The sequence below is a fragment of the Stenella coeruleoalba genome (assembly GCF_951394435.1).
Source record: "Stenella coeruleoalba genome assembly, chromosome: 2".
NCBI lineage: Eukaryota > Metazoa > Chordata > Mammalia > Artiodactyla > Delphinidae > Stenella > Stenella coeruleoalba.
Window position 1 is genome coordinate 138,066,618 of NC_137147.1, and position 126,718 is coordinate 138,193,335.

Below are 126,718 nucleotides of genomic sequence, written 5' to 3' on the forward strand. Positions count from 1 at the left end.
GCAGGGGTTGAAAGTCCGCCTGCCAATGCAGGCGACACAGGTTCGAGCCCTGGTCTGGGAAGATCCCACATGCCGCAGAGCAACTAAGCCCGGGAGCCACAACTACTGAGCCTGCGTGTCTGGAGCCTGTGTTCCTCGACAAGAGAGGCCGCGATAGTGAGAGGCCCGCGCACTGCGATGAAGAGTGGTTCCCGCTCGCCACAACTAGAGAAAGCCCTCCCACAGAAACGAAGACCCAACACAGACAAAAATTAATTAATTAATTAATTAATTTTAGAAAAAGAAAAAGCATTTAAAAAATAATAATAAAAAAATAAAAGGAACACAAATTGGTACACACTTTCCAGGTACAATTTATAAAAAAAAAAAGTATGTAGTATCATCACCCTGATACCGCCCAAGTGGCATCAGGCTGTAGCCTCATAAAACCTTTTTTTTTTTTTTTTTTTTGCCGTACGTGGTCCTCTCACTGTTGTGACCTCTCCCGTTGCGGAGCACAGGCTCCGGATGCGCAGGCTCAGCGGCCATGGCTCACGGGCCCGGCCGCTCCGCGGCATGTGGGATCTTCCCGGACCGGGGCACGAACCCCTGTCCCCTGCATCGGCAGGTGGACTCTCAACCACTGCGCCACCAGGGAAGCCCCCCATAAAACCTTTTTAAAAGGGCTTCCCTGGTGGCGCAGTGGTTGAGAATCTGCTTGCTAATGCAGGGGACACGGGTTCGAGCCCTGGTCTGGGAAGATCCTACATGCCGCGGAGCAACTAGGCCCGTGAGCCACAACCACTGAGCCTGCGCGTCTGGAGCCTGTGCTCCTCAACGTGAGAGACCCGCGCACCGTGATCTTTATGATGACACCTCCCTTCTGTAGAAGTTTGGTCCTATTAAGTGGGAGTCTTTTTGCCTGGCAAGTACCCTGACAGGTTTGGTGTGTGCACTTGTAGGTTGGAGCGGCTGAGTGGTGGAACGGCTCTGCAAAATAGAAGGAAAAGCATCTGGACATCTGGGGGATAGAGAGGAGGGGCGTCAGAAAAGGAAAGAGAGGGAGAAACCAGTAAGTGGGGGAGTTTGGGCGGTTGGAGGTGAGGAGGCGAGTCAGCATTTTAAAATAAGAAAGCCCAGGGTTATCCGTGCTGGGGGATGCTTCGCAGGGCCCCTCCCCCGGGGCGGAAGAATCTGCCACGTTCATGGACCTTGGTGTGCGTGGATCTCTTAGGTGTGGAGATCGAGCGATGGGTCATGTGGAGTGAAAGAGACGGGTCTTGGATCTGCACCTTGAGAGCCTGGGGTCCCTTGGGGATCTGTGGAATTCTTCAGAGAGGCGGAAGGAGCTAGAACCGGAGTTCAAGACAGTCTGATCTAGATCTTAACTGCCTACAGCTGACATCTGGATCACTTGTTAATTGCATAGTATCTAATAAACTTAGAAAACACTATTCACCTTTCCAAAGTCCATCGGAGCCCTCTAACACACCATTTCCTCAAGAATAAATGGGTAAGTGTGCACATCCAGCACACATGGTGTTTAACCCGCCACCCCACCTCCGCGCGCCCTTTCCTTGCACTTAGCCACAAGTCAGAGTCACTCAGAGTTGTGGAGGCAGGAGAGAGAAGCCAGGTGAAAGCCTATTTAAAGACTGGGCAGTGGAGGCTCAGAGAGGGAGAGCAACTTCCTCAAGACCACACAGCTAATGCGGGCAGAGCTAGGACTTATTTTTTTCCTGCCCCCAGGTTTGGGCTCCCCCCTCCCTGAGGACTGCAGCTGCTGTGAGTTAGGATGGAGCCAATTTGGGTCTGAGGGCAATTCATTAAAACATATCCTGAGAGAGCAGGGGACAAGGAGGCCTTGTTTTCTGAGGGATTCTCCCAGGGCTCTGAGCTCCAAGCAAACACATTCCTGAATCTTTGCCACCACATTTAAAACCAGAGGAGAAAAGTTATAAATGGGCTTTTTCTCTCTACAGATAAGAGAACCACAGGATATTAGGTCTGGGAAAGATGGGCTAGCAAGACGTCTCCCTGCCCAGACTCCCTGTGACATAAGAATCTGAATTCTCGCCATGCACTTTTAGAGTCCCATAGGCAGAGATGTGTGACCTTAGTAGCTTCTTCAACAAACATTGTAAATATTTTTAGAGTTTTTACTTTTATCATAGAAAAACAATAGGCATTGAATGAATTACATTGACTATTTTGCAAAATTCTAATTTATTCAACTCAGCAAGAATCTGTTTATTCAAGGAATGGACAAACGTTCACCACTGAAGTTGGAACCTGGACACATTGGTCCGGGGGGTGGGGTGCGGGGTGTCATTAAACTATTCTCTTTATTTTTTAAATGTTTTCAAAATTCTGTAATAAAAAGTTAAAACTATATATATATTTTTTTATAAATTTGTTTATTTTTGGCTGCATTGGGTCTTCATTGCTGCGTGCAGGCTTTCTCTAGTTGTAGCAAGCGGGGGCTACTCTTTGTTGAGGTGTGCGGGCTTCTCATTGCAGTGGCTTCTTGTTGCGGAGCACGGGCTCTAGGCGCACGGGGTTCAGTAGTTGTGGCACACGGGCTCAGTAGTTGTGGCTCGAGGGTGATAGAGCGCAGGCACAGTAGTTGAAGTGCACAGGCTTAGTTGCTCTGCGGCATGTGGGACCTTCCCGGACCAGGGACCAAACCCGTGACACCTGTATTGGCAGGCAGATTCTCAACCACTGCACCACCAGGGAGGTCCCTATGTGCATTTTTTTAAAGTTTGCTGCTTAAATAAGTGTCAGAGTAAGAACTTCCATTGTAACTATTTTGCATGTTGGTTTTTAAAACAATGCCAATTTGCTGTCAACAAACTCAGTCTGTCAACCTGTGCTTGTATCAAAGTTCTCATTTTAAAGGTACAATTAAGGGAATTCCCTGGCGGTCCAGTGGTTAGGACTCTGCACTCTCACTGCCAAGGGCCTGGGTTCAGTCCCTGGTCGGGGAACTAAGGTCCACAGGCTGCGCAGCACGGCCAAATAAATAAATAAAGGTGCAATTAACAGCGCTTCGTTTAAAGTGACGATTAGGACTCAATACAGTTGGGGGCACTGTATAACCCACACCATAAGTTGAGGCAGCATCTATGTCTCATCACTCCTTGTCACGATCATTTCACACTAGTGGGCACACACAGCCACAGCCACATGTAAAACACCAGCAGTGAGTAGATGGAGCCCATGTTCATCACTCACACTTCTAGGCTCTCTGACTCGCTAGAAGAAGCAGGTGCCCCATAGCACTGTGTCCATCCCGCTGTCCTGTACCTGCCGCACGTTCTTAGAATTCCTTACTATGCATCTGCTCCCCCAGCTACTTGCTGAGCTCCGTGAAGGCAAGGATGAGGCTGGCCCCTCTCTGGGTCCTGGTCTGGGACCCTGCCCCACAAAGAGTGAGGACTCAATAAATAAGTGCTAGATGATATAAAAGTCAAACTGTGTAGCATTCTGGGCTTGGCATAGAGAGTTGGGAGAAAAACAGAAGAGAAGTGACCTGGGACGTGGAGCAAGATCGGGGCTCCTCGTCTACCTGATTATATGCGGGGCCTCAGTCTCTCCATCAACAAAATGGGAATAATTATCTTTACTTTGCAGAGTCATGGTGAAGAAGAGTGATGATGGCTGTGCGGTGCCTGGCACATAGTAGGTGCTACAGAAGAGGCTGCTATACCCAAAATGATGAACCTAGGATGAAGATAACATCTGATGCGGAGCTTGGGACAGAGGTGAGTGTTTTAAACACAGGCAATGAAGGGTTACCAGGCTGGCACTAGCCAAAAAGCCCAAGATCTTTTAATAAAAGTCAGGGCGGAGAGACAGAGTTCGCAGGTATTTAGTTGTTTTGTATGCCGTGACTTTAACTAATCCTCATGTCAACCTGTGAAGTGCGTGGTTTGTGACCAAGTCCTCAGGAGGGGAGGAGGAAGAATTAACACAGGCTGGTGCAGCCATCAAAGCTCTCAGGGATGATGTTGGCTGTGGGTTTGTCATATATGGCCTTTATTATGTTGAGGAAAGTTCCCTCTATGCCTACTTTCTGCAGGGTTTTTATCATAAATGGGTGTTGAATTTTGTCAAAAGCTTTCTCTGCATCTATTGAGATGATCATATGGTTTTTCTCCTTCAATTTGTTAATATGGTTTATCACGTTGATTGATTTGCATATATTGAAGAATCCTTGCATTCCTGGAATAAACCCCACTTGATCATGGTGTATGATCCTTTTAATGTGCTATTGGATTCTGTTTGCTAGTATTCTGATGAGGATTTTTGCATCTATGTTCATCAGTGATATTGGCCTGTAGTTTTCTTTCTTTGTGACATCCTTGTCTGGTTTTGGTATCAAGGTGATGGTGGCCTTGTAGAATGAATTTGGGAGTGTTCCTCCCTCTGCTATATTTTGGAAGAGTTTGAGAAGGATAGGTGTTAGCTCTTCTCTAAATGTTTGACAGAATTCGCCTGTGAAGCCATCTGGTCCTGGGCTTTTGTTTGTTGGAAGATTTTTAATCACAGTTTCAATTTCAGTGCTTGTGATTGGTCTGTTCCTATTTTCTATTTCTTCCTGATTCAGTCTTGGCAGGTTGTGCGTTTCTAAGAATTTGTCCATTTCTTACAGGTTGTCCATTTTATTGGCATAGAGTTGCTTGTAGTAATCTCTCATGATCCTTTGTATTTCTAGTATCAGTTGTTACTTCTCCTTTTTTTTTGTAATTCTATTGATTTGAGTCTTCTCCCTTTTTTTCTTGATGAGTCTGGCTAATGGTTTATCTATTTTGTTTATCTTCTCAAAGAACCAGCTTTTAGTTTTATTGATCTTTGCTATCGTTTCCTTCATTTCTTTTTTATTTATTTCTGATCTGATTTTTATGATTTCTTTCCTTCTGCTAACTTTGGGGTTTTTTAGTTCTTCTTTCTCTAATTGCTTTAGGTGCAAGGTTAGGTTGTTTATTCGAGATATTTCCTGTTTCTTAAGGTGGGCTTGTATTGCTATAAACATGTGGCACATATATACAATGGAATATTACTTAGCCATAAAAAGAAACGAAATTGAGCTATTTGTAATGAGGTGGATAGACCTAGAGTCTGTCATACAGAGTGAAGTAAGTGAAAAAGAGAAAGACAAATACTGTATGCTAAGACATATATATGGAATTTAAGAAAAAAAATGTCATGAAGAACCTAGGGGTAAGACAGGAATAAAGCCACAGACCTACTAGAGAACGGACTTGAGGATATGGGGAGGGGGAAGGGTGAGCTGTGACAAAGCGAGAGAGAGGCATGGACATATATACACTACCAAACGTAAGGTAGATAGCTAGTGGGAAGCAGCTGCATAGCACAGGGAGATCAGCTCGGTGCTTTGTGACCACCTAGAGGGGTGGGACAGGGAGGGTGGGAGGGAGGGAGATGCAAGAAGGAAGAGATATGGGGACATATGTATATGTATAATTGATTCACTTTGTTATAAAGCAGAAACTAACACACCATTGTGAAGCAATTATACTCCAATAAAGATGTTAAAGAAAAAAAAAGCTCTCAGGTAGGGCGAGGGTGGAATTTCTGGCATCTGGGACAGGAAGCATTTCTGGGCTCCTGGTACTCTCTCTATTCTTTTTAAATCAAATCAAGTCCTGGAAGCAGCTCAAAGCTCACCCTCTTTGGGGCCCAGTCCCTGTACCTTTGTTTAACAACAGACACAGATTCATTCCAGGCTGGCCTAGTTCAAGTTGACCTGGGCAGGGCTGTTGCCTGGGAGGTGGACAGAGCCTCCCTTCCCCTCCCCACTGCCCAGTCAGAGGACATGACCCACTCTCTTCTCCCACCTTGGAACCCTGCTTGCCTGGGGTTCAGCTCTGAGTACTTGACCCTGGAGACCCCTTACCCCTTGGAACATGGAATGAAGAGCTTCCAGGGGCTCAAAGAACATAGAGGTCCCCTTTGTTCCCATCCTAAATACTTCCCTACCGAATTTTGTCTGCCCCTGGTGGTCAGGACAGGTCTCTCTGAGAAGGTGACATTTGAGTAGAGACCTCAATAAATAGAAAGTAGCCATTAAGATGAGCAAAAGCAAATTCTTGGCCTTAGGTTGCCCACTCTCACCACTATTATTCAACATAGTTTTGGAAGTTTTAGCCACAGCAATTAGAGAAGAAAAAGAAATAAAAGGAATCTAAACTGGAAAAGAAGCAGTAAAGCTGTCACTGTTTGCAGATGACATGATACTATACATAGAGAATCCTAAAGATGCTACCAGAAAACTACTAGAGCTAATCAATGAATTTGGTAAAGTAGCAGGATACAAAATTAATGCACAGAAATCTCTGGCATTCCTATACACTAATGATGAAAAATCTGAAAGTGAAATTAAGAAAACACTCCCATGTACCACTGCAACAAAAAGAATAAAATATCTAGGAATAAACCTACCTAAGGAGACAAAAGACCTATATGCAGAAAATTATAAGACACTGATGAAAGAAATTAGAGATGATACAAATAGATGGAGAGATATACCATGTCCTTGGATTGGAAGAATCAACGTTGTGATAATGACTCTACTACCCAAAGCAATCTATAGATTCAATGCAATCCCTATCAAACTACCACTGGCATTTTTCACAGAACTAGAACAAAAAATTTCACAATTTGTGTGGAAACACAAAAGACCCCGAAAAGCCAAAGCAATCTTGAGAAAGAAAAACAGAGCTGGAAGAATCAGGCTCCCTGACTTCAGAGTATGCTACAAAGCTACAGTAATCAAGACATTATGGTACTGGCACAGAAAAAGAAATATAGGTCAGTGGAATAGGATAGAAAGCCCAGAGATAAACCCATGCACATATGGTCACCTTATGTTTGATAAAGGAGGCAAGAATATACAGTGGAGAAAAGACAGCCTCTTCAATAAGTGGTGCTGGGAAAACTGGACAGCTACATGTAAAAGTATGAAATCAGAACACTCCCTAACACCATACACAAAAATAAACTCAAAATGGATTAAAGATATAAATGTAAGGCCAGACACCATCAAACTGGTAGAGGAAAACATAGGCAGGACACTCTATGACATAGATCACAGCAAGATCCTTTTTGACCCACCTCCTAGGGAAATGGAAATAAAAACAAAAACAAATGGGACCTAATGAAACTTAAAAGCGTTTGCACAGCAAAGGAAACCATAAGACGAAAAGACAATCCTCAGAATGGGGGAAAATATTTGCAAATGAAGCAACTGACAAAGGATTAATCTCCAAACATACAAGCAACTCATGCAGCTCAATATCAAAAAAACAAACAATACAATCCAAAAATGAGCGGAAAACCTAAATAGACATTTCTCCAAAGAAGATATACAGATTGCCAACAAACACATGAAAGAATGCTCAACATCATTAATCATTAGAGAAATGCAAATCAAAACTACAATGAGATATCATCTCACACCGGTCAAAATGGCCATCATCCAAAAATCTACAAACAATAAATGCTGGAGAGGGTGTGGAGAAAAGAGAACCCTCTTGCCCTTTGGTGGGAATGTAAATTGATACAGCCACTATGGAGAACAGTGTGGAGGTTCCTTAAAAAACTAGAAATAGAACTACCATGCGAGCCAGCAATCCCATTACAGAGCATATACCCTGAGAAAACCATAATTCCAAAAGAGTCATGTACCAAAATGTTCATTGGAGCTCTGTTTACAATAGCCAGGATATGGAAGCAACCTAAGTGTCCATCGACAGATGAATGGATAAAGAAGATGTGGCAGATATATACAATGGAATATTACTCAGCCAAAAAAAGGACCGAAACTGAGTTATTTGTAGTGAGGTGGATGGACCTAGAGTCTGTCATACACAGTGAAGTAAGTCAGAAAGAGAAAAACAGATACCGTATGCTAACACATATATATGGAATCTAAAAATAAAGAAAAAAATGGTCGGAAGAACCTAGGGGCAAGATGGGAGTAAAGATGCAGACCTACTAGAGAATGGACTTGAGGATACGGGGAGGGGGAAGGGTAAGCTGGAACAAAGTGAGAGAGTGGCATGGGCATATATACACTACCAAACGTAAGGTAGATAGCTAGTGGGAAGCAGCCACATAGCACAGGGAGATAAGCTTAGTGCTTTGTGACCACCTAGAGGGGTGGGACAGGGAGGGTGGGAGGGAGGGAGACGCAAGAAGGAAGAGATATGGGGACATATGTATATGTATAACTGATTCATTTTGTTATAAAGCAGAAACTAACACACCATTGTAAAGCAATTATACTCCAATAAAGATGTTAAAAAAAATCATAATTCTTGGCCCTGTGGGAGCCAGTGATTCTGAAAAGGCCTCAATCTATCTGCTTTGCTGAGTTGAAAGACTGCATTTGAAACTCCATCTCAGGCCAGGTCTCCAAAACAAGTTGAACCTAAAAGTTTACATGTATCCCTAGACCCCACCCACCCACTGAGGCTATTGGCCTATGCCAGGCCTGAGAAGCAGAACAGAGAATGTAGGAGAGCCTGGGAAGATGGAAGGCCTCAATCGGCAGACCTTGGGTCTCAGAGAATGACGGGGAGTGGAGACCAGTAGGAGGAAGGAACCCAGACAGACAATATCAAGTGTTGATGAGATTGTGGAGCAACTGGAACCCTCATACACTCCTGGTGGGAATGCAGAGTGGTCCAGCTACTTTGGAAGACAGTGTTGCAGTTTCTTACAAAGTTGGACACATACAGGGACTTCCCTGGTGGTCCAGTGGTTAAGAATCCATCTTGCAATGCAGGGGACGCTGGTTCAACCCCTGATCAGGGAACTAAGATCCCACATGCTGCAGGGCAACTAAGCCTGCACACAGCATCTACTGAGCCTGCACGCCACAACTAGAGAGAAACCCGCACACCGCAACGAAAGATCCCATGTGCCGCAACTAAGACCCGATGCAGCCAAAAATATAATAAAATAAATGAATAAGTATAAAATATGTTTAAAAAAAGTTAAACACATACAGTTGACCTTTGAACAACATTGGTTTGAACTGCGGGGGTCCACTTATACGTGGATTTTTTCAATAGTAAATATTACAGTTCTACACGATCCACAATCCGTTGTTTGTTGAACCCCTGGATACAGAGGAACCTCGGATACAGAGGGCCAACTGTGCTGAGGGGGTTGGTGCCCCTAACCTCCACGTTGTCCAAGAGTCAACTGTACTTAATATATGACTCAGCAATACCTTCCCTGGTATTTACCCTAGAGAAATGAAAACTTATGTTCACATAAAAACCTGTACACAGATATTCATAGGAGCTTTATTCATAATGGGCAAAAATTGCAAAAAAAGCCAAAAACAGCCCAAATGTCCAACAACAAATTGTGATGTGTTCATGCGATGGAATACTCCTCAGTGTTACAAAGGCACAGACAACTGGTATACCCAGCAACATGCATGAACCTCACAGACATGCTGACTTCTTGAAGAAACCAGACTCAAAAGAATTTATCTGTAGGATTCCATTATATGACATTCTAGCTATAGGAACAGAAAGCAGATGACTGTGCAGGGGCACGAGAGAATTTTCTAGGGGGATTGAAATGCATCTTGATTGTGACGTATGCATTTGTCAAAACTCATTGAATTGTGTACTTAGGGGCACATTTATTATATAGAAGTTACAACTTAATTAAAATATAGCTTAGTAAAATTGATCTAAAGATCACACCCCAACACATTGTCCACTGGATAAACCCCCCTTAAGGTCAATCATCCACCCCCTTCACTTTACACATCAGGAATTGGAGGCCCAGAGAGGGGAGTGACTTCTCCAAGGTCACACTGTGAGTTAGGACTATTAATGCACAAGGGAATGTCTAACTGAGGTCCACAGGGCGTATTCTCAACCTCCTCTGACTCAGTGCACACTATAGCTTTGTGAGGCAGCAGTCATGCCATTATGCCCGGGTTTCAGATGAGCACACGAAGGCCCAGAAGAGTTGGAAGACTCGCCCGAGTTCACACATCCAGCTTCACCTTGACCTAGCCTGCCTGGGCAGCTGCCCATGGAGCAGGAAGACAAACGCAGGTCCTCAAAGCCCAGATCTTCCCTCTTCCCCACGATCCACCTCCAAGCAGAGGAAGTGTGAGCTGGAGACCCTTGACTGAAGCCCAAGGGCCCCGAGCCCAGCCCTGAGGCAGGCAGAGGAGGGAAAGGAGAGTGTGGAGCCCTGTGAGCTTTCCCTGGTGAGGCTGTGGGCTGGGCGACAGGAGCCACTTCTGTTCCCAGTGGAGCACACCCAGTGGAGCCAGGGAGTAGGTGGAGAGACGGCCCTGGCTGTGCTCAGAAAGATCTGGTTTCCCCTGGATGCTTTTTCCAGCATGGCCTGCCAGGAGAGATTAAGATCGCAGAGAGCAACACGATGCTCTGGAGAAAGAGATTAGTGGGTTCCGGGGTGTTTGTCTCCCTGAGAAAGGCGGTTTGTTTGGGATCTGACTCCAAGCCACAGCTGAAGCTGTGCCAGGTCCCACTGGAGTTGACATGAGGAGAGAGAAGGCCCCTCAGGCAAGGAGGCCAAACATAACAGGACTAGGCCTTCCAGAACCCTGAGAGGCAGTGGAGGGTGTTCTGGGGTCCCCTGTAAGCCTCGCTCCAGCGCCTCCTGCCGAGGATGGGCCCCACCATAGCAGACCCCTGGGTTTGCTAAGAACACAGATGGTCTTCGCCCGGCGGAGCTGGCGTGCACTGGGAGGGACCTAATTTGTTTTCTCCAGAGGGGGAGGGTCTGGACCCAGAGGGTGGGGGAGGGCTGGTCCCAAGAGAGGGAGGGGGAAAAATAGCCAATTAGCATGGAAGCTGGCGGAACTTTTTAAAAACTGAAATGCGGGGCTTCCCTAGTGGCGCAGTGGTTGAGAGTCCGCCTGCCAATGCAGGGGACACGGGTTCGTGCTCCGGTCCGGGAAGATCCCACATGCCGCGGAGCCTGCGCGTCCGGAGCCTGTGCTCCGCAACGGGAGAGGCCACAACAGTGAGAGGCCCGCGTACGGCAAAAAAAAAAAAAAAAAAAAACTGAAATGCGTAACATGAAATATTTCTCAGGCTACCATCGTAGAGGGCACAATGAGATACCTCCTGGTGACCCAAGAACCTTCAGTGAGGTTTCTACTGCCTGAGTGACTTTGGAGTGAAAGATCCAGGAGAACGACCCAGGCCCTATGTTTGGGGGCAACTCCAGGGGAGAGAGAAGGAACAACTGCAGGAAAACAGAGGCAGGTGTCTAGAGCCAGAGTAGCCGGTGACAATTTGCAGGAATTTGCATCTGAAGGGCTTTGGGTTCCCCACAGGAGTGGAATGAGGTTTCAGTGTGTCTCATTCAGATTTTCAGGAGCTGAGGACTCTGGCTGCCATCTGAGTTACATGTGCTCCTACCAGACACGGTGGTGGAGGTGGGAGAAGGCAGGAAAATGGAGGTGGCTTGTCTTCTGCCCCCAAGGGGCGCCAGTGGCATTCAGCAGATAGGACAAAGCACACAGCCAGGTGTGTGAATAGAAAAGGGCACGTGGAGGGAGCAGAGGATGTTGGAGGAAGACAGAAAAGGTGAGTGAGAGGAAGAGCCAGGGAGAGGGAGAGAGACTGATTTTTTTTTCTTTCCAGCCTAGAGACAGTAACATAAGGAAGCCTTCTGAAGGGACATCACATTTAGGGCCATACTGTTGGATCAGTAGGATATGGCCCTGGGGATATGTGGAGGGGTCACTCCCTGCAGAGAGCACTGCCTAAGCAGAGGCCCAGAGGGGCAAGGCTGGGCATTTCCAGAGCGCTGAGAAGCCGAAGCAATGGCAGGAGGTCTGGGGACCCCGGGTGATCACGTTGACCCTCGTCCTTGCTGGTCATGCCAGGAGCTTGCTCGAGGCTTGCCATCTAGGGAAGGAGACGCATGTTAAATAACCCCACAATCAAATACAACGTTATAGATGATGGTAGTGTTACAAAGACACCGTTTAAGGAGGCGCTTCAGAGCCAATAGCAGAGAGCACGTAGTGGGCAGTGATGTCTGCATTCACACCGGAGGATGCGCAGAATTGAGTGGGTAAGGACGGGGCTGGGGAAGAGCACACAGGCCGAGGCAACAGCCCGTGCAAAGACCTCGAGGCGGGTCGGAGCATGTTCCGCCCCCAGCCCACCATAACCGCTGCTGTCCAGGGACTCTAAGGGAGTTTCCTCCTCCTACCTTCCCCATGGCACCGCGCACAGTCCTAGGCACGCTGACTGTGCTCTGGAATTCACATGCCCACACCCCCTGCTGATTTGCTCCCAAGTTTATCCCTTCCAGCCACTCGTACTGATTGCCTCCTGACACCACCTTCCCATCCCCTTGACCTCATATCTTACCCCCCGACCCCTGGCCCCAAGGTCACCAGCTCCCCACAAGGTTTGCTCCGTTTTGTGAAGGTACCACCAGCCTGGGTCTGGCTTGGGGCCCCCTCGCTCCCCCTCCTAACTCATCCTGCCCCAGCCCTTTCCCAGGATGCCTAGGGAGCTGAGGGGCATGAACACCCTGTGGTAAGCCCGGATCAAAGGGGGATGAATAAATGGTGTCCTTCTTCCCCCGCAGGCTGTTCTGAGACTTGTTGTGTGCATTTTGCAGAAGGTCCTGTGACACAGAACAGAGGCAACTCCATCTTGCCTCTGGTATTGGTTGCCCCTGCCCTGCTTCACTCTCCTACCCTGCACTCTGCTTCCTGGGCATCGCATTCCTGAAAAAACTCCTCCGACACAGGGCTCTACCTGGGGTTCCACTTTAGGGAGCCAAAGCTAAGACCCCCCCATCAGGATGAACCTGTATCTCTGAAGCGGGGGCTGCCTCAGACTCTCCCCATCTCCAGCAACGCATGCTTCAGTGGGCTTTTCAGACCCTGGGCCCCAAGCCCCTGGCCTCTCTGCTCAGCTGCCACATCCCTGACTTGACCCTGTTCAAACGCCCAGTCTCGTCCCCGTGCTGACTTCTGTAAATAGCCAGGCAGCATGTTTACCAAGAACACTTTTTTCTTTTTTTTTTTTTTGGCTGCGTTGGGTCTTCGTGGCTGCGCATGGGCTTTTCTCTAGTCGCGGTGAGCGGGGGCTGCTCTTCGTTGCGGTGCGCGGGCTTCTCATTGCAGTGGCTTCTCTTGTTGCAGAGCACGGGCTCTAGTCGCACAGGCTTCAGTAGTTGTGGCACCCAGACTCAGTAGCTGTGGCTCGCAGGCTCTAGAGCGCAGGCTCAGTAATTGTGGCTCACGGGCTCAGGTGCTCCACGGCATGTGGGATCTTCCCGGACCAGGGCTCAAACCTGTGCCCCCTACACTGTCAGGCGGATTCTTAACCACTGTGCCACCAGGGAAGTCTTACCAAGAACACTTTGACACTTACTTTCCAGTGGCAGAGACAGCATGGTACATTACTTAATTCTTGTTTGCCATGGTACATGGCAAAGTGACAGGTTCCCCAAACCTGTCTGGTTTCCTGTATTTCCACAGGCTGCTCCAAAGCCAGCCTGAAGCCCTAGTGTAGAACCCAGAGCCACTGCCTGGATACCAGCAGCCTGGGCTGCCCTCCAGATTCTGCCACAGGCTCTTTGTGACCCCAGACAAGCCCCAGGTTCCTTGGTCTCTTCCTTGTGAACTGAAGAAGGAGAGACATTCTCCAAGGTCCTTTGAGCTCCAACCAGAGAATCATGCTCCCTCCAGTGCCCAGAGAAGATCAAGTTCGGGGCTGCCCTGCACACCACACCCCCAGTTAGCATTCTCCCTATAGATCACGCCTTTATAGAACACACATGTCTTCAGTACGATGTTTTCTGGCTGGTATTTACATGGGTGGGGACTTCCCTGGTAGTCCAGTGGTTAAGACTCTGTACTTCCACTGCAGGGGGTGTGGGTTCCATCCCTGGTCACGGAACAAAATATCCCGCATGCCACACAGTGCGGCCAAAAACAAAAAAAAATGGGAGAAAAAAAATATGTGTACATCTCCAAAATTTAACTTTTTTTTTGGCCATGCCGCGTGGCTTGCAGGATCTCAGTACCCCCACCAGGGATTGAACCTGGGGCACTGCATTGAAAGTGCCAAATCCTAACCACTAGGCCACCAGGGAGCTCCCTAATACAACATTTTTTAATGAAACAGTGTGCAGGAAAAGAATCAAGGTACTTTCCAAATACAATTAGTAGAAGGTTTAAATCAAGTTGTGTTTTTTATTTTATTTTATTTTATTTTTTGCGGTACGCGGGCCTCTCACTGTTGTGGCCTCTCCCGTTACGGAGCAACAGGCTTCAGACGCGCAGGCTCAGCAGCCATGGCTCACGGGCGCAGCTGCTCCACGGCATGTGGGATCTTTCCGGACCGGGGCACGAACCCGTGTCCCCTGCATCGGCAGGTGGGCTCCCAACCACTGCGCCACCAGGGAAGCCCTCAAGTTGTGTTTTGAAGAACATGAAAGTAATGAAGTGGATGGTGTCTCTTAGCTGTTGCTACCACTGAGGCCAGATTCCCGTGTACAGAGCAGCTGCTTGGTTTTTGTTGTTGTTGTTTGTTTTGTTTTTGTTTTATTTTTAAAGAGGCTTTTATAGTCCTGTCGGTAAGAAAATACATAAATACAAAGATCAGCATATCAACCCACGTGGTCTGGTTGAATGAAGATTGGATTTTTCTGACAAAGCCCGCTAGAGGGGTGCATTCTTTTTTTTTCTTGAAGTATAGTTGATTTACAATGTTACGTTAGTTTCAGGTGTACAGCAAAGTGATTCAGTTGTGTGTGTGTGTGTGTGTTTGTGTGTGTGTGCTTTTTCAGATCCTTTTCCATTATAGGTTATTACAGGATATTGAATTTAGTTTCCTGTGCTATACAGTAGGTCCTTGTTGTTTATTTCACAGAGTAACTGCTTGTTAATGTCCCTATTAATTATAGGTGACCAGGAAGCAGAGCTTTAAGCATCTTACAACCTAACCTGATCCTTTGTTACATATATAAGCATTTTACCATATTTTAGTTAGACCTAGGAAATCCCTAGGTTAAGGGATTGGGGTTGACAGATAAAAATATAATTTTCCCCTTTAAAAGGAAAGGAGGGCTTCCCTGGTGGCGCAGTGGTTGAGAGTCCGCCTGCCAATGCAGGGGACACAGGTTCGTGCCCCGGTCCGGGAAGATCCCACATGCCACGGAGTGGCTAGGCCTGTGAGCCATGGCCGCTGAGCCTGCGCATCTGGAGCCTGTGCTCCGCAACGGGAGAGGCCACAACAGTGAGAGGCTCGCGTACCGCAAAAAAAAAAAAAAAAAGGAAAGGGACTTCCCGGGTGGCACAGTGGTTAAGAATCTGCCTGCCAATGCAGGGGACACGAGTTCAAGCCCTGATCTGGGAAGATCCCAGATGCCGCAGAGCAACTAAGCCCATGCACCATAACCACTGAGCCTGCGCTCTAGAGCCCACAGTCCACAACTACTGAAGCCCGTGTGCCTAGAGCTTGTGAGCCACAACAAGAGAAGCCGCCACAATGAGAAGCCCACATACCACAATGAAGAGTAACCGCCGCTCACCGCAACTAGAGAAAGCCCCTGTGCAGCAACGAAGACCCAACGCAGCCAAAAATAACCAAAGAAAATAAAATAAGTTTTAAAAAGAAAGGAAAGAAAATAAACAAAAGGAAAGGAAAAGAAAGGAAAAGATGTTTCCAGAAGCATTTCACACAGAACATCTCATTTTCAGGAATAGATAACTGACATTAATTAGGAGATGCCGTACAATCTTCCCAGTTCACATGGTAGTCATATTCCTGGGAAATTCAGTGGATATTAAAACCTTGCAAATATACTTGGTGTTTATTATGTAAAGCAGAGTTTAGTTTTGAGCTCAGATAATCACCTACATCAATGTCCTGAGAGACATTCGAAAGTCACGTGGGGGGCAAGGCAATTCTTCACCGTGAGCTGGCCCCAGGCATTGAAACATGTCCAGCATCCCTGGCTCCTCATAGCCCCCACCCCAGTGCCAGCAGTGCTCTCCTCAACATTGGGACCCCAGAAATACTCCCATATGTTGTCAGTGCCCCTTGGGGCATTCCTACCTGCATGGAGAAATTACCCTTAAAGAAAGCATAAACTGTAATTTTAGTATAATCACAAAGTTGTGCAACTGTCACCACTAATTCCAGAACACATTCATCACCCCCAGAAAAGGAACCCTATACCCATTAGTTGTCACTCCCCATTCTCCCCTCCCCCAAGTCCTAGCAACCACTAGCCCACTTTCCATCTCTGTATCTGCCTAGTCTGGACATTCCATACAAATGGAATCATATAATATGTGGCTTTTTGTGTTTGGCTTTTTCATTTAAAATAATATTTTCAAGGTTCATATATGTTGTAGCCTTTACCAGTATTTCATTCCTTTCAGTGGCTGAATAATATTCCATTATATGGATATACCACAATTTATTGATTCGTCCGTTGAGTGGTTTCCTCTTTTTGGATCTTATGAACATTCATGTATATGTTTTTTGTCTTCCATTTTTATTGAGATATACTTGACATACAGCACTGTTAAGTTTAAGATGTACAGCATAATGATCTGACTTACAGACAGCATAAAGCGATCACCGCAATAAGTTGAGTGAACATCCATCATCTCATATAGATACAGAACTAAAGAAATAGAAAACTATATTTTTTCTTGTGATGAGAACTCTTAGTATTTACTTTCTTAACAACTTTCCTGTATAACATACAGCAGTGCTAATTATATTTATCATGTTGTACATTACATTCCTGGTACTTATAATTGGAATTTTGTACTTTTCGACTGCCTTCATCCAATTCCCCCTCCCCTCACCCCTCATCACATATAAATTTTTGTGTGGATGTATGTTTTCAATTCTCTTGGATGTATACCTAGAAGTTTCTGGGTCATATGGTAACTCTATGCCTAACTTTTTGAGGAACTGCCATACTTTTTCCAAAGTGACTGCACTATTTTAAGATTCCGCCAACAATGTATGGGGCTTCCAATTTCCCCACATCCTTGCCAACACTTGTTATTGTCTGTCTTTTTGATAATAGCTGTCCTAGTGGGTGTGAAGTGGTATCTCATTAGGGTTTTGATTTGCATTTTCCTAGTGACTGATGATGCGGAGCATCTTTTCATGTGCTTATTGGCCATTTGCACACCTCCTTCGGAGAAATGTCTATTCAAGTCTTTTGTGTATTTTTAAATTGGGTCACTTGACTTGCTGTTGTTGAGTTGTAAGTTTTCTTTATATATTCTGGATACAAGTCTCTTATCAGACATGTAATTTGCAAAATTTTCTCCCATTGTGTGGGATGTCTTTTCACTTTCTTGATGGGGTCTTTTGAAGTATAAACATTTTTAATTGTGATGAAATTCAGTTCATCTATTTTCCTTTGATTGCTGTGTGCCATGGGCTTTGAATCAGTTGCCCTAGCCCCACCTTATGGCCAAGGCCAGGAAATGGAGGCTGCTGTAATTTGAATGGAGGTAACATCTTCCAGCTTCAAAGGCTCTTGATGGGATTCCATATATAGAGTTTAACTTCTCTAGATAAAAACTCTATACCTGCCAAGTTCAATGCCCTCAGAATGAGTGGCACCAGCCATTCATACCTTAGAGCAAACTAGTCCATCAGACCCTTCTCTAAGAGCAGACCGTGCTGGGGGTGGGGACCCTGAACCCTGGGTGTGCACTACGTGGGTAGAGGCACACGGGAGAGGCAAGCTGGACGTGAGGAAGGCCAAGGTCGCCTCTTAGCTGAGGGAAGTTGCCACCAGCTCCCCTCCATAAGCATTAGCTAGGAGCCTCCCCATTCCCTACCTCAGGCCATACTTTAGGTTTTGCAGCAAAAGGCCCTGCTAAAACGTAAATATGTTTGCAGGATGGGGACACATACTTAGATGGCCGATGCTAGACTAAGAGGAACCTCCATGTTTATCTCCTGCAGGCCCTCCAGCTGTGCATGGAGAAACAGAGGCCCAGAGAAGGCAAGGGACTTACAGCAAATCCACAGCAGGGCAGGGACCACGTGGCTCTCCCGCTCCCCACAGCCCTCCCACAAGCACCTTGGCCCTCATGGGATCCACAGGCCTCTGACAGCAAACATTGCCCTTGGGCATAGGCAGTTTGCTTGGGCAGAAAGAGGCCCACATAGGTCAGTGTCCCGGGGGGTGAGCCCATGAAGGGCCGCAGCAGGGGAACAGAGCAGCACAGGGCGCCAGACCTTGAGGGGCAGGGGACTCACCTCTTTGGGACGACCCTGCAAATCACATATCTCTTAGTAATAGCTGCCGTTCACTGAATGCTCATGAGGTGCCAGGCGCATGCTGAGAAATGTACCCACATCATCACGCTGATCCTCCCGACAGCCCCGTGAAACAGATGTTTTGGTTTTGGTTTTTGTTGAGGCCACTGAGACTCCAAAGTAGTTAAGCGACTTGCCCAGTATCACATAACTACTTTCAAATCCAAGTCCGCCAGCTCCAGTCAGTGCTCACTATGCCTGTTCTGACTGATTCCTGGAGAGCCCTCTAGTTCTCAGCTCCCATGTGGAGGATGCACTGTGGACCCGTAGGCTCGTGTCCTGCTGCCCACCTCATGCAGCTGAGTTTGCCCAGGAGCAGTCAGAGCCCTGGGTCTGTTCCCAGGGAAGCCTCGGCCCTCTTCCTCTGTCACAGTGCCCCCTACTGCTCACTCCCACTCTCTTCTGCCAGACCGTTTAACGCCAAGGGGCTGCCTGTTAACAGAGGCTCTGGGGGTTCCCCCAAATAGAAGCCCCAGTCTCTCACTAACACCCCTGTCTTCTTGAAAGTCCTCTAGGTTTGGAGCAAATCAGAGAGAAAAGTGTGATGTTATTTCTGGGCTTTTAGGTCTGTGCCCAAGGGGCCCAAAACCCCCGCATTGTCCTACCCTCCTGTCACAGAGCAGGCCGAGGGGCTTTCCTGGTGGTCCAGTGGTTAAGAATCCGCCTTCCAATGCAGGGGACACGGGTTTGAGCCCAGGTGAGGGAACTAAGATCCCACATGCCGCGGGGTAACTAAGCCCACATGCCACAACTACTGAGCACGTGAGCCACAACTAGAGAACCTGCGTGCTGCAGCTACTGAGCCTGCGCACCACAGCTAGACAGAGAAGCCTGCACACCACAACGAAGAGCCCGCATGCCGCAGTTAAGAACCGAAGCAGCCAAAAATAAACTTAAATAAATGTTAAAAAAAAAATGCAGGCAGAGAGGAACTCTGGACTTTGTATCAGACACTGGAGCTCAGCAACCCAACTCCAATTCTTCATAGTCCTACGGATGTGTGTAAACTGAGTCTCAGTTCCCTGATCTGCCAACTGGAGACAAAAGTGCCCACCTCTCTGCTGTGGGGTGTCTCAAGTCTAATATACAGCAAGTACCCAGTAGCTGAGCATGTGTCCTTCCTGAGCCTCAGTTTCCTCATCTGCTGATGTCCATTGGCACCTGACCTTCACCCACATTACCTCGCTCAGTTATCACAGTAATACATAAGGTAGAATAAGGAGAGCTCAGAGGAGTCAAGCAAGTTGCCCAAAGTCACACAACTGGAAAGACGTAGAGCCAGGGCTCCAGGTTCAAGGCTTGTAACCACCATGTCACAGTGCCTTCCAGTGGCAAGGTGCCTTATATACTATGAAATGTGCAGAGTCTGTGCAAAGCTGGGGAGAGGTGGAGTAGGAAGAAATTAGAAAAAATAGTACTTAGAAAAATGAAGCCAGGATGGGAAGACTCATGCAGTTTGCATCTATCACAGCAGACTTCCTGGAGGAGGTGGGACTGAGCCAAATCTCCCCGTGTCACAGGGTCCAGAGTGATTGGTGGAAAGGAGCCTGGCTGCCCTCCACTTGCCCATCTAGAAATGGGGGTGTTTCCCAACCTTGCAGGGGCTGAGAGAGAACAAGGTATAATGGGACTGTCCTGATAGTGAAGACATATATTGATTGTTTATACAGACCAGGCACAGTACTAAGTGCTTTACGTGGATCATCTTAAATCCCCCAAGAGCCCTGTGGGGTAGGTACCATTATCGTGGCCCCTTTACACTTGAAGAAACTGGCTTTCCCAGAGATGAAGAGGCTTTGCCAAGGTCTCACAGTAACTAAGAGGAGGAGTCAGGACTCAAACCCAGGCTCAGAGCTCTGCTCCTATATGCCCAAGCCACAGCTACACTTCCCCAGGAAGAACGTCCCTGGCTGGGATCCACACTTTCCTGTCATCTCCACGTAGCCATCCCTACTGGACGTTCTCTCTGGTGACTCTTCTCTCAGCTGAGGCAAACATAAAGAAGAAAGACTTCCTTTCTCCCCATGTCCCAGCATCCAGAAGTGGTCAAATGGAGGATGCTTGGAGAATGAACTGGCCTTGCTTGAGGAAGGACGGATTATCTATGTCTCTGTCGCCCCCTCCTGCCCCAAAGGAGAACTTCGCAGGACCACAGCTCTTCGGGGAGCACCGCAGTGCAGGCTGGAAAACGAGGTCAGGGCAGTGCTTCCTAAGACATCCTTGGAGAAGGACCACGCTTTCATTTTTTTTTTCAACTTTCAATCTGTCATGGACCAATACTTTTGGTAAAAATTCATAAAAATGAATTACTTTTAAAAAATGAAATGCTGCTTGAATGATGCGGCACTGTCAAATTGCTATAAAAGTTTCTAAATGCTTCCTCACAAGTTCTCAGTGAGTACTTCCTGTACCTGTCTCCAGGCTAACAATAGGTTGTGAGCCAGCACAGTTCAGGGATCACACTTTGAGTGGCACTGGTCCAAATGGCCACTGGGCAGAACGTCTGCCTGAGGTCCCAGGGCTAGTTATGAGGAATCCATTCCCAAGGGCACTGCCTCAGTAGAGACAGGGACTCTGTGCCATCCTCAGACTTGGGTCCTGATGCTGACCCGGGGTGCATCCCTGGACTTGCAGCTGGAGCAGAGGGATAGCATAGGCCTGAGAAAGGGGCAGGGCCCCAAAGACAGCAGTCAGAAGCAAGATCCTGGGTTCTGCGCTCTCCATCTGTGAGAGACATGAGCAGCAAAGCTGACGCTGTCAGAGCCAAGGAGGCCTATGGGAAGGCAGATCCTTCCCCTGACAAGCTGAGAGGTAGGGGTGGGGGTCTTAACCTTGCTGTAGGGCAAGGGTGATAGACACCCTGAGCTTAAGTCCAACATTGGATGGTCACATCACCTTGCCACTCTTAGCTTCCTCTTCCACAGATGCTCTCTGAGATCCTTCCTAAGTCTCATGTGCGGTGCTTGTCCAGGAAGATCAACTGCCTTCCCTTAGGGATGGGTCGACAAGGCTGTTCCATGGCCGAGAGGAGAAACCAGACCAAGCAGAAGGAAAATGGACAGTAGTTGTGCATTGCGGGCTGCCCCCAGGGGGCAAGGAGGATCCAGGGCCGGAAAGGCCAGAGAAAGCCTCTGGGCAGGGTGCACCCAGGGGATGCCTTGGAGGGGAGGGATGCTTCTGATCAGCTGGGGAAGGCGCTGGGTGGAACTGAAGGAGCACTTGAGGGAAGTAGAACCAGGAAGTAAAAACGTTAGCATCGGCTACCTGCACACAGCCGCACTCAACGGCCCCACTGTCTCTGGTGCCCACCGCCACCTCTAAGAAAAGTAACCCAACAGCTTGAAAGAAAGCAAACAGCTGCAGAGCAAGGGACAAGCTTCCCACTCATTCCGAGCCCAGGTGAACAGGCTGCGAGTTTGTTGACAGAGAAAAAAGTCATCAATTTTTCATGAGCCAGCGAAGGCAACAGAATGTCTCGGGATGTCAACAGTTTCCAGGCAACAAAGACAAACCAAATACACAGTCCCCTCACCTGCAAAGGTGTCTCCTTTACAAGCATCAGCTTGGATGGGGAGCCGGGAGGAGATGGAGACGGAGGCAAGTGAAACCCCTTGGCAGCCACAACGGCTGATTCAGACGTTGGGGGTCTGTGGTTGTCTGCAATGACCCCATTAGCAGATCTTGTCAGATGATGACTCAAGGCCAAGCCGGTCTTTGGGGAGGATTCGGGCACAAGAGCAAGGCGTGTCTTATTCATCCATTTATTCAACAAACATTTCTGAGCGCTCTTAGGATCAGTGCTCAGGCCCCGGCCCAGTCTAGCTGGGGAGATGAGCGAGGAAACCACTTCCCCTCACCCTGTGGATGAGAAAGCCAAGAGCTAGAGAGAGTAAGCAACTGTCTCAAAATCACAGGGCCACCTAGAGGCCGAGCTGTACTTGATCCCCCAGCCCAGGTTCTTCGCAGCTGTGCCCGGAAGGAGGTTGGCACAGACACGGTCTCGTCCAGAATTAATGCTGCAAGCTTTCTAGAGCCCTTTAGCCTAAGTGTTCAGAAACCGAATCTAAAACCGAAAAGGAGATCATTAGAATCTCGTCGTGCGGTACATGACTGTTATTTTTAACTATCGAGGTGGTTCTAACCAAAACAGAAAGGATGGCCCTTTCCAGAGCACTTTGTCAGGCCTGGAGCTCCCAGGATGTCTCCCTGTGTTTGCGTTAACGTTTCCCAGTGAATGTCAACGGAGACTCGAGAATAAGTCAACACAGGTCCTCACAGTAAATGGCAAGGCTTCTTAGCAGAGTAAACCGTGTGCTTAGCCTGTCTTAAAAGAATCTTTGCTGAGTAAACAGAAGGAAGGCTTTACTTGAGAGTAAACAGAGCCAGGAGCTGTGGTGCGCCTGAGGGCTGGAAGGCGACTCCACTGGCACCGGCTGCTTCGCGGGGCCCTGGGAGGGAGCTGGCATTGGCCTTGCATGAGGCAGAAGCTTCCTTGCAAGCCCTTCATGCCGGGAGGGGTATGGGGTGTGGGGACCAGAGAGGTCATGGGACTTATTGATTGTCACACAGCCAGCTGAAGCAGAACCAGACTCTGAAAGGACCCTCAGAAAGGAGAATCTGGGAGTCCATCTCATTTGCTCTGAGGGGTCAAGGAACTTATGTCTTAACCTTCCCAGGACAATTTTTATACTTAAAGACCACTTCAAGGAAGTGAAGCCCTAATGAAGACAGAGGTGAGAAAATATTTTTCGTCCAAATAGGTGACCAACTTTCTGTCTGCAAATATTAATGCTGATTCAATATTGCCCTTAGTGGTAGTGGCTAAGGAAACAAACCTTAATAGCTTCTGGTCCTTTGCCCACACCATAACTTCCTTGATGGCCTTGTTTACATGAGCTTCTCATTTTCCCAAGTAAAAAAACATTTGGGTCTGAAATCTTTGACCCGTAAACTTGTTAGTCTCAAAAACCCAAGTGCAACCACTGACTTAAAATCATCTCAAATAACTTTTCACACACATACGCGCACACACACACACACACACACACACCAACCAACTTGAAACATTCCACTCTTTGTTTAATTTATGGATTCCTTTCCTCTTTCTTGAAAGGATATGAGAGCATAGATCAAAGTACAAGTATGCTGTGAAGTCATTACAAGAGCCACAAAAAAAAAAAAATTTTTTTTTAATCAGTACCAAGAAAAGGATGAGGAAGCAAATCCATTATCCATTTAGGTCAATTTAATAGCTGAGCTTGGGCATTAAGCCTGGTGCTGTTTCTCAGGCAGAGAAGTGAGCGTGGTAAGTCACAGAGCTCTTGTTATTATAAGGGAGGCCTGGCTACCAATTCCCTGGAGGATACAAACTTTCTTCTGGTCCTAATTTTTTTTTCTTTTTCAATAAATTTATTTATTTTTGGCTGTGTGTTGGGTCTTCGTTGCTGCGTGTGGGCTTTCTCTAGTTGCAGCGAGCAGAAACTACTCTTCGTTGCAGTGTGCAGGCTTCGCACTGCGTTGGCTTCTCTTGTTGCGGAGCACAGGCTCTAGGCACATGGGCTTCAGTAGTTGTGGCACGCGGGCTCAGCAGTTGTGGCTTGTGGGCTCTAGAGGGCAGTCTCAGTAGTTGTGACACACGGGCTTAGTTGCTCCGCGGCATGTGGGATCTTCCCGGGCCAGGGCTTGAACCCGTGTCCCCTGCATTGGCAGGCGGGTTCTTAACCACTGCGCCACCAGGGAAGCCCCTTCTGGTTCTAAATTTAAAAGAATTTTTCACACAAGACCCTATTTAGGAGACAGTAACAACACAACAGCCTCCATAAGTTTTAGGGAAAAAGCAGAAGTGGTTTTCATGTGGCCGTTTCTTCCAGCAACCTTGGAGGAAAGCCAAGGGTACAGCAGCTTGCACAGCAGCTCAGTAAAGTTCTTCCTTGTTCTTAGACAAGAAATGAACTTAGCACATTTGACTTTTCCTCTTAATATGCTTAAGTAAATTACACAGGAGGCAAGACCACGTGAAAATGCACTTGGTTTCTTCCTGACTGGGTCACTGGTGGGCACACAAACATGCCTTTACTTTCAAATGGGTGGACTGCCTTACTCACCCCTGGGCGGACAGCCCGCACCCCTACCTGCCTACCTCACCACGCGGGGGCAGCACTGAGCAAGCATCTGGAAGAAAGAAACTTTCAAACATTCCATTTGTAAGCAAAGCCACACGGCATGAATGCAATTCTACCAATCTACTAATTCCATTAATCCTGAAAATCCAGTATGTGGCTGTTTCCATGGAAATTTAAAGGGTGTAAAAATAAAACAGCTGCTCCAATAGTAGGCATTTTTTCTCTGATGCTCTTTTTAATTTTTTAAATGTCAATCCATCATATGAGATAGCAAAGAAATGCTAACATTTTTTGAACAGGAACTGTGCTAAGTGTTTTACATATGCCATCTCATTGAATCCTACAAGAACTCTATGAGGTAGGTCTCATCATTAACCCCACCATGCATATGAAGAAACGGAGGCACAGAGAGGTTAGACAGTTCTCCTAAGGTCACACAGCCTTATTTAGTGGCAGAGTGGGATTTGAGTCAACCCAGGTAGTCTGACGTCAGAGCCCTTAACCCTCTATCCCAAAAGACTGATGGGATCTCACCGGTGGAAGACATATCTAGTCCACACTCATTCCCTAAACAAACATTGTCTTATTTATCCCAGCCTCTGCCTAATGCCCAGCAAAGTTTTTCCCTATTTTGAGCTAAAATGCTCTCAAAATTGGTCAGAGTTCTTCCCTCCATAGCTCCTTGGAATAAAGTGAGTTTCTCTTTCATACGAAAGCCCCTCCAATTTTTGAAAAATTAATAATAACGTTCACTGTTGCTCCCCAACCCTCAAACAGCCCTACAGCAAGAACAGGGTCATTACTCCCCATTTACAAATATGTCCCATCCCATTCCTGCTGGCTAATGAAAGTGCTGGACGCTCCTGACATAGAGGTTTCACAACAGATTAGTTGCTTTAATCCACTCACCAGCGTCAGAGACCACATTGCCATTACTAAACCGGACTTAAGAGCTATTAAAAGTAATGCATGGTCATGATTTTTTTAAATGCAAGTAATATGGAAAAGGATGAACTGAAATGGAAAAAAAATCTCTCTCCTGCCCTGTCCAATCTCTCCTGTCAGAGGTAATCACTGTTGTTACTTTTGAATCCTTCCAGAAATTTTATTTACACATATAAACTTATGCACGTGAATCTTTTGGGGTCATATTATGTATAATAGTCTGTAATTTGCCTTTTTCCCTTAACAAGGTGTCACAGATATCTTTCAATAGCAGCACTCCTGTTAATGGCTACATGAAAGCCTCTTCTGATGCACTCTTTTTTCCCCCTCTTACAAATAATGCTTCAGTGAAATTGTACATATATTTTTGGATGGATTCTTATAAGTGAAATTCCTGAGTGGAAGGTAAGGGCACTTTAAATTCTGAGAGAGGGAAACCAATTACACTCCTTAAAAAGTTGTAGTGGGGCTTCCCTGGTGGCACAGTGGTTGAGAGTCCGCCTGCCGATGCAGGGGACACGGGTTCGTGCCCCGGTCCGGGAAGATCCCACATGCCGCAGACCGGCTGGGCCAGTGAGCCATGGCCGCTGAGCCTGCGCGAAAAAGTTGTAGTCATTTTCACTCAAAGCAACGGTCCATCTTCCAAGTGTTGACAACATGGTTTATAATTCAACTGTTAAATCTTCCTTCAGTATCTGAAGACAGTTATTAATTGTCGTTCTTCTTGTTTTGTTTTTAATTCTTATTTTATAGTTGATTTACAATGTTGGGTTAGTTTCAGGTGTACACAGTCATTCTTTCAAACAATGCTTATTATTCACCACCTACATGGCTGGCACTGCGTGAGGAGCTGGGTTTGCCCTAAACCAGGAGTTCCCAACCCTAGTCATCAAATTCCTCAGGAGAGGTAGTTAAAATGCAGACTCCCTGCCGCCTTCCGGGAGGTCCTGGTTCTTCGACCTGTGGAGGGGCCCAGGAAGCTATTTAGTTGTTGTTTGTTTCATTCGGGTATTTTGTTTTGTTTCGTTTTGTTTAACAGCTTCCCAGATGACTCAGCTAATGATAAGCAGTCAAAAGTAGAACAAATCTTCCCGCTTCTTCCTCTGGGCAAAAAACCGCTTTCTGGAAACCAAGGTGCTGGGAACAGGCAGGATCCACTGCCCCCAAAATAAAAGAACAGGGAGCTAACTCCGTGATATTAATTAGTAATGTGCAAACGCCGAAATCTATTGTTGCTCCACACCCCTCAAAAAAACAGCCTTATGGCAGTAATGGGCTCATTATTCCCAATTTACAAATATGCCCCATCCCATTCCTGTTGGTTAATGATAGAGCAGGAATCTCCTGACCTAGAGGTTTCACAACAGATTAGTTGCCTTGATCCACTCACTGGCGCCCGTGACTGCGATGCCGCCGCCAAACCAGACTTAAAAACTTTTGCTAGCTGGATAGATGAGATGGTAACGGGCACGCGCAAAAGCCCCGAGGCGCGCGCGCCCCTAGCGGTCAATAAGCCTCAGTGCAATTGAGTTTGCTTCCGTTGGCCACACTCGGCTTCTAACCCCGCCTCCCATCCCGCCCCTTCCTCCCAGCGCGGACGTTGATTGGCGAGAGGCGCACTATAAGAACTTGAGCGCGGGTGTCTGAAGCCCAGGCATTAGTGCCAGTTGAGGAGCGTGATTTTTCTGGAATGTACGGCTGAGGAGAGCTGAGAACACTTCACCCGGTCGCCTGGTCTCGGTCTCCAAGTTTTCCTGCATATTCTCCCCTCATGCTAGGCGATGTAGACGTGACGGGGGAGGTGACAGGTCACAGTGTCCAGAAGGAAGTTTGCAGGCTGCGGGACGCCACTCCTTGCTTCTGCTGTCCCACCTGCTGAGAATTCCACGCTCATCAAGAAGGCGTGGCTCTGGCATCACCTGGGGGAATGCCGGGACGCTCTCGTTTGAGTCCGCGGACCCGGGTCTTGCGGATTTAGGATTATGGAGTGTGTAAAGCCAGACCTGGTACCAGCGTCTGGCGCCTTCAGTCCTCATGTGGGTCCGTGGGTTCCCATCTCAGGGCCTGAACACCTACATCTGTACCTGGCAACCTGGAAGGTGTGTACTAAGTGTGAATTAGTACGCAGCTTCCAGGTTGTGTACGAAATGTGAATTGACTGAACGAGGCTTGTGGTAGGGGGCAGGCCGGCTGCAGTGGAAAGGGCATTCGCTAGTCCAGAGACTTGGGTTCCACTTCTGGCTTGGCCAGTCACTGCTGCTGAGCAAGGTCTTCCTTTTGTCTGGGCACTGATTACCTTCCGTGTGATAGGAGAGGGTTTGGCTCTGATAAATATAATAGTAACGCCAACAATAAGCCAGGCGTTGTGATAAGTACTGGGGATACAGGTGAGCAACACAGCCCTGATCCCTGAACTCACTTCATGGAGGCAGGAAGATATTGAAGAAACTGTCAAAAATGCACAATTACACATTTACTTTTAAGAAGTGGTATGTAGGGAACTTAGGGCAGAGATTTAACATAGCCTGGGGTGGGCTTCCTGAGGCCAGGAGTAGAATTAACTGGGGTAGGTAGTAGATGACCCAGGGAGATGGGGGATATAGCAAGTGCAAAGATCTGGAAGGTGAAAGACAGACGTTTCTTACCTTAATTGGACATCTTAATAACCCTCAAAGTATACAAGTAAGAGGAGTGGAAGTTTCAGTGAGTTAAATTGAGTAGAACTTGGAGGATTCTTTGGAAGCTCATAACTATTTGAGCAATCCTGTGAAACTATGTGATGGCCCCTGAGCCTGTGTCCTGACATTAGTGTTCCATAAGGTTGCTGAATCTGACCTGAACAGTCCAGGTTCCATGATGCATGCTCTGTGGTGTCTGTGTTCTTAATCTGAGGGGCATCTCCTGGCTATTTCAGAACTAAAAACGTCAGTCTTCTCTTAAAAGCAGCCCCTGTCTATATCAAGCTTAAGTGTCCAGGCTTGACTGCAAAGATAAGATGAGAGAGAAGTGGCTTGCAAAGTGACAGAAAAAAATCAAGAGCTGGCCACTGTACCTTACGTAGCACGTGTATGGAGGGGACACCAGGTCTGGTAGAAGAAATTCTGATTTGAGACAACTGAGGCGGCAGGCCCTGCACTAGCTGTGTGAACTGGACAGGGCTCTCAAACTCTCCAATGGGGTCTTGATATATAAACAGGGCTAATTAAGTTATCCTGACATGTAAAGTTCAGAATGGGAGAATGTGTGAAAGTTATTTCTAAATTATAAAGTGCTACCCAACCAAATCAATAATCACCTGGTCACCTTGTTCCCTCACAATTTTACTGTATATGCTCCTTCAAATTATGGGAGAGAAAGGATCTGACACATTTTATTTGAAGTTGTAGCAATATACCAAGTTGTTTTGTTGCATAAATATTTTGAATTCTTTCAATTGGTTTTCTTTTCCAAAAGGTGGTTTTAAAACTTCACATTTCAATCTCTCCTTACCATTTTTTTTTTTTTTTTTTTTTTGCGGTACGCAGGCCTCTCACTGTTGTGGCTTCTCCCGTTGCGGAGCACAGGCTCTGGACACGCAGGTTCAGTGGCCATGGCTCACGGGCCTAGCCGCTCCGCGGCATGTGGGATCTTCCCGGGTCGGGGCACGAACCCATGTCCCCTGCACTGGCAGGCGGACTCTCAACCACTGGGCCACCAGGGAAGCCCTCTCCTTACCATTTTTAGCTGAGAAGAACAAAAAAAAGAAAGAATTAAACAGTTGATGGGCACTTCGGATTTTTTTTAAAACCTATCCCATTGTCCAACATATTCTGTGGACTTTTTTAAAATATTTTTTTTTAATTTTTATTTGTTTTTGGCTGTGTTGGGTCTTTGTTGCTATGCGCGGGCTTTTCTCTAGTTGCGGCGAGCACAGGCTTCTCATTGCCGTGGCCTCTCTTGCTGCAGACCACGGGCTCTAGGCACGCAGACTTCAGTAGTTGCGACACACGGGCTCAGTAGTTGTGACTCGCAGGCTCTAGAGCACAGGCTCAGTAGTTGTGGCACAGGGGCTTAATGGCTCTGTGACGTGAGATCTTCCTGGACCAGGGCTCAAACCCGTGTCCCCTGCCTTGGTAGGCAGATTCTTAACCACTGCACCACCAGGGAAGCCCCTGCGAACTTTTTAAAAAGTTGTTTTCTTAGGTGGTTTGTCAATGAACATGTCTGTTCCCCAGATTCTTCAGAACACGAGGATTAGAGCCCATATACCTAATGCTGGCTTCCTGCTAATGCAGGATTATTAGAGGGGTAAGTGAGCTGGCCATGGACCTAGGTATGCTTTCAGTAGCCACAGGAGATATGAATAGAATTTTAAGAACAAGAAACTGTTTAAAAAGTAACAAGTATGCTTGGTGAACATCAGAAGTGTGAAACTAGTTATAAGAAACCAAGCAGGTACGCAGCCCTCAAGTGTCATAGTAAACCAACCATGATTGGGCAGGATCGGCAGGGAGCGGGCTTGGGAAGCACAAGGTTGCACCTGGGATTCTGGAAAGCAGGGACGCCAGCTGTGCTCCTTGTGCCTTATGCAGAAGAAAAATAACATTTGCCTGCCAGCAAGCATGACTTTGTTCATTCTGTAACATGAAGTAGATATGATTTCCGTTTTGCAAAGTGGAAATCAAGGCTCAGAGAACTGAAAGGTGGGTGGGACTGGACAGGCTTTATTACTTATATCAAATGAATAAAACACTGGCATTCCTATATGTGGATGTGGGTCCCCTAATCTGATTATCAGATCATTCTTTGGAAAGGTTTTTTTAGCTCTATTAATTTTTACTATATTAAATATTTCTTTTAAAAAGCTGGGCCATCCATTAGGCCATGTTAACATGAGTCTTGCTAGAGTGAACATTTGCGATTGTATTGTTTGGTTTGGCTAACTTAAATTTGTAATATCCCAATTTACCACTAATTTTCAGCTGTTTTAGATGCTGTGCTTTCCTTTATCTTGTATTCTCTTTAACCCATCCAAAAAATATTTCAGCTAAATTAAACGTGGGTGTTCCCTCCTTGAATGCTAAATGCAAGGAACCCGCTAACTCAACTCTAGAGGATGTACTCTCATCACTACAGAGGAGAAAGCTAAGGGGCAGGAGCATGGGGAGATGCAGTTAAAGTAGGCTTTGCAGTCACTGCCTGGCTTTAATCCTTCCAGGCACTTACTACTTTGTAACCAAAGGCATGAAAACCTCTGAGCTTCTACTTACCCACCTGACATGGGGTCTTACCAGCATGGGATTGTTGTACAGAACGACGCTTGAGATTAGCACAGTGGTGGCCTTCATTTAGGTGAGCTATGGATGAGGAAAGTGAGGAAAAGTAGGCACTTACCACACGGATGTAGATCATCTTTGTTTTATGACACATTCCTTAGTGCTCCGCGATGCCCTTTTCCATGTCTAAATTTGAACAATGACATCTATGTTCTCTCATTGTACCCAGCCACCTCAGGCCCTAATTTACCCTACCTTATCTTTTTTATCAGATATGAATGCCTTAATCTCTTTAAAAATTTGAGCTTTACAAAAAGGGTAACTGTGCTATATGTGTTATTTACTAAGACTTGCTTTTAAATCTCACCCTGTTAAGAATTCCTCCATATCTGTAGTTTCCACCGCTGATAACTGAGGGCCACTTATTTGATGGACCTTTGAGTTTTATTTTTCAGCACTGCTTTAAACATTACCAGAGATGTATCTTGGATGTCCAATTTTACAAGATACACCAGCCACTTGCCCAAATGGCTATAGTAACATGTACAAATGGTCCTGTACGCTGGAGTGAGGGCGGTCGGGGCCAGAATGTCCTGCTCAACTCCCCAATCCCATGTCCCCATCTATTAATTGCACAGATGTCCCAAGTGCCTGGCACCTAACATGCTCTGAATACACAAGAATCATGTTATATAAATCCAAGTTCTAGGGTGGCCCTGGCATTTTGAAAAGCAAACCAATTTCCACTTCATACCACCATTCAATCACCTCTTCCCCCAAAGCTACTTCATGTTAGATTTTCAAAAATCTGAGGCTTGGATCACCCCCAACAGTGACTCTTATTCAGGTCTAGAGGACAGAGCCTGTAATCATGAAGTCATGCGGGGAGTCCGGACAAGGTGTCTGCTCTGAACCTTTCTCCTCCTGCGTCTCCATGCAGTTCTCAATGCTGCACCCAGCTGCTTCTTTCAGGAAGACACCACTGAAAGCCAAAGTTCATCTTTACACAACACATCCCCAGAACTATCAGTAAGACGAACAGCAGCAAAGAACTCAGCTTTTTATTGAACGTGCTACTAAAGAGGTTTAGTCAAAAAGACCAAAGCCCATGTCATCATCAGACTCTTCAGATTCTTCTTTCTTTGCTTCCACTTTCTTCTCCTCAGCTAAGAACAAAACAGAAAATAGTTAGTTACCTCTCTAAAACTCCAAGAGCTCCAGGCCCTTCAACTTTCGTGGTCAAAAATACCCTAGATTCCCCTCATCAAACTATGCCTCTGGTTTTAAGATTTCTATACATCATCTACTCTTAGCAAATGAAGAACAATTTTGCCTATAATACTTCTAATCTCCACGCTCTGATACCAAGTTTCCTACCTGGGGCAGCAGTGGTGGAGGGGGCAGGACCTCCTGCTGGTGCAGCACCAGCTGCTGGGGCAGGTCCACCTGCCCCCACATTGCAGATGAGGCTCCCGATGTTGACATTGGCCAAAGCCTGCAATACATACGCATATGTAGGTAAATGCTTAGTCCTGTCCTTTTGTTCCAGCACCAAAATGCTGGCTTAACTTGCTAGGAGAAATTTCAAGCTTCCTTAAACACTCAAACCAGGATGCTTTCCACAGTTCATGACTCCTCCTTAGAGTGAATTCAATTTTTTATACTACTATGCACTTCTAGGACTTTTCCCAAGGGAATTCACTGAAGATGATTTAGGAACAATGTGTCCAATCTTTCAAGTCTCAGGGTTGAAGGACACAAGCTGAATAGTTAGAGGCTATCAGTTTCACTTGCCAGCGATTAAGTAACCTACACAAGGTAGCCAGTGCTAAGTTCCTTGGGTAGGAATCCGGTTTTCATTAGTCTTTTATATTCCAACACAAAATAAGTGGTCAATAAAAGGCCATCACCATGCTGGCAGGATTTACTTGGAACGGCACAGGTGGTATTACCTCCTGGGTGACCCTTTTATGAAGGAATGACCTGGTTAATATATTTTCCTCATGATTTTAGAACACAAGGAAAGAGACAGCAGAGTCTGAGACCAAGAGAAAAAGACAAAGTCATGACAAAGCAAAACCTTAATTCGCTCCCAGAGATAGAAATGTGAGGAAATCATTGCTCATACTTGGACAAGTCCAGTGGGATTCTGGCACTTCTGGAGTTTAGCATAAGCACCTGACTTAACGGTCTTCCAAAATTTACTTCTCCAAATCACTGCCACCATCACCTTACCTTTGCAAACAAGCCTGGCCAGAAAGGTTCAACATTTACACCGGCTGCTTTAATGAGGGCATTGATCTTATCCTCCTAAAACAAATAAAAACGGCAATCCATCATACAGCAAAGTTTAGCTTTCGTAAATGTCTCCGAAATACTGCAAACTGAAAGCAAATCACTCTTAACGTGGGTATTAAACTACGTTTACCCAGTTCAAATATTCTACCGGCATCGCATGTATGCTAATTTAAGACGACTCTTTCTTCCACTCTAATGGCAAAAAAAAAAAAAAAAAAAAAGCCTCTGCTCTTGTGTGCCAGGTATTTTGCACGGCCTCGAGTTCATCGCTGCCACTTCACAGGCTGGGACCTGCCCAAGTCACGCTGCTATTTTAAGTTGTGAGGCAAGGCCAGAGGTGGAGCAGAGCCTCCACACCACGCAGCCAGGCCCCAGGGGGTCTTCTCAAGAGCACGAAAGGAAATCACACCAAATGGAGGTATAAAGCGTCCTGGAGCATTTTCTAGCTGCGGATGAGGCTGCCCACGTGTTGCACAAATTACTCTAGAGATTGTCAAAACCGGAGCGCGCCGCCGCCAAGTAAAAGCCACTCCCTCCGGGGCGGGCACGTGGCCGAGGCCCCAGGCCGCCCGCACATGGGACCACCCGATGAGCTCCCGTCCCGCCCGTCCCCCTCCGTCGGGGTGTCGATGGCCGCGGCTCCGGCCAGAAGAGTCCGCCCCGGACACCTGCGAGGACGAGTAACCTGCACCCCGCCACCGGCCCACGCCCGCACTCACCGTGACCGTCACCTCATCGTCGTGTAGGATGAGGGCCGAGTAGATGCAGGCGAGCTCCGAGACGGAGGCCATGGTGCGGGCGAGGGCTAGGCAGGGTCTGCCGGGCGCGGTGCTAGTCGCCGGATGAAGTGAGGGCCTCACCCCAACGCGGCCTTAGCTTCCTCGGAAGGACCGAGCACCTTAGCGGAAACTGAGGAAAAGGAAGTACCCGCCTTCGCGCAGCCTCTTATACAGGCCACGCGGACCAATCGGCGCCCGAGTTTGCCGGAAGAGGCGGGACTAGAGCCTCTCGCGACAACACACCAAAGACGCCTGCGCAAGCGCGTATCTCGCTCGTTTGCGGGTTCAAAAAGTTGCTAGGCGTTGGCAGACGCCGGTTCCCGTGGCTTGGGTAAAAACTCAGCTTGTGAACAGTAAAAATATTTTTAGCAAAAAGTTACCTACATAAATAGGTATCACTCCCACCTCCTGTAGCCCGTGTGAGAGTGTTTGAGCAGGCAGTGACCTGCTGAAGAGCAGGAAATAGGTTTTAACCTGGAGGTCCCGGTGCTTAGCGCAGCTTCTCGGATAAAGTACTAAGTGAATATAGGAGAAAATGAGAAACCTGCAACGTTACTGTAGCAGAGGCATTTGAGCGCCTACTGTGACCCAGGCACTGAGCCACACTCTGCAAGGATTCATTTAATCCTCACCCAGCATAAGAGGTAAGTACTATTATCTCCATTTTGTGGGTGGCAAAACTAAGGTGTATGCCCGGTAACTACACAAGATTCCGCAGTTACTACGAGGCCGAGCCTGGATTTGGAATCTAGGAACCTAAATTCAGTGCTTCCTTCTTGTGTGTGCAGAGAGGGATGGGTTTGGGGATTATGAGTAAATTTTGTCTTTTTTTTTTCCCCAAAGCATAAAAGATATATTAGGAATATAGGGGAACTTTCCACTTCAGGTTCATTTTTTTTTTTTTTTTTGTAAATAAGGGACCCCGTGGTTGGATGTAAACGCCTTGAAACTGTACTTGTGATGTTAAAAGACCTCTTGATGTAACTGCTGTCTGGCTAGGTGCTCTATTGCCTTTTTGTGTCCTTTGAAGCTAACGAAACAGGTGTTGGGTTCATGCTGAGAGGTTTTCTTTAGAATTTTTTAAATTGAGGTATAATTGATATATTAGTTTCAGGTGTACGACATGATATTCGCTATTCGTTTATATTGGGAAACGATCATCATAGTAAGTCTAATTAACATCCATCAATCATACATAGAGAACAAATTTATTTGTGTGTGATGAGGTCTACTCTGTAAGCAACTTTTCATTGTGTGGTACATTATTAACAGTAGTCACCATGCTGTACCTTACATCCCCATGACTTATTTATTTTATAACTGGAAATTTGTAGCTTTGATCCCCCTTCACCAATTTCACTCAGCCCCGCATCCCCACCTCGGGCAACCACAAATCTGTTTCCTGTATCTATGAGCTTGTTTTTGGTTTTTTAGTTTGTTTTTTGTCTGTTTGTTTAGATTCCACATATAATGAGGTCATACGGTATTTGCCTTTCTCTGACTTACTTATTTCACTTAGCATAACGCTCTCAAGTTCCACCTGTGTTGTCTCAGATGGCAAGAGTTTATTCTTTTTTTGCTGAATAGTATTCCATCACATTTTCCTTATCCATTCATCCGTTGGTGGATGCTTAGGTCGTTTCCATGCATTGGAGGTTGTAAATAATGCTGCAGTGAACATGGGGGTGCAGGTATCTTTTCAAGTTAGTGTTTTTCATTGTCTTCTAGTAAATACTCAGAATTTCTGGATTTTTTTTCCCCCCATGGATCTAACTCATGTTTAATAGCACCGATGTGTAGCAGGGACACAAGGTTGACTGACGGAGCCCTGCCCTAGGGGCTCACAGTCCATTCAGAGACACAAGTCTTACAGCGCTGGGCGTGAGTGCTGAAGCAGCCAAGTGCACGAGTGGACATGGAGGCAGGACTGCTGAAGAGCAGAGGGGAGGGCAGCGTGGGCCCAAACAAGACTGGCTGCTAATGCAGCAGGCAAGTGCCTGGAAGGGAGCAGAGGCTAGTGAGGAGGCCCTGCACCCCACCCTCCTGCATCGAAGCTGTCCCAGTGGGCCAGGGCTGCTGGTAAGCCCGTAGGTAGGGAGGCACCCTTCTCTGCCAAGACACCCTCCCACTTACACTGAATAGTGAGAGCAGCTGCTTCCTCCATGCAGCCTTCCTTAACTTCCAGTCCAGAGGACAGGGGACCCAGGGAGCAAAGACTGGGGCAGGGGTCAAAGCAGATACTACAGGAGTTACGTCCAAAAGGGCTGGCATGGCGGACCCAGTCCAGTCCCAGGCAGAACCGAAGGGGGTGGGTTTGGGGGGGGAGTAGTTACAAGGACTGTACAAACTGGATGGGGACTGATTTATGCAGCTCTTTCTAACTAGCAGGAACAGGCCAGGTGAGAAGGCACTCCCCAACGAGGTGTGGGGATGCAGCCAGAGAGCCCGGTGGGAGGCAGCCTCTGGGCCACTGAGGGAGTCAGAGAATGAGGGGCACAGGGCAGAGGCCATTGTCCTGCTGTGCCCTTGGGTGGCAGTTTAAGGGGAGCCGTTTGTGCCCAGACACGGTAGACCCCAAACAAGTGCATCTCCTGCCCAGCAGTGGGGCAAGTGGACGGGGCACTACCTGGTGCGCTATATCTAGAGTTGGCTGGCAATGCCACACTGTCCTGACAGGGGGCCGTGGGGTTCCCTGGCCACGCAGGCCGCTTCATGTCAAGGGGGCACTGCCACACCTGCCCGGGCCGTGTTCGGAATCCAGTGCTGTGGGTTTGGGTGTGGGCCAGATAATAGTAGTTTTAATTTTTGAAGGAACCTCTGTACTGTTTTCTGTAGCGCCTGCACCAATTTACATTCCCACCAACAGTGCGTAAGGGTTCCCTTTCTCCACATCTTCACCAACACGTGTTAGCTCTTGTTGATGATAGCCATTCTTAACAGGTGGGAGGTGATAGCTCATTGTGGTTTGTGTTTCCCTGATTGTTAGTGATGTTGAGCACCTTTTCAAGCACCTGTTTCCCATCTGTATGTCTTCTTTGAAAAAATACCTATTCAGATCTGCCTGTTTTTTAATTTGATTGTTTGTTTTTTTGTTATTGAGTTGTATGAGTTTGGTTTTTTGTTTTTTTGGGTTTTTTTGCAGTACGTGGGCCTCTCACTGTTGCGGCCTCTCCCGTTGCGGCCTCTCCCGTTGCGGAGCACAGGCTCCGGACGCGCAGGCTCAGCGGCCATGGCTCACGGGCCCAGCCGCTCCGCGGCATATGGGATCTTCCCGGACCGGGGCACGAACCCGTGTCCCCTGCATCGGCAGGCGGACTCTCAACCACTGCGCCACCAGGGAAGCCCGAGTTGTATGAGTTTTTAATATATTTTGGATATTAACTCTTTGTCAGGTACATGATTTGCAAATGTCTTTTCCCATTCAGTAGGTTGCGTTTTCATTTTGTTGATGGTTTCCTTTTCAATGCAGATGCTTTTTAGTCTGTTGCAGTCCCACTAATTTGTTTTTGCTTTTATTGCCTTTGCTTTTGGAGTCAGATCCAAAAAATCATCACCGAGACCTGTGACAAGGAGCTTACTGCTTTATGCTTTCTTCTAGGAGTTTTATGGTTTCAGGCCTTACATTCAGTTCTTTAATCCGTTTTGAGGTAATTTTTTGTGTATTGTGTAAGATAGTGGTCTTTCATTCTTTTGCATGTGGCTGTCTAGTTTCCCAACAGCATTTATTGAATATTGTCTATTCTTAGCTCCTTTGTAATAAATTAATTGACTGTATATGCACGAGTTTATTTCTGGGCTCTCTATTCTGTTCCATGGATCTATGTGTTTGTTTTTATACTGTTTGATTACTATAGCTTTGTGATGTCTCCAGCTTTGTTCTTCTTTATCAAGATTGCTTTGGCTATTCAGGATGTGTTGTGGTTCCATATAAATTTTAGGGTTATTTCTGTGGAAAATGCCATTGGAATTTTGACAGGGATTGCATTGAATCTGTAGATTGCTTTGGGTAGTATGGACATTTTATCAGTATTCTTACAACCATGAGCATGGAATATCTTTCCATTTATTTGGGTCTTCGGTCTTTCATCAGTGTCTTAACTTTTCCTTTATTTTTGATGTTTTGAATTGTCTACAACGTGTATGTGTATCATTTATTACATATCTGAACCTTAAATTTAACTCCTACTAACAAAATGGTAATCTTTACATTTCATCAGTTATTTCCCTCTTGGAATTTGCCTAGTTTCCTGGAAAGGTGATTCAGTTTTTTGTTTTTTGTTTTCCCCAGGAGTCTGCTTTGTTTAATCAATGCCATTATCTCATCATCCCTGACCAAACATTTCCATTGGAATCCCCCAAGTTAGAGTCCCACTTGGGTTCATCTTAGCCACAAATGTAAACATATCTTAATATCCCAAACTTTTTAGAAAGCTTTTTAAAAAAAACACTATCAAGGTTTCTAAAAATAAAACTTGTTTTGAGTGTTCATCTAAATCTAGGAAGCAATTATAGTGGAATCTGGGAGGGAAAACATAAAGTTATTGAAAAATTCAAACATTTCCAAAGCCAGAATGAATCAGTCCAAAACATACTTCCCTCACCAGTGTACTTAACAAAAAACCGATCTGGTGAGTATAATACATATCAACACACAGTAAAACAAGATTTTTCCCATTTTAAACTATACTAATAAGAAATAGTTTTTTTTTATTGTAGTTGTTTTACAATGTTGTGTTAATTTGTGCTGTACAGCAAAGTGATTCCTTTATACATATATGTACATTCTTTTTCTTAACATTCTTTTCCATTATGGTTTATCATAGGATATTGAATATAGTTCCCTGTGCTATACAGTAGGACCTTGTTGTTTATCCATTCTGTATATAAAAGCTTACATCTGCTAACCCCAACTTCCCAGTCCATCCGTCCTCCAACCGCCTCCCCACTGGCAACCACAAGTCTGTTCTCTGTGTCTGTGACTCTGTTTCTGTTTCATAGATAAACTTATTTGTGTCATATTTTAGATCCCACATATAAGGAATACCATATGGTATTTGTCTTTCTCTTTTTTGAATTTTATTTATTTTATACAGCAGGTTTTTATTAGTTATCCATTTTATACATATTAGTATGTATATGTCAATCCCAATCTCCCCTGCCACTTTCCCCCCGTGGTGTCCATACGTTTGTTCTCTACATCTGTGTCTCAACTTCTGCCCTGCAAACTGGTTCATCTGTACCATTTTTCTAGGCTCCACATATATGCATTAATATACAATATTTGTTTTTCTTTTTCTGACTTACTTCTCTCTGTATGATAGTCTCTAGATGCATCCACGTCTCTACAAATGACCCAATTCGTTCCTTTTTATGGCTGAGTAATATTCCATTGTATATATGTCCCACATCTTCTTTATCCATTTGTCTGTCCAGGGGCATTTAGGTTACTTCCGTGACCTGACTGTTGTAAATAGTGCTGCAGTGAACATTGGGGCGCATGTGTCTTTTTGAATTATGGTTTTCTCTGGGTATGTGCCCAGTAGTGGGATTGCTGGGTCACGTGGTAATTCTATTTTTAGGTTTTTAAGGAACCTTCATACTGATCTCCATCGTGGCTGTATCAATTTACATTCCCACCAACAGTGCAAGAGGGTTTCCTTTTCTCCACACCCTCTCCAGCATTTGTTGTTTGTAGATTTTTCTGATGATGCCCATTCTAACTGGTGTGAGGTGATACCTCATTGTAGTTTTGATTTGCATTTCTCTAGTAATTAGTGATGTTGAGTAGCTTTTCATGTGCCTCTTGGCCATCTGTATATCTTCTTCGGAGAAATGTCTGTTTAGGTCTTCTGCCAATTTTTGATTGGGCTGTTTGTTTTTTTGATATTGAGCTGCATGAGCTGTTTATATATTTTGGAGATTAATCCGTTGTCCATTAATTCGTTTGCAAATATTTTCTCCTATTCTGAGGGTTGTCTTTTCGTCTTGTTTGTAGTTTCCATTGCTTTGCAAAAGCCTTGAAGTTTCATTAGGTCCCATTTGTTTATTTTTGTTTTTATTTCCATTACTCTAGGAGGTGGATCAAAAAAGATCTTGCTGTGATTTATGTCACAGAGTGTTCTTCCTATGTTTTCCTCTAAGAGTTTTATAGTGTCCAGTCTTAGATTTAGGTCTCTAATCCACTTTGAGTTTATTTTTGTGGATGGTGTTACGGACTGTTCTAATTTCATTCTTTTACATGTAGCTGTCCAGTTTTCCCAGCTCCAGTTATTGAAGAGACTGTTTTTCCTCCATTGTATATCCTTGCCTCCTTCGTTATAGATTAGTTGACCATAGATGCATAGGTTTATCTCTGGGCTTTCTGTCTTGTTCCATTGTTCTATATTTCTGTTTTTGTGCCAGTACCATATTATCTTGATGACGGTAGCTTTGTAGTATAGTCTGAAATCAGGGAGTCTGATTACTCCAGCTCCGTTTTTTCCCATCAAGACTGCTTTGCCTATTCAGGGTCTTTTGTGTCTCCACTGAAATTTTAAGAGTTTTTGTTCTAGTTCTGTAAAAATGCCACTGGTAATTTGCTAGGGATTGCATTGAATTTGTAGATTGCTTTGGATCGTATAGTCATTTTCACAATATTGATTCTTCCAATCCAAGAACATGGTATATCTCTCCATCTGTTTGCATCATCTTTAATTTCTTTCAGCATTGTCTTATAGTTTTCTGCTTACAGGTATTCTGCCTTAACATACGTAAGTTTATTCCTAGGTATTTTATTCTTTTTGTTGCAATGGTAAATGGGAGCGTTTCCTTAATTTCTCTTTCCGACTTTTCATCATTAGTATATAGTAATGCAAGAGATTTCTGTGCATTAATTTTGTATCCTGCAACTTTACCAAATTGATTGATTAGCTGTAGTAGTTTTCTGGTGCCATCTTTAGGATTCTGAATGTATAGTATCATGTCATCTGCAAACAGTGACAATTTTACTTCTTCTTTTCCAGTTTAGATTCCTTTTATTTCTTTTCCTTCTCTGATTGCCGTGACTAGGATTTCCAAAACTATGTTGAATAATAGTGGCGAGAGTGGACATCCTTGCTTGTTCCTGATCTTAGACGGAATGCTTTCAGTTTTTCACCATTGAGAATGATGTTTGCTGTGCGTTTGTCGTATATGGCCTTTATTATGTGGAGGTAGGTTCCCTCTATGCCCACTCTCTGGGGAGTTTTTTTGTTTTTTTTTAACATCTTTATTGGGGTATAATTGCTTTACAATGGTGTGTTAGTTTCTGCTTTATAACGAAGTGAATCAGTTATACATATACATATGTTCCCATATCTCTTCCCTCTTGCATCTCCCTCCCTCCCACCGTCCCTATCCCACCCCTCCAGGCGGTCACAAAGCACCAAGCTGATCTCCCTGTGCTATGCGGCTGCTTCCCACTAGCTATCTACCTTACCTTTGGTAGTGTATATATGTCCATGCCTCTCCCTCGCTTTGTCACAGCTCACCCTTCCCCCTCCCCGTATCCTCAAGTCCTTTCTCCAGTAGGTCTGTGTCTTTATTCCTGTCTTACCCCTAGGTTCTTCATGACATTTTTTCCCTTAAATTCCATATATATGTGTTAGCATACGATATTTATTTTTCTCTTTCTGACTTACTTCACTCTGTATGACAGACTCTAGGTCTATCCACCTCATTACAAATAGCTCAATTTCCTTTCTTTTTATGGCTGAGTATATATGTGCCACATCTTCTTTAGCCATTCATCCGATGATGGGCCCTTAGGTTGTCTCCATCTCCTGGCTATCGTAAATAGAGCTGCAATGAACATTTTGGTACGTGACTCTTTTTGAATTATGGTTTTCTCAGGGTATATGCCCAGTAGTGGGATTGCTGGGTCATATGGTAGTTCTATTTGTAGTTTTTTAAGGAACCTCCATACTGTTCTCCATAGTGGCTGTACCAATTCACATTCCCACCAGCAGTGCAAGAGTGTGCCCTTTTCTCCACACCCTCTCCAGCATTTATTGTTTCTAGATTTTTTGGTGATGGCCATTCTGACTGGTGTGAGATGATATCTCATTGTAGTTTTGATTTGCATTTCTGTAATGATTAATGATGTTGAACATTCTTTCATGTGTTTGTTGGCAGTCTGTATATCTTCTTTGGAGAAATGTCTATTTAGGTCTTCTGCCCATTTTTGGATTGGGTTGTTTGTTTTTTTGTTATTGAGCTGCATGAGCTGCTTGTAAATTTTGAATATTAATCCTTTGTCAGTTGTTTCATTTGCAAATATTTTCTCCCATTCTGAGGGTTGTCTTTGGTCTTGTTTATGGTTTCCTTTGCTGTGCAAAAGCTTTGAAATTTCATTAGGTCCCATTTGTTTATTTTTTCTTTTGATTTCCATTTCTCTAGGAGGTGGGTCAAAAAGGATCTTGCTGTGATTTATGTCATAGAGTGTTCTGCCTATGTTTTCCTCTAAGAGTTTCATAGTTTCTGGCCTTACATTTAGGTCTTTAATCCATTTTGAGCTTATTTTTGTGTATGGTGTTAGGGAGTGATCTAATCTCATACTTTTACATGTAGCTGTCCAGTTTTCCCAGCACCATTTATTGAAGAGGCTGTCCTTTCTGTCCTTTCTCCACTGTACATTCCTGCCTCCTTTATCAAAGATAAGGTGACCATATGTGCGTGGGTTTCTCTCTGGGCTTTCTATCCTGTTCCATTGATCTATCTTTCTGTTTTTGTGCCAGTACCATACTGTCTTGATTACTGTAGCTTTGTAGTATAGTCTGAAGTCAGGAAGCCTGATTCCTCCAGCTCCGTTTTTCGTTCTCAAGATTGCTTTGGCTATTTGGGGTCTTTTGTGTTTCCATACAAATTGCAAAATTTTTTGTTCTACTTCTGTGAAAAATGCCAGTGGTAGTTTGATAGGGATTGCATTCAATCTGTAGATTGCTTTGGGTGGTAGAGTCATGTTCACAATGTTGATTCTTCCAATCCAAGAACATGGTATATCTCTCCATCTGTTCGTATCATCTTTAATTTCTTTCATCAGTGTCTTATAATTTTCTGCATACAGGTCTTTTGTCTCCTTAGGTAGGTTTATTCCTAGATATTTTATTCTTTTTGTTGCAATGGTAAATGGGAGTGTTTTCTTGATTTCACTTTCAGATGTTTCATCCTTAGTGTATAGGAATGCCAGAGATTTCTGTGCATTAATTATGTATCCTGCTACTTTACCAAATTCATTGATTAGCTCTAGTAGTTTTCTGGTAGCATCTTTAGGATTCTCTATGTATAGTATCATGTCATCTGCAAACAGTGACAGCTTTACTTCTTCTTTTCCGATTTGGATTCCTTTTATTTCCTTTTCTTCTCTGATTGCTGTAGCTAAAACTTCCAAGACCGTATTGAATAAGAGTGGTGAGAGTAGGCAACCTTGTCTTGTTCCTGATTTTAGTGGAAATGCTTTCAGTTTTTCACCATTGAAGATGATGTTGGCTATGAGTTTGTCATATATGGCATTATGTTGAGGAAAGTTCCCTCTATGCCTACTTTCTGCAGGGTTTTTTAAATCATAAATGGGTGTTGAATTTTGTCAAAAGCTTTCTCTGCATCTATTGAGATGATCATATGGTTTTTCTCCTTCAATTTGTTAATATGGTTTATCACATTGATTGATTTATGTGTATTGAAGAATTATTGCATTCCTGGAATAAACCCCACTTAATCATGGTGTATGATCCGTTTAATGTGCTGTTGGATTCTGTTTGCTAGTATTTTGTTGAGGATTTTTGCATCTATGTTCATCAGTAATATTGGCCTGTAGTTTCCTTTCTTTGTGACATCCTTGTCTGGTTTTGGTATCAGGGTGATGGGGGCCTTGTAGAATGAGTTTGGGTGTGTTCCTCCCTCTGCTATATTTTGGAAGAGTTTGAGAAGGATAGGTGTTAGCTCTTCTCTAAATGTTTGATAGAATTCGCCTGTGAAGTCATCTGGTCCTGGGCTTTTGTTTGTTGGAAGATTTTTTTTTTTTTTAACATCTTTATTGGGGTATAATTGCTTTACAATGGTGTGTTAGTTTCTGCTTTATAACGAAGTGAATCAGTCATACATAAACATATGTTCCCATATGTCTTCCCTCTTGCGTCTCCCTCCGTCCCACCCTCCCTATCCCACCCCTCCAGGCTGTCACAAAGTACCGAGCCAATATCCCTGTGCCATGCGGCTGCTTCCCACTAGCTATCTACCTTACTACGTTTGTTAGTGTGTATATGTCCATGACTCTCTCTCGCCCTGTCACAGCTCACCTTTCCCCCTCCCCATAACCTCAAGTCCGTTCTCTAGGAGGTCTGCGTCTTTATTCCTGCCTTACTCCTAGGTTCTTCATGACATTTTTCTTTTCTTAAATTCCATATATATATGTTAGCATAAGGTATTTGTCTTTTTCTTTCTGACTTACGTCACTCTGTATGACAGACTCTGGGTCTATCCACCTCATTACAAATAGCTCAATTTCGTTTCTTTTTATGGCTGAGTAATATTCCATTGTATATATGTGCCACATCTTCTTTATCCATTCATCCGATGATGGGCACTTAGGTTGTTTCCATCTCCGGGCTATTGTAAATAGAGCTGCAATGAACATTTTGGTACATGACTCTTTTTGAATTTTGGTTTTCTCAGGGTATATGCCCAGTAGTGGGATTGCTGGGTCATATGGTAGTTCTATTTGTAGTTTTTTAAGGAACCTCCATACTGTTCTCCATAGTGCCTGAACCAATTCACATTCCCACCAGCAGTGCAAGAGTGTTCCCTTTTCTCCACACCTCTCCAGCATTTATTGTTTCTAGATTTTTTGATGATGGCCGTTCTGACTGGTATGAGATGATATCTCATTGTGGTTTTGATTTGCATTTCTCTAATGATTAATGATGTTGAGCATTCTTTCATGTGTTTGTTGGCAGTCTGTATATCTTCTTTGGAGAAATGTCTATTTAGGTCTTCTGCCCATTTTTGGATTGGGTTGTTTGTTTTTTTGTTATTGAGCTGCATGAGCTGCTTGTAAATTTTGGAGATTAATTCTTTGTCGGTTGCTTCATTTGCAAATATTTTCTCCCATTCTGAGGGTTGTCTTTTGGTCTTGTTTATGGTTTCTTTGCTGTGCAAAATCTTTGAAGTTTCATTAGGTCCCCTTTGTTTATGTTTGTTTTTATTTCCATTACTCTAGGAGGTGGGTCAGAAAGGATCTTGCTGTGATTTATGTCATAGTGTTCTGCCTATGTTTTCCTCTAAGAGTTTGATAGTTTCTGGCCTTACATTTAGGTCTTTAATCCATTTGAGCTTATTTCTGCGTATGGTGTTACGGAGTGATCTAATCTCATACTTTTACATGTAGCTGTCCAGTTTTCCCAGCACCACTTATTGAAGAGGCTATCCTTTCTCCACTGTACATTCCCGCCACCTTTATCAAAGATAAGGTGTCCATATGTGCGTGGGTTTATCTCTGCGCTTTCTATCCTGTTCCATTGATCTATCTTTCTGTTTTTGTGCCAGTACCATACTGTCTTGATTACTGTAGCTTTGTAGTATAGTCTGAAGTCAGGAAGCCTGATTCCTCCAGTTCCTTTTTTCGTTCTCAAGATTGCTTTGCCTATTCGGGGTCTTTTGTGTTTCCATACAAATTGCAAAATTTTTTGTTCTAGTTCTGTGAAAAATGCCAGTGGTAGTTTGATAGGGATTGCATTGAATCTATAGATTGCTTTGGGTAGTAGAGTCATTTTCACAATGTTGATTCTTCCAATCCAAGAACATGGTATATCTCTCCATCTGTTTGTATCATCTTTAATTCCTTTCATCAGTGTCTTATAATTTTCTGCATATAGGTCTTTTGTCTCCTTAGGTAGGTTTATTCCTAGATATTTTATTCTTTTTGTTGCAGTGGTAAATGGGAGTGTTTTCTTGATTTCACTTTCAGATTTTTCATCATTAGTATATAGGAATGCCAGAGATTTCTGTGCATTAATTTTGTATCCTGCCACTTTACCAAATTTATTGATTACCTCTAGTAATTTTCTGGTAGCATCTTTAGGATTCTCTATGTATAGTATCATGTCATCTGCAAAGAGTGACAGCTTTACTTCTTCTTTTCCGATTTGGATTCCTTTTATTTCCTTTTCTTCTCTGATTGCTGTGGCTAAAACTTCCAAAACTATGTTGAATAAGAGTGGTGAGAGTGGGCAACCTTGTCTTGTTCCTGATCTTAGTGGAAATGCTTTCAGTTTTTCACCATTGAGGATGATGTTTGCTGTGGGCTGTCATATATGGCCTTTTTTATGTTGAGGAAAGTTCCCTCTATGCCTACTTTCTGCAGGGTTTTTATCATAAATGGGTGTTGAATTTTGTCAAAAGCTTTTTCTGCATCTATTGAGATGATCATATGGTTTTTCTCCTTCAATTTGTTAATATGGTTTATCACATTGATAGATTTGCGTATATTGAAGAATCCTTGCATTCCTGGAATAAACCCCACTTAATCATGGTGTATGATCCTTTTAATGTGCTGTTGGATTCTGTTTGCTACTATTCTGTTGAGGATTTTTGCATCTATGTTCATCAGTGATATTGGCCTGTAGTTTTCTTTCTTTGTGACATCCTTGTCTGGTTTTGGTATCAAGGTGATGGTGGCCTCGTAGAAGGAGTTTGGGAGTGTTCCTCCCTTTGCTATATTTTGGAAGAGTTCCAGAAGGATAGGTGTTACCTCTTCTCTAAGTGTTTGATAGAATTCGCCTGTGAAGCCATCTGGTCCTGGGCTTTTGTTTGTTGGAAGATTTTTAATCACAGTTTCAATTTCAGTGCTTGTGATTGGTCTGTTCCTATTTTCTATTTCTTCCTGATTCAGTCTTGGCAGGTTGTGCATTTCTAAGAGTTTGTCCATTTCTTCCAGATTGTCCATTTTATTGGCATAGAGTTGCTTGTAGTAATCTCTCATGATCCTTTATATTTCTAGTGTCAGTTGTTACTTCTCCTTTTTTTTTGTAATTCTATTGATTTGAGTCTTCTCCCTTTTTTTCTTGATGAGTCTGGCTAATGGTTTATCTGTTTTGTTTATCTTCTCAAAGAACCAGCTTTTAGTTTTATTGATCTTTGCTATCGTTTCCTTCATTTCTTTTTCATTTATATCTGATCTGATCTTATGATTTCTTTCCTTCTGCTAGCTTTGGGGTGTTTTTGTTCTTCTTTCTATAATTGCTTGAGGTGCAAGGTTAGGTTGTTTATTCGAGATGTTTCCTGCTTCTTAAGGTGGGCTTGTATTGCTATAAACTTCCCTCTTAGAACTGCTTTTGCTCATCCCATAGGTTTTGGGTTGTCGTGTATCCATTGTCATTTTTTTCTAGGTACTTTTGATTTCCTCTTTGATTTCTTCAGTGATCACTTCATTATTAAGTATTGTTTAGCCTCTATGTCTTTGTATTTTTTACAGATCTTTTCCTGTAATTGATACCTAGTCTCATAGTGTTGTGGTCAGAAAAGACACTTGATACAATTTCAATTTTCTTAAATTTACCAAGGCTTGATTTGTGACCCAAGGTATGATCTATCCTGGAGAATGTTCCATGAGCACTTGGGAAAAATGTGTATTCTGTTGTTTTTGGATGGAGTGTCCTATAAATATCAATTAAGTCCATCGTGTTTAATGTATCATTTAAAGCCTGTGTTTCCTTATTTATTTTCATTTGGATGATCTGTCCATGGGTGAAAGTGGGGTGTTTAAGTCCCCTACTATGAATGTGTTACTGTCGATTTCCCCTTTTATGGCTGTTAGTATTTGCCTTATGTATTGAGGTTCTCCTATGTTGGGTACATAAATATTTACAATTGTTATATCTTCTTCTTGGATCGATCCCTTGATCATTATGTACTGTCCTTCTTTGTCTCTTTTAATAGTCTTTATTTTAAAGTCTCTTTTGTCTGATATGAGAATTGCTACTCCAGCTTTCTTTTGGTTTCCATTTGCATGGAATATCTTTTTCCATCCCCTCACTTTCAGTCTGTATGTGTCTCTAGGTCTGAAGTGGGTCTCTTGTAGACAGCATATATAAGGGTCTTGTTTTTGTATCCATTCAGCTAATCTGTGTCTTTTGGTGGGAGCATTTAGTCCATTTACATTTAAGGTAATTATCGATATGTATGCTCCTATTCCCATTTTCTAAATTGTTTTGGGTTCGTTATTATAGGTCTTTTCCTTCTCTTGTGTTTCTTGCCTAGAGAAGATCCTTTAGCATTTGTTGTAAAGCTGGTTTGGTGGTGCTGAACTCTCTCAGCTTTTGCTTGTCTGTAAAGGTTTTAATTTCTCCATCAAATCTGAAGGAGATCCTTGCTGGGTAGAGTAGTCTTGGCTGCAGGTTTTTCTCCTTCATCACTTTCAGTATGTCCTGCCACTCCCTTCTGGCTTGCAGAGTTTCTGCTGAGAGATCAGCTGTTAACCTTATGGGGGATTCCCTTGTGTGTTATTTGTTGTTTTTCCCTTGCTGCTTTTAATATGCTTTCTTTGTATTTAATTTTTGACAGTTTGATTAATATATGTCGTGGCGTATTTCTCCTTGTATTTATCCTGTATGGGACTCTCTGTGTTTCCTGGACTTGATTATTTCCTTTCCCATATTAGGGAAGTTTTCAACTATAATCTCTTCAAATATTTTCTCAGTCCCTTTCTTTTTCTCTTCTTCTTCTGGAACCCCTATAATTCGAATGTTGGTGCGTTTAATGTTGTCCCAGAGGTCTTTGAGACTGTCCTCAGTTCTTTTCATTCTTTTTTCTTTATTCTGCTCTGCAGTAGTTATTTCCTCTATTTTATCTTCCAGGTCACTTACCCGTTCTTCTGCCTCAGTTATTCTGCTATTGATCCCATCTAGAGTATTTTTCATTTCATTTATTGTGTTGTTCATCATTGCTTGTTTCAACTTTAGTTCTTCTAGGTCCTTGTTAAATGTTTCTTGCATTTTGTCTGTTCTATTTCCAAGATTTTGGATCATCTTTACTATCATTATTCTGAATTCTTTTTCAGGTAGACTGCCTATTTCCTCTTCATTTGTTAGGTCTGGTGGGTTTTTATCCTGCTCCTTCATCTGCTGTGTATTTTTCTGTCTTCTCATTTTGCTTATCTTACTGTGTTTGGGGTCTCCTTTTTGCAGGCTGCAGGTTCGTAGTTCCCGTTGTTTTTGCTGTCTGTCCCCAGTGGCTAAGGTTGGTTCAGTGGGTTGTGTAGGCTTCCTGGTGGAGGGGACTAGTGCCTGTGTTCTGGTGGATGAGGCTGAATCTTGTCTCTCTGGTGGGCAGGTCCATGTCTGGTGTGTTTTGGGGTGTCTGTGGACTTATGATTTTAGGCAGCCTCTCTGCTAATGGGTGGGGTTGAGTTCCTGTTTTGCTAGTTGTTTGGCATAGGGTGTCCAGCACTGTAGCTTGCTGGTTGTTGAGTGAAGCTGGGTGCTGGTGTTGAGATGTAGATCTCTGGGAGATTTTTGCTGTTTGATATTATGTGGAGCTGGGAGGTCTCTTGTTGACCAGTGTCCTGAAGTTTGCTCTCCCGCCTCAGAGGCACAGCACTGACTCCTGGCTGCAGCACCAAGAGCCTTTCATCCACATGGCTTTTGCGCCGCCCTAGTCTCGAAGCTTCAGCCACTGCTCCTCAGGCCAGGTCCCCGTGGGAGGACCCTCCTGGGGAGTTTTTATCATAAATGGGTGTTGAATTTTGTCAAAAGCTTTTTCTGCATCTATTGAGATGATCATATGGTTTTTATTCTTCAGTTTGTTAATATGGTGTATCATTGGTTGATTTGTGTATACTGAAGAATCCTTGCATCCCTGGGATAAATCCCACTTGATCATGGTGTATGATCCTTTTAATGTATTGTTGGATTCTGTTTGCTAGTATTCTGTTGAGGATTTTTGCATCTATATTTATCAGTGATACTGGTCTGTAATTTTGTTTTTTTGTAGTATCGTTGTCTGGTTTTGGTATCAGGGTGATGGTGGCCTCATAGAATGAGTTTGGGAGTGTTCCTTCCTCTACAATTTTTTGGAAGAGTTTGAGAAAGATGGGTGTTAGCTCTTCTCTAAATGTTTGATAGAATTCACCTGTGAAGCCATCTGGTCCTGGACTTTTGTTTGTTCAAAGATTTTTAATCACAATTTCAATTTCATTCCTTGTGATTGGTCTGTTCAAATTTTCTATTTCTTCCTGGTTCAGTCTTGGAAGGTTATACCTTTCTAAGAATTTGTCCATTTCTTCCAGGTTGTCCATTTTATTGGCATAGAGTTGATTGTAGTAGTCTCTTAGGATGCTTTGTATTTCTGTGATGTCTGTTGTAACTTCTTTTTCATTTTTAATTTTATTGATTTGAGTCCTCTTTCTCTTTTTTTCATGAGTCTGGCTTATGGTTTGTTAATTTTGTTTTAATGGTTTGTCAATTTTGCTTATCTTCTCAAAGAACCAGCTTTTAGTTTTATTTATCTTTCCTATTGTTTTCTTTGCTTCTATTTCATTTATTTCTGCTCTGATCTTTATGATTTCTTTCCTTCTACTAACTTTGGGCTTTGTTCTTCTTTCTCTAGTTTCTTTAGGTGGAAGCTTAGATTGTTTATTTGAGATATTTCTTATTTCTTGAGGTAGGCTTGTATTGCTATAAACTTCTCTTTTACAACTGCTTTTGCTGCATCCCATAGGTTTTGGATCGTCGTGTTTTCATTGTCTTTTGTCTCTAGGTATTTTTTTGTTTCCTCTTTGATTTCTTCAGTGATCTCTCGGTTATTTAGTAATGTATTGTTTAGCCTCCATGTGTTTGTGTTTTTTACGTGTTTTCCCCTGTAATTGATTTCTAATCTCATAGCATTGTGTTCAGAAAGGATGCTTAATATAATTTCAGTTTTCTTAAATTTACTGATGCTTGATTTGTTACCCAAGATGTGATCTATCCTGGAGAATGTTGTGTGTGCAGTTGAGAAGAATGTGTATTCTGTTGTTTTTGGATGGAATGTCCTATAAATATCAATTAAGTCTATCTGGTCTATTGTGTCATTTAAAACTTGTGTTTCCTTATTTATTTTCTGTTTGGATGATCTGTATAAGTATTTTCTGTTTGGATAATCTGTCCATTAGTATAAGTGAGGTGTTAAAGTCCCCCGCTATTATTGCGTTACTGTCGATTTCGACTTTTATCGCTGTTAGCAGTTGCCTTATATATTGAGATGCTCCCATATTGGGTGCATGTATATTTATAATTGTTATGTCTTCTTCTTGGATTGATCCCTTGATCATTATGTAGTGTCCTTCTTTGTCTTTTGTAACATTCTTTATTTTAAAGTGTATTTTATCTGATACGAGTATTGCTACTCCAGCTTTCTTTTGATTTCCGTTTACATGGAATATCGTTTTCCATCCCCTCAGTTGCAGTCTGTATGTGTCCCTAGATCTGAAGTGGGTTCTTCTCGACAGTATATATATGGGTCTTGTTTTGTTTTGTTTTGTTTTCATTTTAACATCTTTATTGGAGTATAATTGCTTTACAATGGTATGTTAGTTTCAGCTTCACAACAAAATGAATCAGTTATATATATATACATATGTTCCCATCTCTCTTCCCACTTGCATCTCCATCCCTCCCACCCTCCCTATCCCACCCCTCCAGGCGGTCACAAAGCACCGAGCTGATCTCCCTGTGCTATGCGGCTGCTTCCCACTAGCTATCTACCTTACGTTTGGTAGTGTATATATGTCCATGCCTCTCTCGCTTTGTCACCGTTTACCCTTCCCCCTCCCCATAGCCTCAAGTCCATTCTCTAGTAAGTCTGTGTCTTTATTCCTGTTTCACCCCTAGGTTTTTCATGACATTTTTTTTTTCTTAAATTCCATATATATGTGTTAGCATACGGTATTTGTCGCTCTCTTTCTGACTTACTTCACTCTGTATGACAGACTCTAGGTCTATCCACCTCATTACAAATAGCTCAATTTCCTTTCTTTTTATGGCTGAGTAATATTCCATTGTATATATGTGCCACATCTTCTTCATCCATTCATCCGATGATGGGCACTTAGGTTGTTTCCATCTCTGGGCTATTGTAAATAGAGCTGCAATGAACATTTTGGTACATGACTCTTTTTGAATTATGGTTTTCTCAGGGTATATGCCCAGTAGTGGGATTGCTGGGTCATATGGTAGTTCTATTTGTAGTTTTTTAAGGAACCTCCATACTGTTCTCCACAGTGGCTGTATCAATTTACATTCCCACCAACAGTGTAAGAGGGTTCCCTTTTCTCCACACCTTCTCCAGCATTTATTGTTTCTAGATTTTTTGATGATGGCCATTCTGACTGGTGTGAGATGATATCTCATTGTGGTTTTGATTTGCATTTCTCTAATGATTAATGATGTTGAGCAGTCTTTCATGTGTTTGTTGGCAGTCTGTATATCTTCTTTGGAGAAATGTCTATTTAGGTCTTCTGCCCATTTTTGGATTGGGTTTTTTTTTGTTATTAAGCTGCATGAGCTGCTTATAAATTTTGGAGATTAATCCTTTGTCAGTTGCTTCATTTGCAAATATTTTCTCCCATTCTGAGGGTTGTCTTTTGGTCTTCTTTATGGTTTCCTTTGCTGCGCAAAAGCTTTTAAGTTTCATTAGGTCCCATTTACTTTTGTTTTTATTTCCTTTTTTGTTTACTTTTGTTTTTATTTCCATTTCTCTAGGAGGTGGGTCAAAAAGGACCTTGCTGTGATTTATGTCATAGAGTGTTCTGCCTATGTTTTCCTCTAAGAGTTTCATAGTTTCTGGCCTTACATTTAGGTCTTTAATCCATTTTGAGCTTATTTTTGTGTATGGTGTTAGGGAATGATCTAATCTCATACTTTTACATGTAGCTGTCCAGTTATCCCAGCACCGCTTATTGAAGAGGCTGTTCTTTCTCCACTGTACATTCCTGCCTCCTTTGTCAAAGATAAGGTGACCATATGTGCGTGGGTTTCTCTCTGGGCTTTCTATCCTGTTCCATTGATCTATATTTCTGTTTTTGTGCCAGTACCATACTGTCTTGATTACTGTAGCTTTGTAGTATAGTCTGAAGTCAGGAAGCCTGATTCCTCCAGCTCCGTTTTCCGTTCTCAAGATTGCTTTGGGTATTCGGGGTCTTTTGTGTTTCCATACAAATCGTGAAATTTTTTGTTCTAGTTCTGTGAAAAATGCCAGTGGTAGTTTGATAGGGATTGCATTGAATCTGTAGACGGCTTTGGGTAGTAGAGTCATTTTCACAATGTTGATTCTTCCAATCCAAGAACATGGTATATCTCTCCATGTATTTGTATCATCTTTAATTCCTTTCATCAGTGTCTTATAATTTTCTGCATATAGGTCTTTTGTCTCCTTAGGTAGGTTTATTCCTAGATGTTTTATTCTTCTTGTTGCAGTGGTAAATGGGAGTGTTTTCTTGATTTCACTTTCAGATTTTTCATCCTTAGTGTATAGAAATGCCAGAGATTTCTGTGCATTAATTTTGTATCCTGCTACTTTACCAGATTCATTGATTAGCTCTAGTAGTTTGCTGGTAGCATCTTTAGGATTCTCTATGTATAGAATCATGTCATCTGCAAACAGTGAAAGCTTTACTTCTTCTTTTCCGATTTGGATTCCTTTTATTTCCTTTTCTTCTCTAATTGCTGTGGCTAAAACTTCCAAAACTATGTTGAATAAGAGTGGTGAGAGTGGGCAACCTTGTCTTGTTCCTGATCTTAGTGGAAATGCTTTCAGTTTTTCACCATTGAGGACGATGTTGGCTGTGGGTTTGTCATATATGGCCTTTATTATGTTGAGGAAAGTTCCCTCTATGCCTACTTTCTGCAGGGTTTTTATCATAAATGGGTGTTGAATTTTGTCAAAAGCTTTCTCTGCATCTATTGAGATGATCATATGGTTTTTCTCCTTCAATTTGTTAATGTGGTGTATCACGTTGATTGATTCGCTTATATTGAAGAATCCTTGCATTCCTGGAATAAACCCAACTTGATCATGGTGTATGATCCGTTTAATGTGCTGTTGGATTCTGTTTGCTAGTATTTTGTTGAGGATTTTTGCATCTATGTTCATCAGTGATATTGGCCTGTAGTTTTCTTTCTTTGTGACATCCTTGTCTGGTTTTGGTATCAGGGTGATGGTGGCCTCGTAGAATGAGTTGGGGAGTGTTCCTCCCTCTGCTATATTTTGGAAGAGTTTGAGAAGGATAGGTGATAGCTCTTCTCTAAATGTTTGATAGAATTCGCCTGTGAAGCCATCTGGTCCTGGGCTTTTGTTTGTTGGAAGATTTTTAATCACAGTTTCAATTTCAGTGCTTGTGATTGGTCTGTTCCTATTTTCTATTTCTTCCTGATTCATTCGTGGCAGTTTGTGCCTTTCTAAGAATTTGTGCATTTCTTCCAGATTGTCCATTTTATTGGCATAGAGTTGCTTGTAGTAATCTCTCATGATCTTTTGTATTTCTGCAGTGTCAGTTGTTACTTCTCCTTTTTCATTTCTAATTCTATTGATTTGAGTCTTCTCCCTTTTTTTCTTGATGAGTCTGGCTAATGGTTTATCTATTTTGTTTATCTTCTCAAAGAACCAGCTTTTAGTTTTATTGATCTTTGCTATCGTTTCCTTCATTTCTTTTTCATGTATTTCTGATCTGATTTTTATGATTTCTTTCCTTCTGCTAACTTTGGGGTTTTTTTGTTCTTCTTTGTATAATTGCTTTAGGTGCAAGGTTAGCTTGTTTATTTGAGATGTTTCCTGTTTCTTAAGGTAGGATTGTATTGCTATGAACTTCCCTCTTAGAACTGCTTTTGCTGCATCCGATAGATTTTGAGTCGTCGTGTATCCATTGTCATTTGTTTCTAGGTATTTTTTGATTTCCTCTTTGATTTCTTCAGTGATCACTTCGTTATTAAGTAGTGTATTGTTTAGCCTCCACGTGTTTGTATTTTTTACAGATCTTTTCCTGTAATTGACATCTAGTCTCATAGCGTTGTGGTCGGAAAAGGTACTTGATACAATTTCAATTTTCTTAAATTTACCAAGGCTTGATTTGTGACCCAAGATATGATCTATCCTGGAGAATGTTCCATGAGCACTTGAGAAAAATGTGTATTCTGCTGTTTGTGAATGGAATGTCCTATAAATATCAATTAACTCCATCTCGTTTAATGTATTATTTAAAGCTTGTGTTTCCTTATTTATTTTCATTTTGGATGATCTGTCCATTGGAGAAAGTGGGGTGTTAAAGTCCCCTACTATGAATGTGTTACTGTCGATTTCCCCTTTTATGGCTGTCAGTATTTGCCTTATGTATTGAGGTGCTCCTATGTTGGGTGCATAAATATTTACAATTGTTATATCTTCTTCCTGGATCGATCCCTTGATCGTTATGTAGTGTCCTTCTTTGTCTCTTCTAATAGTCTTTGTTTTAAAATCTATTTTTTCTGATATGAGAATTGCTACTCCAGCTTTCTTTTGGTTTCCATTTGCATGAAATACCTTTTTCCATCCCCTCACTTTCAGTCTGTATGTGTCTCTAGGTCTGAAGTGGGTCTCTTGTAGACAGCAAATATATGCGTCTTGTTTTTGTATCCATTCAGCCAATCTGTGTCTTTTGGTGGGAGTATTTAGTCCATTTACATTTCAGGTAATTATCGATATGCGTGTTCCCATTTTCTTAATTGCTTTGGGTTCGTTATTGTAGGTCTTTTCTTTCTTTTGTGTTTCTTGCCTAGAGAAGTTCCTTTAGCAGTTGTTGTAGAGCTGGTTTGGTGGTGCTGAACTCTCTCAGCTTTTGCTTGTCTGTAAAGGTTTTAATTTCTCCATCAAATCTGAAGGAGATCCTTGCTGGGTAGAGTAGTCTTGGTTGCAGGTTTTTCTCCTTCAACACTTTCAATATGTCCTGCCACTCCCTTCTGGCTTGCAGAGTTTCTGCTGAAAGATCAGCTGTTAACCTTATGGAGATTCCCTTGTGTGTTATTTGTTGTTTTTCCCTTGCTGCTTTTAATATGTTTTCTTTGTATTTAATTTTTGACAGTTTGATTAATATGTGTTTTGTCATGTTCCTCCATGGATTTGTCCTGTATGGGACTCTCTGTGCTTCCTGGACTTGATTAACTGTTTCCTTTCCCATTTTAGGGAAGTTTTCAACTATAATCTCTTCAAATATTTTCTCAGTCCCTTTCTTTTTCTCTTCTTCTTTGGAACCCCTATAATTCGAATGTTGGTGCGTTTAATGTTGTCCCAGAGGTCTCTCAGACTGTCCTCAGTTCTTTTCATTCTTTTTTCTTTATTCTGCTCTGCAGTAGTTATTTCCACTATTTTATCTTCCAGTTCACTTATCCGTTCTTCTGCCACAGTTATTCTGCTATTGATCCCATCTAGAGTATTTTTCATTTCATTTACTGTGTTGTTCATCATTGTTTGTTTCATCTTTAGTTCTTCTAGGTCCTTGTTAACTGATTCTTGCATTTTGTCTATTATATTTCCAAGATTTTGGATCATCTTTACTATCATTATTCTGAAATCTTTTTCAGGTAGACTGCCTACTTCCTCTTCATTTGTTAGGTCTGGTGGGTTTTTATCTTGCTCCTTCATCTGCTGTGTGTTTTTCTGTCTTTTCATTTTGCTTATCTTACTGTGTTTGGGGTCTCCTTTTTGCAGGCTGAAGGTTCGTAGTTCCTGTTGTTTTTTGTGTCTGTCCCCAGTGTCTAAGGTTGGTTCAGTGGGTTGTGTAGGCTTCCTGGTGGAGGGGACTAGTGCCTGTTTTCTGGTGGATGAGGCTGGATCTTGTCTTTCTGGTGGGCAGGTCCACGTCTGGTGGTGTGTTTTGAGGTGTCTGTGGCCTTATGATTTTAGGCAGCCTGTCTGCTAATGGGTGGGGTTGTGTTCCTGTCTTGCTAGTTGTTTGGCATAGGATGTCCAGCACTGTAGCTTGCTGGTCGTTGAGTGAAGCTGGGTGCTGGCGTTGAGATGGAGATCTCTGGGAGATTTTCGCTGTTTCATATTATGTGCAGCTGGGAGGCCTCTTGTGGACCAGTGTCCTGAAGTTGGCTCTCCCACCTCAGAGGCACAGCACTGACTCCTGGCTGCAGCACCAAGAGCCTTTCATCCACAGGGCTCCTTATTTTGGGATGATTCGTTGTCTATTCATGTATTCCACAGATGCAGGGTACATCAAGTTGATTGTGGAGCTTTAATCTGCTGCTCCTGAGGCTGCTGGGAGAGATTTCCCTTTCTCTTCTTTGTTCTCACAGCTTCCAGGGGCTCAGCTTTGGATTTGGCCCCGCCTGTGTGTGTAGGTTGCCGGAGGGCGTCTGTTCTTTGCTCAGACAGGACGGGGTTAAAGGAGCCGCTGATTCGGAGGCTCTGGCTTACTCAGGCCGGGGGGGGGGGGGGGGGGGGGCGGTAGGGAGGGTCACGGAGTGTGGGGGCGGGCCTGCGGTGGCAGAGGCCAGCGTGCTGTTGCACCAGCCCGAGGCACACCGTGCGTTCTCCCGTGGGAGTTGTCCCTGGATCCCGGGACCCTGGCAGTGGCGGGCTGCACAGGCTCCCCGTAAGGGGGTGTGAATAGTGACCTGTGTTCGCACACAGGCTTCTTGGTGGCGTGGCGTCAGCAGCGGCCTTAGCGTCTCATGTCTGTCTCTGGGCTCCGCACTTTTAGCCGCGGCTCGCGCCTGTCTCTGGAGCTCTCTTAAGCAGCGTTCTTAATCCCCTCTCCTCGTGCACCAGGAAACAAAGAGGGAAGAAAAAGTCTCTTGCCTCTTCGGCAGGTCCAGACTTTTCCCCGGACTCCCTCCCGACTAGCCGCGGTGCACTAACGCCCTGCAGGCTGTGTTCACGCCGCCAACCTCAGTCCTCTCCCGTCGCTCTGACAGAAGCCGGAGCCTCAGCTCCCAGCCCCGCCCGCCCCGTCGGGCGAGCAGACATCCTCTGCGCTGGAATCTCTCCGCTTTGCCCTCCGCACCCCTGTTGCTGTGCTCTCCTCCGCGGCTCCGAAGCTCCCCCTCCGCCACCCGCAGTCTCCGCCCGCGAAGGGGCTTCCTAGTGTGTGGACACTTTTCCTCCTTCACAGCTCTCTCCCGCTGGTGCAGGACCCGTCCCTATCCTTTTGTCTCTGTTTATTTTTTTCTTCTGCGCTAACCAGGTACGCGGGGGGCTTCCTTGCGTTTTGGGAGGTCTGAGGTCTTCTGCCAGCGTTCAGTAGGTGCTCCGTAGGAGTTGTTCCACGCGTAGATGTATTTCTGGTGTATGTGGGGAGGAAGGTGATCTCCGCGTCTTACTCTTCCGCCATCTTCCCGGAAGTCTGTATGGGTCTTGTTTTTGTATCCTTTTAGCGAGTCTGTGTCTTGTGGTTGGAGCATTTAATCCACTCATATTTAAGGTAATTATCGATATGTATTTTTTTATTACCATTTTCTTAATTGTTATGGTTTTGTTTTTGTAGGTCCTTTTCTTCTCTTGTGTTTCCCACTTAGAGAAGTTCCTTTAGCATTTGTTGTAGAGCTCGTTTGGTGGTGCTGAATTCTCTTAGCTTTTGCTTGTCTGTAAAACTTTTGATTTCTCCATTGAATGTGAATGAGATCCTTGCCGGGTAATCTTGGTTGTAGGTTCTTCCCGTTCTTCACTTTAAGTATATCATGCCACTCCTTTTTGTCTTGTAGAGTTTCTGCTGAGAAATCAGCTGTTAACCTTATGGGAGTTCCCTTGTGTGTTATTTGTTGTTTTTCCCTTATTGCTTTCAGTAATTTTTCTTTGTTTTTAATTTTTGTCCATTTGATTACTGTGTGTCTCAGCATGTTTCTCCTTGGGTTTATCTTGCTTGGGACTCTGCACTTCCTGGACTTGGGTGGCTATTTCCTTTCCCATGTTAGGGAAGTTTTCGACTATAATCTCTTCAAATATTTTCTCAGGTCCTTTTTCTCTCTCTTCTCCTTCTGGGACCCGTATAATGCGAATGTTGTTGCATTTAATGTTGTCCCAGAGGTCTCTTAGGCTGTCTTCATTCTTTTCATTCTTTTTTCTTTATTCTGTTCCACAGCAGTGAATTCCACCATTCTGTCTTCCAGGTCACTTATCCGTTCTTCTGCCTCAGTTATTCTGCAATTGATTCCTTCTAGTGAATTTTTCATTTCAGTTATTGTATTTTCATCTCTTTTTGTTTGTTCTTTAACTCTTCTGGGTGTTTGTTAAACATTTCTTGCATCTTCTGGATCTTTACCTCCATTCTTTTTCCAAGGTCCTTCAGCATCTTCACTATCATTATTCTGAATTCTTTTTCAGGAATGTTGACCATCTCCACTTCATTTAGTTGTTTTTCTGGGGTTTTATCTTATTCCTTCATCTGGTACAAAGTCTTCTGCCTTTTCATTTTGTCTGTTTTTCTGTAAATGTGCTCTTCCTTCTACAGGCTATAGAATTGTAGTTCTTCTTGCTTCTGCTGTCTGTCCTCTCTTTCTCTTTCTGAGTTACTTCACTTAGTATGATAATCTCTAGTTGCATCATGTTGCTGCCAGTGGCATTGTTTCTTTCTTTTTTATGGCTGAGTAATATTCCATTGTGTATATGTACCACATCTTCTTTATACATTCATCTGTCGATGGACATTTAGATTGTTTCCATGCCTTGGTTATTGTGAATAGTGCTGCTATGAACATAAGGGTGCATGTATCTTTTTTTTTCTTTTAATCAAAGGGAGAAGTTATTTTTTTCTTAAATATATATTTTATTTATTTTAGTACATTACAGTTGCCATTCTTTTTGATGCTCTAATTATCTTGTTTCTGACTGGTGGGAACCATTTCCAGTTGTCTCTTGAGTCTTCTAATATCTCAATAGTCTCTAATAGTTTCTTTGACTTCTGATATTCTCTATTTTTCAAAAAAATATATATTTACTTATTTATTTATTTTTGGCTGCGTCGGATCTTTGTTGTACGGGATCTTTATTGCAGCACGGGGGATCTTTAATTGCAGCACACGGGCTTCTCTCTAGTTGTGGCATTCAGGCTCAATAGTTGTGGCATGCGGGCTCTCTAATTGTGGCATGTGGGCACCAGAGCACGTGAGCTCTGTAGTTGTGGCGTGCAGGCTCCAGAGCACATGGGCTGTGTAGTTGCGGCACGCGGGCTCTCTAGTTGTGGCTTGTGTGCTCAGTAGTTTCGGCACACACGGTCTTAGTTGTTCCATGGTGTGTGGGATCTTAGTTCCCCAGGCAGGGATTGAACCCGTGTCCCCTGCATTAGAAGGTGGGTTCTTAACCACTGGACCACCAGGGAAGTCCCAGGGTGCATGTATCTTTTTGAATTACAGTTTTGTCTGGATATATGCCCAGGAGTGGGATTGATGAACCATACGGTAATTCTGTTTTTAGTTTTCTGAGGAACTTTCATACTGCTTTCCATAGTGGCTGCACCAACTTACATTCCCACCAACAGTGTAGGAGGGTTACTTTTGCTCCACATCCACATCCAGCATTTGTTATTTGTAGACTTTCTAATGATGGCCATTCTGACCATGTGATGTGGTACCTTATTGTAATTTTGATATGCATTTCTGTAATAATTAGGGATGTTGAACATCTTTTCATGTGCCTATTGGCCATCTGTATAAGAAATACTTTTATATATATATAAAAAAAATTTAATTATTTTTAGTTGTGTTGGGTCTTTTTTTTTTTTTGCGGTATGCGGGCCTCTCACTATCGTGGCCTCTCCTGTTGCGGAGCACAGGCTCTGGACGCACAGGCTCAGCAGCCATGACTCACGGGCCCAGCCGCTCCGCGGCACGTGGGATCTTCCCAGACCGGGGCACGAACCCGCGTCCCCTGCATCGGCAGGTGGACTCTCAACCACTGCGCCACCAGGGAAGCCCTGCGTTGGGTTTTCGTTGCTGCGCACGGGCTTTCTCTAGTTGCGGCGAGCGGGGTCTACTCTTCTGTTGCGCTGCACGGGCTTCTCATTGCGGTGGCTTCCCTTGTGGAGCACAGGCTCTAAGCACGCAGGCTTTAGTAGTTGTGGCACATGGGCTCAGTAGTTGTGGCTCATGGGATCTAGAGCGCAGGCTCAGTAGTTGTGGCACATGGGCTTAGTTGCTCCATGGCATGTGAGATCCTCCCGGACCAGGGCTCGAACCCGTGTCCCTTGCATTGGCAGGTGGATTCTTAACCACTGCACCACCAGAGAAGTCTCTAAGAAATACTTTTTGAATTAAATTAATGTTTTGTTCCCCAAGTTGTTTTATAACCGTAGTAGCAAAACCTGAACCTTAGAGTGTGAGAAAGGTAAACTGTAGACTCGTCTCAGTTATGAATGTAAACACATTCCAAAATAAAATATTACAGTCAGTTATATCTCAATTAAACTGGGGGACAAAAGCCAAAAAAATTAATGAACTGAATCTGTACTGTATGTAAAAATATGGTATATCATTACTAAACAGGATAGTTCAACATGATGAAATCTTTTAAAAATAATTCATTAACAAATTAAAGAGGAAAATCTACATGAACTTCTTATAGACTCAGAAAAATCACTTGATAAAATTAAGTAACTATTCCCATGCATCGTAGAAAACTGGGATAGAAGGTAACTTCCATATCCTAAGGTATCTACCAAAAATGTACAGCAGACATCATACTTAATGATGAAACTTCTGAAACAAACTCCTTAAAATCAGGAGCAAAAAAGGATGCCTGCTTTCTCTGCTTCTGTTCCAATTACTATTTTAGAGTTTAGCCATCTCCATAAGATAATGAGAAATGTGTCTTTTATTTTTACTTGAAAACCGAAGGCACTTTTTGGCCAACCCAATAAAAGCCAAAAGTCTGAAAAAACCAAGTCTGAAAAACTGTCACAGCCAAGAAGAGCCTAAGGAAACACAATGACTAAATGTAATATGGTTTCCTGCATGGAATTTTGGGAAAGACAAAAGATATTAGGTAAAAACTAAGGAAATCTAAATACAATATGGACTTTAGTAAATATATCAATACTGGTTTATTAATTGTAACAAATATATCATATTGGTGTGTTAAAAAAATAGGGGCAGCTTGTCAATCAGTGGGGCTTCACTTCTGGTTGTGGCCAGGGAAAGAAACAAAGACAGCCCTGCCAAAATCACTGCCATCCCAGAGTGACTGTGCATGCTCAAGGCTGCTCCATCTAAGAGCAACATTAGATATTTCGCAATGTGGGGAGAAAACAGACTTCACTAAACTCATGAAGCCAATCACTAAACAAGTAAGCAAAAAGCCAGAGAACCAATACCTAGTGTTACTACATTACCTAAAATGTCTAGTTTCCAAAGGGAAAAAAAAAGAATGCAAGACATACAAAGAAAGGAAAACCTACATGTTTGGGGAAATAGCAGGCAACAAAAACTGCCAATGAGAACAATCGCATATTAGATTTAATAAAGACTTTAAAGTAGCCATTATAAATATGTTCAAAGAACCAAAGGAAACCATGCTTAAAGAAACAAAAGAAGAAGTGTTGACAGTGTCTCATCAAATAGAGAATATAAAGAGATTATTAAAATTAATGACTTTTTCAATAAACTTCAAAAATTTTCAATAAAGATATCATTAAAAAGAAAAAAACAGGGACAGCTAGCTGTGAGATATGTGGGAACTCTATACTATCCTCACAATTATTCTGTAAGTCTTAAACATTTCTAAAAATTAAGCTTTTATTTATTTATTTGGCTGCACCGGGCCTTAGTTGCAGCATGTAGGATCTTTTTTGCAGCATGCAGGCTCTTAGTTGCGGCATGCGGGATCTAGTTCCCTGACCAGGGATTGAACCCGGGCCCCCTACATTGGGAGCGTGGAGGGAAGTCCACCAGGGAAGTCCCTTAAGTTTTTTTTTTAAAAAAATACTATAACCAAAGTGGGAAAAGAAAGTCAGATTGGGAGAAGATATGAGGCCCATAGTACCCAAAGGATATATAAAGTTCTACAAACCAATAAGAAAAGACTAAAAACTAGTCCTGTTTGTAAAACATCAAAACTTATCAGGTAAAATTGACTAGAGCTAAGAAATTTTTAGTTAAACTATAAAAATGAGTCACAGTCATTAGCAAAATAGTTAACAGCTTTGATGTCAGACTTGGGTTTAAAAATCAGCTCCATCATTTATGACTTTGGGGGGTCATCAACTGCCCATGCATTTCCCTTTATTTTGTGTAGTTCAGGGGCTTACTAGGTTCAACATACTGTTCAGACAAATTCTACTACCCCACGTTCCCGTATCATAGTAAAAACTTCTTGTTAAGATGTATTTCACAGGAATTCCCTGGCGGTCCAGTGGTTAGGACTCCACACTTCTGCTGGGGACCCGGGTTTGATCCCTGGTCAGGGAACTGAGATCCCAAAAGCCACGTGGCGTGACCAAAAAAAAAAGTATTTCAAAAGACTAAGCAATAGGATATTTTTTAAAAATAAAAACAGTCACGGGCTTCCGTGGTGGCGCAGTGGTTCAGAGTCCGCCTGCTGATGCAGGGGACACAGGTTCGTGCCCCAGTTCGGAAGGATCCCGCGTGCCGCGGAGCGGCTGGCCCCGTGAGCCGTGGACGCTGGGCCTGCGCGTCCGGAGACTGCACTCCGCGGCAGGAGAGGCCACATCAGTGAGAGGCCCACGTACCGCAAAAAAAAAAAAAAGGCAAGAAATAGAAAGATGAAATACAGTAGCATCTATTGAGAGAGATGCTGTGAGCATTCTAGAAACACACCTATGACACTGCTTACTATTATACTATTAGTGACAAGAAAGTGGATTTTGTCTTTTTCCTTAACCTTTGAATCTGCGTTTGGCTAGGACTAATATCATGCCTTCACTATTAATAAAAAACAGATAAACTATAATTTTAGTAATAAAAAAGTTAAGCCTCAAAAAAAAAAAAAAAAACTAAGAGAAAAATGTATGTTCACCCAGATAAGAATGGATATTTCGCCATGATGTTCAATAGTACTTCTAATTTATGTTGTCCCCAAACCTTGTTTTTTGTTGAAATGTCTAGAAGAGCATACTTAATACATATATATTATGGTTGTCAGGCAATTCGTTGAATTTGTGAATTCATTGGCAAATTATTTTATATTATCTAGTGCTTTCTTTTTTTACAATTGCAAAAATGTACTTTTCATTTTTTATTGAAATATATTTGGCATATAACATTGTGTAATTTTAAGGTGTTCAACACCTAATGTATAGTTAGATCATTCATATATTATAATATTGTCATTGTAGCAATACTTAGCACCTGTATCACATTTCATAATTATTCTTTCTTTTTACTAGTTGGAATAATCAAGTTCTAGTCTCTTAGGAAGTTTGATGTTTATAATACAGTATTGTCGTCTGTATTCATTGTACTGTGCATTATATTTCTGGGGCTTATTTATACTTGTTGCAGGTAAACTTAACATCTTTCCTGTCCTCCATAACCACCATATTACTCTCAAGTTTTACAAGTTTGGCTTTTTAAAATTCCACATATAAGTGACATCAGACACTACTTGTCTAACTTATCTCGCTTAGCAAAATATGCTCAGGGTTTATCCATGTTGTCTCAAATGGCAAGATTTTATTCCTTTTCATAGTTGAGTAATATTCCATTGTTATTATATATAACACATTTTCTTTGTCCATTCATTCGTTGGTGGACACTTAGGTTGTTTTCATGTCTTGGTTATTGTAAATAATGCTGCAGTGAACATGGGGGTGTAGATATCTTTTCAAGGTAGCATTTTCGTTGTCTTCAGATAGATACCTAGAAGTACTTGTGTATTATTTATCTTTGATGTCTGGATCATATGGTGGTTCTACTTTTAATTTTTTGAGGAACCTTTATACTGTTTTCCATAGTGCCTGCACCATTTACATTCCCACTGACAGTGCGTAAGGGTTCCCTTTTCTTCACATCCTTGCCAGCATGTGTTATCTCTTGTCTTCTTGATGATTGCCATTCTTAACAGGCATGAGGTGATAGCTCACTATGATTTTAATTCACATTTCCCTGATGATTAGTGATATTGAGCATCTCTTCATGAACCCATTGACCAGTTGAAAGTATTCTTTGAAAAAAATGTCTGTTCTTCTACTCACTTTTTAATCACATTGGGGTTTTTTGTTTGTTTTTCTGATATTGAGTTGTATGAGTTTTTTAAATATGTATTGGATATTAACCCTTTATCTGATACATAGTTTGTAAAAATTTTCTCTTATTTTGTAGGTTGCCTTTTCATTTTGTTAATTGTACCTTACTGTGCAAAAGCTTTTAAGCTTGATGTACTCGCATTTCTTGATTGTTGATTTTTGCTTTTGTTGTTTGTACTTTTGTTGTCATATCCAAAAAAATTAATGCCAAAACCAGTGTTGAGAAACTTCTTCCCTATGTTTCATTCTAGGAGTTTTATAGTATCAGATCTTATGTTTGAATCTGTGATACATTTTGAGTTAATTTTTGTGAATGGTGTAAGGTATGGGTTTAATTTCATTGCTAGACATATGTTAATCCAGTTTCGTAGCACCATTTGTTGAAGAAACTGTCTTCTCCACTTTGGGTGCTCTTGGCTCCCTTGTTGAATATTAGTTGACCATATAGGGTCAACTGGGGTTAATTCTGGGCTCTTTATTCTGTTCTTGGTCTATGTGTCTATTTTTGTGCCAGTACCATACTGTTTTTATTACTGTAGCTTTGTAGTACAGTTTGAAATCAGGAAGTGTGTGATACCTCCAGCTTTGTTCTTTTTCTTCAGGATTACTTTGGCTATTTGTGGTCTTTTGTGGTTCCATACAAATTTTAGGATTTTTTTTCTATTTCTGTGAAGAATACTGTTGATATTTTGATGGGGATTGCATTGAATCTGTAGATGGTTTTGAATATTATACACATTTTAGCATTATTAATTCTTATCCATGAGCACAGATATTTTTCTATTTGTTACGTCTTCTTTGATTTCTTTCAGCAGTCTTATAATTTTTGTTGTACATATCTTTCACTTCCTTGATTAAACTTATTTCTGGGACTTACCTGGTAGTCCATTGGTTAAGACTGTGCACTTCCACAGCAAGGGGTGTGGGTTTGATTCCTGCTCAGGGAACTAAGATCCCACATGCCACGAGGCACAACCAAAAAAATTAAAAAAAAAAAAGCAGAGTGGGAAGATGGTGGAAGAGTAAGACGCAGAGATCACCTTCCTCCCTACAGATACATCAGAAATACATGTACACTTGGAACACCTCCTACAGAACACCTACTGAACACTGGCAGAAGACCTCAGACCTCCCAAAAGGCAAGAAACTCCCCACGTACCTGGGTAGGGCAAAAGAAAAAAGAATAAACAGAGACAAAAGAATAGGGACAGGACCCGCACCAGTGGGAGGGAGCTGTGAAGGAGGAAAGGTTTCCACACACTAGGAGACCCTTCGCAGGCGGAGACTGCGGGTGGCCGAGGCGGGGAGCTTCAGAGCCACGGAGGAGAGCACAGCAACAGGGTTGCAGAGGGCAAAGCGGAGAGATTCCCGCACAGAAGATCGGAGCCGACCAGCACTCACCAGCCCGAGAGGCTTGTCAGCTCACCTGCCAGCGCGGGCAGGGCTGGGAGCTGAGGCTCCGGCTTCGGTCGGAGCGCAGGGAGAGGACTGGGGTTGGCTGCGTGAACACAGCCTGAAGGGGGTTAGTGCGCCACGGCTAGCCAGAGGGAGTCTGGGGAAAAGTCTGCACCTGCCAAAGAGGCAAGAGACTTTTTCTTCCCTCTTTGTTTCCTGGTGCACGAGGAGAGGGGATTAAGAGCGCTCCTTAAAGGAGCTCCAGAGACGGGCGCGAGCCGCGGCTAGAAGCGCGGACCCCAGAGACGGGCATGAGACGCTAAGGCTGCTGCTGCGGCCACCAAGAAACCTGTGTGCAAGCACAGGTCACTGTCCACACCTCCCCTCCCGGGAGCCTGTGCAGCCCGCCACTGCCAGGGTCCCGGGATCCAGGGACAACTCCCCCGGGAGAACGCACGACGTGCCTCAGGCTGGTGCTCGCCCCGCATCGTGCCCCTCCCTCCCCCCGGCCTGAGTGAGCCAGAGCCCCCGAATCAGTGGCTCCTTTAACCCCGTCCTGTCTGAGCGAAGAACAGATGCCTTCCTGTGACCTACACGCAGAGGTGGGGCCAAATCCAAAGCTGGGCCTCGGGAGCTGTGCAAACAAAGAAGAGAAAGGGAAATCTCTCCCAACAGCCTCAGGAGCAGCAGATTAAAGCTCCACAATCAACTTGATGTACCCTGCATCTGTGGAATACCTGAATACACAACGAATCGTCCCAAATTGAGGAGGTGGGCTTTGAGAGCAAGGTTTATTATTTTTTCCCCTTTTCCTCTTTTTGTGAGTGTGTATGTGTATGCTTCTGTGTGAGATATTGTCTGTATAGCTTCACTTTCACCATTTGTCCTAGGGTTCTATCCGTCCGTTTTTTGTTTTGTTTTGTTTTACTTAAAAAAATTTTTTTTCTTAATAATTATTTTTTATTTTAATAACTTTATTTTATTTTATCTTTATTTTCTTTTATCCCCTTCCTTCCTCCCTCCCTCCCTCCCTCCCTCCCTCCCTCCCTTCCTTCCTTCCTTCCTTCCTTTTCTCCCTTTTATTCTGAGCCGTGTGGATGAAAGGCTCTTGGTGCTGCAGCCAGGAGTCAGTGCTTTGCCTCTGAAGTGGGAGAGCCAACTTCAGGACAATGGTCCATAAGAGACCTCCCAGCTCCACGTAATATCAAACAGCAAAAATCTCCCAGAGATCTTCATCTCAACACCAACACCCAGTTTCACTCAACAACCAGCAAGCTACAGTGCTGGACAACCCTATGCCAAACAACTAGCAAGACAGGAACACGACCCCACCCATTAGCAGAGAGGCTGCCTAAAATCATAATAAATCCACAGACACCCCAAAACACACCACCAGACGTGGACCTGCCCACCAGAAAGACAAGATCCAGCCTCATCCACCAGAACACAGGCACTAGTCCCCTCCACCAGGAAGCCTACACAACCCACTGAACCAACTTTAGCCACTGGGGACAGACAGCAAAAACAACGGGAACTACGAACTTGCAGCCTGCAAAAAGGAGACCCCAAACACAGTAAGATAAGCAAAATGAGAAGACAGAAAATCACACAGCAGATGAAGGAACAAGATAAAAATCCACCAGACCTAATAAATGAAGAGGAAATAGGGAGTCTACCTGAAAAAGAATTCAGAATAATGATAGTAAAGATGATCCAAAATCTTGGATATAGAATAGAGAAAATGCAAGAAACATTTAACAAGGACCTAGAAGAACTAAAGATGAAACAAGCAACGATGAACAACACAATAAGTGAAATTAAAAATACTCTAGAAGGGATCAATAGCAGAATAACTGAGGCAGAAAAACGGATAAGTGACCTGTAAGATAAAATAGAGGAAATAACTACTGCAGAGCAGAATAAAGAAAAAAGAATGAAAAGAACTGAGGACAGTCTCAGAGACCTCTGGGACAACATTAAACACACCAACATTCGAATTATAGGGGTTCCAGAAGAAGAGAAAAAGAAAGGGACTGAGAAAATATTTGAGAGATTATAGTTGAAAACTTCCCTAATATGGGAAAGGAAATAGTTAATCAAGTCCAGGAAGCACAGAGAGTCCCATACAGGACAATTCCATGGAGAAACACGACAAGACACATATTAATCAAACTGTCAAAAATAAATACAAAGAAAACATATTAAAAGCAGCAAGGGAAAAGCAACAAGTAACACACAAGGGAATCTCCATAAGGTTAACAGCTGATCTTTCAGCAGAAACTCTGCAAGCCAGAAGGGACTGGCAGGACGTATTTAAAGTGATGAAGGAGAAAAACCTACAACCAAGATTACTCTACCCAGCAAGGATCTCATTCATATTTGAGGGAGAAATTAAAACCTTTACAGACAAGCAAAAGCTGAGAGAGCTCAGCACCACCAAACCAGCTTTACAGCAAACGCTAAAGGATCTTCTCTAGGCAGGAAACACAAGAGAAGGAAAAGACCTACAATAACAAACCCAAAACAATTAAGAAAATGGGAACAGGAACATACATATCAATAATTACCTTAAGTGTAAACGGATTAAATGCCTCCACCAAAAGACACAGACTGGCTGAATGGATACAAAAACAAGACCCATATATATGCTGTCCACAAGAGACCCACTTCAGACCTAGAGACACATACAGACTGAAAGTAAGGGGATGGAAAAAGATATTCCATGCAAATGGAAACCAAAAGAAAGCTGGAGTAGCAATTCTCATATCAGACAAAATAGACTTTAAAATAAAGACTATTAGAAGAGACAAAGAAGGACACTACATAATGATCAAGGGATCGATCCAAGAAGAAGATAAAAAATTGTAAATATGTATGCAGCCAACATAGGAGCACCTCAATACATAAGGCAAATACTAACAGCCATAAAATGGGAAATCGACAATAACACATTCATAGTAGGGGATTTTAACACCCCACTTTCACCAATGGACAGATCATCCAAAATGAAAATAAATAAGGAAACACAGGCTTTAAATGATACATTAAACACGATGGACTTAATTGATATTTATAGGACACTCCATCCAAAAACAACAGAATACACATTTTACTCAAGTGCTCATGGAACATTCTTCAGGATAGATCATATCTTGGGTCACAAATCAAGCCTTGGTAAATTTAAGAAAATTGAAATTGTATCAAGTATCTTTTCTGACCACAACGCTATGAGACTAGATGTCAATTACAGGAAAAGATCTGTAAAAAATACAAAGACATGGAGGCTAAACAATACACTACTTAATAACGAAGTGATCACTGAAGAAATCAAAGAGGAAATAAAAGGTACCTAGAAACAAATGACAATAGAGACACGACAACCCAAAACCTATGGGATGAGCAAAAGCAGTTCTAAGAGGGAAGTTTATAGCAATACAATCCTACCTTAAGAAACTGGAAACATATCGAATAAACAACCTAATCTTGCACCTAAAGCAATTATAGAAAGAAGAACAAGAAAACCCCAAAGTTAGCAGAAGGAAAGAAATCATAAAAATCAGATCAGAAATAAATGAAAAAGAAATGAAGGAATGATAGCAAAGATCAATAAAACCAAAAGCTGGTTGTTTGAGAAGATAAACAAAATTGATAAACCATTAGCCAGACTCATCAAGAAAAAAAGGGGTAAGACTCAAATCAATAGAATTAGAAATGAAAAAGGAGAAGTAACAAGTGACACGGCAGAAATACAAAAGATCATGAGCGATTACTACAAGCAACTCTATGGTAGTAAAATGGACAACCTATAAGAAATGGACAAATTCTTAGAAATGCACAACCTGCCAAGACTGAATCAGGAAGAAATAGAAAATAGGAATAGACCAATCACAAGCACTGAAATTGAAACTGTGATTAAAATTCTTCCAACAAACAAAAGCCCAGGACCAGATGACTTCACAGGCGAATTCTATCAAACATTTAGAATAGAGCTAACACCTATCCTTCTGGAACTCTTCCAAAATATAATAGAGGGAGGAACACTCCCAAATTCATTCTATGAGGCCGCCATCACCCTGATACCAAAACCAGACAAGGATGTCACAAAGAAAGAAAACTACAGGCCAATATCACTGATGAACATAGATGCAAAAATCCTCAACAAAATACTAGCAAACAGAATCCAACAGCACATTAAGAGGATCATACACCATGATCAACTGGGGTTTATTCCAGGAATGCAAGGATTCTTCAATATACGCAAATCAATCAATGTGATATACCATATTAACAAACTGAAGGAGAAAATCCATATGATCATCTCAATAGATGCAGAGAAAGCTTTTGACAAAATTCAACACCCATTTATGATAAAAAAAAAACCCTGCAGAAAGTAGGCATAGAGGGAACTCTCCTCAACATAATAAAGGCCATATATGACAAAGCCACAGCCATCATCATCCTCAATGGTGAAAAACTGAAAGCATTTCCACTAAGATCAGGAACAAGACAAGGTTGCCCACTCTCACCACTCTTATTCAACATAGTTTTGGAAGTTTAGCCACAGCAATTAGAGATGAAAAGGAAATAAAAGGAATCCAAATCGGAAAAGAAGAAGTAAAGCTTTCACTGTTTGCAGATGACATGATACTATACATAGAGAATCCTAAAGATGCTACCAGAAAACTACTAGAGCTAATCAATGAATTTGGTAAAGTAGCAGGATACAAAATTAATGCACAGAAATCTCTTGCATTCCTATACACTAATGATGAAAAATCTGAAAGTGAAATCAAAAAAACACTCCCATTTACCACTGCAACAAAAAGAATAAAATATCTAGGAATAAACCTACCTAAGGAGACAAAAGACCTGTATGCAGAAAATTATAAGACACTGATGAAAGAAATTAAAGATGATACAAATAGATGGAGAGATATACCATGTTCTTGGATTGGAAGAATCAACATTGTGAACATGACTCTACTACCCAAAGCAATCTACAGATTCAATGCAATACCTATCAAACTACCACTGGCATTTTTCATAGAACTAGAACAAAAAATGTCACAATTTATATGGAAACACAAAAGACCCCGAATAGCCAAAGCAATCTTGAGATCGAAAAACGGAGCTGGAGGAATCAGGCTCCCTTACTTCAGACTATACTACAAAGCTACAGTAATCAAGACAGTATGGTACTGGCACAAAAACAGAAAGATAGATCAATGGAACAGGATAGAAAGCCCAGAGATAAACCCGCACACATATGGTCACCTTATCTTTGATAAAGGAGGCAGGAATGTACAGTGGAGAAAGGACAGCCTCTTCATTAAGTGGTGCTGGGAAAACTGGACAGGTACATGTAAAAGTATGAGATTAGATCACTCGCTAACACCATACACAAAAAATAAGCTCAAAATGGATTAAAGACCTAAATATAAAGCCAGAAACTATCAAACTCTTAAGGAAAACATAAGCAGAACATTCTATGACATAAATCACAGCAAGATCCTTTTTGACCCACCTCCTAGAGAAATGGAAATCAAAACAAAAATAAACAAATGGACCTAATGAAGCTTCAAAGCTTGTGCACAGCAAAGGAAACCATAAAGAAGACCAAAAGACAACCCTCAGAATGGGAGAAAATATTTGCAAATGAAGCAACTGACAAAGGATTAATCTCCAAAATTTATAAGCAGCTCATGCAGCTCAATAACAAAAAAACAACCCAATTCAAAAATGGGCAGAAGACCTAAATAGACATTTCTCCAAAGAAGATATACAGACTGCCAACAAACACATGAAAGAATGCTCAACATCTTTAATCATTAGAGAAATGCAAATCAAAACCACAATGAGATATCGTCTCACACCAGTCAGAATGTCCATCATCAAAAAATCTAGAAACAATAAATGCTGGAGAGGGTGTGGAGAAAAGGGCACACTCTTGCACTGCTGGTGGGAATGTGAATTGGTACAGCCACTATGGAGAACAGTATGGAGGTTCCTTAAAAAACTACAAATAGAAGTACCATATGACCCAGCAATCGCATTACTGGGCATATACCCTGAGAAAACCATAATTCAAAAAGAGTCATGTACCAAAATGTTCATTGCAGCTCTATTTACAATAGGAGATGGAAACAACCTAAGTGTCCATCATCGGATGAATGGATGAAGAAGATGTGGCACATATATACAATGGAATATTACTCAGCCATAAAAAGAAAGGAAATTGAGCTATTTGTAATGAGGTGGATGGACCTAGAGTTTGTCATACAGAGTGAAGTAAGTCAGAAAGAGAAAGACAAATACCATATGCTAACACATATATATGGAATTTAAGAGATAAAAAATGTCATGAAGAACCTAGGGTAAGACGGAAATAAAGACACAGATCTACTAGAGAATGGACTTGAGGATATGGGGAGGGGGAAGGGTAAGCTGTGACAAAGCGAGAGAGTGGCATGGACATATATACACTACCAAATGTAAAATATATAGCTAGTGGGAAGCAGCCTCATAGCACAGGGAGATCAGCTCGGTGCTTTGTGACCACCTAGAGGGGTGGGATAGGGAGGGTGGGAGGGAGGGAGACGCAAGAGGGAAGAGATATGGGAACATATGTATATGTATAACTGATTCACTTCGTTATAAAGCGAAACTAACACCATTGTAAAGCAATTATACTCCAATAAAGATGTTAAAAAAAAAACAAAAGAAAATTACTCCTAAATATGTTATTGTTTCGATGCTATTGCAAATGGGATAGTTTCATTTCTTTTTCTTATGTTTTCTCCTTAGTGTGTAGAAATCCAACTAATTTCTGTATGTTGATGTTGTATCCTGCAACTTTACTGACAGCATTGATTAGTTCCAACAGGTTTTTAGTAGTCTTTGGGATTATCTTTATACAGGATCATATCACCTTCATTTCTATATACAGGAAGAGTAACTTATTCTTCCCCAATTTGGATGCCTTTTATTTCTTCGTCTTGCCTAGTTACACTACCTAGGGCTTCCAATACTATATTGAATAAGAATGGTGAGAGTGGACATCCTTGTCTTCTTCCTGATCTTAGAAGAAAAGCTTTCAATCTTTCTCCATTGAGTATAATGTTAGGTTTGCATTTGTTATACATGACCTTTTTCATGTTTAGGTATGTTCTTTCTATATCCAATCTACTAAAGGTTTTTATCATGAAAGGATGTTGTATTTTGTCAAATGGTTTTTCTGCATTTATTGAGATGATCACGTGAGTTTTATCTTTCATTTTATGAATATATATTTTGTTATTGGTTTGCATATGTTGAACCATCCTTGCATACAAAGCATAAAACCCGCCTGGTCATGGTGTACAATCCTTAAGAGTTCTTGAATTCAGTTTGCTAATACTTTGTTGAGACTTTTTGTTCCTATATTCATCAGGGGTATTGATCTACCGTTTTCATTTCTTGTGGTGTCCTTATCTGGCTTTGGCTTCAGGGTAATGCTGGCCTCATATCAGTAGAATCAGTTTGGAAGTATTACCTTCTCAAATTTTTGTAAGAGTTTGGGAAGGACTGATGTTGATTATTCTTTGAATGTTTGGTAGAATTCGCCAGTGTAGCCATCTGGTCCTGGGGATTTCTCTGTTGGGAAGTTTATGATTACAGACTTAATCTAGTTGGCTATTATTGGTCTGTTCATATTTTCTATTTCTTCCTGATTTAGTTTTTTTTAACTTATATTTTATATTGGAGTGTAGTTGATTAAGAATGTCGTGTTAGGGGCTTCCCTGGTGGCGCAGCGGTTGAGAGTTCCGCCTGCCGATGCAGGGGACACGGGTTCGTGACCCGGTCCGGGAGGATCCCACGTGCTGCGGAGTGGCTGGGCCCATGAGCCATGGCCACTGAGCCTGTGCATCTGGAACCTGTGCTCCGCAATGGGAGAGACCACAACAGTGAGAGGCCCGCGTACCGCAAAAAAAAAAGAATGTCGTGTTAGTTTGAGATGTACAGCAAAGTAGTTCAGTTATACATATACATGTATCTATTCTTTTTCAAATTCTTTTCCCATTTAGGTTATTACAGAATATTGAGTAGAGTTCCCTGTGCTATACAATAGGTCCTTGTTGTTATCTATTTTAAATATAGTAGTGTGTATATGTCAATCTCAAACTCCCAATTTATCCCTCCCCTTTGGTAACCATAAATTTGTTTTCTGAGTTTGGGGGTCTTTCTGTTTTGTAAATAAGGTTCATCTGTATCATTTTTTTTTTTTTTAGATTCTGCATATAAGAGATATCATCTGATATTTGTCTTTCTGGGTTTTTAAAAAATATTTATTTATTTATTTAGGCTGCACTGGGTCTTAGTTGCAGCATGTGGTCTCTTAGTTGTGGCATGCGAACTCTTAGTTGCGACACATGAGAGATCTAGTTCCCTGACCAGGGATCAAACCTGGGCCCCCTGCGTTGGGAGCTTGTAGTCTTACCCAGTGGACCACCAGGGAAGTCCCTTTCTCTGTCTGACTTACTTTACTCAGTATGACAATCTTTATGTCCATCCATGTTGCTGCAGATGGCATTATTTTGTTCTTTTTTATGGCTGAGTAATATTCCATCGTATATATGTACACATCTCTTTTTTTGCGGTATACGGGCCTTTCACTGTTGTGGCCTCTCCTGTTGCGGAGCACAGGCTCCAGACGTGCAGGCTCAGCGGCCATGGCTCACGGGCCCAGCCGCTCCGTGGCATGTGGGATCTTCCCGGACCGGGGCACGAACCCGCGTCCCCTGCATCGGCAGGCGACTCCCAACCACTGTGCCACAAGGGAAGCCCTGTACACATCTTCTTTATCCATTCCTCTCTTGATGGATATTTAGGTTTCTTCCATATCCTGGCTATTGTAAATAGTGCTACAATGAACATTGGGGTGCATGTATGTTTTCAAATTATGGTTTTCTTTGGGTAGGTGCCTGGGCATGGGATTGCTGGGTCATACAGTAGTTCTATTTTTATTTTTTTAAGGAACCTCCATACTGTTCTCCATAGTGGCTGTACCAGTTTACATTTCCACCAACAGTGTAGGAGGGTCCCCTTTTCTCTACACCCTCTCCAGCATATATTATTTATAGATTTTTTGATGATGGCTATTCTGACCAATGTGAGGTGATGTCTCGTAGCTTTAATTTGCATTTCTCTGATAATAATTAGTGATCTTGAGCATCTTTTCATGTGCTTTTTGGCCATCTGTATGTCTTCTTTGGAGAAATGTCTATTTAGATCTGGGTTGTTTTTGATTGGGTTGTTTTGTTTTGTTTGTTTGTTTTTGGTATTGAGTTGCATGAGCTGTTTGTATATTTTGGAGATTAATCCCTTGTCGGTAGCATCATTTACAAACCCCATTCTGTGGGTTGTCTTTTCATTTTAAATATTTTAAATATAGCAGCATGAATGCATCAATCCCAGACTGCCAACTTTTCCCTCCCCTTTGGTAACCAGAAGTTTATTTTCTTAGTCTGTTAGTCTGTTTCTGTTTTGTGAATAGGTTCATTTGTATCTTTTTTTTTTTTTAGATTCTGCATATAAGTGATATATATTTGGAGTGATTATTGATATCACTCCTTTCTATCTCCTTTCTTTTTTTTTGTTTCTGTCTACCTTTGTAAAGTGGTGGTTTTCCTTAGTGATTTGCTCAGTCTTCCCCCCACTCCCTTTTTTTTTTTTTAAATGTTTCATGCCTCTAGATTTTTGTTTTGTGGTTACCTTGTGGCTTATAATATATCTCATAAGTAAAATAGTCCTTTTCATGCTGTTGATAGCACCTTGTTGTCATTCGCCTATAAAGATTCAACCCTTTTTACTCCTCCCCTTTTACACTTTTGATATCCCAATTTTATCTCTTTTTATGTGTGCTTTCATTGTTTTTTATGTCACTAATTAGCATCATTCTGTTTCAGCTGAAGAACTCCTTTCAGCATTTCCTGCATGGCAGGTTTTGTTTGTCTGGGAAAGCCTTTACTTCTCCTTCATAGCTGAAGGTCAACTTCGCTGGATAAAGTATTCTTGGCTGGCCGTATTTATCTTCAACACTTTGAATATGTCATTCCACTCTCTCCTGGCCTATAGAATTTCTGCTGGGAAATCCACTGATAGCCTTGTGGGGATTCCTTTGTAGGTTACTTTTTTTTTTAACCCCTGGATGCCTTTAAGATTTTTTTTTTTCTTTGATTTTTGACAGTTTCATTATAGTGTGTTTTGGAGGTCGTTTTGCATTGAGATAATAGGGTGTCCTGTTAGCTTATTGGACTTTTATATCCCTTTCCCTCTCCAGGCTTGGGAGATTCTCAGCTATTATTTTTTTAAATACACACCTCTCTGCTCCCCTCTCCCTCTCTGCTCCTTCTGGTAGACCATTATTCTTATATTTATTTTGTCGTCATATATGAGGTTTCTCGTAGGTTTTCTTCACTTTTTAAAAATCTTAGTTCTCTCTCCTCCTGAGTCATTTCTAAATTTCTACCCTCCGAGTTGCAGATTCTTTCCCAGATCTCATCTGCCTTATTTCATAAGCTTTCTATACATTCTTGATGTCATTCATTGAATTCTTCAGCTCCAGAATTTGTCTGGTTCTTCTTAAAAATTTCAGTATATTTGGTAAACAGCACCTTACATTCAGTAAATTTATTTCTATATTCTTGAATTGCCTCAGTTTTCTTGTAGCTCAGCAAATAAATCCTTCATCACAGCTGTTTTTAATTTTTTTAGCTCTTCATTTATTCATTAATTAATCATAGTTTCTTTAATCATTAATTAAACATTTTTTTTTACAACAAAATAAATCAGTTATATATATACATATGTTCCCATATCTCTTCCCTCTTGCGTCTCCCTCCCTCCCACCATCCCTATCCCACCCCTCCAGGCGGTCACAAAGCACCGAGCTGATCTCCCTGTGCTATGCGGCTGCTTCCCACTAGCTATCTACCTTACCTTTGGTAGTGTATATATGTCCATGCCTCTCTCTCGCTTTGTCACCGTTTACCCTTCCCCCTCCCCATAGCCTCAAGTCCATTCTCTAGTAAGTCTGTGTCTTTATTCCTGTTTCACCCCTAGGTTTTTCATGACATTTTTTTTTCTTAAATTCCATATATATGTGTTAGCATACGGTATTTGTCTCTTTCTGACTTACTTCACTCTGTATGACAGACTCTAGGTCTATCCACCTCATTACAAATAGCTCAATTTCGTTTCTTTTTATGGCTAATATTCCATTCTATATATGTGTCACATCTTCTTTATCCATTCGTCCGATGATGGACACTTAGGTTGTTTCCATCTCCGGGCTATTGTAAATAGAGCTGCAGTGAACATTTTGGTACATGACTCTTTTTGAATTATGGTTTTCTCAGGGTATATGCCCAGTAGTGGGATTGCTGGGTCATATGGTAGTTCTATTTGTAGTTTTTTAAGGAACCTCCATACTGTTCTCCACAGTGGCTGTATCAATTTACATTCCCACCAACAGTGTAAGAGGGTTCCCTTTTCTCCACACCCTCTCCAGCATTTATTGTTTCTAGATTTTTTGATGATGGCCATTCTGACTGGTGTGAGATGATATCTCATTGTAGTTTTGATTTGCATTTCTCTAATGATTAAAGATGTTGAGCATTCTTTCATGTGTTTGTTGGCAGTCTGTATATCTTCTTTGGAGAAATGTCTATTTAGGTCTTCTGCCCATTTTTGGATTGGGTTGATTGTTTTTTTGTTATTAAGCTGCATGAGCTGCTTATAAATTTTGGATATTAATCCTTTGTCAGTTGCTTCATTTGCAAATATTTTCTCCCATTCTGAGGGTTGTCTTTTGGTCTTGTTTATGGTTTCCTTTGCTGCGCAAAAGCTTTTAAGTTTCATTAGGTCCCATTTGTTTATTTTTGTTTTTATTTCCATTTCTCTAGGAGGTGGGTCAAAAAGGACCTTGCTGTGATTTATGTCATAGAGTGTCCTGCCTATGTTTTCCTCTAAGAGTTTGATAGTTTCTGGCCTTACATTTAGGTCTTTAATCCATTTTGAGCTTATTTTTGTGTATGGTGTTAGCGAGTGATCTAATCTCATACTTTTACATGTAGCTGTCCAGTTTTCCCAGCACCACTTATTGAAGAGGCTGTCCTTTCTCCACTGTACATTCCTGCCTCCTTTATCAAAGATAAGGTGTCCATATGTGTGTGGGTTTATCTCTGGGCTTTCTATCCTGTTCCATTGATCTATCTTTCTGTTTTTGTGCCAGTACCATACTGTCTTGATTACTGTAGCTTTGTAGTATAGTCTGAAGTCAGGAAGCCTGATTCCTCCAGCTCCGTTTTTCGTTCTCAAGATTGCTTTGGCTATTCGGGGTCTTTTGTGTTTCCATACAAATTGCAAAATTTTTTGTTCTAGTTCTGTGAAAAATGCCAGTGGTAGTTTGATAGGGATTGCATTCAATCTGTAGATTGCTTTGGGTAGTAGAGTCATGTTCACAATGTTGATTCTTCCAATCCAAGAACATGGTATCTCTCCATGTATTTGTATCATCTTTAATTTCTTTCATCAGTGTCTTATAATTTTCTGCATACAGGTCTTTTGTCTCCTTAGGTAGGTTTATTCCTAGATATTTTATTCTTTTTGTTGCAGTGGTAAATGGGAGTGCTTTTTTGATTTCACTTTCAGATTTTTCATCATTAGTGTATAGGAATGTCAGAGATTTTTGTGCATTAATTTTGTATCCTGCTACTTTACCAAATTCATTGATTAGCTCTAGTAGTTTTCTGGTAGCATCTTTAGGATTCTCTATGTATAGTATCATGTCATCTGCAAAGAGTGACAGCTTTACTTCTTCTTTTCCGATTTGGATTCCTTTTATTTCCTTTTCTTCTCTGATTGCTATGGCTAAAACTTCCAAAACTATGTTGAATAAGAGTGGTGAGAGTGGGCAACCTTGTCTTGTTCCTGATCTTAGTAGAAATGCTTTCAGTTTTTCACCATTGAGGACGATGTTGGCTGTGGGTTTGTCATATATGGCCTTTATTATGTTGAGGAACGTTCCCTCTATGCCTACTTTCTGCAGGGTTTTTATCATAAATGGGTGTTGAATTTTGTCAAAAGCTTTCTCTGCATCTATTGAGATGATCATATGGTTTTTCTCCTTCAATTTGTTAATATGGTGTATCACGTTGATTGATTTGCATATATTGAAGAATCCTTGCATTCCTGAAATAAACCCCACTTGATCATGGTGTATGATCCTCTTAATGTGCTGTTGGATTCTGTTTGCTAGTATTTTGTTGAGAATTTTTGCATCTATGTTCATCAGTGATATTGGCCTGTAGTTTTCTTTCTTTGTGACATCCTTGTCTGGTTTTGGTATCAGGGTGATGGTGGCCTCGTAGAATGAGTTGGGGAATGTTCCTCCCTATGCTATATTTTGGAAGAGTTTGAGAAGGATAGGTGATAGCTCTTCTCTAAATGTTTGATAGAATTCGCCTGTGAAGCCATCTGGTCCTGGGCTTTTGCTTGTTGGAAGATTTTTAATCACAGTTTCAATTTCAGTGCTTGTGATTGGTCTGTTCATATTTTCTATTTCTTCCTGATTCAGTCTTGGCAGGTTGTGCCTTTCTAAGAATTTGTCCATTTCTTCCAGGTTGTCCATTTTATTGGCATAAAGTTGCTTGTAGTAATCTCTCATGATCTTTTGTATTTCTGCAGTGTCACTTGTTACTTCTCCTTTTTCATTTCTAATTCTATTGATTTGAGTCTTCTCCCTTTTTTTCTTGATGAGTCTGGCTAATGGTTTATCAATTTTGTTTATCCTTTCAAAGAACCAGCTTTTAGTTTTATTGATCTTTGCTATCATTTCCTTCATTTCTTTTTCATTTATTTCTGATCTGATTTTTATGATTTCTTTCCTTCTGCTAACTTTGGGGTTTTTTTGTTCTTCTTTCTCTAATTGCTTTAGGTGCAAGGTTAGGTTGTTTATTCGAGATGTTTCCTGTTTCTTAAAGTAGGATTGTATTGCTATAAACTTCCCTCTTAGAACTGCTTTTGCTCCATCCCATAGGTTTTGGGTCGTTGTGTTTTCATTGTCATTTGTTTCTAGGTATTTTTTGATTTCCTCTTTGATTTCTTCAGTGATCACTTCGTTATTAAGTAGTGTATTGTTTAGCCTCCATGTCTTTGTATTTTTTACAGATCTTTTCCTGTAATTGATACCTAGTCTCATAGCGTTGTGGTCGGAAAAGATACTTGATACAATTTCAATTTTCTTAAATTTACCAAGGCTTGATTTGTGACCCAAGATATGATCTATCCTGGAGAATGTTCCATGAGCACTTGAGAAAAATGTGTATTCTGTTGTTTTTGGATGGAATGTCCTATAAATATCAATTAAGTCCATCTTGTTTAATGTATGTTTTAAAGCTTGTGTTTCCTTATTTATTTTCATTTTGGATGATCTGTCCATTGGTGAAGGTGGGGTTTTAAAGTCCCCTACTATGAATGTGTTACTGTCGATTTCCCCTTTTATGGCTGTCAGTATTTGCCTTATGTTGAGGTGCTCCTATGTTGGGTGCATAAATATTTACAATTGTTATATCTTCTTCTTGGATCGATCCCTTGATCATTATGTAGTGTCCTTCTTTGTCTCTTCTAATAGTCTTTGTTTTTAAAGTCTATTTTGTCTGATATGAGAATTGCTACTCCAGCTTTCTTCTGATTTCCATTTGCATGGAATATCTTTTTCCATCCCCTCATTTTCGGTCTGTATGTGTCCCTAGGTCTGAAGTGGGTCTCTTGTAGACAGCATATATACGGGTCTTGTTTTTGTATCCATTCAGCCAATCTGTGTCTTTAGGTGGGAGCATTTAATCCATTTACATTTAAGGTAATTATCGATATGTATGTTCCTATTCCCATTTTCTTAATTGTTTTGGGTTCGTTATTGTAGGTCTTTTCCTTCTCTTGTGTTTCTTGCCTAGAGAAGTTCCTTTAGCATTTGTTGTAAAGATGGTTTGGTGGTGCTGAACTCTCTCAGCTTTTGCTTGTCTGTAAAGGTTTTAATTTCTCCATCAAATCTGAATGAGTTCCTTGCTGGGCAATCTTGGTTGTAGGTTTTTCTCCTTCATCACTTTATTTTTTTTTTTTTATTTTATTTTATTTTTTTTTACATCTTTATTGGGGTATAATTACTTTACAATGGTGTGTTAGTTTCTGCTTTATAACAAAGTGAATCAGTTATACATATACATATGTTCCCATATCTCTTCCCTCTTGCGTCTCCCTCCCTCCCACCCTCCCTATCCCACCCCTCCAGGCTGTCACAGAGCACCGAGACAATATCCCCGTGCCATGCGGCTGCTTCCCACTAGCTATCTACCTTACTACGTTTGTTAGTGTGTATATGTCCATGACTCTCTCTCGCCCCGTCACAGCTCACCCTTCCCCCTCCCCATAACCTCAAGTCCGTTCTCTAGGAGGTCTGCGTCTTTATTCCTGCCTTACCCCTAGGTTCTTCATGACATTTTTTTTTTTTCTTAAATTCCATATATATGTGTTAGCATACTGTATTTGTCTTTTTCTTTCTGACTTACTTCACTGTGTATGACAGACTCTAGGTCTATCCACCTCATTATAAATAGCTCAATTTTGTTTCTTTTTATGGCTGAGTAATATTCCATTGTATATATGTGCCACATCTTCTTTATCCATTCATCCGATGATGGGCACTTAGGTTGTTTCCATCTCCGGGCTATTGTAAATAGAGCTGCGATGAACATTTTGGTACATGACTCTTTTTGAATTTCGGTTTTCTCAGGGTATATGCCCAGTAGTGGGATTGCTGGGTCATATGGTAGTTCTATTTGTAGTTTTTTAAGGAACCTCCATACTGTTCTCCATAGTGGCTGAACCAATTCACATTCCCACCAGCAGTGCAAGAGGGTTCCCTTTTCTCCACACCCTCTCCAGCATTTATTGTTTCTAGATTTATTGATGATGGCCATTCTGACTGGTGTGAGATGATATCTCATTGTAGTTTTGATTTGCATTTCTCTAATGATTAATGATGTTGAGCATTCTTTCATGTGTTTGTTGGCAGTCTGTATATCTTCTTTGGAGAAATGTCTATTTAGGTCTTCTGCCCATTTTTGGATTGGGTTGTTTGTTTTTTTGTTGTTGAGCTGCATGAGCTGCTTGTAAATTTTGGAGATTAATCCTTTGTCAGTTGCTTCATTTGCAAATATTTTCTCCCATTCTGAGGGTTGTCTTTTGGTCTTGTTTATGGTTTCCTTTGCTGTGCAAAAGCTTTGAAGTTTCATTAGGTCCCATTTGTTTATTTTTGTTTTTATTTCCATTACTCTAGGGGGTGGGTCAGAAAGAATCTTGCTGTGATTTATGTCATAGAGTGTTCTGCCTATGTTTTCCTGTAATAGTTTGATAGTTTCTGGCCTTATATTTAGGTCTTTAATCCATTTTGAGCTTATTTTTGTGTATGGTGTTAGGGAGTGTTCTAATTTCATTCTTTTACATGTACCTGTCCAGTTTTCCCAGCACCATTTATTGAAGAGGCTGTCCTTTTTCCACTGTACATTCCTGCCACCTTTATCAAAGATAAGGTGTCCATATGTGCATGGGTTTATCTCTGGGCTTTCTATCCTGTTCCATTGATCTATCTTTCTGTTTTTGTGCCAGTACCATACTGTCTTGATAACTGTAGCTTTGTAGTATAGTCTGAAGTAAGGGAGCCTGATTCCTCCAGTTCCTTTTTTTGTTCTCAAGATTGCTTTGGCTATTCGGGGTCTTTTGTGTTTCCATACAAATTGCGAAATTTTTTGTTCTAGTTCTGTGAAAAATGCCAGTGGTAGTTTGATAGGGATTGCATTGAATCTATAGATTGCTTTGGGTAGTAGAGTCATTTTCACAATGTTGATTCTTCCAATCCAAGAACATGGTATATGTCTCCATCTATTTGTATCATCTTTAATTTCTTTCATCAGTGTCTTATAGTTTTCTGCATACAGGTCTTTTGTCTCCTTAGGTAGGTTTATTCCTAGATATTTTATTCTTTTTGTTGCAATGGTAAATGGGAGTGTTTTCTTGATTTCACTTTCAGATTTTTCATCATTAGTATATAGGAATGCCAGAGATTTCTCTGCATTAATTTTGTATCCTGCTACTTTACCAAATTCATTGATTAGCTCTAGTAGTTTTCTGGTAGCATCTTTAGGATTCTCTATGTATAGGATCATGTCATCTGCAAACAGTGACAGCTTTACTTCTTCTTTTCCGATTTGGATTCCTTTTATTTCCTTCTCTTCTCTGATTGCTGTGGCTAAAACTTCCAAAACTATGTTGAATAAGAGTGGTGAGAGTGGGCACCCTTGTCTTGTTCCTGATCTTAGTGGAAATGCTTTCAGTTTTTCACCATTGAGGATGATGTTTGCTGTGGGCTTGTCGTATATGGCCTTTATTATGTTGAGGAAAGTTCCCTCTATGCCTACTTTCTGCAGGGTTTTTATCATAAATGGGTGTTGAATTTTGTCAAAAGCTTTCTCTGCATCTATTGAGATGATCATATGGTTTTTCTCCTTCAGTTTGTTAATATGGTTTATCACATTGATAGATTTGCGTATATTGAAGAATCCTTGCATTCCTGGAACAAACCCCACCTGATCATGGTGTATGATCCTTTTAATGTGCTGTTGGATTCTGTTTGCTAGTATTTTGTTGAGGATTTTTGCATCTATGTTCATCAATGATATTGGTCTGTAGTTTTCTTTCTTTGTGACATCCTTGCCTGGTTTTGGTATCAAGGTGATGGTGGCCTCGTAGAATGAGTTTGGGAGTGTTCCTCCCTCTGCTATATTTTGGAAGAGTTTGAGAAGGATAGGTGTTAGCTCTTCTCTAAATGTTTGATAGAATTCGCCTGTGAAGCCATCTGGTCCTGGGCTTTTCTTTGTTGGAAGATTTTTAATCACAGTTTCAATTTCAGTGCTTGTGATTGGTCTGTTCATATTTTCTATTTCTTCCTGATTCAGTCTTGGCAGGTTGTGCATTTCTAAGAATTTGTCCATTTCTTCCAGATTGTCCATTTTATTGGCATAGAGTTGCTTGTAGTAATCTCTCATGATCTCTTTTATTTCTGCAGTGTCAGTTGTTACCTCTCCTTTTTCATTTCTAATTCTATTGATTTGAGTCTTCTCCCTTTTTTTCTTGATAAGTCTGGCTAGTGGTTTATCTATTTTGTTTATCTTCTCAAAGAACCAGCTTTTAGTTTCATTGATCTTTGCTATTGTTTCCTTCATTTCTTTTTCATTTATTTCTGATCTGATTTTTATGATTTCTTTCCTTCTGCTAGCTTTGGGGTTTTTTTGTTCTTCTTTCTGTAATTGCTTGAGGTGCAAGGTTAGGTTGTTTATTCTAGATGTTTCCTGCTTCTTAAGGTGGGCTTGTATTGCTATAAACTTCCCCCTTAGAACTGCTTTTGCTGCATCCCACAGGTTTTGGGTCGTTGTGTCTCCATTGTCATTTGTTTCTAGGTATTTTTTGATTTCCTCTTTGATTTCTTCAGTGATCACTTCATTATTAAGTAGTGTATTGTTTAGCCTCCATGTGTTTGTATTTTTTACAGATCTTTTCCTGTAATTGATATCTAGTCTCATGGCGTTGTGGTCAGAAAAGATACTTGATACAATTTCAATTTTCTTAAATTTGCCAAGGCTTGATTTGTGACCCAAGATATGATCTATCCTGGAGAATGTTCCGTGAGCACTTGAGAAAAATGTGTATTCTGTTGTTTTTGGATGGAGTGTCCTATAAATATCAATTAAGTCCATCTTGTTTAATGTATCATTTAAAGCTTGTGTTTCCTTATTTATTTTCATTTTGGATGATCTGTCCATGGGTGAAAGTGGGGTGTTTAAGTCCCCTACTATGAATGTGTTACTGTCAATTTCCCCTTTTATGGCTGTTAGTATTTGCCTTATGTATTGAGGTGCTCCTATGTTGGGTGCATAAATATTTACAATTGTTATATCTTCTTCTTGGATCGATCCCTTGATCATTATGTAGTGTCCTTCTTTGTCTCTTTTAATAGTCCTTATTTTAAAGTCTATTTTGTCTGATATGAGAATTGCTACTCCAGCTTTCTTTTGGTTTCCATTTGCATGGAATATCTTTTTCCATCCCCTTACTTTTAGTCTGTATGTGTCTCTAGGTCTGAAGTGGGTCTCTTGTAGACAGCATATGTAAGGGTCTTGTTTTTGTATCCATTCAGCTAATCTGTGTCTTTTGGTGGGAGCATTTAGTCCATTTACATTTAAGGTAATTATCGATATGTATGTTCCTATTCCCATTTTCTATATTGTTTTGGGTTCGTTATTATAGGTCTTTTCCTTCTCTTGTGTTTCTTGCCTAGAGAAGATCCTTTAGCATTTGTTGTAAAGCTGGTTTGGTGGTGCTGAACTCTCTCAGCTTTTGCTTGTCTGTAAAGGTTTTTATTTCTCCATCAAATCTGAATGAGATCCTTGCTGGGTAGAGTAGTCTTGGTTGCAGGTTTTTCTCCTTCATCACTTTCAGTATGTCCTGCCACTCCCTTCTGGCTTGTAGGGTTTCTGCTGAAAGATCAGCTGTTAACCTTATGGGGATTCCCTTATGTGTTATTTGTTGTTTTTCCCTTGCTGCTTTTAATATGCTTTCTTTGTATTTAATTTTTGACAGTTTGATTAATATGTGTCTTGGCGTATTTCTCCTTGTATTTATCCTGTATGGGACTCTCTGTGCTTCCTGGACTTGATTAACTATTTCCTTTCCCATATTAGGGAAGTTTTCAACTATAATCTCTTCAAATATTTTCTCGGTCCCTTTCTTTTTCTCTTCTTCTTCTGGAACCCCTATAATTCCAATGTTGGTGCGTTTAATGTTGTCCCAGAGGTCTCTGAGACTGTCCTCAGTTCTTTTCATTCTTTTTTCTTTATTCTGCTCTGCAGTAGTTATTTCCACTATTTTATCTTCCAGGTCACTTATCCGTTCTTCTGCCTCAGTTATTCTGCTATTGATCCCATCTAGAGTATTTTTAATTTCATTTATTGTGTTGTTCATCGTTGCTTGTTTCATCTTTAGTTCTTCTAGGTCCTTGTTAACTGATTCTTGCATTTTGTCCATTCTATTGTCCATTCTATCTCCAAGATTTCGGATCAACCTTACTATCATTATTCTGAATTCTTTTTCAGGTAGACTGCCTATTTCCTCTTCATTTGTTAGGTCTGGTGCATTTTTATCTTGCTCCTTTATCTGCTGTGTGTTTTTCTGTTTTCTCATTTTGCTTATCTTACTGTGTTTGGGGTCTCCTTTTTGCAGGCTGCAGGTTCGTAGTTCCTCCTGTTTTTGATGTCTGTCTCCAGTGGCTAAGGTTGGTTCAGTGGGTTGTGTAGGCTTCCTGGTGGAAGGGACTAGTGCCTGTGTTGTGGTGGAAGAGGCTGGATCTTGTCTCTCTAGTGGGCAGGTTCACGTCTGGTGGTGTGTTTTGGGGTGTCTGTGGCCTTATTATGATTTTAGGCAGCCTCTCTGCTAATGGGTGGGGTTGTGTTCCTGTTTTGCTAGTTGTTTGACACAGGTTGTCCAGCAGTGTGGCTTGCTGGTCGTTGAGTGAAGCTGGGTGCTGGTGTTAAGATGGAGGTCTCTGGGAGATTTTCGCCGTTTGATATTATCTGGAGCTGGGAGGTCTCTTGTGAACCAGTGTCTTGAAGTTGGCTCTCCTACCTCAGAGGCAGAGCCCTGCCTCCTGGCTGGAGCACCAAGAGCCTTTCATCCACACGGCTCAGAATAAAAGGGAGAAAAAGTAGAGGGAATTAGTAGACGTATGAGGAAAGAAAGAAGGAAAGGAGGGAAGGAAGGAGGGAAGGAAGGAAGGAAGGAAGGAAGAAAGAAAGAAAGAAGCAAAGAAGGAAAAAAGGCAAGAAGGAACGAAAGGAGGGAGGGAGGGAGGGAGGAAGGAGGGAAAGAAGGAAAAACAAAAAGAAAAAAGATACAGTAAAAATAAAATAAAGTATAATAAAGTTATTGAATTAAAAAATTCTTAATTAGAAAAAAAAAAAGGACGGATAGAACCTTAGGACAAATGTTGGAAGCAAAGCTGTACAGACAAAGTCTTACACAGACGCGTACACATACACCCTCACAAAAAGAGGTAAAGGGGGAAAAATCATAAATCTTGCTGTCAGAGACCACCTCCTCAATTTGGGATGATTCGTTGTCTAAAGGAGGGAAGGAAGGAGGGAAGGAAGGAAGGAAGGAAGGAAGAAAGAAAGAAGCAAGGAAGGAAAGAAGGCAAGAAGGAACGAAAGGAGGGAGGGAGGAAGGAAGGAAGGAGGGAAAGAAGGGAAAACAGAAAGAAGATACAGTAAAAATAAAATAGAGTATAATAAAGTTATTGAATTAAAAAAATTCTTAATTAGAGAAAAAAAAAAAGGGACGGATAGAACCTTAGGACAAATGTTGGAAGCAAAGCTATACAGACAAAGTCTTACACAGAAGCGTACACATACGCCCTCACAAAAAGAGGTAAAGGGGGAAAAATCATAAATCTTGCTGTCAGAGACCACCTCCTCAATTTGGGATGATTCGTTGTCTAAAGGAGGGAAGGAAGGAAGGAAAGAAAGAAAGAAAGAAAGGACGAAGGTAAAGTATAATAACGTTCTTAGAATTAAAATTGATTATTAAGAAAAAAAATTTTAAGAAAAAACCATGGACGGATAGAACCTAGGACAAATGGTGGAAGCAAGACTATACAGACAAGATCTCACACAGAAGCATACACATACACATTCACAAAAAGAGGAATAGGGAGAAAAATCATAGATCTTGCTCCCAAAGTCCACCTCCTTAATTTGGGATGATTGGCTGTCTATTCATGTATTCCACAGATGCAGGGTACATCAAGTTGATTGTGGAGCTTTAATCCGCTGCTTCTGAGGCTGCTGGGAGAGATTTCCCTTTCTCTTCTTTGTTCTCACAGCTCCCAGGGGCTCAGCTATGGATTTGGCCCCGCCTGTGCGTGTAGGTTGCCGGAGGGCGTCTGTTCTTTGCTCAGACAGGACGGGGTTAAAGGAGCCGCTGATTTGGAGGCTCTGGCTCACTCAGGCCGGGGGTTAGGGAGGGTCACGGAGTGAGGGGCAGGCCTGTGGCGGCAGAGGCCAGCGTGATGTTGCCCCAGCCCGAGGCACACTGTGCGCTCTCCCGGGGGAGTTGTCCCTGGATCCCGGGACCCTGGCAGTGGCGGGCTGCACAGGCTCCCCGTAAGGGGGTGTGGATAGTGACCTGTGTTCGCACACAGGCTTCTTGGTGGCGGCAGCAGCGGCCTTAGCGTCTCATGTCTGTCTCTGGGCTCCGCACTTTAGCCGCGGCTCGCGCCTGTCTCTGGAGCTCTCTTAAGCAGCGTTCTTAATCCCCTCTCCTCGTGCACCAGGAAACAAAGAGGGAAGAAAAAGTCTCTTGCCTCTTTGGCAGGTACAGACTTTTCCGCGGACTCCCTCCCGGCTAGCCGTGGTGCACTAACGCCCTGCAGGCTGTGTTCACGCCGCCAACCTCAGTCCTCTCCCGCCTCAGCTCCCAGCCCCGCCCGCCTCGGCGGGTGAGCAGACAAGCCTCTAGGGCTGGTGAGTGCCGGTCGGCCCCGGTCCTCTGCGCTGGAATCTCTCCGCACCCCTGTTGCTGTGCTCTACTCCGCGGACCCGAAGCTCCCCCCCTCTGCCACCCGCAGTCTCCGCCCGCTAAGGGGCTTCCTAGTGTGTGGACACTTTTCCTCCTTCACAGCTCCCTCCCGCTGGTGCAGGACCTGTTTTTAATTCTTTATCAGATCACAGTATTCTGTGCCTTTGGGTTCAGTTGCTGGAGAATTATTGTTTTTCTCATTGTGATACCATATCACTGTGATTTTTCGTAGTGCTTGGTAAAATGTGCCCCTGCCATTGAGTTTGAAGTAGCACACATTTTTCTTTTATTAGTTGCTTGCTTTGTTCAACACTGGCAATTAGAAACCTTGCTTTTATTCTCCAGAAGGTGGCACCATAGCTCAAGTTTTCGGTTTCTCTACCTGAGCTGGCTCTGGGGCTGTGCTAGGGAGTGCCTGTGAAAAAGCTGGCAGCAGAGTGGGCAAGTGTGGGCTCAGCACCTGTGGTTGCCCACAGCCTGGCAGGGAGATCCTCCACTGCGGGGAGCCCCCAGAGGGCCACGCATGGACCTCCTGCCGAAATATGAGGCCGACAGACGGCAGGGAGTGAGATACTCCAGTGCCCTTTGTTCTTGTCTCCCTCTTTCCACTTCCACTAGTCAGGCAGATTGCTCCTGAGGAAATCGTGCTGCTGGAGAGAAAGAGGTTCCTCCAGCTGTGACCAGCCAGGCAGTCCCTTAGAGATCTCTGTGAGGGAGGTGGCTGCTGTCCCCAGCAGTGGACGCCCAGTGTGCTCCTGCTCATTTTCTGCCTCCAAACTGGTCTCCGTCCCGCTCCCCACAGTGTGCCAGGTTCTCTGTCGGGCTGGCTGGACCTCCTGTCCACCCGCTGCTGCACTCCCAGTCTAGCTTCCCACCGCGCCCACAGCGAGTGGGGCTGAGCAGCTCCCTTGGATCTGCAGACCTCTCCAAGCTCCATCCATTCCGAAGCGCTTATCAGTAGAAATCTTTTGGATGTTCTGGTGTAATGTACAGAGATACTTTTGTTCAGTTATGAATGACCCATTAGTTGTTCCTTTTTTTTCCCCTCTTTTATTTGCAACTCACACTGCCATGATGCTGCCATCACTTGCTCCTCTACTTTATATCTATGCATGTGAGTTGGGTATAATATCAATAATTTTAAATTTTCATACCTGGAGACTGAGTGCTGGTCTTGAAAGCCTAAGTTGAATGAAGTAAAAGGAAGATTCCAAATCAAACACAGTCGGTGTGTAAAGGATTGCCCAGGGGCTGCAGTACACCCAGTGGGCTGGGAGAATATTCCTGGTTTCAACAGAGGAAATAGCCCCTTTTGAAGCTGTTCCTTTGCATGCTGAAACAAGTATCCTCAACGTGGTGAGGGAAATTTCTAGTGCTTTCTTTTAATTCATCCCACAAACGTGCCAGCAAGGCCCAATGCTAGGTTCTGGGACTAAGTGTTAAATTACTATCACACAACCTTGTAGTTTAGTGCTTTTTATTTCAGTTCTTTTGGTATATCTAAATGTCAGAAAGTACATATATACAAAATTCAGAACACCTTTCTAAAATGGTTTTAGTATTGGCCAGTCTCTGACATCTTTATTTTGAAAGTTTGAATTGTCAAATATGTCTAAAGTGCATTCTTGCAGCTAATCAATAGCAGCATTTGTTTTGTTTATAAACCCTTAAATATTCAGACAGGAAGTAGAAAAGTCACAATAAAAAGCAGAGCGTGATCTAGATATATTCTTTCTTAATCAGCCAAGACAAATACATGCATGAATTAGTTTATAAGTATACAAGAAATATACAAAAAATAGCATCATAAAAAAGTTCATACGGCATGAGAAAGGTGTCTTTCTCTGTTATTAATATTAAATATGGCAAGGTGTATAATATAAAAAGTTTGTAGAATCCTAGATATCTTTGGAGCCATAGGGGAATCTTTATGTAGGCCAGTGTATGATGACATATCTGAGCTCTGTGGTATTCAACAAAGCTGGAGTTCTATAAGATGATTCATTCAGAAGACTCCTCCTGGCATTGCTTTGGAGAAATCACCAACACTAATGAAAATGTTCTTTTGTTATTGGGACTGTCAATTCATGGCTTCTTGCGCCTAAAAATGAAAACCAGCATTTAGTGCTGAATTTTGCAATGAATCTCTAGGAGGGCTTTGAGAGAATTCCTGTTTTGTCATGGGAAGAGTTAAAAGTCCTTCTAAGAAAGCAAATAACTTATAAAATATGCTTATCTAGTATTAAATTTAAAAAACAGAACTTTCCATCTTTATCCTGTTGCACTGATTTTCCAAACTGCCTAAGGAATACGTGTGTCAAAAATGGACACATGGACCTGTATAGGTAGATATTTGAAAAGCAGCAGGTTTGATTAATATGGGGAGAAAAAGGGGCCATAAATTCTGCCATTCCGTTTTATTTTAGCGAACACTTTTTGCTGTAATAAGAGGGGAATTAGGAAAGAATGAATTACAGGAGGAGCTGCCATCCCTGACTCCAGCCTCCCCTCCTTATAGGTGGATCTCAGTTCAGCCTCTGAAAATTTGATGAGCACAGGCAAAAATAGGAACAAGGGCGAATGTTCTTACAGCTCTAATTGCTCTTATTCAGCACCCCCCGCCCCCGGGTTCTCAGCACTGCTACTGCCTAGCGTAGTCTGCCAGTAGGGCCCAGATATTCCAACCGGCAAACAAAAACCATAGGTCCTCTAAAAAAAACAAAAAGTGGTTGGTAGGGAGAAGGGGTGGTGGGGAGGGAAGACACAGAGAAAGGCTGCACGTGGTCAGTACTCACTTGGGTGTGCGTAGTGCTGATACCCAGGCCCCTCAGTACTCACTTGGGTTGTGCGTGGTGCTGATACCCAGGCCCCAGCTGAGACCCTGCTCTCATCTCTACAGCCACAGAACACTGAGAGAAAAACCAGAGAGGAAAGATCAGCTCCTCTCTGCAGTCTATTAGATAGATTCAACCAAGGTGAAATCCAACACTGCTTTCTAGTCCAGCACAGATACGTATGTTAAAATACCAATCAGGTACTTGAAATTTATTTGATGTGCCACAAAAATTGTGAGGTGGGAGGGTCTTTAGAGGTCATCCAGGTAAATCTCATTTTCTATCAGGAAGAAGAAAGTGGCAAAGGCTAGAGCTTGGCCAGCTGACCCCCACCTTCCCAGAATAACAGTTCCACAGGGAAGCTCTTCTCCTGAGAAGATTCCCATCAGTTTGATGGGCATTCTTGTTATTCTAGGGTGATGCTCTCTGACTTGATTCTTGGGCCCTATCCCTCTACACTAAAAACGGGCTTTGAGCTGAAGAGCTCTAGTAAAACCAGAGCAGAAATACAAATACCTTCTTAGAGGTGCTGGGGACAGGCCTACAGGCTGCACTGGCCATGTGGGGTCAGCCCTTAGTTGTTTGTTTCAAAGAGCATGAAAAGCTACAGCTGTAGGCCTCAAAATATGACATCCCTAGCAAATACTGTTTACTCCTACCCTTGTTTCTACGTCGGTCCATTCAGACTCTGTTCCATCTGGTTGGGCAGGTGCTATTGTGGAAGATCTTCGTTTTCGACTACAGAAAAAGGGAAAACACAATGCAAGTTATTTTTTGTATCTGAGAATAGGAAATATATTAGAAATAGGGAAATACCATATATACTCCTTCAGAGGCTAGTCTGTTCCTCAAGAACGAGCAGCTAAGACAATGACAGCCCTCAAGAATGAGCAGCTGAGACAGTGACAGCCCTCTAAAGAAAGGAATCTGATGCTCACTCACCCAGTTGGTGATTCTTGTTTCAAAGTCTCAATTTCAGTAAACTGGACGGATTGTCCACCACCCCTTGTTTTATAAACATCACCCTACAGCCAAGAGAAAAGGTCACCATTACACTTTTTATACATCCAAAGGGTAAACATACATATATATTTCAAATTAAATTTAAGACTCTACTGTTTTATGGAAACTCCCATCCACAAAACCAGATGGTGCTTGGACTGCTGGGTCTGTACCGTTAAAATACTTTAAAGATTTGTGTACATATCTCTCACTGAACAAAAGAAGTCCAATGTAATATAATTAGTAGCATTCTTAATTGCAGAAAATAACATTCCTTTTTATTCAACCTATAATTTAAAAACTACACTAGAGATCAAGAAATCTGTCAGAAATTTCTAAATGTTAGAAGGCGATATACTTTCTTCTCTGGATGTAGCCCTCCTCTCATATTCAAATAACAGTACAGTTGTTTTTGTTTTTGTTTTGCCGCACTGTACAGCTTGTGGGATCTTAGTTCCTGGTCCAGGGATCGAACTCGGGCCCTCGGCTGTGAAAGCGCAGAGTCCTAACCAAGGACTGCCAGGGAATTCCCTCAAGTGACAGTACAGTCAAAGGTAAGAGTTCTTTGTTTGGTTTACTTCTTAAGTAGGGGTTAAAACAAAACACATATTAATTAAAAGTACATAATACATCTGGAGCTCCTCTAACAAACCTGAGACTCTAAGCCTCATTTGACAGAAAGTCGCAGATTTAGTTCCAATTCAGCAGATTCGTAATCTAAGTAGTTACTTTAGTTTTCTAACAAACAGAGGTTTTATCAAATACCCATTTAAGTTCCTGTTGACGCAGAGGAAGAGTAAATGGTTTTTTGTTAAGCTTTTTAATATTTCCTTCTCTTGTGTAAGTGTTTTACCTTAATTAGCTTAGTTTCAATCTCCCCATCGGAGGCTAGTTCCTGGTGGGTCAGCATGTACTTCTCACACTTAGCTAGTGCCTTTTCATTTGCAACAGATACAGTGATGGCGTGAGGGACCTGTGGCTGCATGACTGTCTCAGTTTGCAGGTTAGAGGCAGGCTTATGAGCTACCCATCTGTCTCCCGCAGAGCGTGATCGTCTGTGTCGCAGACGAACTGGTGCTACATTCTGATCAGGTTGAAAGAGGAATCAAGAAACAAGCATAACCCAGAATTAACTTAAGGGTGCTATTAGAAGTGCAGCAGTTTGGGCTACATTAGTTGGTGACAATATCAAAACAAATGCATGAACCTTTTCAAAAGCTAAACATTACTCAAACAATTTAAATGTTCTCTTTGTATTTAAACAAAACCAACGAACATCTTTTAACACCAGCTTGTGTATATGTATTATATATTCTACTAGGGAGCTTCCCTTTCAACAAAGCATGGAAGGAAAAGTTCTGGTAATGCCGCTAGTCTTTCCTGCATAGGTGGTATTCAGGACAAGTAATTCATTTTGCATTCTTAATCAAAAACCAGTATTTGTGCCTGCTATTGTGGGGTAATCTGTTAGGTCCATGACTATGTTAAAAGCTTCAGAAAGACCAGCAGAAGCCCTAAATATATCATAAGCCTCTAAACAAAAGAGAAAATACTCCTATTACAAACCAGAACCCTCCCCAAAGCTGATGGAGCTGTAGACTACAGAATGCTAAAGGGACATAGGTATAATGACAACCTTGTGTATAAAATGATTAAAAGAATGTAAATAAAATACTTCTGAGTACTATTAAAAATCTCAAAACAGAACTTTTTGAAAAGTTCAAAAGCAATAATGGCTAAAACATACCAACTTTTTTCCCCCAAACGTCTCATAAAGGTTCCAAGAACTAGATAAAGAATATACTGTCCAATCAGCCTCTATCATACAATAAAAAACTAGATGCTTCCAGTAAAATGTTATATAACTTTAGGACAGTTAAATTTAGCACATTCAGCCTAAGGGGGGAAAAAAATCACATACAGAACATAGTTAATAGTTTCTTTGTAACTTTGCAAACATCTTTCTGTTTACAAAACTGAAAGGAAATGCAGCAGTCTACCACAGCCCAAATCCTTCAAAGCTGGTCAAGTATGAACATCTAATTTAAAATGCGTATGCGGGAGAACTTAAGTGTTTTTCCCTGTACAAGAAACAAATGAAGCACTAGTGACAAATCATGATATTAAAACATGGGCAATAGAGTTTGCCACTCTGGTTGCCCAAACCTCACAACAAGCAGGAAACTTCCCATTCTTAAAATAGCTTAATGTTGAAAAGGAAGAATGTGGCTCTCATGTCCTACCATTTAGCAAAGGTGACAGATTTCTCAAACACACTTAGCAATAAATACATTCTGAAACAAGCTTTGGAAAGATGACAGTCCTTACATTCTACTATCGTTTATGAGATCAATGATATTTTAAATTTTTTCCTCAATGAAATATTATAAATTCAGTCCGCCTGACCTAATTTTTGACCAACAAACCTAGATGCATAGATACTAGCCTAAACTTTTCTCTGCTGCACTTCTAAAGAGATTTTGATTTCAAATGAAGTTAAAGGACCTCTAGTAAATCCTCTTAAATGTCTCATAGCCAAATTAGATAATGTTGACCAGGCATAAGCAGGCCTTGAAGAGTTTTCAGTCTGTAGACTTGCATGAAATAAGGGGGATTTATTAGAGTTGATCAGAAAGACCAGCCACCATGATTTGCTCCCTAAAAAGGTTTAAAGCAAAATCTGCAAAGTAAAGAACTTAAGCGACTTTAGAATTATCCGTTGCCTTGGTAAATACCTTGTAATTCATCATCATCCCTTAATAATCAGGAATGCAGGCCATTAGAAGAAAAATTCTTAAAGAGATATATTAAAATTTTACTAAATGTAAATTCACAATATTAACTTTGTCCACTTACTCAGATTCAAAGGAAAACTTTACCTTAATCCTTAAGAAGAAAATATAGACGTGAATTTGTTTAAACACCCTTGAATGAGGCAGAGCCCTTGTAAATTGAAATGAAGGCCTTGAGATTAAAAGCAATGTATTGGAGATGGAAACCTTCCTTCAGCAGTTATAAAACAGCTGGCCTGGGCTCTTCAAATAGTCAATGTCATGAAAATCAAAAAAGGGGAGGAGGGACTATTTTATATTGAAAGAGATTAAAGAGAGATAATAACCACATACAATGTATTCACCTTGATAGGACCAAGGTTTGAAAAAAGAAAAGCCATTATTGGGACAACTGGGGAAATGTAAACATGAACTGTAAGTTAGAAGGTACTTTTCAGGGTTAACGCTTTCTTAGGTGTGATGAAGATTGTGGTTATGTAGGACACGAAGCCTATGGCTTACTGTCAAAGGTTCAAGAAAAAAAATATTTACAAATCTGTTTTTCAAAATAAAAGTCTGGGAAAGCAATTTTAAAAGTGAAAAGTTCGAAAACAGCAAAAAGTCTAATTTGGGGAAGAGAAACCCAAATCAGAAAGACGTGCTCTAAGACACTCAGTCACTGACTCTGGATGCTCATCAGTTTACGCAGCTGAAAAGCACAGGTGACTCTGTGATGTGCCCCACGGACCGGCTTTCACTGAGCTGGAGGCAGTATTTCTGTGCCAAATGGGTTTAGTTTAGGCCTTTTCAGATGAAGAGCTAGGCCTCAATTTCAGGGTGATTTGATCTTCCAAACTAACAGAAAAATTAGACCTTGTTTATATTAGCACTCACCCATCTTTCCATTGAACTTTCTGAACCAAGTTAGTTAAAAAAAACACAGAAGATTAAAATCTATTGCTACAATGCTTTAAAATAATACTGGCACTAACCCTGCTGCAGTGATCCTCTTCTATTTCTATCTCATTTCTGAGTGAAGGAACCACCTCCCTGCCTTCAGTCCAGTACATCCCTCGCCTTCTGTCTGACACGATACAAGTTTTACTTTGTCCTGGCTCCTGCTGCCTACGCCTTGCAATAGATGTGACATTGAGAGGTGTGTTGTACGAAGGAATTTTCTGCTCCCATTCCGAAATACAGGAAGCTACAGAAATGCTGCTGCAAGAGTTAGAGCACCTAGGTAGCTGTGGCTGGCTCATGAGTTGCTGGCCGTTGGAAATCTGAGCAATACAGTTACTAGAAGGCTAAAAAAATTGAAGAGAAATTAATGAGCAAGACTTGAAAAAGGGAAACAATTCATTACTTTAATATTAGCACAGGCAGACATAATTTTTGTACTAAATTACTAGTTTTTAGTACTAAATTTGTGTTTATACTAAATTTGAAAATATTTATAAATAGAAATTTGAGAAATGCAATAATATAAAACAAAAAATTGATTCTCACAGAAATAGTCACCTAATCTGAACAAACCTTCTCTAGTACTACCAAGTTACTACACAACTACAAATAACTTACCGGTACTGGTGATGGAGAAACAGATCTTCGAGTAGCTTTTTCTCGATCGCGCTCCCGAGAGGGTCTCTCTGGCCGTTCAGTTTTGGGTTCAATAACGATAGCCTTCAGTTGTTTCAGTTTTTCATCTTTCACCCAGAGTTTATTTTGCATCTCCAGCTGTTTGGCTGCCACTCGACGCTCCTGAAGGTTATGTATGGCAATAGATATTCTAATTCAGTTATAGCAAACCAGTGCACTAGTTTACCTGAACGCTTTACTTCCTAAAGATGACAGTTCTCCAGTTCTTCATAATGCTTATTAATTTGTTGTGACTTGTAAGGGCAGAGGAAGGAAGAGGAACTGAATAGGGGCTGCTGTGGCCACCACCACTAAAACCCTACCCCAAGTACAAGTGATTCAGAAGGCTACCGTTAGAGATGAATCATCCCTGACACGAGCACTGTATGAATGACACTCACACATTCTTTCTCCCACTTCATGGTTGTTTCTGTCACCATGCCTTGCAGCCTGGCTTCTAGTCTGCGCTTGTCAGAGAACTGTTGCTGAAGTTTCTGATTCTGGGTTTCCAGCTCCTGTTGCAGATTGCGCTTATCTTCTTCATAGATAGTCGTTGTTTTCTCTAAAATCTCAACCTGGGAAAGTAGACCATTATGTTCAGCATTTGGTATGTAAACATTTCAAGTAGCTTTAAAATAATCTCTCTCATAATCTTCTTATGCAAGCATAGTTACGGAAAGAAAAATCATGGAGAAAGCATTTTCTTCTAAAACTTCATCTGGATTCCCACCTCCATTCCTAGAAATGAGAACTTTTAAACAAGTTCCTCACTGAAAGATGAAGTTATAACTGATTTCATGTGGAAATTACTTTTCCTGAAAATTAAGGCTTACAATTTAATTTTTAGGCTACTTTCAGAATATATTGGTTGAGATAAGCTTCTCTCTAGAATGAATGTGTACCCCCTAAGTGATCCTCAGTAAATGAGAGAACAAACATTACACAGTAGTAAATCAAAAAGCAAGCTATCATCAAAGCTAAACCGTAGAACATTCTCTTCGATTGCTAAAGAGTGTATTACCCCTTTTATGCTTTTCACTCATATTTCCTCTTTTTGGGGATGGGATGAAGATTAGTAAATAGCCAAATGATCACTCCCAGTAAGCAGCAGCTGCAGGCCAGTGTAGAAAAACGGCTAAGTCAGAGCCCAGTGCTAAATGCACACCCATTGTAATACCAAAGCCAACCTTGTATTCTAAAGTTTTGTTTTTCTTTTCCAGTCGTTCAATTTCCGATTTCTGTCCTGAGATCACCTTTTGTTTTTCACTTAGTTTTCCTTGAATGTAGTTTTCTTTATTTAAAACAGCATTGTCAAATTCTTGCAACAAAGCTTTAAAAGTAATAGCTGAAACAAGAGCATGCAGGTCAAGTTTACTCCGATTCAGAAATAACCAATGAAATCAACTTCTATGTGATGTGGGCAAGTTATTTTTTCTGAGCACATGTCCTCATTTCAAAATGGGGATTTAAATACCACTTATCTCACATTTTTCTTATGAAGATGATAAGTGTAAGTACATTCACTGAGCACTTACTATGTACCAAGCTGTTCCTGTCCTACATGATTTTCATACATTATCTCATTTATCCTTACAGCACCCTCTGAGGTAGGAGCAATGGCAATCCCCATTTTGCGGATGGAAACTAGAAATAAAGGATTAGGTGATTTTCTCAAAGATAGTTATTATAATGTAATACATGTTAAATGCCTTGCAAATAAGTAACTAGTAGGAACTAAAAAGTAACTTATCCCTTTGATCATCACTGTTGATTTTTGAAAGGGAGAAATTCATACCCACTTTTCTCTTTTGTTTTACTTCCTTGGAATATAAAATGATGCCTTGGGGACTACTAAGTTCAGAGACAAAATAACCCTTCCTTGAAGATTCTATCCGAACAAAGAACTTAATTCCCTGCAAATTTCTGGTGTTAAAATGACTGCAGTTTTGCACTTACACTGTTTGTGAAACTCATCAATCATCATTTGTCGTAGGTGATGTCGTTTCTCTAGTGCTTCAATCAGCCTGGGAAGAGTCTGCTCGTCATTGATATCCAAAATTTCGCAGGATGGCAAAGGTGGAAAACTCTGCAAAACCACTTCTGAAACCAGCAGTTCTGTATTGAGTTATTAAAAATAAAAAGTTAGTTACACAGGAAAAAAAGTTACTCAAACAAGTTTTAACACTGTGATAAGATCCCCAGTCAACACTGTACCTTGTTGGGCTGTCATAATACGTCCTTAAAAATGTTATAATAAAGAAGGAAAAATGGAAAAAAAAAGGTATATAATAAAAGAAATGTCACTTATACTTTGGTTCAGATATTTTTTTGCACTTGCTTTTTGAGGGGAAAGGAAGTAAACAGTTTTCTTATGTGAAACAGATTTTTTTAAAAAGAGAGAGACAGGCAGACTCATCAGTGGGCAGATGACATAACAGCAGCTCATACCATCTCCAACAGGACCTCCCCGGGCCTGGTTTCTGTATCGCCTTCCCGGCGTTAAACCACTTATTGCCTTGTCTGTTGGTCTTGCTACTTCAACTTCTTGGGTCACTTCTGCAAATCTCATGACTTGCTAAGATACAAAATAAATGGGGTTTGTTTTTTTAAACAAATAAGCATATCCAAGTCTTTCTAAAGAAATTAGTAAATGAAACGGTAATAGATTGGTCATTAGTTCACTTCTGTAACTAATGGTTCTGTATCAGTTTAAAAAATGTTCAAAATGTTATTCTTCACATCCAAATGGTTGTTTTCTTTATAGAAAGTCAGACTTTATAAAGGCATTAAAATTACCAAGCTTTCTTCATAATCTTCGGCCTTTGGATTCACACACACGATCAGACGTACTTTCCCTTCCCCATCAAAGTAGTTCTTGAACAGATGGGTTAACTTTGAATCTCGATATGGAACCATCTATAAATATATTCAAATCCAAATACATAAGGCAGAAAATGCACACAAACAAAACTATACAAATGTCCAAAGGCTGCTGCTTACCTTGTTAGTTCCATACGTTTGATTCTCTCTCAGGACCTCCATACACGTTCTTAGAGTCATTAGTGACTGATTAATGTTACCTGACAGAAAAATGTACACAGAAGACATTTGAAGACAACAATTGAGTAGCTAGAGTGTGGTCTGTTTGCCTATGAAATCCCTACTTCATAGAACTATAAGATGGAAATTACAAATGACAGATTTTAGTGGCTCAGCTTAAAGAGCTGTCCATATCTGGCAGTGTGTTGAGGGAGAGGGTGAGTACCGTCCTTCAGGGGCTCTATCATAAAGACTCTCCACTGAATGCAGCATTATGCTTCACGACCCATAAAGTTTCTTCCAAATCTTAAATACTGTGATGTGAAAGAGTATATTAGATACAGATGTTTAATATCCTCATAATAAAATCTTTTCTCTAAAGCATGACCATTTCAGGCTACAGTTGGCTCCATCCGGACACTGAAGTCTCCCCTGCACCAGGAGGAGCTCCTGTCTCTACCAGTCAAGTATCTTAAGAGCCAACTGAATCTGTTCCCTCAATATCTAAACAAGGGTTTCTTAGGCAGCATACTTGTTAGTCCTGGCCACTCGTTTGAATTTCTCAGTCAAGGCAAGTCTGACAGATCTATCAAGCCAACAATACAGGAGACCTCACCTGCATAGACCCCAGAAGTACCTGAGAATTTTTTCATCCTGAAACCTTAAGGTCAGCTGACTCCACCATGCTTTCATTCTTAGCTGCCTCTCAAAACACAGAGCTTGGGCTTCCCTGGTGGTGCAGTGGTTAAGAATCCCTCTGCCAATGCAGGGGACACGGGTTCGAGCCCTGGTCCGGGAAGATCCCACATGCCGTGGAACAACTAAGCCCACGCGCCACAACTACTGAGCCTGCGCTCTAGAGCCCACGAGCCGCAACTAGAGAAAACCCACGCGCAGCAATGAAGACCCAACACATCCAAAAATAAATAACAGAAAAGCCCACAGAGCTCATCTGCACCTCCGTGATATTCCATGATGCATGCTTTATTTTTCTTGACCCCAACTCCCACTGCCCTTCCTCCTTTTCTTCCATTGTGTCTGCAAAATCGATATTCCTGTTAACAGACTTCCCTCATGCTCAGGCCTCTCACAGAATGATCCATTCACCCCTTTCCCTAATGCCAGGGGTTCCTAACCTGGGGTCCGTGTTGTCCATGGGTACACTCCAGGGAGTCTGCATGCATGGATGGGAAATAAATTACATCTGTTTCTACTGATCTCTGAAATTTAGCCATTTCTTTCATTTGAATGTAGGCCAGAAACCTACAGTGGTGGTAGTAGCAGCACCTGTGAGTTTTAATCAGTAGAAGTCACAGGTACTTTTATAACACTATGGTTTATTGTTGATCTCAAGATACTCTGAAATTATGCAGTTATTAGACATGCTGATGGGATTTAAGGCTTTTAATAAAGCACATAAATTACTATATGACAAAGGTTTTAAGAATACTTTAAAAAACACATTTCAGTCTAATTGGTTTCCTTTTTAGTCCTGTATTTTATGTTACACATTCTAAAATATCATTCTGATTGGTGTCCACAAGCTTTACCCCATCCCATGGCAAAGCCCTGCAACCTTACTTTTATTTCCCAGAAGGGTGGTGCTTCCCCTGCAGCCCTGTAGTCTTGTGAATAAAGTTGTTTGTTTTCTAAAGCCTGACATTTTATAAGGATGGTGAGTAGAGGGAGGCCAGCAACATTTTCTCAGTTCCTTACTGCTGCCTTCAAATAAATGTTCCCCATACATGCCAGCTCCTGGGTCAACTTCAGGATCTAAGAGGAAGGTCACTCTGACCTGCCATCAGAGGGCCCCAGCCCCCTCAAGTCCAGTAGACCTTTCTCTCTTTACCACTGCAACCACACCCTGAACCTTGTCACTCAGAACTGCAGCACCTCTAGAAACCTGAGGCTAAACTGTGCCCCAGGCACAATCTCCTCCTCTTCTAGCTCTCACTCCCTAACCATGTCACACCTATTCCCCATCCTTATCAACACTGGTAGTGCTTTCTGTTTTTCCCCCCAAAGCATCAGAACCCTCAGGTTTCTACTTTCCTCCCAATCCAGCTAAACCTCTTCCCATCAAGGTTAATCCTTCCTCTTATGATCTGGATTCCGGATGCTGTGTCTTCTTATAAAGACAGAGAGAGAGAGAGAGAGAGAGAGAGAGAGACAGAGAGAGAGACAGAGAGAGAGACAGAGAGAGAGGGAGAGAGAGAGACAGAGAGAGAGAGAGACAGAGAGAGAGAGAGACAGAGAGAGACAGAGAGAGAGACAGAGAGAGAGACAGAGAGAGACAGAGAGAGAGAGAGACAGAGAGAGAGGGACAGAGAGACAGAGAGAGAGAGAGACAGAGAGAGAGTTTTTAGTCATTCCATACTCCCTCAAGTCACCTAGCTACTCCTCCACTCTCTCCTTCCCAGTCTCTCTAGATTAATCATCTCAAGGATTTGTTGTCCAAGGCCCTGCCCTCAGTTTGTTCCTCTTTGTTTTCCATGGATAATCTTATCTTCCCCATTGCTTAATTCATGCTTTTATTGGCAAAACCTAAACCTATAAACCTCAAGTCAAATCTCTCTTCCAAATCCATGTACCTCTCTGCATCCAATTACTAGGCACCTACACTTGAATAAATTGATATATCCAACACAAAACTCTTAACTGCCCATACCTGCACCTCAAGCTACTTCTCCTCAATCAAGATCTTCCTTGATTTACCCTCTTCTCTTCCTTCCTCTCCACATCCACATGGGCCTACTTCTGAACCAGCTCTTAGTTTTGGCTGACCTTTGCCTCCAGATGACATGATTGCTCATCTGAATTACTGCAAAAGGCTCCTGACTGCTTTTCATCTCTCTAGACTTGCCTCTGGTAAATTAATCTGCTACACTGGGGAAATGGTCTTTCTAAAACTAATCCTTCATTGAGTGTGTAACAGCAGAAAGATAACAAGTTTTGAAAGTTCAACCAACCTGGGTTTGAACCAGGCTCTAACCTTGGGAAAATTACTTAACCTCTTCCAATCTGAAAACTGGGTACGATACAATCCTGAAAAGTCACAATCAAGAAATCAAGCCCACGTATAGTAGATACTATGACACACACTAGTCCCTTAATAATTGGTAGTCACCATTATTCCTTCAAGAAAAAATCAGACTTTCTAATATGATAGTCAAGGGGCTTAATGACTTTGCCTTGCCCTTCTGCCTCAGTGGTGACGGCTCACCAACCCACACCCTACACTCCAGCTACCTTGACCCTGCCATGTTCTCTCAGGAATGATGCCTTTAATTCTATCCTTCTTCAGAGAGCTCACGCCTCAATTTAAGTGTCACTCCACACATTCTTCCCCAAAGCCCCCCTCTCACACAGCCCCAGAATGGATGGAGCAGTCCTGCTCTGTACTCCCACAGCACCTCGTGCTCACCTCCTTCATACTCTACTGAGACACTCTCTTGTACTAGATGGGCTCTCTAGGGCAGGGTGTCATCCTTTATATCTGTGTTCAACTCCTGTAACACAGTAGGTACTCCATAAATGTTATCAACATAAAACATAACATGAACGGCTGTACTAAATGAAAGATTAAAAGAGGAAAACACGCACACAGGTTTCCTCTCAACTGGCTTTTGTATTCAAAGGCTCTTGTATTCAAAGATTTTTCCTACCTCCAGAAGCCGATTTTTACCACTTTGAATGTTGGAGTAACTATTCAATCACTTAATTTCATGGACCCAGTACTGACACGCCAGCCATAGATATAATAGACACTTTCAATATGAGTATAACCTATTTTATATTTATTTTACTCACTTTTCCTCATTCTTAAAGAAATCAATGTGTTGTAACAGATCAATACCAAACCAGCATAACTAAAGAAAAAGCACTGGTCACTTAGCCTCTAAATTTTCAGTCAAATTGAAGACAGTTATGCATAAACCACCTATCAATAAGTGACGATAAACGGGCATGGCAAGTTTCTGAAAGTTGTAGCAATAAGTAAGTGCTATGTTTTGCTCACCAGCTTCACGTAACCTGTTCCCTTCTGCTTTTGTCCGGTTAGTTCTTTCACTTCCAGCAAGATCTACCAAGGACAACTGGCTAATGGTGATTTGTTCTTTTTCCTGAAGGGAAGATTATAATGCCAGTAACATAAGTTATAACTAGTTTACAATGTTCTTTAAATATATTCAAATCAAATCAAGTCTTATGAATACAATGTTTGCACAATACAAAACGTATAGTAGGGGTGAAGGATACATGTTTTGGGGGAAGAGTTTGCTACAAGCATATGATAAATATCCTCAAGACATTACTTGCCCATTGTCTGGTCTTCTACGTTATACTGTGAGCTCCACAAGCACAGGAATTCTACCTTTTAACCACTTCATCTCCAGCACCTGCACAGTGCCTAGCACTCAGCAGGAGCTCAATAAATGTCTGCTAAACAGTGAGTCTACAGCAAGGCTAAATATTTGTATAATGAGATATTTGATAATTTTACAGTCTAATAATTTCATAATACTCTAATAACTTATAAGAAATGAAAGTCAAGAGATACATAACTGATACTATAACATTAGATGTGATTCAATGGAAAGCAAGTGCATAGAGACTTGACTTAAAAGGATTTTCTAGCTAACATTTATCAAGTGCTGACTGTAAGCCAGGCAATGGACCATAAAACTTTACATGCCTCACCTCCTTTAACCCTCACAGCATTACAAGGAGTTTATTACAATTAGGTGAGACAAGCTAGTAAATGCCTGGGAATCAGAATTCAAATCCTGGTGGTCTTTAGTACCATGCTGTACTATCTACTCCTGCCATCTGAAAACCTTCGTGATATACCACAATTTCACGATATGTTTTGAATGGAATTACATTTTAATAGCTTAAAGTTATTAAATGATTTATATGTTCAGCCTCAAATGCTGTTACTAATTGATATAAGCCTTGTAGCATGACAGGCCTAGCAGTAAAGAGTGATCAGCAGATGGGGGGCCCTACTGGCCTATCAGCCGAGAGAAGGACAATCTAGAATTGGCCACTCCTGAACTCTACCGAGCCTGGAGAGTTAACTGCTGACATTTAAACACCATTAACTGAAGTTCTACATACAAAATGAGTCTTCAGAGATAAAATAAAATACATGTTATGATTCATTGTTTTATCTCCTCTATTAGATATTTAAAAAGATTTGTAAACCTTTTTCACAACAAAATTCCAGGTTCTAAGATTTAATAGCCAGTTTCCCAAAACTATACTATCTAATTAATGGAACATTTTTTTTAAATGTCATCACCTACACATATATTAATTCTAGAGCAATATTCAGTGTAATGAAACCTCCATGATTTACCTCTGATTCCCAAAATTAAGGATTCAGAACAAGAACACACTCCACACGTTAAATCTTTACCTGTAAGACATTGTCTCCATCCGCATCCAAGGGAGCCTGAACTAATTTAATGTTGAACACGCTATGGGAACGGCTGGACTCACGATTCAAATGTGTGTTAGCAATTCGTCGCTTTTTCTGGCCTACAGTGACAGAGAAATCATTGATCAAATCTCTGAGTCATTTCAGTGTACATACTTTCTACCAAACCAAAAAGTATTGTCAAATTAGAGTAGCAGCTTTCAGGATTATATTTATCACTGTATATATCTGTAATTCTAGCTCTGCTTCTAACCTCTCCAGAAAACTTCAAAAGCCTCCTCAGTAGATTTCACTTCTACTTCTGTACATCCTGCAACGTACATGTTATGGTTCTTATCTTCGCGAAGCAACTTAGATTGTGGAGGTCTATGGGAAAGAAAAAACATTAGTTTCCTATATTATGAGATACTGATATTGCAACTTAAGGACTAAAATGTCAGGCAACATGACATCCATTCTTATAATGGGAATAAGCCTAAGCAAGACTCCAGAAGCATATTACACTTGGATAAGAATAAGGATATATAGTAAAAAGATTAGTTACATAACAGGATAACAGGAATCTATTTTGTTTTAAAAGCTTTGCTCTAATTTGTTCTAACAAAGCACATGAAACAACACTTACTAAACAATTAGAGATCAAAGTAGTAGTATAGCACCATCACATGCACAGGTTAAGCATCAAAATCTAGCATTTTCTTAATTTTAAAAGATCAACAGATAGAGCTGGTTCTGACTTCAGTGTCAACAAAAAACAAATTCAGAAGGAGTTTGGTATATACCAGGAGTGGCAATCCTTTCAAAGTGGCTGGTCAAGTTTTAGTCTAAGGTAGGATGAGGATGGGAAAGGTGCTGCCTGTTTGGCCTCAGTCTTGTGAATGGTGGGGGTAGAAACATTTACCAGCCACCATTATTCAGCAAATGGCAGATTTCTCAGGGACCAAGGAGGGGCTTAGAAGTAGCAGCCGGCCCAGTACCAATGAAAAACCACCTACATGCAAACATACCACAGATGCCAACCACTAGTATAACTGCACCCTTCTCCTTAAGAAAAGAGCACCATCACATACACAAAATCTGTGTTCCTCATGGGCGCGCTGCAACTATTCCACCTACCAAAGGAATAAGGTAGAAGTTACTGTTTCTATAGCAGCCATGTCACAGCAACACGTTCAGTCCAGAGTATCTGACAGTCACGATGAGTCGTATCTTAAAAATCCTCTGCTTCTAATATTTCTTCATTGTATTAAAAACTAAACCTTAAACCAGCTCAAAAAAGCAGGTTAATCACCACCCTAACAAATAAAATCTGAATTCACTGCCAAGTAAGCACCCTGTGAGTTCATTCAAGGAGTTACCCGAAGGTTACAAGGCATAGTCACATTTGTCAGTCTTCACTTACATAACAAAACCAAGAGAGGCTTCTTAGAAAACAATCTCATTTGGAACAAATCAAACAGAAACTTGGCACATGTGCAGACATGAAAGTGATTGGTAGCAGTGAATGACATCACAAAAGTTTAGGAAAATGGGTACATACAACTGATACTTTGAAACAAATGGGAAAGTAATTAGTCTATAAATTGTTTAATATAAATAAAAGTGGGGGGGCTTCCCTGGTGGCGCAGTGGTTGAGAGTCCGCCTGCCGATGCAGGGGACACAGGTTCTTGCCCCGGTCTGGGAAGATCCCACATGCCGCGGAGCGGCTGGGCCCGCAAGCCATGGCCGCTGAGCCTGAGTGTCTGGAGCCTGTGCTCCGCAACGGGAGAGGCCACAACACTGAGAGGCCCACGTACAGCAAAAAAAATAATAATAATAAATAAATAAAAGTGGGTATACAGACACCTGTTCTCAGTCTAATGGTTTTCCAAATCTAGCTGTTCCTCCACTAATATTCACTGAGTCATATACACAAAAGTTAAGTAATACAACACAGGTCTTCATATTATTTGTCTTGAGAGGCCCTGACAAAGACAGCATTGAAGATAAGCATTTAGCTTAAGAACAAAACCATCAAGGAACAAGATACCAGAGTCAGCTCTGGCACAAATGTAGTTTGTGAGGCCAGACTGTAATTGCTCTTCAGTCTCAGCAGGGCAAGACCCAAGGAAATCTAAGTAATAGTCTTTTAACTCTGGTGGAATGACAATACAGATGTCACTTCTTATTGGTCAGTGATGGAAGGTCTGTGACTATTAGTTGTGCAGACAACAGCTTTAGGCTCCCTTCTGTGGGGATCACCAGAACACAGATTAGAGGCTACAAACTCCCAACATTAAGTGTCAGGTTCTTAAAGGTAGCCCCAGGGCACATCAACAGGGACACTTCTTTATACAATTAAAGTCCTTGTCAAAATACAGCCCAGGGCCCACATATATACAGTAGAATATTACTCAACCATAAAAAGAAACGAAGTTGAGTTATTTGTAGTGAGGTGAATGGACATAGAGTCTGTCATACAAAGTGAAGTAAGTCAGAAAGAGAAAAACAAATACTGTATGCTAACACATATATATGGAATCTAAAAAAAAAAAAATCGTTCTGAAGAACCTAGGGGCAGGGCAGGAATAAAGACGCAGACGTAGAGAATGGACTTGAGGACATGGGGAGGGGGAAGTGTAAGATGGGATGAAGTAAGAGAGTTGCACTGACATATATACACTACCAAATGTAAAATAGATAGTGGGAAGCAGCTGCATAGCGCCGGGAGATCAGCTCAGTGCTTTGTGACCACCTAGAGGGGTGGAATAGGGAGGGTGGGAAGGAGACGCAAGAGGGAGGGGATATGGGGACATATGTATACATATAGCTGATTCACTTCGTTATACAGCAAAAACTAACACAACAGTGTAAAACAATTATACTCCAATAAAGATGTTAAAAAAAAAAAAGTACAGCCCAGGGCCAAGAGTTTTTCAAAAGTAAAGTCTAAGCTGAATATTCTCCTTAGATGCCTTAACCCAGTGGTTTTCCTAATACAGCTACATATCTAGTGAATATACAGGACTATTCACCAAGCACCAACTGCATGACATACGAGTTATATTTCATTTTGAAAACAAAAGTAAGCTTTATCCCCATTTATAGCTGAGGAAACTAAACCTCACTGATGTGAAGTGACTTCACCAAGGTTAAGCAGCTAAGGGACTCTCTCCACTACTTACTTAGGCTTTATGGGATCAAATGGCACCTCTTCCAATAGGTCATATATGTAATTATTATATATTTCAATATAAGAGACAAATACACCGTAGACACTATCTTCATCAACCTCTTCTGCTTTGCAAAATTCTTGTACATTTATCATATCTGCAAACTCTGGATCTACTTGTCGTCTGAAAAAAGAAAGAAAAAGCCCCAAAGTCTCATCTTACGCACTGTGAGTAAATAAATGACCTCCATTACAAGCAGGGATGCACAGAGCAACTTCATTCATACTCATGGTTGGGCCAACAGTTCTCCCATATCTCCCCAGATACACAACACAGGCTTTTACACCCTTTCTCACGAAGAGTGGCACCTTCCCTAAACAGTGATTCAAGGGCAGTGTGCTCAGAACCAAACAGAACATCTGAGCAAATAAACTTACTTAAGAACATCCCTCAACTTTGACCTCACTGAAGTCAATGGTCAGACCAACTTCTCCACTTCTGTTCACCATTCCCTATGCCTGAGGAAAGCACTTGACAGGGTTCCCATGAGGCCAGTGTTACAAATTTAATTACTTACTTGCTAGAGGGTGTCTTTGGATTGGGCGTGGCTTCTCTTTTCTGCCGTTCTAATAAAGCATCAACTTCACACTGTATATCCATACTATTCCTATCATTAGATTTAAAAACCTTAAAGGGGGCAAAAATCAGACCATAATTTTTAGACTTTGACTTAAATAGTAAGAAATATACTTAAGAAATAAAAAACAATATTTAAACATATTTAAAGTTTCAAAAGGTATCCAATGCCTTAGTTCTCCCTTAATACTACTGTATTCACAGGTATTTTGGCACCTATGCCCTCTAGTGAGTCATAACACAAAAAAAATTAAACTTACATATCGTTTAGCTTGAAACGACCCTATACTGTTAAAGAGCATGTCCAAACAGCGAGGAAGCAGTCCTCCTTCCCCTGGAGAACCAGTCATAGTGTGAGTTTTTCCACTTCCCGTCACACCATATGTAAAAAGGAGACCTACAATGTAACAAGTCACAGTTATATATTAATTGGCTATATCTTAAAAGTCCTCCACATATAATTTTTGTATTAGAAAACACTTAAAATTAACTGCTCAACACCTCAATATATAAGGCAAATGCTAACAGCCATGAAAGGAGAAATCAACAGTAACACAATAGGGAGACTTTAACGCCCACTTACATCAATGGACAGATCATCCAGACAGAAAATCAATAACGAAACACGGGCCATAAATGACACATTAAGCCAGATGGACTTAATTGATATTTATAAAACATTCCATCCAAAAGCAGAATACACATTCTTCTCAGGTGCACATGGAACATTCTCCAGGACTGACAACATGCTGGACAACAAAACAAGCCTCAGTAAATTTAAGAAAACTGAAATCATATCAAACATCTTTTCTGACCACAACACTAAGAGATTTGAAATCACAAGAAGAAAAACTGTCAAAAAAACCCAAATAAGTGGAAGCTAAACAATATGTTACTAAACAACCAATGGATCACTGAAGAAATAAAAAAATACCTAGAGACAAATGACAACAAAAACATGACAATCAAAAACCTATGTGATGCAGGAAAAGCAGTTCTAGCGGGGAAGTTTATAGCAATTAAAATCTTACCTCAGGAAACAAGAAAAATCTCAACTTAACCTTACACCTAAAGCAACTAAAGAAAAAAGAATAAACAAAACCCAAAGTGAGTAGAAGGAAAGAAATCATAAAGATCGGAGCAGAAATAAATGAAATAGAGATGAAGAAAACAACAGAAAAGAGCAATGAAACTAAAAGCTGGTTCTTTGAAAAGGTAAACAAGACTGATAAATCTTTAGCCAGACACATCAAGAAAAAAAAGGGAGGGCTCAAATCAAGAAAATCAGAAGTGAAAACAGAGAAGTTACAACAGACATCACAGAAATACAAGGGATCGTAAGAGACTACTACAAGCAAGTGTATGCCAATAAAATGGATAACCTAGAAGAAACGGACAAATTCTTAGAAAGGTACAAGCTCCCAAGACTCAACCAGGAAGAAATAGAAAATATGAAAGGACCGATCATAAGTACTGAAACTGAAACTGTGATTAAAACCTCCCAGCAGGGCTTCCCTGGTGGCGCAGTGGTTGAGAAGTCCACCTGACGATGCAGGGGACACGGGTTCATGCCCCAGTCTGGGAAGATCCCACATGCCGCAGAGCGGCTGGGCCCGTGAGCCCTGGCCACTGAGCCTGCGTGTCCGGAGCCTGTGCTCCGCAACGGGAGAGGCCGCAACAGTGAGAGGCCCACATACCGCAAAAAAAAAAACCTCCCAGCCAACAAAAGTCCAGGACCAGATGGCTTCACAGGCAAATTCTATCACACATTTAGAGAAGAGTTAACACCTATCCTTCTGAAACTATTCCAAAAAATTGCAGAGGAAGGAACACTCCCAAATTCATTCTACAAGGCCACTATCACCCTGATACCAAAACTTGACAAGGGTAACACAGAAAAAATTACAGGCCAGTATCTTTGATAAATATAGACACAAAAATTCTCAACAAAATACTAGCAAACCGAGGGCTTCCCTGGTGGCGCAGTGGTTGAGAGTCTGCCTGTCGATGCAGGGGACACGGGTTCGTTCCCCGGTTGGGAGGATCCCACATGCCGCGAAGCGGCTGGGCCCGTGAGCCATGGCCGCTGACCCTGCGCGTCCGGAGCCTGTGCTCCGCAACGGGAGAGGTCTCAGCAGTGAGAGGCCCACGTACCACAAAAAAAAAAAAAAAAAAAAAAAAAAAATACTAGCAAACCGAATCCAACAACACATAAAAAAGGTCACACACCATGACCACACTGGATTCATCCCAGGGTTCCAAGATTGAGCCAACATACATAAATCACTAAATGAGATACACCACATCAACAGAAGGAAAAAAACCTCGTGATCATCAATAGATGCAGAAAAAGCATTTGACAAAATTCAACATTCACTCATGATAAAAACCTTTATGAAACTGGATAGAGAGGGAACATATCTCAACATAAAAGCTATTTATGACAAACCCACAACCAATATAATATTCAATGGTGAAAAGCTGAAAGACTTCCCACTAAAATATGGAAAAAGACAAGGATGCCCACTCTCACCACCAAAACAAAAGTAAACAAATGGGACCTAATTATACTGTAAAGCTTTTGCATAGAAAAGGAAACCATAATCAAAATGAAAAGACAACCCACAGAATGGCAGAAAATATTTGCAAATGATGCGACCGACAAGGGATTAATTTCCAAAATATACAAACAGCTCATGCAGCATCACACACACACAAAAAAAACCAATCAAAAAATGGGCAGAAGACCTAAACAGACATTTCTCCAAAGAAGACATACAGATGGCCAAGAGGCACATGAAAAGATGATCAACATTGCTTAGTATTAGAGAAATACAAATCAAAACTACAATGAGATATCGCTTCACACAAGTCAGAATTGCCATGATCAAAAAGTCTACAAATAACAAATGCTGGAGAGGGTGTGGAGAAAAGGGAACCCTCCTACCCTGTTGGTGGGAATGTAAATTGGTATAGCCACTATGGAGAACAGTATGGAGGTTCCTTAAAAAACTAAAAATAGAGCTACCATAGAATGCAGCAATCCCAGGCCTGGACATATATCCAGAGAATACCATGGTTCAAAAGGATACATGCACCCCAATGTTCATTGCAGCGCTGTTTATAATAGCCAAGACATGGAAACAACCTAAATGTCCATTGACAGGTAAATGGATAAAGAAGATGTGATACATATATAAAATGGAATATTACTCAGCCATTAAAAAGAATGAAATAATGCCATTTGCAGTAACATGGATGGACCTGGAGATTATCATACTAAGTGAAATAAGTCAGACAGAAAAAGACAAGTATCATATGATATTGCTTATATGCAGAATGTAAAAACTTAAAAAATGATACAAATGAACTTATTTACAAAACAGTCTCACAGACTAAAACAAACTTATGGTTACCAAAGGGGAGGGATAAATTGGGAGTTTGGGATTGACATATACACACTACTATATTTAAAATAGATAATCAACAAGGACCTACTGTATAGCACAGGGAAATCTACTCAATATTCTGTAATAACCTATATGGGAAAAGAATCTGAAAAAGAATGGATATATATATAACTGAGTCACTTAGCTGTATACCTGAAACTAACACAACACTGTAAATCAACTATACTCCAATGCAAAATAAAAATTAAATTTGAAAAAATAAGCAAATTAAAAAAATTAAAATAACTGCTCAAAAAAGCAGGTTTAACACTACTCTGGCAAATTAAATGGGTTCAAGGCTGAACATAAACCAAGTATCTAAGCATCAAAAAAGTTTTATCAGAGAGGGAGAAAAAGAAAAATTCAACAAAACTCCAAGAATCATACCATTTTTGCCGTGAATGAGGTCATCTACCAAGGGATTAGCCACAACATCAAAGAGCTCCTTTTGGGTGGTATGAGTGCCAAATACTTGTTTAAATGAATACTGAGTCTGTGGAGAAGAAAAAAAATAAAAAGCACATAAACGGAATTCCACTATAGCTAGGCTAGAAATATATCTGTTTAAACATATTCAGATGTTTCCTTATGAACAATTAGATCTAGACATGAAAAAAAAATACCAATAGTCTTTAAACTTGGAATCTTTAAAAAAATTCATGACATACTTAAATTATACCAATTTTAAACTGGTAAATATTTAGTTATAACTACTGAAGAGACTGCAGAAAAGTCTTGTCTACTAATGCCTCATAGACTAAGGCTGATTTTGTTTTAATTAAGTGACAAAGGAGTTCAAAAGGTATTACAACGATTCAGTTATAGACTTGTGAAAATCCTCAAGCATTACTTCATATACTATTTTACTGCTATCTATTTTTCTTTATAAAGGTGTCATTTAAAATGGCATAGCAGTATAAAACCAAGAGTTTTGATGTACTGCCCTTTTTTTTTTTTTTTTTTTTTTGTGGTACGTGGGCCTCTCACTGTTGTGGCCTCTCCTGTTGCGGAGCACAGGCTCCGGACGCACAGGCTCAGCAGCCATGGCTCACGGGCCCAGCCGCTACGCAAGCATGTGGGATCCTCCCGGACTGGAGCACGAACCCGTATCCCCTGCATCGTTAGGCGGACTCTCAACCACTGCGCCACCAGGGAAGCCCTGTGCTGCCTTTTTTTTTTTTTTTTTTTGCGGTACGCGGGCCTCTCACTGTTGTGGCTTCTCCCGTTGCGGAGCACAGGCTCCGGACGCGCAGGCTCAGCGGCCATGGCTCACGGGCCCAGCCGCTCCGCGGCATGTGGGATCTTCCCGGACCGGGGCACGAACCCGTGTCCCCTGCATCGGCAGGCTGACCCTCAACCACTGCGCCACCACGGAAGCCCTGTACTGCTTTTTTTAAACTAGAAAATAACTGTCAATATAATCTCATCTGAGTTTTGTTTGTTTGTTTGTTCTTGGCTGTGCCACAAGGCATGCAGGATACTAGTTCCCTGACCAGGGATATAACCCTGGTGCACCGGAGTGGAAGCATGGAGTCTCAACCACTGGATCACCAGAGAAGTCCCTCATCTGAGTTCTTCTATGAAATAAATTTTAAATAAACTGTGACCTTTAAAAAAGAAATAATACTTCAATTATCAAATCTTTCAAAATATGACTATTATTATAAAGCATATCTATATTATCAGAAATATTACCAAACTCCTACTTGGAAAATAAGACTGGGGACTAGGGTATATATTTCAAGGTAAATTAAAATGCCCTAATTATCCAGGGACTGGAGTTCTATTCTTTCTATTTTTGTTATTTTCTCGCTTTATTAGTTTGTAGACATTGCAATTGTTCCTGTAGGCTTCCTGAATTTCTGGCAATTTTTGCTCCATGAATGTCAATGCTATTATTTGGTGCATGAGTATTCACTAGAATTTATTATGGATTATAGCCTTTGTCAGTGGCCCCTTTTCCCTGTTTTATAACGTTTTATCTTAAATTCAACCTGCTCACATATCAATATTATGACCCTTATGTTTTTAAAATTAGCAGTTTTGTCCCCCAAAAGGAGACACGTATAGATTAGGACTCAAATACATCATCACCATCATAACAACAACTTGCACTTAACACTAACCATGTCCCAAGCACTGCCTTAGCATATTAGTGAATCATCATTTTTACAACCTCTGATGTAGGTACTATCAATTATTATGGCTCATTTTATAACTTGTTAAAGATCACACACCTACTTCAGCTAAGCTAACTCTCACCTTTGTAGAAGTTTTTATTCCAATCCTGCAAAATAGCTTTAGAGTTCACAGAAAGAACAAAGAATCTTAGAACTGAAAAGATACATACAGGTTAGTGCTGACAGGTCAATGACCTCCAAGTCCTCATGAACAATCCCCACCCTCTTCCAGGTGAAGAAAACTGAGGCAAGAAGGAACTTGCCCAAGCTCATGAAGCTAATTAGTGTCAAAGCCGTTTCCATTCCAACACTTCTTCCATTATCCAGTGTTGCCTTCTGTCAAAAAGCACTGAGAACTTTTAATCCCCACCAAACTTTTAGTACTATTTACACATACATGAAATTAACTCTAATAAAGAAGTAAAATTCAATAAGTCAGTTCTCAACTATTTTACATTCTCAAAGGCCTACTCCTCCATGAAGCCTTCCCAGACCATTCCTTCATGCTTAATCCGTATCTACTGAGTGTTTGGCAAACAGGACAGATAAGTTACATATCCCCTAGACGTGTATATTACATCAGGGGAGAGACAATAAACAAGTAAATAAATCTATAGGTTGGGGTAAGTGCTGTCAAGGAAGTATAGAGAGTACAGACCACGAGAGAAGTGGGAGGGGTGCTACTGCTTATGGGGGTAATCTGGACACACTCTCGCAGGAAGTGATTTAAGCTAAAACCTAAGGATGAGGAGCCATCCCGCTAAGAGCTAAGGGAAAAGCCCTGAGGCAAGATTCTGGTTTATCGAAGCAATTTAGGATTGTATGAGTACTAAGAGGTGAGGTGGAGAGAGAGATAGCAGGAAGATTAAGCAGGATTGTGACCATTTAAAAACTTTACTCCTTAGAAGGTTTTAAACAGGAAAATGGTGACCGGAAGGGGGGGCATAAATTAGGATTGGGATTAGCAGATACAAACTACTATACATAAAATAGATAAACAACATCCTACTGTATAACACAGGCAAGTGTATTCAATATCTTGTAGTAAACCATAATGGAAAAGAATATGAAAAAGAATATATACATATATGTATAACTGAATCACTTTGCTGTATACCAGAAGCTAATACAGCATTGTAAATTAATGGTACTTCAGTTAAAAAAAGAAAAAGGAAAATGTGAGGTCTGATTTCTGCTTTAAAAGATGACTGGCTGCTCTGTGGCAATGGATTAGAGAAGATTCAGAGTGGAAGCAGGTGGTCCAGCTGGCTTCAGCATAATCTTGTTAATGTTACTCAAAGTGTCGTCAGCAGGCAGGCCAATGCCCCTCTGAGAGCTGTCTGTCTCCAGTCCAGGGGGAGGTAATTACAGAGATGGAGGGTAAATGCTTAGAACCTCTGTAGCCATTTCACACAGCTGCAACATCCCAGCATGTGATCAGTGGGGCTTATCTCTGAACAGATTATAAACCAGTCCTCTGCTGCCTAACTTTGCCTAACAGTTGTCTAACAGTTTCTTGTGGCAAAGCTGCACAAAAGTATCAGTCACCATGCACTGAAAATAAAAAAGCTGCTTCTTCACCACAGTTTGAGAAGCACTTGTCTCCGTAATTAATAACAGGCCTCAGACGAGGGTAGTGGCAGTGGAGATAGAACTGAAAGGACAGTTTCCAGATACACACTGGAGCAGAACTGAAAGGATCTACTAATGAATGGGATATGAGGGGGGACAAGAGAAAGGTAGGGACAGGGTGTCTGGTTTGAGCAAATAGATGGTGGAGGTGCTATTTATTGACAAGAAAAAACAAGGGAGGAAGTGATCTAGAGGGGAAAAAACTCAAGAGTTCTTTTGGACATGCCTGTGTGACATCCAAGCAGTGGATGTTCAAGTTGAGAGTTAGAGAAAAGATTTAGTCTGGAGATAAAAATTCCAAAATTATTACCATATCATCAACATGTAAAGCCATGGAAAAGTATAGATAGGGAAGAGAGCCCTGAGTATAGCCCAACCTGGTATTTAGAGGTTGGAAAAGGAGGCAAAGCCTGCAGACAGTGGCCAGTGAAAGACAGAACATGGAGAATTGGAGCGGAAGACAGGACAGTGCTGCTGAGAAATAGATCATAATGAAGACAAAGAGGTGTCCATCACATCTAGCAGCAAAGAGGCCGCTGGTGGGCTTTTGACTAGCAATCTCCCTCGAGTAGCGTACACGAAAGAGTGAAGGCAGCTTGAAAGAAGAGATGACACCCTGAATTAATACTTTTTTCTGCATTCCCAGAGTCCATTTCTTTAAACATACCTCTGTCTTACCAATGAGGGTCACTTGCTTAGCATCTGTGCTCCCAACTAAGTTGTAAGCTCCATAAAGGCAAGCACCGTGTCTTACTCAGTTTTTAAAGTCTCCTTCTATGCTCCAGCTTAGCACATGTTTGTCGAACTGAACTCTGTTTAACATTTTACTAAAAATAAAAACACTTCATAAGAGAGCGATACAAGTATACAATGCCGGGGCTTCCCTGGTGGCGCAGTGGTTGAGAGTCTGCCTGCCAAGGCAGGGGACGCGGGTTCGTGCCCCGGTCCGGGAAGATCCCACATACCACGGAGCGGCTAGGCCCGGGAGCCATGGCCGCTGAGCCTGCGCGTCCGGAGCCTGTGCTCCGCAACAGGAGAAGCCACAACAGTGAGAAGCCCACATACCGCAAAAAAAACCAAAAACAAAACCCATCAAGTATACAATGCCTATTAAATGTTATTTCAATCCCACACATGAAACTATATATATACATGTAACTGCCTAGCACAATCAGATATCATTCCACATTAAACTATTCCTAATATATGCTCTAAAAAGCAATAACTATCCAATACAAGAAATTAATCATCTAAAAGCAATCTTCTAACTCCAGTATACCAAAGGTGTGTCTGTATAGCCCAGAAATTAAAGACACTTTTGATATGGTGGTTAGAGTGAAGTAAATAAGTCTTTCAATAAAGTGGAAACACATGAATGTTGTTAAATGGAAAACATGGAAAAGTCATTTAGGAAAGAACCTATCAATTAAAAACAGCTGCTTCCAATAGGAATTACCTCCTTATAGTCTCCATTTCGGTTGAGCCTATAACCCTCAGGAGGATGAAGTTGAACTGTTGTATTACTGATCACCTCTATGCAACACTCTTGCTCTGGGAGGCTCAGTGGGCGTACCCTGCAGTACACCTGAAAATACACGAAGGTGCTTAAAGAACAAAGGTTGACGTTTTACCTGACTTTTCATTCATTCATTCATTCAAACATTTGGTCTCTAAACTTAAGTATATATACTTAGAGCTGTGAAAGCCAAGATCTGCTACCCTGCTACCCAATTTGCTAATTGTCAAATGCAAACAGATATTTTAGATATGAATTTTAAATGCACATGATATCAAAACAATGAGAATTATTTGAAAAGCTGTTAGGATTGTCTGGAATTGGATGTCAATTAAAACTTGCCAGCTTAACACTTAATACACTAAGGTGCGCGATCTGAAATATGGTCTTTTTTTTAAATTTAATTTTATTTATTTAATTTTTCGCTGCGGCGCAGGCTTGCTCTAGTTGCAGCAAGCAGGGGCTACTCTTCGTTGTGGTGCACGGGCTTCTCACTGCAGTGGCTTCTCTTGTTGCCGAGCATGGGCTCTAGGTGTGCGGGCTTCAGTAGTTGTGCCACACAGGCTTAGTTGCTCCGCATCATGTGGGATCTTCCCAGACCGGGGCTCGAACCCGTGTCCCCCGCATTGGCAGGCGGATTCTTAACCACTGTGCCACCAGGGAAGCCCGAAATATGGTCTCCTTAATCAGTGATAGGGTTGGGGAAAAACCGTTCAGCACTATATGCAAAGCACCTGGTTCCCACAACTCAAATCAAGAGATACATTCCAGTGCCGATGAAGGGAAGATTTAAAAACCCCAGAGCAAACCACCTTTCTTTTATTTGCCATTTGCTTTTAAAAGCAAGTTCCCAAGCCTGCATGAAGAATTCTCCAAGATAGTTGAAGAATATTTTTTCATTATCTAACTTTTCAAATATAATTAGTTATAGGAAGTATGCAACTGAAAACCAAACACTTCATTTTACTGGGCTAATGTATCCTACACAGAAACAAAGTTTCAAAGCTGGAACCAGCCTAAGTAACTTTTCCTTTCAGCTAAATGCTCTTTGACTCCACTTCCATGTCTCCATCCCTTCCAAGCATAAGACATAAAAGGACTGAAGAAAGAAGACACACACAAATTCACAGGGAGACCTTACCCCAACGGGGTCTTTAAGACTCGTTTGGGATCCTTTTTTCACTGGTGGTTTCCTGGGTGTCTTAGTTCTCCTGGTCATAGATACAAAAACATTTCAGTTCAACACTAACGTATAAAAACTTCACCTGTAATTCATACAGAGATGACCTTCCTAGGGTTTATAAAATTATTCTTTAGCAGTTCCACAACACTATATCCCAAATAACATGAATAAGAATAAATTTCCTCAGTAGAAGAGTGTTTGTGGCATGGATAACCCAAAAGTAATTAAAATTTGGCTTAGGAGACATTTTTGCTACTAAAAAATAGAGATAACAGGCCCCAAATGGGGTCACCTGTGCTAAGCCCCACATCACCAAACTGAGTCTTCTTACCTAACTTATAGTTCCAACCTCTCCCAGGAGTAGAATCTTAAACCAGTCAATCTGGAATCACCTGGTCAGCGCTAGTGAGGTAATCTGCCCGATAGACCCCTGCCATCCACTAAATGATGTTCACCTTGCCACAGACAATCCACTCATTGCTAGTATAATTCCCTTGTTCCATCCCCCTCTGCCTATAAAAAAACTTCCATTCTGTACAGCTCTTAGGAGCACCTTTCTGTGTGCTAGATAGGATGCTGCCTGATTCATGAATCATTGAAAAAAGCCGGTAAGATCTTTAAAATTTACCTAGTTGGATTCTGTTTTTTAATATCTATTTATAGTTCTGTATGTAAAATAGCTTATTCTCTTGAGCAACAATTTCACAGACACTACAAATTTGAAAAATCTACACAGTTGACCACACTTATCTCGAAAGTCATTTACGTAGGTACATAAGCACACACGCCGTGCCTACAGCCCACTGCCAAGGCAGACTGACAAGTGATTAACTTCAATAAATTATAAAAATGCAGATGGAGGAATCCATTCTTTCATCAAGATTTGTCTTTACTTTCAAGCAACAAGGGATTACTGAATTCTCAAAACTATCATCCTTTGTCCTCAAACAAAATGTGGTCCCCAAACTGCAATTTCGTGCTCTCTTAAGTAGGGACAGTAGAAAAAGATATTTTGCTTTATTCACCATTTCTCTAGCATGCCACTCTCCCCTTTCCCCCATTTATCTATAGACTAGAAAAACATTTAACACTAAGTGAAATTACTGGCTTAGATTTTAGGTTATTAAAATACTTCTTCAACCCCTTCCCAGATGAAACAAGCAAAGTCGTGTTTTAAGTGCAAAATATTACGGTAGGTTTACTTAAACTCAACATTTTTCCCCAACGATTTCGACTTTAGCCTCTTAAGAAAACAAGTTGCCTTTGCAAAGGACTAGCTACGTGATGGTGCTAATTATAAAGGCAGCCCTCTTCTTTGCACAAGTATTTCGTTACCCAGCAGCAGTCAAGGAATTAGGCTGAGCTGCAAACGTCACCGACTCCATGAGGAATGTGGGCGTCGGCTTTTGTGTCGGCGGCGGGGCTGTCTGAGACCCAAGAACAGAGCAAAATAACTGGCCTTCACCTGGGGGTGGTCGCGGCCCTCAGGCTACCGCGCTAGGCTAAGAAAATCACGCAGTGCGCTCGGATGGGGCTCTCCGGGGGCTGAGACCACCTACCCAACCCCAACCCCAGGACACAACACTCGGCGCACCCATGAGACGACCCCCGGCCCGCACTAACTCCGCAAAATGCAACCCGTGGGTGCGGGCGGCAGGGGATGGAAAGGGAAACTTAAGAAAGGGTTGAGGCGGCGGTCCCGGAGCCAGGTGGAGGGCGACCTGGCTAACCCGAACTGGGGTTGCCGCCCAAACTTCCCCCTCCTCCCAACTTGGGGCCGACATTTCCTGGCCGAGTGAAGCGAGGGCGGCGAGGAGCCGGACGGGGTCGACGCGGACGGGGTCTCCGCGCCCGGGCTCCCCCTGGGCGGTCCTGATAGGGGGTCCCTCCCACTTTGCGGGCCGCGGCCCGGAAAACGCGGGGCTCGGTACCGACGGCGTGTCCCGGGGCCTGCTGCGGCGGCAGGAGACGCCGGCCGCGGCGGCAGGAGACGCCGGCCCCGGCTCCGCGGCCCGGTACTCACGCTGGCTTCATGGCAGCAGGCTCCGCGCTGCCCAGACGTGCAAGCGGAACGCCGGACTCGGTCGGGCGGGCTGGCGAGGACGGCGGGCCGCAGGGACCGGCCGCGGGCACCGGGGCTCGGCAGCTCAGGCGTGGCGCTCAGAAAAGCCTGGAGAAGTAGCTCCGGGACCAGGTGAGCTCGCGCCCGGCGCATTTCAAACGGGCCAATCAGCGCCCGCCTGCGGGAAAGGGGCGTGGCCTCAGGAAGCGCCTGCGTCTCCCGAAGAGGCGCGTGTCTCCCGGAGAGGCGCTCGTCTCCTAGGCGACCGACGCAGAAAGGTCAAAGGCTGTCTGCGTGTCTGGGCTTCAGGGCTGGAGGGGGAAGCGGAGCTCAAATATTAGAAAATACAACCCCTTGAATTTTCTGAGGAGGACACTGAGAGTTTCTTCTCCCACAGCACAAGAAGTCCAGTGGAAGGGCAAATCCAGGGTTGATTCATAAGTCAGCAGTGTCGTTCCGGCCCAGGAGTGTCCTATCCTTGGGCTGTACCCTGCGCAGAGTCTCAGACTCCCTCTCTGGCTTCCAGAGCATCACAACACCTTGGCTTCCTTTCTGTCTCTTCCTCAACCTTCCTGGGATCTCCCTCTCTAAAACCTCCAGCTCTTTCCAGAACCAGTCTTTTCTAAGATGAACTGATTCTATCTCACTTCGACCTTTGCGCCTAAACCAATGACTATCAAATATGCATCTACATCTGTGCTCTCATGGAACTGTAGTCCCATCTCCTCAACTTCCTATAGGACCAGACACCAGTAAGGATACACATAATTAATATCCTCGGCCCATAATGTTCCACATAAAGATGGTTCCAATCTCTGCTGTTACAAACATACAGTGAATAAACTTGGAAATTCATCATTTTACACAGAATGGCTGTGTTAAAGAGTATATGTGTATGTAATATTTCACAGGTATTGCCAAATTGTCCTCCATAAAGGTTGTCCAAAGGCACAATCCCACCAGCCATGTATGAGACCACCTGTTTCTCCACAATTCTCAGATAGCAAAGTGTTACCAAACTTTTCTGTGACTGTTGATCTAATAGATGAAAAAAAGTCACCAATTTAAATTTCTCTTCTCTTATGATGAATGAGGTTGGGTGTCTGTGCCTGTGTTCAATAGCCATTTGTGTTTCCTTCTTTGAGAACTACGTTCATATCCTTTGCCTTCTTGTTCTATTGGGTTTTTCTTATTGATTTGTAAAAGCTCTTCACATATTAAGAAAATTGGTCCTCATCCAAAATCTGAGTTCAAAGATTTGTATAGTTCATAACTTGGTTTTTATTTTAATTAGTTTATGTTGTTTTGTGACAGCTTAAGAAAAAACTTAAGGTAGCCAAATTTATCAGCCTTTTCTTTTGGGGCTTCTGTTTTGTGCCATACCAGAAAAAAGTCTTCCCCACTCTAAGATAAATTTTTTTAATCTTTTATTTTTCCTAGTGCTTTTATTGCTTTGTTTTTTATGTTTAAGTCTTTGAACCATTAGAACTTCATTTGTTGTCAAATGAGAGGTTTGTATTATTTAGGAATTGGGCTGGGCTGCTGGCCACTTACCTCTTAATTACACTGCAGCCTGGCTTTGGCCTCAGTCTTTCCACTGGAACTCTTCTCACCAAGAACACCACCTCATGGATGCTAAATCTATTTGATCCTTCCCCACTCTTATCTTACTTGACCTCTTAACACACTAAAAAAATTTCCCATTCCTCTCTTCCTGTGCCTTTGTTTTACCTCCTAGCTTTCTAACCCCTCTTTCTCAGCCTCATCTGTGAGTTCTTTTTTCTCCCTTAAATACTGTGGCTTAGGGTTTTCACCTGGTGGTCACTAGCTGTGCCCTCTCTGCAGGCACTCCCAACCATTCCTATGACCTCACATTTGCTCTTCTGAGCTCCAGAGTCATATGTCCAACAGCCTACTGAATTCTCCACCTGGGTGCCCCACAGGCACCTCACACCTAACACATCCTGATCTCTTCCCCTGAACCTATTCTCCCTCAGTGGATGGTATCACCATCTATCCACCCACCACAAGGTACCATCTTTGCATTCTGCCTCTCCTTCTGTTCCAACGTTCAGTCACCAAATCTTGACAATTCTACCAACTAAATAACTTTCAAACCCCTCCTCTCTGTCTCCTCAGCCACTACCATCTCTTGTCTGGATGACTGCAACAGTATCCTAACAGGCTTCCCTGCTGCCATCTTCCAATCCTGGTTCCATTTTGCAACCAGCTCACCACTAAATCACAGATCTGATCATATCATTCCCCTGCTTGCAATACTACAGTAGTTCCCATTGCTGGAGACCCTCAACAGGCCCTGGGGCTCTTCCTCTCCAAGCTCATCACCTATCATTTCCCCTTGCATCCCTCCAGCCATGATGATCTTCAGTGCCCTGAACACACTGGGCTCATACAACATTCCCTCTGCTGTTAAGCTCTCCTCCCTCCCTTCCTCTGACAATGCCTCCTTACCCTCAGTTCTCAGCAGATCTTCTGCCAACGACCCTGCTCTGGATGCTGGACCCCTGTTCTCTATCCACAGTGCGCTGCACTCCTCCAGTCACTGCACCTGTTGATTTGCTTCGGAGCTCGCATCCCAATTTTCAATCGCTGCTCATTAGTCTCCTCTACCAGCTTATCCCCACATCCTCAATAGATGGCGCTGTTGCACCCCCCGTGCCCATGAAGACGTTCCATACATGTTTGAAGGAATGAATGAACCCATCCCTTCACAGAACACCCCAATGGAGGGCCCAGTTACAATACACCACCCCCAGCTTTTCTTTTGGCCAGTTTCTTCTTTCTCACTCATCTATATCCTTATTAAAGCTCACTGACTTAATTTTTAATGCCAATTCATTATATCATTTTCTCTGTTCAAAAATGGTCAAGCACTCCCCACAGCTGGTAATAGATTTGCATTTTCCCCTAGAATTAGAGATCCAGACCAGGGTGAGGGTAGAAGAGGGGTAAAGAGTACAACTGGGAGGCTTTTTTAAAGATCAGGTTTATTGCGGTATAATTTACATGCAATAAAATTCACCCTTTTTATTTGTCCCATGTATACATTTGACAAACATACACCATCCTGTAACCACTGCCATAATCAAATGTATAATATTCCCATCACACTGGAAATTCCTTGTGCTGACCCTTCGCGATCACCTTCCCCTATCCCCAGCCCTTGGCAACCACTTTTCTGATTTCTTTCCTTAGATTTCTGTCTTTTCCAGAATGTCTCTTTTTTAACTCAGCATAATGCTTTTGCGATTCTATCCATGTTTTGCATCTATCAATAATTTTTTCCCTTTTCTTTGCTGATTAGTATTCCATTGTATGACAATCTACCCATTCACTAGTTGATGAACATTTAAGCTGTTTCCACTTTTTGGTGATGATGAATGAAACTGGTATAATTATTTGCGTAAAGTTATCTATGTAGACATAGATATTTTCATTTCTCTTGGGTGGGATTGCTGGTCTTGCGGTCATCGTAAGTTTAACTTTATAAGAAACTGTACTGGGAGGATCTTATGCAAATCACTGAAGAGGGGTTGATACTACAGAGATTTGAAACCATAATTAATCCAATCTCCCAGCTAAACACATCCAGCTGTGGGAACCTAATAACCAGCAAGCACCAGAAATTACCAAAGCCCAGAGTGTTTGAGGAAAGGTGGTAAGCTGGAGACAGGATGCCTGTGAGCATCCAACACACTCAGCACACCCAAGGCTTCAGTGGCTTTGGCAACATAATCTCACATCCCCAGGCCATGTGACTCTCTCCCCAGGCCATCTGTAAAATGAATGATTGGATGTTAATGCCTTACAAGCTCAAGCAACAACAACAAATCAGTAAAATCAACAAGCTTGGGGGAGGGTGTACAGTTGATACAAAAAACCACAAAAGAGCTGAACAGAACTTCAAACGAATAACATACACAGAAGGGGAGCTATCACTTACCCAAGGTATTTAGACTATTTAGACTAAGTATATGCCCTCAGGCTCAAGACCAAAAAAACTTGAAACATATATTGAATTCTAATTACTTGGCCTTTTTGAAGACATGGATTAGTAGTTCCGAAAGGACATTCTGTACATTCCAGGATTGAGCAAATAAGTAAATACATTGTGGATAATGGGAACCAAGTTTCTCACTGTTCGAGAGTAATATAAATATCGAAAAGGGGAAGGGTGAAAAGTACCTGGGAATTCTTTGTACTATTTAGCAACACTTCTCTAACTATGAAATTATGTCCAAAAAAAAAAAGAGAGAGAGAGAGAGAATGGTTGGACTATATCAGTGCTTCTTAAACTCCCTTATGGTATTAAAAATCACCTGGGGCTTCTGATAAAAATTCAAAACTCCAGGACCACGCCCACCCCCAGCACCCGCGGTGAGACTTCTACATCTGTGCATCTGCGCCCTGCGCATGTGCATTTTACATCATCACACACATTTTTTAAAGGCTAGATTAAATTTTCTTTGAGGCTCGCGGTTCCATGCTCTGGAGGAGACAACATGTAAGCCAGTTTTAGAAACCCGTTTCTCAACACGGAGAGAATGCGTGTGACAACCATTTGCTGAAGTACGTTTATTACAGAGTTGAAGAATTCATACAAATACCAAGGGGCCATAGGAAAACCCCCTGGGCAATCTCCCGGGAGGAACATTCAGGAGAAATTTCATAATTCTCTGAGTCATGCCGATGTCTTCTGGAGCTATACATTTCAGGAATGAGTGGCCTGATTTCTATCCTTCCAATAAGACAAATGCTTACTGGCCTTAGGGCCTTTGCACTTACAGCTACCTGGACCTGAAATACTCTCCCCCACAGGCTGGCTCCTTCACCCATCAAGTCTCTCCTCAAATACCAGTTTATCAGAGTGCCCATCCTATCTCAGCTGCCCCACCCCACCCCTCCCTAGTCCCTCACCAGGCTTCTTTTCTTTTATAAATTTATTTATTTATTTATTTTTGGCTGTGTTGGTTCTTTGTTGCTGCACGGGGCTTTCTCTAGTTGCAGCCAGCGGGGGCTACTCTTCCTTGCGGTGCGTGGGCTTCTTTTGTTGCGGAGCACAGGCTCTAGGTGTGCGGGCTTCAGT

The 126,718-nt window shown here is 41.9% G+C and overlaps 2 protein-coding genes and 1 long non-coding RNA gene across 3 annotated transcripts; 1 reads left to right on the plus strand and 2 right to left on the minus strand.

Annotated features, from left to right (window-relative positions):
* Positions 1-31,713: 31,713 nt before the first annotated feature.
* RPLP1 (ribosomal protein lateral stalk subunit P1) lies at positions 31,714-33,876 on the minus strand. Its single transcript, XM_079914957.1, has 4 exons — positions 33,687-33,876; positions 32,905-32,979; positions 32,047-32,164; positions 31,714-31,835 (listed from the first exon to the last, which is right to left on the minus strand). The coding sequence occupies exons 1-4, from the start codon at positions 33,756-33,758 to the stop codon at positions 31,756-31,758; spliced, it is 345 nt and encodes a 114-aa protein (XP_079771083.1). The 5' UTR covers positions 33,759-33,876; the 3' UTR covers positions 31,714-31,755.
* Positions 33,877-34,022: 146 nt separating this feature from the next.
* LOC307181637 lies at positions 34,023-99,670 on the plus strand. The gene is made up of 3 exons (XR_013826995.1): positions 34,023-34,390; positions 93,355-93,469; positions 99,315-99,670. It is a non-coding gene; the product is annotated as an uncharacterized lncRNA (long non-coding RNA).
* Positions 91,914-121,603, minus strand: KIF23 (kinesin family member 23; the record flags this gene model as incomplete). The annotated part of the gene is made up of 22 exons (XM_079912276.1): positions 121,573-121,603; positions 119,508-119,577; positions 118,307-118,435; positions 113,426-113,531; positions 109,850-109,986; positions 109,531-109,640; positions 108,966-109,136; positions 106,054-106,166; positions 105,780-105,901; positions 104,379-104,481; positions 100,322-100,401; positions 100,118-100,237; positions 99,770-99,896; positions 99,278-99,436; positions 98,509-98,666; positions 97,723-97,896; positions 97,265-97,444; positions 96,679-96,990; positions 93,769-93,999; positions 92,856-92,938; positions 92,573-92,651; positions 91,914-91,988 (listed from the first exon to the last, which is right to left on the minus strand). The coding sequence occupies exons 1-22, from the start codon at positions 121,581-121,583 to the stop codon at positions 91,914-91,916; spliced, it is 2,850 nt and encodes a 949-aa protein (XP_079768402.1). The 5' UTR covers positions 121,584-121,603.
* Between the last annotated feature and the right edge of the window lie 5,115 nt (positions 121,604-126,718).

Coding starts and splice junctions, on each gene's coding strand:
- RPLP1 (XM_079914957.1), bottom strand. CDS start 33,758: ATGGCCTCCGTCTCGGAGCTCGCCTGCATCTACTCGGCCCTCATCCTA. Junction 32,980..33,686: donor ACGATGAGGTGACGGTCACG/GTGAGTGCGGGC, acceptor TATTTGTTTTAG/GAGGATAAGATCAATGCCCT. Junction 31,836..32,046: donor CTCCACCACTGCTGCCCCAG/GTAGGAAACTTG, acceptor TTTTGTTCTTAG/CTGAGGAGAAGAAAGTGGAA.